The sequence below is a fragment of the Echiichthys vipera genome (genome assembly GCF_963691815.1).
Source record: "Echiichthys vipera genome assembly, chromosome: 15".
Classification (NCBI taxonomy): domain Eukaryota; kingdom Metazoa; phylum Chordata; class Actinopteri; order Perciformes; family Trachinidae; genus Echiichthys; species Echiichthys vipera.
In genome coordinates this window covers 13,579,890-13,724,068 of record NC_139840.1, presented here as the reverse complement: position 1 = coordinate 13,724,068, position 144,179 = coordinate 13,579,890, and the positions used below count along the sequence as shown (strand labels likewise).

The window sequence follows — 144,179 nt, the reverse complement described above, 5'->3', positions numbered from 1 at the left end:
TTGCTACACCAACGCAAGGTGCATTCTGTGAGTGAAAGAAAGTCAGTGGGCGACTCAAAAAAAGGCGATGGAGTTAACCCAGTTTAACTCCACCAGAGAAAAAGAATCTATTGTTTTATGTATCTATATTATTAATGCAATAGTCATACGATGAAATTATAAGTAAAAATTAAGTAATATGCCTAGACACAATAAATAAGTAAATACAAGCCACTGCAACAGGTGGTGAGAGAGAGCTGGCACAGAGAGAGAGCTTAGCGCAGGAAGGACGGTAACGGCAAGGCTAATTGAATATAAAGTTTATGTTATAGTTATGCTATTGCTTTTGGTGAATGTTCAGCTATTTTGTCCCTTTATTATATAACCGGTCTGCTTCCAAAGAGATTTCGGTGCAAGACAGGTTCATTTAGTTTTTTCTTCCTCACCACAACAATTTCTTTTGACATACTTGCGCCTGTCCTTTCTAGGCAGAGAGTTGTTCACATAAATCTGGCACACACAACATTAAGCAAATTCAAATCTCCTCCTGGTATTTACACATCCTCCCTCAAATGCATACTGTATATAAATAGACACACTTCACTGACACCATGCAGAACGCACCTAAGATGACAGGCAAACTGTGTTATCGGGCTTGTGCACCTGTTTATCAAAGGGGAACTCCAGACGCAGTATGCATCAGAAAATCAGTACAAAAGTCTTAGTTAATCTGACCTCAGTGTTATTAATATGAAGTGACAGTAATCCCACCTTGGCAATTTATCCACAGGGATCTGGGCATCAACAACATCTGGGTCAGGTGCACTACACATTAAAAGAACAAACACAGGTGGTTAGATGACACTTGAACCAAATGGGGGCCAAACTGAAGAGATCATGCTACATATCCTGCATGTTTATCAGTGTATGTGTGTATACTCCAGAGGTGCTGCCATTTACCCTTTGTCCTTTAGGGCAGCACATATGGGGCTTCGCTTGTTCACGCTCACATGTCCACAACTCACACAGCGTGTCTCCATCAGACTGCCTGCAGTTACATATGAAAAACACAGCTGTTTTGCATTTAAGGCCCCGTCGGAGTCACAGAAAACACATCCCTCTCTGCACAATTTACTGGCAATGATAGTTTTGTTTTCCTGACTCATACACATTTGATCAAAGCAAGATTTGACCACAGAGAAGTAAGTCGAACACTTTAGGCCTGTTTTTTTCACAATCCACCCTAAAACTGTGAAAACAGAAGAGCCAGATTATTAAGATTGAAATGAGAAAATCAACACTTGAAATGACGTCAGTACAACACACTTCTTGGAGTTGGTGTACTAACATTAAATAAGTGACTAACTCTGTGGGCTCATGGGATGTTTGTTTGCAAGAACAATAACCATGAATCACAAAATGTTTCTATAACCCAGTAAAACCATAGGATATACTATGGTGCTGTCATTGTTTCTATCAAGTACTAATTATGGAGCAGCTTCAGGTTTTCAGTTATAATTTACCGAGTTATATTTCATTAATTTAGTATAATTCTGGCCCAACCATGCCCCCTCACCATGAACCTTCAGCACATGTTTGGACCCCGCCTGTCGGTGGAGGTCGTCTATGCACTGGGTGATGACAACCACGGAGCGTCCCTGCTTCTTCAGACGGGCCTCACACTCTGCTATAGCCAGATGGACAGCACTGGGCTTTTTGTCCAAAGCCTGCTCCCTTCTATAGTGGTAGAACTCCCATACCCGAGATGGGGTGCGAGAGAAGGCCTCTGGGGTTGCCAGGTCCTGTGGATGCATTGACAGAGGCATGTTTTTGGCAGTTTTCCAAGCTTTATTATACAGGACAGACAGGTAATGGGGTGAGGGAGAGAGGGGGAGACATGTAGCTGCCTCGAGGACCGTCAGCCTCTTTACATGGGGCGACTGCTCTAACCACTGTGCTACCGGCAGCCCCGACAGAGGCATGATTGAAGTCAAAACTCAAGCGCTAAGAAGGCGGTAATCAAAATTTGTGGTATTCAAAGGCGAGAATTAGACAGATAATGAAAGGCAGCATAAACATCTCAATTAGGGAGGGAGATTATAATTTTATTTTATATGAAAGACTGGATTCTTTCCTGGAGGTAGATCTTGGTGCAGCCCACGACAAGAATCCAGATTATGCAACAAACACCATTTCTCTCTTTACTGACTGTTGCTGCTGGGATACATCCACTGAGCTGTGAAGCTGTATTATGTAAACATTAAATACACCCACTCCACAGCAACATCTCTGAACCGCAGCTGGAAATTAGACCAAACACAAAACTTTGACCTAAATAAAAAGACAAAAAAAATATTAAACAATACAGCCACACACAAGTGTGCGTGTGTTTTGCTTTCGAAGAAATTACCTGAGATTGCCACTTCCTCCACTTCTCATTTTCTCCCCTGAAGGTTGGTACTCCACTCTCTGCACTCACACCTGCCCCTGTGATGATTGCTATGTGCTTGGCTTGGGAAAAGACCTTGCGGAATTCAGACATATCTAGGAAAAGAATAGGAAGAGCAACATATAATGAAGTGTCTTTTAAAACCATTCTATAAATGATGTATTACTATCAAATTATGGAAGACAAGTCACAAGCAGATATCAGTATGAGTGAGCAATACTTTTGGCTGGACTGCAGCAAAGCAGAGGCCATCCCTATGAATTCAAAAGTCTGTCACTGAATGAGTGATTAAGTTACACCAATGGCCGTTGCTCTTTCAAAATGAATAGGGGCGACAGTGTTGCTGCTACTCTACCCACATAGCTTGACCCGGAAAGCCTCATTTAAAATATCTCTAAAAAAACACTTTTGGTGCTACTGTTTTTTTCTGTAGAACTATACATTTTCCTGTACATGTGCTTCAAAAGGTGGTGTTTCAGTTCTTAATTTCTATGGTGTTGATACAGTTTGATGCATTTGGAGTAAGAGTAGTGTAGTGTGTGCGTAGCGAACATGTGGTTGGTACTGAATGAATAAATGCTGCAGCTCAACAAAGCAATGGGGGAAAATGATCTTGCTCTGTTTTCCACATGACCAACATTTGGCTGACTGTAAACTAAGAGACGTGTTATTCAGATCTATCTAAAGTCTGACAAGCGGTTATATCTAAGCCAAAGTCTATCTTTGTGAAACCGGCCCCTGGTCTGTTTAAAAAGGTAACATTGATTACACAATAACACTTAAGATTCCATTTCTTCAGAGGGAGTACTTGACACTTTTCAGGAACTCTCTGATACATATGGGGTTGGAAAGGTCTGGTTTCTTCAGGTATTAACAAACCAGGACTTATTTTAATGCTGAGATAAAGCCTGTGGAGAAAAGCGATACCAATCTGATTGACATATTTGCAGACATGAACAAAAACAATGGAAAGAGGAAACTTGTGTCAAAATTGTACTCATGTATTCAATTCAATAAGAAACATTCAACAAATGAGATTTGATTAAAATGGGAAAAGGAGGTGAACTGGTTTAATATGTGCTCTGTACAGGTACCTCCACTTCCAAGTACCTGCTAAAGATACTACACGAAGCAAGCACGCGGTTCCTCCAGCGATAGCTAATTGGATAGATATTGTGAATACGGTACAGAATATGGAGAGAATGAATTTCATCAAAACTCCAGATGGATACATTTTTGCAGTACTGGGGAAAATTGATTGCGTTTGTGACCTCCCAAGCTGATGTCTAAGCCAGTATTATATGATATCTGACATGTATTTCCATCAGTGTAATAACAGAGTGAATGTATAGGTGACCAGCTGTTTGCTTCTATATGTTCTATCGTTTACTTTGATATTTCTATAAAGTATTAAGATGAGTAATCCAGAACAACAAATCAAAGAAAATTATTGGACTCATATCATATGACATAGAATGTCATATGATATGTTACTTCAGTACATTTTAAGAACCAAATATCCCTGGGACCACTTAGGGCTGGGCGAAAATTCAATATGATTGTCTAACATCTTTCAATGGAATTGTAATTGTTATTGAGATATAAAATTATCTCTATCAGAATAGAATATTTTGACCATATCATCCAACCCTAGGACCACTACAGAATATTACAGATTAATATTTAACATCAAGGAATTCATGTTATAGACACCATTGACTATCCCTGTAACAATTTGACCATAGCTTAGCACACTGACCATACACGGTTCGGTCATATACTAGGTTTCAACCTAGTATTGTTGTTTTAAAGCTGATCATTTCCAACAAATTGTCCTGATAAAAAGTAGCAATTTTAAGAGATCCCCAACTAATGCTAGGGACTATGAATGTTGCAATACATCAGTAAGTATTATATTTGGTAGTATTAAAATATATACGCCATATATTATAGTGATTTTTGGTTCCTGCGGACGTTCAGGGACAGTTCATTTGAGGAAGAGGTCATGTATGCATGCATATATACAGATAAGTAATAATTAGACACAGGTTCATTCATATAAAATCTAGTCTGTTTAATGACAACTTATTATTATCTGAATAGTTCTTGATTTTGTTTGTTTTTCATCAATTCATAGGTATTACTTGATTCATTTTTCACATCATTTCTAGATGCTAAGATATGTTTGTACCTTATGCAAAATTTTAATTAAAAATTTAATTTCAACATTTTGCTGAATGATTTTCTTATGCACTGTGCCTGTTAGGAGGGATGGCTTGACTGGCTAAGAAACAACACTTAATAATGACTTGCTAGTAGAGCAGCACACAACATTATATAAACCTAATAACTTTCATGCATTTACCTGAGTTGGGTCTCACTGTTTCCAGCAAAGCTCCTTTCATCACATGAGTGGAGCACATGCGAAGACCAAGTGCAATCACAGCTCGATTTTGGAGGAGCATTGTCACTATTGTGACAGAAGACCGCAGGAACACATGGAAAATACAAAAGAGAACACCACATGAGAACTATTGTGTTATTCTCACCAACTAGTTGTTTTAATTTACAGTATGTGATGCAGATAAGCATAAATGTAAATTTTATGTTAATATTACATAGGCCTACTTTCTAACTTTTATCCCCCTCTAACCTTAACTCTTCTTTACACAGTCATGTTGTGGAGCCAATCATTGTTCAAACCAACAAAACTTGACCTTAAATCCTAACAGGGATCCCAGCGTTTCGAAAGATACCAAATATGTCACACTACATTTGGGGGATATGTATACAAAATGATGCAAAATGTATCTAGACTGACATTTGGTGTAACAGTGCAGCCATAATGAACATCTAGTTTAGTTTATTTCCACATATTCTATATGTGATGCTGTCCTATGTGCGGAGTCATTCTATGAAATTGGTGCCATTTGGGTCGGCAACATTTGGTGAGGCCCATGAGAGAGAAACAAATGTACCAAAGCGTTTCCAAAGCTTGAAGCTGTTAACTGTGTTAACATGATATATAAAAAAATACTATTAATGACCATTTTCATTAGTAATATTGACCAACATGACATTTACATCTAAAATATCCCAAAATAAATGTTGTATATTTTTTTTTTTTAATAAAACCTTCAATATGTTTCAGGAGTTTATGTGTGCCCCTGTTTAAATACCATATATTTATTAAAAATAAAAAATATATAATAAATAGGCCAAAGTGTCATACATTGGAGTATTCCAAATTATGACACTTTGTTTTTGTTTTCTCTTATCAAGCCTTCATTACTTTTCAGGAGTTTATGTGCGCCCCCGTTTAAATACCATATATTTATTAAAAATAAAATATATATAATAAATAGCCCAAAGTGTCATACATTGGAGTATTCCAAATTATGACACTTTGTTGTTTTTTTCTCTTATCAAGCCTTCATTACTTTTCAGGAGTTTATGTGCGCCCCTGTTTAAATACCATATATTTATTAAAAATAAAAAATATATAATAAATAGCCCAAAGTGTCATACACTGGAATATTCCAAATTATGACACTTTGTTTTGTTTTTCTCTTATCAAGCCTTCATTACTTTTCAGGAGTTTATGTGCGCCCCTGTTTATCTCTGTCTCACTTTAGATATTGCTCCAACATGTAAAAACAAATATGAGATATGGCTGCAAGAATGCATGTTGTTCAATCAAAAACGCCTGGCTAGTGAGCAGGAATGTGCATGAAGATACGGCCTATTTGATTATGACCAACTAGAACCAAAGAGACATGTGGGCACGCCCTCGACGAGACAAAAGTGTCGAAACAGGTTTAACAAGCTGCCCAGTCTCATGTGTAAAAGACTAGCTTATCGCTAGCGAAGTTACAAACTTGACTCAAGGAGCTGTCGCATTTTCCATATTCCCATGAGTTACAGATACATTGCAACGTCAATTACTGTTATGGCTGTTTGTGGACCATCTTTAAACAACTTTAACCAGTTTCCTTCCCGGGTGACGAGCCACTTTGATTCCTCATCTTGGCAGTACGTGTAGTTAACTTTGCATGCACAGTCCTTTACAAACTCCTCAAATGTAATACGTTGACATAACGTCGCTTGTGGCGTCGTGAACTGTTAGCTGGGGATTAAATCTCGTCGTCGTGCTCTCTGTCACATAAGCAGGAACTAAAGTAAACGCGTATTTGCAGGTAATATCAGCTGAAACAGGACCCATACATAGGTATAGTAAAGACCGTGCCTTAGTAGCGTCATTGCACTTACCTCGCGTATTGATATTCGCTGTTTTTCGAAGCAGAAAGTCACGCCGAGTTTGTTTACCTCTATCACAGCAATTATCATGAGAGACCGTAAACGTACCACACTGTCGTAAATCGCGCTCTAAAAATGCACAAAAAAGAAAAAAAAAGTGTGGTTCAGGAGCGCCATCTGGTGGTAGACTGTCGTAAGTGTGATTAATTCAGGATGATTCATTCATTCCCCAAATTAGAGACAGAGAGAGCTTCACCGTTAAAGTCTTAATGTGTTTTTAACATGTTTCTTATTTTTATTCTGTGCTGCAATACGTGTTTTTCCTTCTGTTTGACAAAAAAGACTTAGGGCTAAAACGTATCACACATCACATGACTAATGGACTCAAAATCTGCCATTTCCCTGCCATGTAGGTCTACTTGTGTGGTTCTCACCATTGCCATTCGCCTATGTAAATTCAGGCTATGACATCTTATTATATAAGCAATATTATTTACTTTGTTTTATCCATTTTTTTTAGTTAAAGTTTATTTGGCAGGTATAATAAACTACAACCTACAATAAAAATACACTACATTTCAATAAATGGCAACTGATGTATATTAGGCCTTCTGTTTGCTTATCTTTAATGGTAGCCTATACTGTATGTTCCCCACAGGCTACAGATGCTTGTAGGGGTTTTATTGTATTTTTAGGCTATTATAGCCTACATTATAGTCTAGGCTGGATAATCATTTGAATTTGAACAATTGAACAAAAACAATACATAAACCTACCGTAGCCTATGTCTCAATAGTAGATATATCCTGAGATTGTATTCCCCGAAGAGGGGTGTAGACATGATGATGCAAATCAGTCAATTTGATTTGAATATAAAAAAGTGAGCTTGATATTGCCTTTTTCACCCATACAATGCCATGTTTTCCTCACGCCACCAACGCCTCTCCATCTCTCTCTCTCTCTCTCTCCCCCCCCCCCCCCCCCCCCTCTCTCTCTCTCTCTCTCTCTCTCTCTCTCTCTCTCTCTCTCTCTCTCTCGCTGTGTGTGAACTCCCTCCTCCCCATCAATAGCTACCTCTCAGAGTGTGAGTGGCCGTGGTGGTTCTGCTTCAGCCCGTGTCGGCCGGCAGTCTTCCCTGGACACTGGTTCAAATTGATGGCGACCACTCCAGACAGCAGCACAGACCGCAGACCGATAAGGAGACTCCGCTCCAAGAGCGATACCCCATACCTGGTTGAAGCCCGGCTCTCCTTCAACCTGCGGACAGGTAGGAGCACATCCACCCATCCGGTCCCCAAAATATTTCTGTTGTGAGATGTTTTGCCAGATGTCTTTATGTGGGTGGACTGTGGGGGGGGGGGGGGGGGGGGGGGGGTTATCGCCTTAGATAGGCTACGCTCTGTTTTACGCGGATGAAAAATTACAACAATATCCCTAGTGGACTGGTGTCATAGCCTAGTCTTCCTGTGAGATGTATCCCTCTACAATTTATTAATGGATAGCTCTATCTTGTAGATATAAGGCGGGGGGTGGGGTGGGGGGGGATTGAAATGTTATGCAACTTTGTAGACTAACGCTGGTGGTTACTGACGTGTCTGCCACAAAAACACCGAAGTCCAGATAGCTTATTAAGCAGCCGTTTTATCGCTTTAAATACCGCTCATGTGTGGATGCTGATTTCGTCAGCGTTTGGTCATTTCTACCCCTATAACGCAGTTATATAATATGAAGAAGCTTCAACGTGACCCGTAGTAGCCCTTCGGCTGTTGTGGTGCACAAAATCTGATGGCATATCCGGTTTGTTTATGTACACTGTAATCACCGCAGTTGGAATACTTTGGATTAAATAGATCAGGCGATGATGCCCGTGGTGATTAGTCTTCCTCCATCACCCTTTACAGAGCTGTTGCATCCCCTGTTACCATGGTGACGTTGCAATTTTATGCTGACTGAGTCAACGGGATTCAGATCTTTTGCACTACAGTGTTATTAAGATACACTCTGCATCAAGCTGTCTGTTTTACAGATCTCACGGTAGTCACTGTCATGTAATGATTTCTAAAGGATATGTGATGTTCGGAGTGGTCACACTCAAAATGTGATTCTCTCTTATGAGTCACATCCATCATAACTGTCACCAAAGTTACATCTTTAAATTGCTTGTTTTGTTCAATTAAATTTAGAAAGGTATAACATGCAGCAAATCAAATAATCAAGTAATGTGTTTATACCTTGGGAGGTCACTAAGCAGAGTTTGTGTTATCTCCTGTCAGGCCAGTAGCTGTCTATTCCCTGGAGGTTGAGGGGATTGTGATCTCAGGGAAGCTGCACAGTGGCCAACATTGTTGCTGTATCGACAGCTCCCAGGTGTGCAACGTGAACCAGGTTGCTGCTGGAAAAGAGCAACGGTGCTCTGTGTGTTTCCTGGATGAATGAATGTTGAATTAAAAAAAGCCCCCAGCATGTTTATCTCTGATAAGCCTCTGTATAGTTCTTGGCTGCTGATACCAATTGAGTGTTTGGCCTGTGGAGACAAGCTTGTTGTCAATGGCAAGACACTGCCATTTGCCTCTATGCTCCTTTTTTTTTTATTTCCCTACTCTACACCAAGCTCGCACAAAGCATGAGGATGGCACAGGGGCAATTTGTACAAAAGCACTGTTGACTCACTTCCACCTGAAGGCTTCGGCGTGCTTATTGCCAAGGAAACCAAAAGCCCTGTGTTTTTTGTGCTCAGGCGCTTAAAGTGGAACTACACCCATTTTAAAAATGAATACATGTTATCACTATGCAAAAGCAACTCTCTCCAAATCCAAAAACTAGAGGGCTAAAACTCAAATGTGTGATGTCACCAAGTATAAGTGGAACTTTTCCATAGACAATGAAATGGGAAAGGTGTTATGTGAGATCACCCAGGGCAAATGTTCAGCATTGCTCTGAGTATATGCATACATTTTCAGTTTCAGAACTGAGAACATTACAGTGGAATAAAGATCATTTGGGTATAAAAAAATAAAACATTCTGTGGGTGCTCAAAATCATGTTTCATCCAAAATTCCATACTAACACTCAATTTGTAGGTTAAAAGAGTATGTGAGATTGTTTAGTATGTCCACAATCTTAGTAAGCAATAGTACATCAATTGCATACTATTTTTAGGTCAAATATTACAGTATACAAACACTGGATACTACACCAGCATAAATATCCCACCATGCAATGTGGCAGTAACACCGTTTATAACAGCTCTGTAATGTCAATAACACTTCAGTTTTTTGTCACCTGCAACCGTTGGACTAGTTGCTTACCTTTTCCAGTAATGTAAGCCTTAGCTGGAGATGCTAGAGGTTGGCATGGTTTACTATGGTTGCTAACCCCTAACCTTAAAGGTTGAATATGGAAAATGAGCAGAATGTGTCTAGTGTAGCATCTAGCATCTAGTGTCTCAAGATTGTAGTTGCAACAACAAAAAATGATTACAGCAGCTGCCATGTTAGATGCCCACACTGCACTTTAGAATCTAATCTTATAATCAAGATACTGCCAGTGTCTGCCAGCTTCAATGAGACTGAGTTGCGTAATTTGTTTTTGATGTGTGGCAAGTTTATGTGTGATGGTTTGGAGATGAGTCGAAGGTTCACAGCCAACTCGACTGTTTCAACAGCTGATACACTGCTTTATTCCCGGATGCTGAAAGCGAGCTTAGTTAACCTGTGCACAGATGAGTGGTGTCCATGAGGATTCAGTTTGACTTTTGCAGAAACAAGGCTATAGCACACAAATTTACAGGTGCTCTAATGGGCTTCTAATGGAATCAGCGAGCATATGAAAAATTGCTTCATTGCACTGACCTGTTTCGCGTATGCACTAATATAATTTGCTTCACAGTTAAATGGCCCTGCACACAGTCACAAAGACATAACAATATAATGGCAGTTACTGTGCAGATATCAATGATTATATCACCTGTCATAAACCATTAAACAGTGACGGATGCTTGACCTATTACTTCACAGGTTTGATTTCAATCATTACTGCCTGTTATGAAGCACAAGCACATGCACACGCACAGCACACGCACATGCACACGCACACGCATACGCACACACAAACACACACACACACACTGTCATCTGGACTAACAGCTGATAGATTACAGTGTTTGTTGTACTACAATCACTATTGTTTACCTAAGAATTTTGTCTATGGATTTTTAGCCAAGAGGCATAACGTGTATTTGGGTGTCAGCGAGCATGTCTGTGAGCACCAAGCGTGCATGTATATTGGTTTCTTGTTAGTGTGATGTGCATGTGTTGCCTGCTGACACATCATGTGTCTCACTGGAAGTGGTTGTCTGCTTGTTTTTTTTATTATTCAGCAGTTCAACTACAGCCCCATCTGCTTTCTGTCTGCACACTTGTGATACAAACAACTTTACCATTTTACCATTTTTCTGATTCTCCATCAACATCCCAAAGACCAGACTTCCATGGGTTTTCTAACATTGTTGCTCACACAATTAACGCAACCTTTTTAACTTGTGTCTCCATTGCTTCTGTCTTCATAATCTATTACGTTCGATTGAGTATACTATCGATACTACTGAATGCGTACTGTATCTGTCATATCATTTCAGTGTATATAACAGAGTGACTGGCTGACTGTGGTGCAATAATAGTTGCACCTTGCAGCTTCAACACACAGGTCAGCTTGTCCTTACAGGTTTAAGGTATTCTCAGGTCTGGTCAGGCATATCGAATATTAATCACAGCACACCCATTGTCCAGATGTTTACTGTGCTGATCAGCTGGATGCTGTGTGAAGTGTAAAGGTGTGGGGATGCCGATGGCTGGAGCTCCCAACATCATAAATGGACTGAATGCAAATAGACAAAGCTGGAGCCCAGACTTAGCTGCATTGCAGTTCTTGGAGGAAAGATTATATTGGGTGATTGCCCTTAGCCGTATACAACATGCATACTCTGTATGAAAATTCAAACATGTCTACAGCACACATGTCAGCATATACAGAGAGGAGAGCTTGAACACACAGTATTGGGATTTGTACAAGTACTCTCTGTCTAGCAGTTCAGTGTTCAAAACCTGGCTCTCTGTTGCGGCCACATTAAGCTAAATAAAGCTAAACTCAACTCATTCACCACCCACCACTCCCTGCCCCTCTTTCTCTCTCTCTCTCTCTCTCTGCTACCGCTGCTGCTCTGTGTTGCAATCTCTGTGTACAGTAAGCACCGCTGTTGAAAAGAGTACAATCAATACATACCAGATTCAGGGGGGGTGGGGTGGGGGTGCAGGGCAAATTTCTGCTGCAGAGCTCCTGCAGAGTCTACCAGGGGATTGACAGTATGTCAGAGACACACTGCACGCTGGGAGACATTGAATTTTAATCTCTCTAACAGGACATGTGTGCTGTATATAGTTTATGTTTCACTGCTCATTTGGAAATTATTTTCACATATATATATATACTCTCATGGGAGAAGGTCTAGTCAGATGATCCACTTTTGTTGGAATTCAAAAGGCAGCTACAGCAGGGGGGACCACAAGGTCAAGGGCAAGCAGAATATACAATCACTTATGCAATGTGTCAGTCCCTTTTTCAAAGAGAAAGGGAATTTCAGATGATCTAGCTGGACTGATGCCAACGCAGAGGCTTTTGAATTTGTAATGTGTTTAGCTGTTTGTGACAACACTTTAGGCTATTAGCAGAATTGATGAACAAATTGGTGATAATTAGTGTCAGGGGAGTTATATCAGTTCTCTGTTTCTGTCACTTCCAATCTATCTTTTACCCCACCCACCCACCCAACCCATTTCACATAACACGCACCCACAGCACGTGGCTGACATTCAGACCATCATATGACCGACTAACAGCTCTGCATTTCAAAAAACAACCGAGGCATCCGTCTTCCTGCTTGCACATTCTTGAGCTGAAGCATCCCAGGTCTGAATAAAACATGAGTAGGAAAATCAGAGCAAAAATAGCAATACTATATCCAGGGCCCTTACTGGAAGCTACTGCTGCATACAAGTTCAATCAACCATCAGTGTCACAAGGCCAGAAAACCTGCCAACCTCTATAGCAAGATGGTTAAAGAGAACGGTACAGGTGTCTTTCAAGAGAGCAGGGAGCTGCATCCTCCAAGAATCTCCCTTTCTCTCTCTTTCTTTTCCTCTCTCCATAAATCTCTCTCTCTTTCTCTCTCGCTTTCTTTGCCAAACTTAGAAGTGTGGGTAAGACTCCTGGGCTCGGATATGCTTTCTACATGCCAGCTGAGAAATAACGCCTTTTTCAGAAAAGCCTCCCAATCTGAAGAAAGCAGCATTACAACGTGCATATGGGTCTCATTTATAGTTAAGTGTGGCAGCACATTGGGGCACAGAAGGGTAAAGATACCATTGCAATCTGAAAGGCAGCATTGCCAAGGATCAATTATGCTGGAGTAGAGAGCTCGGCCTGTTACCCGTTTTACTGATTTTAAAGCAACATGCAATGAATGCTGTTGGGTACTAGGGAGTAAAAGAGTGGGCTAGCACATGGGGTAGTTGTAGACCTAATATATACAATGACAACAAAATGTATTCTCAGCAAGATAATGTCAGGCAGGTGGGGGACTAACGATAGGCATCCATTATGTGGATATGATGAATGTCTACAGAATGGCATTTGTTACTGGTGTCACCAATGCAGCTCCCATAGTCCTCTTGAGGACAATTCTGCTGAGTAAGAGACTTTACAGTGTCAGAGTCCCTTCAACACTGCTGCAAACCTGGGACTCAATTCAATCAAAGCTGCAATGCACCACTCAGCGGTCCTCCAAAAACTTAGTTCTAATGATAAATGCACGGATACATTTTGGATCTTGCACTCCAAAAACAGACCAATATGCATATTATTATGCCATATTTTAGCTACACCACTCAACGTTTGTAAATCCTCCGGCAATGAGTCATTTTTAAATATTCTAGAAATATAAACCACAAATTCACTATATTCTGTTTTGGAAAAGCATTGCCATTCTGTATTTTTAGAATATAAAGAAAGATACAGTTATCATGTTGTAACCATCTCTCCCTTTCAGTTATGCTATCAATCATTGTAGAGTGAATATTATTATTTCTATGTAAAACCCTTATTTTGGAGGGCAGCTCTTCAAATTCAAATGTATGCTCTACACAGAACATTAGGGTAAATTATGTCTGCAATTGTCATACAGTTATGTAAGTCTGTTGAAAAAAGCCTACAGGATAAATGACTGGCTCTGAAGAGGTAGAATAATTATGTGAAATTTAACCTAGGGGTAATTTTGCTCTTATCCTACAGCAAATCTTATAGATCCAATGTATATGTGATCCTGTGGTCGCATCACATAATAACTGCAGGGGTAACATGTTTTTGAATACTTAATATTATTTAAAGGCCCTATGTGTAGGTTTTGAATTTTGGTTATCTTGTGTAATGAAAGTGCTATGAATGCAGTGTATTTACTGACCCGACAGGACCCTGTATAATTCCTGTCCGACCTGAACCACAGCAGCAGTTTTGGGCCAGAGCCCTATTAAAAACCTAAATTTCCACATTTCTTAAAAATCCAGAAGATGACGGTCACACACAGTGGCACACAATCCATACATTAGGCTATTCATGACATGGCATTTAAAAATAAATAAATAAATAAATAAAGACAAACCCTACAATTAAGTCACCAGTCATTGCACAAAACAAACTAGGAAAACTCTTTAATGTGACATGTTATACAATGATGAGGTACCTGTGCCTGAGACCAGGAGATATTCGTCTTAATTCCGGCAGAGGCATGAGAGGCCAGAGGGGACCTAAGCTCTTTAGTTGACAGTCCACTCCATACTGTGGTTTTCATCAAAAGCAAGTGGGACATATGAAGGTTTCAGTCAGAGAAAAATCTCAGTGTCTCTGCAGACAGAGACAGCGAGAATGTCCCAGGGGAGTGGTGCAGTCTGCCTTAGTGTTGCAGGGCCCCATGATGATTGCTTTCATTTTGTAGGATTTGTTCTGTTTCAGTTTTCACTGGCTTTGCTATCAAGTGCAGCAGTGTGATCGAGCATATAACCAAACCTATTAGCTCAAAACATGTTTTTTTTTTGTACAGCACATTCTGTCCACTGCCCTTTCAAAAGACTCAAAATAATAGTGTTCCCCTTTCCCTTATTGCTTTTTACTTCATTAAACAGGACTAACACAATCCTCCTTGCCCCTCCCCCCCAAAAAACAGCTGTCTGTCACTCTTTATCACCTTGCCTGCAACACTTAATTGGCAGGCAAAACGGAAAATCCCAAACTGAGTAATCCTCAGAGAGGGCTCAGCATAGAATAAATGAAAGGGACACAGACAAAAAAAAAAGAGTTGAGGATTGACAATACAGTTCTAATGAAAGTTTTGGCATTAGTTGCATCTTTATCCTCTCAAAAAAAGAAAAGATTACAGTCAAACATAACTTTCAAAATCAAAATATTTTGTAGTACAAAAGTCGTTTTCAATATGACAGCTGGACATGCTTTAATAGAGAGCGTTACATGTCATGTGATGTGGCCTGTGAAAGAAGTGTTAAGAATGAATCAGCTCATACTGTAGGTACTGCACCCACACTACAGTTTGCTGCACAGTCCCTGGAGCACCACTGCTCTCTGCTGGAGCAATGCATTATCTGTAGCTACTGCACAACATGCATATACTGTATACAGGGTGTCCCAAACAAATGTATACACACTTTATATAATTGTTAAGTAGGTGTTTATTAAAATGTATTTAATTATTAAAATATAATTTATAAACATCATTTTATTGTCTTGTCACCGCCTGTTCTCAAACGGACGTCCGAAGCAATGGAATCGCACACGTCACAAAACATTTCCCTTGGTATTTGCGTGCATTCATGTTCAATGGCTTCTCTCAATTCAGATTGAAACTGTTGCAGGTCTCATAGCATAGGCTTTGTCTTTGTGTATTACTGTATATGTAAATATGTATATATATATGACAATTATTTTCTCAATTAACCAGCAGATAGTTTGGTGTATATATATATATATATATATATATATATATGTTTATCAGCTGCTTAGCTGTGTATACATTTTGTACACACACTAGTGCTGAAACTATTTATTGGATAATCAATTAAGTGATCAACAGAAATCACTAATGATTTTGAGAAGTTGATTGACCAGTTAAGTAATTTACCGAGCAAAACTTACAACGAAAAACACAAGCAATGTCAAGACTCAAGACATTGTCTACAGCTCTTTGCCGGTCATTTTTATATCTGTTATATGATCAAAATGTGTTTCACTTCAATGCTGATGATTTCATTTAACAGATTTGTAAATGTATCAGTAATGCTAAGTATATAAGGCAATAAATTACTCAGAACTTCCATAGGGCTTCAACTAATGATTATTTCCATCAAATATGACAATTATTTTCTCAATTAACCAGCAGATAGTTTGGTTTATACCATACAGTATATGAAGAACAGCAAATCATCATATGTAAGAAACTGGTGCCACAAAATGTATGACATATTTGCTTTGAAAAATTACTTACGATTGAAGATTAATGGATTATCAAAACAGTTAACCGTTGATTTTCTGTTAATTTGTTTCAGCTCCACTCCTGTGTATGCAAAGGCAAGGCTTCTGTGCAATTTTTGAATTCACACCATATCACCCAAATTGTGACTCTGCCTCCCCCTACTCCTGTCACACAGCCTTGAGCTTCTTGTAGCACTCAGAGAAATCGTTGTAGACATAAGCATATATTAAAAAAAGACACTGATTTGACATACAGCAAGGTCATTTTTATGAATTTATTATCAGTGAATTTGCAATTATCAGACACAATGTTGTAGTTTATTCACACATTTGTAGCTTTATTATAAGAGCATGAACACAGTTTTAATAAACAAAACAGCATGAGGTCACAGGCATGCCTTTTCTCTGTGTGCCCTAAGGGGAGCCGGTCTTGTGAATGTTTTGCCACACCTTGGACACTGGAATGGCCGTTCCCTCATGTGTTTTTTCAGATCACACTTCAATCTAAAGGCCTTGCTGCAGACCTCGCACAGGAATGGCCTTAACCTCATATGTTTGGATCTGCGATGAGCTATCAAATGGAATCCCCTCTTGTAACACACGCTGCAGTCCTCGCACTTGAACGGCCTTTCCTCTGTATGTGGAATCATGTGAACCCTGAGCTGAGCTGCACACGGCCAGCCTTTCCCACGTGTCACAGAGGTATGGCGCTTGCCCAGTGTGTTTATACATATGCCAGTCAAGCTCCAGTTTTTTAGAGAATTTCTTGTTGCAGACAGGACATGGGTAAGTACTTGTGTGCCTCATCATATGCACTCTTATGCAGTCTTTTAAATGTACCGTTTCCCACAGTAGGAACAAACATAAGGTGGCTGTTTCCTCTGGCACATAAGCAGATGAGTCAGATATTTGAAGTTTTTTCCACATGTTTCACAGATACGTGGTGTCACAATTGCGCTATGTACTTTCTCATGATACTTAACTACTCCTGGCTTCGGAAAACATTTCTTTCAGGCAGCGCACTGGTACATTATTTTACTTTGCTGATGTCGAATTATTTCGCCCAGCCTCACAAAAGATCTCTTACACAGAGGACAGGGGTATGAACCGCTGACGTTATGCGACTTAGCATAATGTCTTTTCATGTGGATACATTTTGAAAAGTTATTCTCACACATGGTGCACTCAATGCTGCGCGATTTAGTCTGGGAGCCATCTGCATGGTCTTTGGGGGTTGGACTTTTTGCAATTTCCTTTGTTTCAGCACTTGCCTCAGCGCTGCTCCTGGCTGATCGGAAATTACAACCATTGATAATGATGTGGTTCGCGTTTGTCCCGTTTTTTCTCTGAGAAACTCTTGGGGAACATTTGCTCTTGTGCTTCTCTAAATTCTTGAGGTAGGTAAAACCCTGGCCACATTCCTGACATGTCAGAGGCGATTTGGCCTGCGAGTTAGCAGGTGAGTCTGGGATTGTTGGGATTTGAGTTATGCCACTTGAAAACACTGATTCTTTATTTTTATTTGCGTTGCTTGAGGAATTGTGCTTTGAATGCTGGTTTGAACCTCTGCATTCACATTTACCTTTTCTGTGTGTCTTGCCGTCTTCCTCACTGTCAAACTCTTTCCCGCAATAAGAACAAAGGTAAGGACTCTGTTCAGTGTGGCATCTCATGTGTCTCGTCAAGTCAGCAGAACAAGAAAATACTTTCCTGCAGTAGGAGTGTTGTTTGACACGACTGCTTCTTTTACACGTTTGCTCTTGTGAAGATGTTGATTCCTGGGGTACAACATTTAAAGCTTCAGTTTCACATGGGAAAGACTCTTTGGGGTTGTCCACAAGTTTTGTTCTGGAGTGATGAGCTAAGCTTGTGGAACACTGTGGGTCGGTCTTTGCTTGTAGTTTACTACTAACCGCACAAGTCTTCTGGTGTTTGTCAAAATTCTTTTGGTAAGTGAAAACCTTGTCGCAAACATGACAAAAAAGACTGGAGTCACAATTTGACTGCTCAAAGTTTGGAAGACTATTCAGATTTGATTGGTTAAGTGTTGTGGCACTTGCCGATGATGAAAGCTCATCCTCACTTCTCATTGTGTTTGTACAGCAACCACCATGAGGAAATCCTGTGCTTCTTTAGTTTGCTACGGGAACCAAAATCTTGGGCACAAGCAAGACACTTGAAGGTTTTTGAGGATGTTCTACTGCCAGTTTTCAAATCGTGGAACCTTTTTTTGTCCATGTCATCATCATTAGACTCACCTTTATCAAAAGGTTGAAGTATTACTTCAACAGAGGCTCCTTGGTCTTCAGTCGGATCATCAACAAGCTGCTGTCCATTTCTTTCGTTATTCCTGTACCATTCTGGATTTATGTCAACGACTCCCTCTTTATACCTTTTTTGATTCACTGCCAAGTGTGTCTCCTTCGTCATTGTCCACAATTGTTAGGTGATAGGATGGGCTGGAAAGTATACAATCATCAGCGGAGGAAGAAAAAGCTAGAAAAAAAAATACAAACAAAACACAGATTATTTTCAATAATAAACAGAAGAAAATGTGAATAATACGAAAGACAAATTTGAATTGTGTGAAAATACTACCTTGTAGAACTTTGTGGCCATGCTGCTTGTGATGCTGAATAAGTGTATTCAGGGTCTGGGGTTAATTCATGAAGTCTACACACTCCTTAAAGATAGATGGGGAGAGACTGAGCCAAAGGGAAGTCTTGAAATGGAACAGAACAGCTACAATCCATTTCAGATGTTGTTATATTTACACTCCATCCTCGCATTCCAGTAATATTCTCATATACTATTTTGTTAAATCCCTTCATATTGCAAGTCCTTCAAATGACCTTACATCAGTTAATGCTTTCCTACCCTTCCCCAGAATGTCTCTAGGCATCACTCGGAGAAGGGAAAACAAAGTGCAAACTGGCAATTGTAAATTGTTCTTCCTCTTCCCCACAAATATATGCATTACTGTTGATATGATTGCAGAACACGTTAATGAAGGCAGGGAAAATAATATCAACTGGACGGTAAGAAAGACTAATTTTCTTGCAACTCACCAGCACACTGCTGCTTTACTGAATGTTGTTCTTATGAGTAGAGCATATCAGACGAGTATACCGTTTCATTTAACATGCTCTATACAGAATGAATAGGAAGAAACAGCAATATAAGAATTGTATTTGCTCTGTGCTAACTTAGAAACATAATGCTAACAAATATTATAATAGCATTTAACAGGTACAGTTGCATACCAAAAAACAAACAAAAAAAAAACAGTGTGTCCAGCAGCATTGCATAATTATTAAGCCACTTAGTAGCCTATCTTATTCTTAGTGGTGGAGGAAGTATTAATATATTAGACTTGAGTAAAAGCAGCAACACCACAGTGTAAAATACTCTGTTACAAGTAAAATCCCTGCATTCAAAATCTTATTAAAAGGTAAAGTACAAAAGTATAAGCATCAGGTTATAGTTAATATTGCATAGCCACGCCAAACTTCAGGCTAGCTAGAGTACTTAAAGTGAAAGTAATTATTGTGCAGAATGAATATGAATATATTAACGTCGAGTACACATTCAGAACATTAATTTAGCAGCAAACAAATATTTGCAATGTAAAGCTATAGTGGCGTAATGGCGTCCTGGGCAGAGGTGTGTTGTAATCCCTGTTGTTTGTTTTGATAGCCGGTCCGTGCTTGCATGTTACAAAACGTCGATATATGACGTATTCCCGAACGGTCTATGAGCGCATCCCAAACCACTTTTTTCATTGTTTTGAGTACAGCACTAGAGTAAATATGCGTATTCATACCTTTGCACGTAAGCCCATGACTAATTGGACTCTGTCTGTGTAAATGAGCAGTTCGGGTACCGTTGCCAACACTGTGGAAACGAACTCCCCCAGCAGACCATAGTACATCTCAGCTCCCTGCTTCACTATCTCCCACAGATCTGCAGACACAGGCTGCGGAGGGGGGCGATAGGACGTAGAGAGGAAAGAGGGAGGACACCTGAGGAGACAAATGTTAAAACTATAAGGTGACAGACAACTGCTTTTATTACTAGAGTGCAATTGAGACACACGTGTATTGCAGTAGCCTACTAACTTTAACAGTTATTATGCCGTAGGCCTACTAAACATCATTTTCTAACGCTATCATTTTATCTGTTGGGACTGAATTGAGGTAGGGTTTAGCTATGGATATAGTTGTTTGCTAACGTCTGACTGAAATTTGGTCAGCCACGTCCGGTTTTACGTCGTTACGTACGCGCAAGGCAGAGAGGCACGTTTCAGTTATTTTAGTAGCATACTAAATAATGGTATTCTGGCATTTAGAAAGCATAAAACCCCGTGTTGATTCGACACAATGTGATGAAAGAGGCACATACATTTGAATAACTGTCTGTTTAGGATTTGTTTAGAGTGCTATGACATCATTTGTGCCCACATTACCCCAGTAGATGGCGGCATTGCAACACGGGTTCAGAATCAGAAATACTTTAATAATCCCAGGGGGGGGGGTTGTTTTTGTTTCAAACTCCCGCTATAAAAACAACATATTTAACAACAACGATATTATACAGATAACATATTTGTTAAATATTTGGGTTAAGTTGGAAGTAGCCTCATTCAACTGCCAAATGCAACAGCCAAGTATTTGCTATGCTTTTTGCAGAACTCATAGCATGACTGCCATGCAAAATAAGCACAGCTGTAATCCAGGATTATTTTTTAGCCTATCTTTTTCGGCAAAAACTTTTAAAATAATTTTATTGCATGCTGGTTATAACATTATGATTCTATTGGCACTTTCTAATTATAGGGTTAGGGTTAATATATACTGTATATAATTATCACTATTATTTTATAATAAATATTATTGATAATTATTATATATGTATATATATATATATATATATATATTACATGCACACTTTTGTCCAATTTAGCTCTGTGAGCTGTATGTGCCATACTGTACCTTCTTATCTAAATTCAAAAATAGTAGAAATGTGCTTGCACGGTTTCAATTATTTCAAGATTGTGATATTTTTAGTCACAGTGACTGGACGTACGTCTTCGTGCCTTGGCATTTAAAACTTGTTAATTAATCCAGAAAACATAGTCTACTGAGACAGGGCAGGAATTAATCATAACAGAATTGATAAGCCAGCAGTCATCTATTTGAAGTTTTCTGAAATAGTAATCGCAAGCATTAAACCACAATTTCTGACAGTATACTACTATATAACATTTCTGTGGGCTTCAGTGGCTGAGAATTACATTCACAGGGACTAATGTCAAGAATGGGAAATTGTTGACGTGCTCAACTGTTTCTAAAAACAAGTGGATACATTTCTATCTATGTTTGACATTTATCCGTCTCTTGCTCTGGGTCAGTGTTGGATTTATTTTTGAGAATAAATACATCACTGTTTCATTCAGTGATGGGCTAAGCTTGAGGAACACTGTTTCTGAAGTGTTGCAGTCTGTTGCCCTTAATCATGTCACATTACCCTGCAGCCTGTCACAGGGGAAGATTGAGCTTAATGCTAAAGGTGGAGCCAAGACCCGCATTAAAACACAACTGAAGAATAAGTCTCCTTACAGATTACTATTGCATAACTATCATTTCACATTTCGCTAAATCATGTAAGAAAAGTTCAAAAGTTAAGGAAATGCGCTTTTACTATTTTATTAATCCTCTTGTTGTGTCAAGGAAATGTGGTAGTGTGTGAGCGAGCACAATAGATAATAATGCAGAGAGAGAATGACAGATGGGAAGAGACAAAGAGATGCAGGGGGAACAGGAACAGCAGATTTGTAGTGACAGGCTGCTCAGAAGTTATGCGATTGTTTTTCCTCAAATCTGCACCACATCTTTGGTAACCAGTTCGAACCACAATCCAAAATATAATAAAAAAAAAAACAAACAGCATTGTTAACTCTCTTTCTTGAGACATGCAATTCTAATAAGTGAATGAGAAACCATGATTTCGGTGGTGTAGTTGGTTGCAGGTTCGCATCCCGGCCTGGGCCTTTCTGTGTGGAGTTTGCATATTCTCCCAGTGTCTGCGTGGGTTTTCTCCGGGTTCTCCGGTTTCCTCCCACAATCCAAAGACATGCACGTGTTAGGTTAAACGATGACTCTAAAAATTGCCCGTAGGTGTGAATGGTTGTCTGTCTCTGTTCGTCTCTATGTGCCCTGCGATAGACTGGCGTCCTGTCCAGGGTGTACCCCGCCTCACACCCGATGTCAGCTGGGATCGGCTCCAGCACCCCCTGCGACCCTGACCCTGGGATAAGCGGTTGAAGATGAATGAATGAATACAAACGAAAACATTTACTGGACTTCACAGCAACAACACTATGAACATATCCATCAGATGTGAGTGAGAGAGGATTGGCAAATACTTCTTAACAGCTTTGGGTGAGCTTAATCTGTCATTTTAAGTTTATTGTGACATGTGTCAGCTATGTTGCCAACCACATTAAAGTTAGTTCGGAAGACCAACACTGATCTCAGGATTCGATGCTGAATTAGTCACGGTTTCACACAAAAAGATGGAAGCACCTTTGAAAGAAACTTGCTCCAACAAATCTAATCAAATTATTTATTTCTGAGGCAGGAAGAGTGGGGAAGGTTATGGCTGCATGAGAGACAAATTTGATCTGGCCAGGTGTGACTTTAAGTAAATTCAGGATTGTACTTATAAATAGTTAACTATTATGTTCAAGTTAAACAAAGCTTTAAAAATCAGCATAAACCCAAACAGGTCAACACCACCAATTCAAGACCAATTTTCTGAAGGAAATTCAAGTAAAGTTTTTCTATTTTCTGAAAAAAGTGTCACTTCCGGCCTACATAGTTCTTGAGCTGGCCCAACTTCTCTAAGGACTTCTCTAAGGACCAAATTTACACCTCAACAAAAATACTAATACAAAAGTAAATAGAGAACTACCTCTCTGTTGACAGCAGGGGTCGCCACCCGGAGCCAACCAAAGGAAAAGGCATAGATAAATAGAAAAGGTTAGAAAATAAATACAAAGATTGTTGCAATTTTAGACGTATAAGTACAGTAATTGGCAATTATGCAAACTGCAATATAATAAGCCTAATAACATAAATCCAACATCAGTCCTTTGCACCATTTTAACACAAGCATGTATAACTTAGTGAGACATAATGACAGTGGACAATAGGAAAAAACATTTCAAAGTCAAATAAAAATGATCTATCTTTTGAGTAATGTATGATTAAAAGGTAGAGCCAAAAAGTGTTAAGTTGGCTCCTTCACAAACGACATCAAATGACATCTGACTTCAGTCACTTAAATGTCCTATAATATGCTAATTTTCAGGTTCATAGTCATTTTTTTAATTAAGTTATAGGCTATGCGTGTTCCCGTTTCTTCTCTTATGAATTGAGAGAATGTGCTGTAGCACTTGTCAGCACTGCCTGACACAGAAGTTACTTAACCACATTGCTGACAAATGACCCGTCTTGTAGTTTTAATTATTTGATACTCATAAGAGTGATCTAAAAGGAAATTGAGGCTGGAGTGGCCTCGAGCTTAAGAAGATGTAGGCTAGAATAACTCAACATACTTTTGAGGCCAATGCCAGCTTTAAGCCTTGAGCCTTAAGAAAATTTAAAGGTAACATGAGGTCTATAGGCAGAATAAAGTGATGGGGTTCAACTGAGAGAGAAAGGTCATCACTGTCCTTGTTTATGAAACAAACAGTGCAGTAAGTCAGCAACGTGTATTTCTTGTTTGTTTTAAGCATCTTATTCTTTCACTGACAAACACACAAACATATTCAGTCACACTTTCCTGCAGTATTATCTATCTTGCATAGCAAACACTTTCGCTCCTTTATCCGTCAACGTCTTTTTCTTTCTTGCAAAATGTTTTCAGACTCGAAAAAAAAGCTCTTTCTTGCCAGTGTCCTAAACTAACCTAACGCACATGAATATAAGAGAGTGAAACTTTGCACCAAAGAAGAGGCAACTGAGGGCAGCTGCTGCATTGCACCGTGGTGAGAGTAAATCAAGTGCCTCTGTCCCCTTTTTTTAGTGAGGGCTTTGATGTCACTGGAATAAGCTGCAGCTCATTGAAGGAACATCAAAGATGCCCACCCACTCCCCACCCCCTAAGGCCATGACCATTCCCCGCTCTGTAGGAAAACGTGACTGTAAATACTTTTTGGGAGGAGGGGGGGTTGGGTCGGTTATGTTTTCCATGATAAATGCCCCATTAACTTGCCATTTTTGTTATCAATTACCCTCCCAAATGTGCTCAGTAACTTTAGGGATCAATCCAGTTGCTGTTTGTAATTTGTGAAGTAAAGAAAGAATATTTCATGCTTTTAGGCTGAGCTCTTTCATTTGAAGCATTGAGCTTTCTGAGCACTGATTATGGTCCCTTTGCTGTGCTTCTTAATGAATTCTCTGAGCTTTTGTTTGTTATTATGCTCATTTAGAGACATGCATTCACCTCTGTTACCCCTTGTGCTTAAAGCTAAATCTCACATAATCATTTGACCTTTGTAATAATTCCTCCAGTGAGAGGGATGCATGGCTCTTAATTGGTTATCCTTTGATGCCATTTTTATGTAAAATTAATTCATGCATGTGCCATGCAACCGCAACTGTAGTTTGTGATTTCATTTGAACGAGAAACAGCAGATACACAAGGAGACTGCCTGATTCTAACAATAGTTTACTAGAGCTCAGTATGTTGCTTTTTTAAAATCACAGTAGCCTTTCTCATTTTAATCAAGTGACGTATGCACGTGACTGGCATCACTGATGGTAACAAGCATGGTTCAAGTCCTTGTTTTGAGATATAAGATTATCTATTATTTTTGGCAACTCAAAATCCAACCAGAAGATAAATGTGCACACATTGGATGAAGCCAGGTTCAAAATTATTGTTTCAATTTGTTGACATATTTGAGTCAAAGATTTTTTTAAAGACAGAATTTGGATCTCTTTGTATCACTCCATAAATCCCAAAATATCAGCAACAGCCGTAAAAAAGTACACTTTTACCATGTTTTAAGGAATAATATTAATCAGGCTGTGAATGATCTGTGGACAAAGCACTCTGTAAAAAACTTCAGAATATTCTGGAGATAGGAATGAAACTGTAAAGTATGTAACTGCTACTGAAGTAGAGATTTCTGGCTCAGAGTGAGAAAAACTAATTTTGAGAAAACAGCCTTTAAAGATATGGATTGTAAAATTCATACATTTTTCAACACACTACAGGTGAATAGGATAAAACAATGTTAAGATATCACCATGAAACTTCCCCAGTTTATTACTTAAATTCAAATTTATATATTCAACCGAGGCATTCTTGAATGCTATTTGGTGAATTTTGGATGTATTCATTCCACCAGTCTGAAAGAAGACACTTTAAGGAAGCAAAATAGCCCAAAATGTCAGAATTGACCAAATGATTTTTGCCTGGGGTGTCTCCCTTTAACTGATTAGAACAAAAGCAAATCCCAACTCACTGTTTTTGCAAATAGGGCTATGATTATTAAGTGTTAATGGTTATAATTGCTTTTTAAATACGGAAATAATCTGTCATGTAATTTGCTAAATTGGAATCCTATAATCAAACAAGCAACTTTCCCTTCGTCCACACTGGCCTATTAGAGGAGCGCGCCGTGCAGCCAATCACAGCCGCTCACTGCTCAGCTCTACTAATCGTGGATTAGCCACAACCAACCGACCGCAGTCTACGGCTCTGGGAGGGAGAGGTAGTCACTGCCGTTCACTACTCACCCTCTACTTTATTATTAGCTCATTTGGATCTGGCAGCAGGGCTGTTTTTCCCCAGCAGCGGCGACTTGGGCATTGCGCAACCGAGTGGCGGCACATTATTGGGATCTCAGGTAAAGGTGTGGGAATATATAGCCAGAGAGAAGGGAGTCGATGGAAGCTGCTACTGTAGCCTAGGTCAGGTAGGACTCCGTCGATGCCCCCTTTAATTTAAATCTGAACAAAGCCCACTGCTACGTTTTTCGCTTCCCCGATGTTCAAGACGGCCAATTACCCGACGGTGGATCCTGCGCCCTCCATCATGCACGGTACTTGGTTTACCACGGGGTGCCGAGAAACGCCCGTAGCGGTGGAGAAACCTAAGAAAAAGGCGTTCAGCCTGGTCAAAATGATGTCTCTGAGCAACAAGAAGGGGCACGGCCAGCATCCCCACCACAACAACAACATGCCCTTTACGATCCACTGTCACATCGGGAAAGAGATAAAGCACATCTGCAGCAATTGCAGTCGCGGGAACGACACACTGGACGGTGAGTATAGGCTCGAGCCGTGTGGTTTCGCCCATAGTCGCCCTGCGGTACTACCATCCAAGATACTCCTCATTATCTGGCGACGGCCATGCCTCTGGGCTCCTGTACGATCATTCAATGCGTTTGAAGTCTCCTTTATGTGGCTGCTCGTGTGATATTATTAGTATATACTGTAGTTAGGCTACAGTTTCGAAGTGGGTCAGTGTCCTTTGGGCACAAAGCGACCGTGATTTGCTGTTGGAAACTGCCTCTGACTGGATCAGAACTTCTTAAAGGGTTGGGCTCTGACTTGATTTGCTACTTGTTGGTTTGCACCATGACAAATATATGTTTGAATTAGTCTTTTACAGGCTTATTATATGGGAAGCTTAAGTATGTCTTCAGTGTACCATATAGGTATCAGAATGGCATGAAACTGCAGGCTGTTTACACACACACACCATTTCCAGTTCAGTGTCATTACATCATCCCTCAGCCATCTTGGTATGCAAACAAGTGTTTGTTTTTTTAAATTAAAAAGCAGCCACAACAGTGTGTTTGTGTGCCTGTATGCATGTAACATGGTGAAGGTAGGATGTGTGCCTGCCTTAAAAGAAAAAGAAAACACCTATACATTTAAATCACATTGGGTAATTGGCTGCTTTGTGCCTTTTCTTTGCAGATTGGGCTTGTTTCTCCTTTGCCATGATTTTGTCAACATTGTGATTAACTAAATAACCACACACTTGTATTGGTGACTTTCTACTTCTGTGTTTCAGTAAAATAAATATTGGGTAGTATTGAACACACAGCACCAATACACACACAGCCCTTTTAGAGTTTCTACAGATGGTTCATCTTCACAGAATGCACCAAAAGCTTGCTTCTTTTGTCAATATAATACATATTTCAGCAATGTGTTGTGGCCTACAAAGACGTGTTTGATGCTGTGTACTGATGATTTTTTCATTGAAGCTGATAAATGTGTCATTATCTGTATCATACAAATATGGTTGTTATTTGGCCGCTGGATGTTACTCGGCTTTGATTTGGTTTATCGTCTTCCCGTCTTAATCTACCTCCTAATGAAGTTATTTGAATCTTTACTGGAGTCAATTAGCATTGGCTGTAGATCTATTTATAGAGTGGTGTGGTGGCATGAATGCTTAAGATGGTTGGCTCTAAGGCACAGGGGCATTTGATTGATGGTCCGATATGAAACTGATTTCCACTAACTTACTGTCACATTATTTATCCAGCCGTCCCATTGCTCTGGGGAGGCGACTGGCCTGCAGAGTGACATATCTATGTTGGCAAACATAATGAATGTGATGTAATTATTAAAAAACGAGCCACCTGCACGTTCCCTGGCAGCATGTCATGGCTGATGATCTGACACAATGTGATGACGGACAACTGGCATGACAAGCTGGGCTAGAGGTCACCTGCATCCAGGCTCCAGTCATGAAAAAATGGCCTATTCTGTGTTTCTGAATATGTTTCCTACCTGCTGTGTCCGTTGATTCCACATAGACTCAAACCTGTCTAAGTGAGGTGTTGCTGGTCTGCTAGAGGTCTGCTTTCACAGTTGGGTTGTCCAAGTTGGGTTATCATTGCTCCCACAATGAAGTATGGCAATGCAAGACTATGCTGTCATAAGTCAGAAAAAACAGACATGATGGATGAACCATCTAAAGCAATTCTCACCTTTCTGGCATTTTTACACCTTTCTTTTGTAATCCTAAAATGCTCCTAATAAGCATATGGCACACTAAAATGTAAAAGAAATCCACCAGGTGTTGAAACTCAAACATATTCAATTCTAATATGTTGCTGATAAAATTCTGACCAATCAGTTTTATTCCTTCCGAATTAAATTATTTGCAGAGCTTCCTGCCTGTCAGCCGTTGCTCCGTTTCAGTTGCGCTGCTCATGCTGCATTCCAGTACCATGGGAAGTCTGAAGTGTCTGACCTCCAACTAGGCAAAGTGCACTGGAATGCCAGTCAAAGTGAACCTCCTACTAGCGAGGTCGGTGTAGGTAGATCTCCCTCGAATTTGATAGTGGGACGTTCACTTTGACAGGCATTCCAGTGCACTTTGCCTAGTTGGAGGTCCGAAACTTCAGACTTCCCATGGCACAGGAACGCAGCATTGCTCTCTCACTGCATGTGTCAGGGGAGAACGGAGTGTCAGTGGTCCAATGTAAGAGAGTGGGATTTTCAAGGGATGCACTGTGAGACATCCAAGAAAGGTAAGAATTGCTTTCAAGTTGATTTTTTTTTTTTTAACAATGTGTGGAAATGGATGGCTGCCCTCCCACAAGACACATCTGTTTTAGTGATCGATTTAGGTGAGAGTAATGAGGTTGTTTTCTGTCAATTCTTTTGCTGTTCTTGCAAGATGGTTGAATTCAGGCAGTTAGGATATGGACTACTAAGACTACTTAAATGTGTATGTTTTATTAGTTTCGTAATGAGACTGAAGAGCGGTCCCCTCTAAATTCACATTTATTTGCTGCTTGCATTGTTTACTTTTGGGATCTGTTCACAAGCTGGTGAGTCTGTTGGCGTCCGAGATTTCCGTTTGAATACTTCTTTATGATCATACCTCTACCTCTCTTTGTTTTCTAAGCAAATGGCAACTTTTGCCACAGTTTGTGTGTGTGTGTGTGTGTGTTTGTGTGTACCCTGGTGTGTAGTGATTTGTAAGTTGAGTTGTTTGTAACACATGTAAACGTGAAAACCAAACCATTGGGATGTAAAAGGCTGGGCTTTGTGAATATTTGATGAGGAGTAGAAAGATTCCCCCTTAATGAGGTGCTTATCAGTCTGTTTAGTGTGTTTTTGGCAGGCTAATGCCAAGCGCTCCAGTGTGATGCAGCCTCAAACTGTTCAGACTGCGAGCGTATCCTGCGTAATGCTATCTGATATGCAAGTTTGTTTATTCTCTCCCAACCTCATCCAATTACTAGAGAATTCAGGCGGCCGCTTGGCACATATTCTTACTGCTTGGATCTCTGTTAGAAAACGTGTCTCCTGCATTCACTGTTAGCTCTCCTGTATGATTACCAGAATATCACCTTCTCTGCATCCACACCTAAACTTCTTTTTTTTTTTTCTCATTGCCTTACAGCTGAGGAAGTAGAGAGGCTGGCCGCCATGCGTTCTGAGTCCTTACTCTCTAGCACCCACACTCCACCCAGCCGTCGTCGGAGCAAGTTTGCCACTCTGGGACGCCTCCTCAAGCCCTGGAAATGGAGGAAGAAGAAGAGTGAGAAGTTCAAGCAGACCTCTGCTGGTACATTTTTTTCTTAATTATACAGTATGTTAATATAAGCACCAAAAACACATGCAGGTGCCAAGTATCACAAACAACCATGTTATTGTTAACCCTGTCAGGTTGTGGGAAGAAATTCAGTGTATATCCTTTTGCCAAAAAAAAACATAGTTTCAATCTCCCGGGTTATTGAAAATGCAGTAAATTGATTCAATAAAAGTGCAGCGTTGGAGTTTCATGTTTTGAGGTCTCTTAAGAGAGCCTTTGATCTTTCAGGCCAGTGTTGTCAGGGGCGAGGGAAGGACATGCGCTCCTCAGATGTGACTGTATTTATTCCCCTCAGCGGACACATCCTGAAATCTACGGTCAGCCTGGTGGACAGGAGGAGACTCTTTTTTTTGTCAGACTCCATCTTGCGGGTCAGATAGAGAGTTCTTACTTGAGTAGAAGATGAACAATGGCACAGACAACTGATTGCCATCTTGACGGGATGTTCCAATTTTAGAAATATAACTTAATTAACATTTCCCAGGTGTAAATCATAGATGGTAGATCAAGGATGTGTCTCCACTCCCTTCCGCTATAAGTGAAGCCAAAATGTCTTAGATACGGGTGTCGCCATCGTGTATTTTTGCAACTAGAGTCTGCGCAGTAGTGATTGGGTGTTTTTATAGAACAAATAACTAAATTTATTTAATTTATTTAAAACTTATGCTTAAACATATATCAGCAAGATAAAACTACCTAAAATGTCAGAAACCATCTTTGAGAAAAAGATTATTTGAGATGTACTTTGATATTAGTGTGGCCCATGTCCCATCCACTAACATGAAAGGGGGTGGGAGTTATAACATGAACTGCAGCCAGCCACCCAGGGGTGTTTAAGATGTTTTTGTGGCTTCACTTTTGGGGAGGGCCGTCTATCTTTATGTACAGTCTATGGTGTGAATGAATCAGTCTGTGGTTGGTTGATCATCATTGCCCTCTTGCCGTCAATCTTTTAAGTCTCTTATGTGATCACCAATATGATGTTTTTTTACCTCCACCACTTTCCACAAGCACACAACATGTATTTGACTTTTTGGTTGACCATTTAAAGCTAAGATGGTCTGTTACTGTTCCCAGAGTGCTGTTTGGCTGTAGTTTGTGTGTCTGCCCTGACATGGTCCTCATGGCTCATCAGCAGTCTCTCTAACTACGTGGTATTTTTAGTAAGACACAAAAGTCTCTAGATGCTTGACTTTTTGATGTTTTACTGTATTTTATGCGTGTGTACTTGGTGGCATAATCATGTCGATGTTTTCTGTTCATTGGTGCAATCCTGTATGCTCTATAACAGCATCTCCCCTGTTGTGATGAAAGACAACAATGAAGAGCTGAGCAACAAAAGGGCTTTTTTTAATGTTACAGTAGACTTCAGTGAAAAAGCTCGCCTCATGGCTTTTGTTATCCACTTGTTTTGTATGCATAATGCTGCTGTCTCCAAATAAGTCTTTTGCTACTATTGTTAATTTCATTTTTTTTTGATCGCAGTGTGATGATAGATTATGACCCAGCAACATATCTCTATGGAGCGGCCTCTGAGTGAAGCCTTGTTTCAAGCTGTAGGCGGTGAGCAGTCTTGCAAGTAGCTGCCGATGCTCAGGCAGATTCTTTAGCTGCAGTGAGGCCACCGCAACCGCGCACACACTGTCAAATCAATTGCAGCAAGAAGCGTGAACCCCTGACTTTTTAAAGCCCCAAACAAGAGGAATGTGCCATGCACTTCTGCAGCCGGCAGTGGAAGAGTAGAAGTCTCACAAACGTGAGCCAGTGCAGTAAATTCAAATGACAGGAATTGGCTCAGGTTTTTGAATTGTAGCGTTCAACACATTGCATTTGAATGTGGACTTAAAGCGTTACTACTAAATGCTTTTATATAAACAATGACTCAAATGACTACAAATGTGTAATGTGAAAGGAGGAGACTGCAGATTCCTTTAATCCAGTTGTGCACCCAAGGAAAACCTATGACACCATTTATTTCATAAGCCAGTAATTGTAAAAGTTTTACATGCCAGTTGATTGATAACACTAGTATTTACCATATTCACACTCTGTTATCTGGCTACGTATCAGATAATTTATTCCATTCAGTGGTTTGAACAGCATTGAATCCAGTGGTACAGTATGCATAAATTAGAAACGGTGAACATGACAAGAGTGAAGCGAACAAGTGGATTTTAAGAAGGCATGTTATCTAACAAGTGTCAGCATGGTGGTGCAGTGGTTAGGGCTGTCGCTTTACAGCAAGCTGGCCTGCTTTGGCTCTTTTGCGTGGGTAAATTGTGGACTCTGTTTTATCTGTAAATGTGAATGGGAGCGTGAATGGTCGTCTGTCTCTATCAGTGCGTTTACATGCAGTTTAAAACCCCGATTGAATTTTTGGGTTTGGGGCATACTCTAATTTCTCAAACCCCTCGTAAACACTGTACTCTGTATTGGAGTTCTCATACCCCGGTTAACAGACCTAGATAACTCCTTTAGTAAACGTGATATCCATGCATGTAAACCCCCATCGAATAGTGATATAGTCAGACATTTTAGAGGACATAAAAATAATAAATTATTTTTGGGTGGAGGCGGACTTTAAATTGTAGCAAAAATGAAAAAGAAATTATAGTCTGGCTCCAATAAGTGAAACTGATCATTTGGAGTTGAGAGCTGTGTTTGCAGGAACAAAATTCCCCTTACTTAATCGAGGAAACAGTATTGAATTTGCTTGACCTGTAGCCCCACAATTAATTTGTGTTTTTAAAATGCAACGTCACACATGCTGCCGTGCAATTGCCCTCATTTAATTTGTCAACACTAAGATGTCAGCCTACTCATATAATAGCCTTAAAGCCTGGAATGGCATGACCTCATTTTAAAAGATATAAAGAAACTGCTGCCACGCGATTATGACCAATACTTGATTTAATTTATCATACTAATACTTTCAACCTTTAACCTTTTTGCTTAAACAAATTTGAAAAAAAATGTGCTTTACGGTAGCACTTTACATTTGTCTCATCAAAGACAAAGGGTATAATCATGGTTTGTGCTGCGCTGTGATGATACATGCCCCTACGTCTCTGCAGTTCTCTCTGATTCCTTACTGTTGATTACGTTTGCTGTGTCAGCGGGGTAGCAGACCAACCACCGGGCATGCAGATGTTGTCGTAGATAATTGGACACTGAGCACAATAGAGGATTATGAATGCGCTGGGATATTAAGCAGATGAAGGCCGACTCTGGGGGACTGTACTCTTCACCTCAGGAAGGAAGGACGGATGGCCTGACAGTTGGATGTCTTATCACGCTGTCTTATCCTCCTCAGTACATTATCACAGTAAGCTTGCATCGCAAAGAGATCTCAGTAGGCAGAGATTCATCAAAAGAACATGCACGTGGTAGCCTGATGTCATCTTCATTTTTATTTCTAATCCAAGTTAGCAGTTCCGTATGAACATCAGTAGTTTAAGTGCATTATTCTTGCTGTTTATTAGCATTGTTTTTTAAAATAAAAATCAGAGATATCCAACGTGTTCATCGATCATATACTGTATGAAAAGGAAAATGTCACATTACAAACTTTCCGTTTCCTTAGGTCACGTTTGGCCCCATCCAAGCTTCTGACGTGTGAGTCTTCTCATTGATAAAATAACCCATGAAAGTTTTAATACAGTTTTTGTGAGGCTCAGGCTGAGAGAATTGCCTCGGTAAAAGCCTCCACTTTGAGCTACTGAGCCTCGGGGTTGGTAGGATGTGTTCTGACTATCTGGGTCACTTCGCAGTGGAATATATTTTCTCTGAAAATTAAATGTAGTGTTCTCAGATCAATACTGGCTGTACTCAGATATGCCAGTTTCATTTAATATGCCCTCAGCTGAGTCTCCCAGATGAGCGTCTAATCTTCTCATCTTGCAACAGATTGAGTGGCTGCAGTGTTGGAGCCACGGTGGACCGCCCAAAATAAAACTGTTGATAGCCAAGGTGACTTGGAGGACAGTGCCTGCTTTTCAAATTCTGATATGAAAGATTGCATTGTGTACTTTTGTACTGATGGGCCTTAAATGAATTTTTAGCATGTTTCAATTAGTGCACTTCAGCTGTATATCCCCCCAAAAAAATGTAAGTCAAAAGCAACTGGACTTGGTTGTTTGTCTTGGACGACGTTTCACCTTTCATCCAAGAGGCTTCATCAGTTAATTTACGCATCTGACCAGGTTGGGACTGGTCCATCGGTCTGGTGTCGAGATCCAGGTATTTAACCTCTAGTGAGGGCGTGCACAAGGCTGATGATGTCACTGGAACCCTTTGTGCCCCAAGTGCCAACAACAGTCGTTGGTGGGAAGTAGGTTTCGTCTTCATTAGTGCTCTGCTGGGTTATAACGACAGTCACTAGAGGCCCTTTGTGAACAGTTGTTCCTTGAGGTTAGATTGTTGAATCTCCTGGGAAGGGATGAAAGGGCAGCATTATAAATGTGAGATAAGTGGTGTCTCAGACCTCCTCCTCTGTTTAGCGATAGTTTCTTTACTTTGACATAGATGGCTTCTTTTACTCCTCCTTCAAACCATCTGTTCTCTCTGTCCAGGATGTGGACATTGTTGTCCTCAAAGGAGTGGGCTTTCTCCTTGAGATGTTAGTGGACAGCAGAGTCCAGGCCTGAGGAGTTAGCTCTCCTGTGTTGGGCCATGTGTTTATGCACTGGTTGTTTTGTTTCTCCAATGTAGAGATTGTTGCATTACTCGTTGCATTGAACATCATAAACCAGATTGCTTTTGCTGGTGTGTGGTGTTCTGTCCTTGGGATGTACTAGTCTCTGTCTGAGTGTGTTACTGGGTTTGAAATAGACAGGGATGCAGTGTTTGTTGAAGTTCCTCCTGAGTTTCTGTATACTTCTGAGTCAGCTGTATACTAATACTGTAGGTTCACAAGAGATTGACTGTATTATAGTCTGGTTCATTCATTGGTCAAACCTTAAAACTAAAGGTGATTGGACCTTTTCTGTTCAGGCCCCTCCATTGTGGAGTGACATGCAGGAGGAGATCAGGGAGGCTGACACATTGTCTTTAAGGCTGGATGTTGATTCAATATGATCATTTATAATTTTTAAAAGACTTGTAGCTCTATTGTGATATACACTGGATACCAAATTTAGAGAACAAAGGATTAATGCGGTTATTTTTTTACTGTTCAGTAAAACGCCAGTGGTAGAATATCCTCTGTGGCTATACCAATGCTGTACTAGCATGTTTTTTTGAATAACCAAGGCACTTCAACAAAAACCTTTTATTTTGTGAAAGAAAACAGCGAGCCAAATTAGAGAACAGTAACCATTGTGTCAGAATAGAAGATTTAAACAATGTTTTCTTCCAGCTATAGGATTTAAAAATAAATAGGTTTTGTTTTATGAGCACATAATATCTAAAGACCTATCTTTGCAAAGGATTTTGAGTTAATGGTATTACGTAACTGTGCACATCCCATGGCATAGCAGTTATGTCATAAAGCTTTGAGTAATTACTCTTCATTTTGGAACAGCAGTTTAATCCCTGAACATATGACAGCACTGCCAGTCAAGTGTGGACCTTTAGCCCTGGGTTTCCCCACTCTGGCAAACGGTGGGTGCTGATATTTTTAAAGAGACTTGTTACTTTGATGAACATTGTCTGTGACCCAAAAGACTCTCTGATATTGACATTGGTATTTAAAAGCACCGTTGTTGCTTCTCATTTAAAAAGTGTTGTGGGTGTTTTTATCAAAATTGGCAGCCAAGGTACAGAAATCCCTAGTTTTGATCACATTTTCAGAGTACTACAAGGTTTACTTTTCTCATTGACCACCAGTTACTGCTCAGCTGGCAGACATCATAGATAGAAACCTCTCCAGTTGATGAACTTATGGAAATGTTAATGAGAGTAACTACAAAAAAAATGAAATGTGTGATGCCTGTGGTGCTTTGTGGAAAAATATATATCTACAGTCTGTTGATTATGGGTCAACTGTATGATAAATCTTTTTAATGTCCCTTGAAATACATTGCCCAATGTTAAATTTGCTGCCTCTGGTTGAAAAAAAAAACCTTTTTGGAGGAGCTGCCAGCATTAGCATTCCAAGTAGCATTGACAAATGGCACAATTTCCTTTCATTTCACACTCTTCAATTCACCACTTCCTTGGGCTCCAGTAGAGATGATTCTTTGTGTGACATATTGGTGATATTTGGGTCACGTACTTTCCCCCCCCAAAAAATGTTTTGTTGCTTAACGAATTCTCCGCTTGAAGCTGATCTCTAACAACAAACATTTGGAAAAGTTTTGGAGTGATATTGAACATCTGGTATCCTGGAGGAACTCATAATGTCTACTGTTTGATGAAAACACGCTCTGCTGGCATATTTTCCAAAGACACCGAGGATGTGTTTGCATTGAACACAGTGCCTTAGAGCTGGGACGGTGGGTCATATATAAAGCACACATGGCACGATCTGTGATCTCCCTCTTAAGCAGGAGCTCCAGAGACCTGCAGGGAGCTTGTTGTTGATCTTAATTTCATTAATTGTTTTTTATGCCGGGTTAGATTTTTGAAATTACTAACATGATTTTTAACTTGAGCTTTTGTTCAGCCCACTGATAGAAGATGTTAAGTGCCTCAACCCTTTGAAGCCTAAAAATAGAAGCAGTGGCTATGGGACATGTTAACATTTGCATAATGCATTACAATGAGAGGTGCTGTTGGAATATCTCCCCCATTCTTTATCTGTTTTGTTGATCAAGATCCATTTTTTTTGTTTGTGTTTTTTTTTGCTTTAGGTGGTCAGAAGAGAAGTCCCAGTTTCACAGATTATATTAATAACAAAATCCAGACTTTAATACTGCTGTTTAAGAAGCTTGGAATTAAGATTTTTTTTTTCTTATAGAGAACAAGAGGTGATAATTTAGATTTTTCTCATTGTCAAATCACATAAAAAGACAAATCACAATCAATTGATCCTACTATCAAGTATCGCCTGTGAAGCCAAAGCCTGATATATCTTATTATCTCCTTGTACATTTGATTGTTATCCAAAAACTATTGAAAACTCAAATTCACTATTTACTCCTGTTTAAGCTGGTTTTCGAATGTATGAAGTCTATTTATTTTTAAACTGTTTAAAAGGTTTATGTCTTCAGTTGGAACAAACGACAGAAAAATTAAGACTTATGTATAGTTAGTTTTGGTATTTTCATTGGGATTTGTTTGACAATAAATATGTTATAGAATAATGCCTGCCCTATTTCATGTTTTCAACAAAAACATCCCTGTAAGTAAAAGTAGGAAAAGTCTTGCTCAGGATCTTCAGATTTTAGCAGGTATTCTGAGATGATTTCTAATCTAATAAAACCATTGCTTAAGATGGATAACTATTTTCCCCTGGGATCTGGAGATCTTTTTCGGTTTTGTATGTATGTTATTAAAAGGTACAACCAATATGAAAATGACATCATCATTATTCTCCTTTTATCCCCTCAGCTTTGGAAAGGAAGATGTCAATGCGACAGAGCAGAGATGAGTTGATCAAGAGAGGAGTGCTGAAAGAAATCTTTGAAAAAGGTGAGGTTAACGTTATACAATCGCAGCCTGATTTAACAGCTGGAAACTGTCTCGGTTTTAAGTAGAAAGTGCAAGAACGGTAGATGTGGTGCACTGAATCGGAAGGTCTTTAGTTATTCATCTCCTCATTTATCAGTTTTCTCTGAAGTGCACTCTTCAAGATTTGGCACGGGGCATTTAGAGATATAATCTTTCATTATAGACATTTTTAGGGTTTTATAAACTCTTTGATATTTATTTGATGTGCCTTAGACACCCCATATTCAAAGCCAGAGAGTGATCCATGCCTCAGGACATCAAAAACATAGTTGCCAAAGCTTAGAAAGTACACTGATTCTTGCCAAGATGTGAACAGAGCAAATGAGGAAAGATGTTTTCCTTTTTCTAATCTTATTGTTTCACAACTTGTTGAACTTTGATCAAAAATTAGAAGAGAGCTCAAATAAAAGTGTTAAAACCAAACCTAAATCAAGTACAATTATAAACAGAATACTGTATTCATTGAATGATATCCTCCTTGGCTTAAAGTACCATGGCCACCATGAGCTTTTTTTGGACAATAACTGTGCCACTCCTTAGAATGCATATTAAATCGACCAGGTGCGCTCAATTTTCCTGCCCAGTGACAACCTAGTTTCCATGATCAAAAAAGAGCTTTTGTGTAAAGCTTGATAGATCAGCAGTGGTTATTTTTATGCATGCAAAGCAAACAATTGTTTTATCACTGACGTTCCTCTGATGTATAGATATACCACACAAGTCACCATGTTGTCAACATTCTACTTCAGTGTGCTCTAAATAGAAAAAGATCCATAGGGGCAAAAAAGAGAAAAGAAACCTCTTTATTGGCAAATATTTGTTTCATGTGATTGGTTGTTGAATTGTTATCCGCTATAACTGGTCGCTGTCTTTGACGGGCACTGTCATCCTGGATTTAATGTGGCACGCATCAGCCAAACTCTATCACAGGTCTAGTTTAGGGTTAAATGGTACAGAGTCTGCCATTTCTAAAGATACAATCATGTCTTGGCTGCTTCAAAATGAGGCCCTTTGAAGTGTATCTATATGGCAGCTGGTTCCAATAAAAACATATAAATTGAATATAAGATAATAGTAGAACAAAATAGAAAAAAACTTCCCTGGAAGACTTTCTGAATGTTAAAAAGTCTAGACTAATCTGTCTTCCCACATAATACAGGGACAAGCATTCTTGTGGTTTTCTGTTTCAAAGGAAGTCAAGATTGAATTTAGTTGGAGAGCTTCTAAACATTGTTTGTCAGAATATGTGAGTAGCATTGTCAGTTGCACTGTCAGCCTTAAAATGCGGTCATGAAAAAAACATCAAATGGCTTAGTGCTGTAAAAAGAATTAAAAAGCAAAAGTTCTGTCAAACGGCTTGGCTGACAGTGTTCCCTGGTCTGCTTTGTGCTGATAAAAGGCTCTCGGGTCGTTAAACTTTCTCGAATCCTCCCTTCCCATTGTCAAAACTCGAAAACACACAAAACACCCCGAGTTCATTTTAAACTTTGGTTTCTCTCGTGCTGTCAAACACAGTTGACTTTTCGACTGATTGTCAGATTGTTACTGTTTTGTGTATAGCGACCTTTGAGTTCCGCTCCTCGATGGACGGCGGAGTCTGCACTCAGGAGCCCTCTATGAAGTCATCTATGGTCCTACCCACAAAGAAATCTGTCACCTACTCAGGTGACCTTCAGGATACCCATGCCAAGCCACCGATGTACCACAAACAGCCTCCTGCTCTCCCCCCGAAGCCTTTTTCTAGGATCCCAAACCATAGCACAGGTCAGTGGTACACTACTTATTACTATGCACAGTACTTTCTTTTGACAAATGAGCTGTGGCTGCTGTTGCTTTAAATCTACCTGTGTTACAGCACGTGCACAGGATTATAGTAGTCTCATTAAATTCCCCTGTTGTTAGGTCAGCTTGGTTCTCTCTGTCATTGTCAATCTGTCAGTCAGAGGGAAGTGGCATTACCCTGGCCAAATCCCACTGCTCTGTGCTGACGACTGAGCCATGTCTGATCGTCAATGAGCTCTGTTTGTCTGTCTGCAGCAACAAAGTGTAGTAGATGCACTATAACCCAAGTTAACCCAGTATACAGTACTAATCCTTCTTTATCATCGTATTATACTTTTTGTTGTTTTTAGATTCTTGCCAGCCAATGAAGTTGCCCTGTATGCCCGGGGGAAAGCACTCTCCACCTCTGCCCCCCAAGAAAGTGATGATTTGTGTGCCTCCAGGGGGGCTGGACTCCTCCATCTCCCCTTCTCCGTCCCCCAATCCCCTCTGCACCCTCTCCCAAAAGTGTGCCCCTTCCCAGGGCATGTCCTTCCACCACGGCACCTTGCTGCCCTCACAGCTCGCCGCTCTATCCAGTCTTCACCAGAGCCATGGTCACCCGCTGCAGCTACAGTACGGCAGTTTGCACGCGCCCAGCCGCATCATTGAAGAGCTCAATAAAACCCTGGCGCTCTCTATGCAGAGGTTTGAAAGGTTAGTAGCAATCAGTGCTCAGCTCAGTACATCTGATTTTCCTTTAGTGAAGGCAAGGAGGGGTTATGGATCGGCCTCTATTTGTCTATCTGTCTGTACATCACACATAATATCTTGCTTGATTTTTGACAACTTTGATAAGGGGTCAATATTTCATTCTGGGGTTTAAAATATTTCACAGTTGGAAGTTAAAACTTGATACAAGCAGCGCTAATCAGAATAAATATGCGGCATTTTGTCCGCTACTCTCAAATATATCCTGGTGTTATTGAGGTCACGTCTTGCCATGTAGTGCTGGTGTATATGTCTAAATCGGCACACTGCCTCACAGGGCAGCATGGCCTAATTTTGAAGTATAAATGTGTGTATGTGTGGGCACAGTGCTCATGGAGTAGGCGTCCCTCTAGCAGTTGACCTGGCATAACATGACCAGCTGCTCTTTTACAAGAGCTGCCTTTCTTCGTGTTTTTGAGAAAAGGGACAGGGTAGCGGATTGGACATTACGTAACGTGGTACATTAGGATCTCTTTTTCTGCAAAGCCATTTGGGCAGGGATAAGGAAGTAATGGTCCTAACTTTTCTCACAATTGGTCCGAAAGCTTGAAAATGGTTATGCAACAGCGGTTCATCATAAGAAGCTCTAACTAGATTGTGATTAATCAATCTATCAAATAAGTGCATGTAAATTAACTTTAAACCTTTTACTCTTGTCACCTTGTTTTCGTTTATACCAGCTGAATAATGAGTTACTCTATTCCTCTGTGTACTTCAGAGGATTGCATGGTGTTGCGTAGGACTGCACCGGATTGTTCTTGCTCTGTAATCAGGTTGTTTGTACTCCAGTTTCATTCAGCTGTTGTAAGTTGAGTTGTATATCTCCTCTCCCTCTAAACATGGATTAAAAAGCCACTAAGCTATCATTAGGACCATGTTATTATTTCAGTAACGCTGCATTTTATAAACAATCTTTGCTGACTGTAAAACGATGATACAGAGGTAAGCTTCAAATATGAGGTGTACTGTGTAAACTGGATTTCTGTTTTCACTGTTGAGGGGGATGGGCAGGTTCATTCTCTTAGCATGGCCAAATGGTATGGCCATAAGCATGACCTATTACATTAATGCTCAGTAACATATCTCCCTCTCTCTCTCCTCTAGCTCTGCGTTTCACGGCATTGGTCACTGTGTTCCTCTGGACAGGAGAGAAGTGCCATCTGTGATCATCGACTATGAGGATGATAAAGAGAACATGCCCAACGAGTCCGACTACGAAGATCTGCCCAGCATGTATAAGGATGAGGACGATGATGTGGATGATGACGACGATGAAGACGAAGACGACATATTATCAAGTGAGCAGCAGAAGTCATGGTGACCTTGAGGAGTCTTTGCACAAATTAAGAGAAAGTTGATTGTGAAGTTAGTGGGTTACATTGGTTTTATATTAAGCGGGAGAGCGGTCTTTATCTATTTTGGTTGCAAGGGTAGCTCATGTTAACAGATTTCATGACACATTTTCCTGACTAATCCTGATCAAAGTTGCTGCTAGCTTCACTTGAAGGCACCTGGATCTCAGATGCAGTTTGATCCTGAAAGCAGGAAAAAAAATTAGGTTCACAGTGTATCCAGAATCATGCTGTCGCCCATGGAAACACTTGCAACCTCTCAGCAAAACTGGTGATGTGTGCAAAGCTGTTTGTATCTGGGAGCATGTTGGAGTTTTTAAAAGGTTGGTGATTGGCCATGCGTGAACAAATAAATCTCTATGTCACAATATGACTTTAAGGGACGTTGCAAGTTTAAGTGGAAAGAAGGAGGTATACTTCATTAATCCTGAAAGGGGAAATTCAGTTTTCCACGCAGTTTATACACTGCGCACTCGTGCAGACCCAAATACACACATGCACAGGACCTATACACATGCATTATGTATGGAGAGCTGTCAGAGTGAGAGGGCTGCCTCTAAGGATTGTGCCCTGAGCAGTTGGGGCTTAAGTATCTTGTTCAGTGGTAGCACAGCAGTGCCCAGGAGGTGAACTGACACCTCCATACTTGGTCCGTATGGAGACTTGAACCAGCCACGCTCTGGTTGTTTTAATTTCCCCTCGAAAGGACTTACTTTCTTTAGTATCGCTTACTGTTAGTAAACACAGCATTCTGAGTCATCCCCTTATCTCCTCTCTGGTTTGAGCTCAACGGAGGGCTGCAGCGGTGGTCGAGCGAGCGACGGAGAGCGAGTGAGCCCTTTTCAGTGAGACAAAAAGCAGTAAATCAGTGGAATAAACGGTATTTTATGATTGTTTCACAGCGGTTACATTTAAAGGACAAATAAACCTCCACAGAGTCGTGCTGGAAGGTGCTGCACTGATAATGAGTGAATGCAGAGCTTCACTGTTTCTATTGGTGTCTGCCTTGTGCTCTGTGCTTCAGTATCTGACACTGAGAGGGAGGGGCATTGCAAAGTGGCATTTGGAGATCTGAGGGCTGCTCACTCTGCTTGCTGGGATTGGCTGGGAGTTAAACTCCCATGTGGGCCAAGTCACACCCAGAAAAGTCCCTGTCCTCTCTAAATACCAACTAAACAGAAAATACAGAAAGAGGGCAGGGTCTCTGCGGAAACCGACACCACCAGACTCTTTTAGTTGGTCATAAGTGATGATTTAGAGGGATTACTTTCGTATAAATGTTAGTTTATACATTGTTTTTTATACCTTTTTGAAGGTGCTCTAAAGTTCAGACAGTTCACCAACTTCTCAAATACAGATGTTCTGGGATGCCCCTCAGCATCTGATACCGATGTGCAAGGCACTCACATGTACACACAGCCGGATCTGTTATCAAAACAAACAGAGTGACACACGAGCATCTTCATTCTCTGCTCAGGATGCTATTTATCCACTATATCTTTACATAGCACTTATTTATTTGCTGCTATATTCATTTTCTGAAAGTCGAGCATAGATCCTTTTTAAATAACACTCAAATCATCACCATAATCAGCAGTATTCTATATTTCAACATTTTTCCCTTTTTTCTGAGAGATGCCGTAGAAAAAGTCAAAGAAGATTTTGGTAAACGAGGCCTCACATCTATGCTTCATGCCTGCAGCTCCTCTCATGTTTGGCCTTGGGGGTTGGGTTTAGGTACCCTGGCTCAGAAGGTGCTGAGGAAAGACTCTCTGGCCATCAAGCTGAGTAACCGTCCATCCAAAAGAGAGCTGGAGGAGAAAAACATCCTTCCCATGCAGACAGATGAGGAGAGACTGGAGTCTAGGCAGCAGATAGGCACCAAACTCACAAGGTTAGTACACATACACGCATGCATTTTTAAACTGGAATACATTTACACACATACGCAAGTTATGGGGCAAATATTTTCGGTAAACCTGATTGATGTTGCTGTAGCCAACTCAACAATTGTTGCTGGAAAAACCGAACTGACTCTTCTCAACCAAACGGAGCATGTTGTCTTACTTTGGGCTGATGATGGCCCAGTATCCTGGCTGATAGAATTGGGACTCAGTCCAAAGCATTTTTACTTCTCTTATATTCTTTCATTTTTTCCTTCTCAACATCCAATAAGGATAAACGCTTTATCTTGGTAAAATGAGGCTCTGAAAATGGAGCTGACCTAATTTCAGCGATGCATCAAACACCCCCCCTCTTTTTCTTTTCCTTCTCGTCTTCTCCCTAGCTCACTCTCACTCTCTCTCTCTTCTTTCTTTCTTTCTTCCTTCCTCCCTCGCTGACTGAATCACCACGGTGATGCATGTGCCAAACTATCTCCACCCGACTCCTCCACACAGCAGCACCACGCAAGCGAGTCGCTTCATACAAGCAGTTTACACACGTACACACTCTACACTGGTGCAGTGCGTAGAAATCACAGGAATTTGTATACATATGTCGAGATCATAAATGTGAATTCTAGTAATTGAACAGATCAAACAATGTAATGTTTTTCCCCCTTACGGATCACGCGCCTCATTTGATTTCACTCATGACTCGCCTGTCTGAATGAAGGGGATGTAATGATGTGTCGAGAGAGGAAAAGACCAAGCGTGTGGGTAACAATGAAAGCCAGATATTATGATAAGATATGAAAGGTGGGAAATATGGTTGCAACGGTGGGATGCAGTATCATCCAGAGACATTGGCACATAAGCCACTATTCCCCACTGTGATTGGAACACAGCTCCCAGAAGGCCTGCCTGCTTAGTTGTCATGTTCCCAAAAAGCTCTGTCGCATCGTACTTTGCCCGGTGTCATTTCATACTTTTTGCCAACGGCTTTGTGTCCTTTAATGTTGTCACTTGTGCCAGGCCAATCAGAATTGATTATGATAATGCTAGGACACACTGACCTCAACTTACTAGTAATGACCCGATTCACTGGGAGAACCCTGGAGACCCTTTTTCTAGAGTTTGGGCTTTTCCCCTTGAGAAAGGGCACTGCTGTGTCTTTGGCAAATAGTTTGAGTCTTTCTTGCTTTAATATGGTTTTAATTATTTAATGTAATGTGAAGTTTATGTCTCTCTTTAAATAAATAATTGGACATTTTAGGAATAAGGTGTATTTGTTTCTTTTGCTGCGAGTTCGGTACCACTCTCATCTGTCAGGTAAATGTAAAAGCTGCAGCCAGGAGAAGCTTGGCATAAAGACTTGGCTAGTTAAAAACATCCACCTAAGCAGCAACCTCTTAAGCTCACAAATTAACATGTCATGTTTTGTTTTGTTTGTTTGAAATAAATAAAAGGCAAGTAGTGGTTTTAGCGGAGGGTTATGTGTGAGAATATTTCTTGGCCAGGCGTACTGATTTCCTGGTGTGCCGTCTTCATTGTGAGGTTTCCAGCAAACCAGAAGTGACTCAAAGAAAGACAGCAAATAAACGCATATCCAAAAATGTTCAGAAATGTGGGGAACTACAGAGTTTGGTGATAATTCCTTGTGGATTTGTCATTAGGAGTGACTGCAGCTTAAAATACATTTTTCGTCATATTAGCCGCTTAATAAGGGCTTGTTTAACTCCTTTATATAATCTCGTTATACTCTACTCTTCATATTGCACAGACAGACTGCCTTAAATAAACCTGGTTGCGATAGAAAATATTTGGGAAGAAGCATCCATATGGAGTTTTTTTTTTTTACCGGTCTGTGTCTGTTTATTTACAGTAGCTGCGTCGTTGCTGGCTCGATGCCCATATAAAGCTCAGACCATACTGATAGGCAGAGAGTTCTAGTTTGACATTCAGTGTTTTGACTTTTCACAAATGATAACCCCCCAAGTGGGCGAAGAAATTACACAAGATGAGAGAAGACAAGCCAGTCTAGGCGCAGACCTAACCCTGCATACAGTAGCTTAGGGGCTGAGCAGTTCCAGATGGCTGTCGCATCTGAACGAGATGGAGACATGGAGTCATTGATCCAGTGCCTATTGTTAGGTCTACTCCTGCTGGATCCTGACAGTGCTATAATAACAATCCTCAGCTGAAAGCACATAGAGTGACCTTTCAGAAATTGCCTTTGGGTATCTTTGTCATTTCAGCCACTTACACATTGAGGAGATTGAAGATAATCTGTGCAAAATGTATCTCTTTAGATGTTGCTGAAAAGAAGAAAATGTGATGAGGACAGTACCTGACTGTTGTGTCCCATGTGTAAATGTGTGTTGTAAGGTTTATTTCTGCTGCCTTGGGTGTTGAAACCATTCACTTGGCGTGTGACGGTGTCATAGTGCCTTATTCAGCATCAGATGAGAGCTGAGTCTTCAAGAATATCTGGCTTTAACTGGTCTTCTTCCCTGCATTGCACCAACATATTATCATGCAGTGATTTCATTAGACGAGAAGGATTGGGGAACATGGCTGAAAGGATTATTAGGAAGTGCACCTGTCAAGATGTCGTGAGCCAAGATCTTAAAAAAAAAGATGCAAATCTTTCAACGATGAGAAAACAGTTGCTTATAAATAAGTTGTGCTGGAAATAGTTAATAGTTCATGTTTATTTAATTCAGCTTGGGACTACATTGCGTTTTGATTTAAAAGCCTTTGGCTGTCGGTTGCATAAGCCCTTATGCTGTGTGGCAAAATGTGAGTAAGATTACAGGTGACTGATGATCAAGTAATATTACATGTAATGTAGCTTTATTTGCATCCGGGGATGAAATGGTAAGCCACCGAGAAATTTCCAATGGTTAGTGTCACCATGTCAAATTTTAATTATCCTTTCAAACCGGTCTTTATTTATTGCGCTTTGACTAACTTGTTAAATGCTATCCAGTATCAAACAAAGTTGGCAACAGTCTCCCGGACGCAGACTACACAGTCGTAAGCACATCCATGGAAAAACATGGCAGGAGACAGTGACAGCGCTCCAGAGAGTTTTTAGCCTTCAAAGAGAGTTCAAGTCTGAATTGTCATCATATTTTGGTTTTATAAGACTGCTGAGGGAAACCTGTCTGCAGAGGATGCAGAAAGGAAATTGCTCTTATTTGAATGTTTATGCAAACAAAAGGAAAACAATGCTGTTAATGTATAATATATTAAACTGTATATGTAATTATGAGTACTTTTTTTCATTTCCAGCACATTTTAACCATACCAATAATTGAATACTGATGACCATAATAATTTTGGTCACTATAATCAGTGATGTAAGTGATATGACATTTCCCTGTGATTATGTGCTGACCATGGATGTATGTTTCTAACCAGGCGCTTGAGTCAGAGACCCACAGCGGAGGAGCTGGAACAGAGGAACATCCTCAAACGTGAGTGTCTTATTATATTAAACATTATCTCTGCAAATATGAACAAACAAAAGTATCATAGCGACAAAAGTGCCCTCTCTAACCGTGCGATGCACCATTAAACACATAGCAGCGAAGCATGAGTCCATATTTGTTGCAGCCTTTTATGCTTTTGAGTTTTTAAAATGAGGCCCGGTTGTATGAAAGCTAGTGGCTTACTTCTCTCCCTTTTTATTCCTCATTTGCTTTGCCTTTTATATCTGACGCAGACAGGCAGTAGGGCTCCCTGAGGGGTCATGTCCAGAGAGGTTTTCTTTTGCGTAAAACACATGCAGTATCAGAGAGAAGCAGTTCTGTTGCGTGGTACTCTTTCTCGCATCAAAGACTGATTTACCAGCAGTTCCTGCCTTCCTAGAGGCTCCTGCATGATTGGCACAGTGCAGGAGCAAATTCTGCTCAGAAGTGACAAGTTATGTCCTCACACGCATACAAGGTTAAACACACAGGGCTTCATGTTCTGGAGTGGGAATCCAAAACTGTGAGTAGTACTACAGATTCTGTATGTGTTAAGCAAAACCACAGTCTAACGGTTGAAGCTTTTGCAAACAGGAGCAGCTTCTTGTTTTCTCTTGTCTCCTCTGAGCTGGAGGTTTTTGTCCCCGTAATTGACTCTGAATATATAGAGTACAACACATGGATGGATTCGAGGGGGATGTAAGAACTTAGCAAACAGGATCAGATTTTTTTCTTTGTAAAATAAAGAAAAGTTTATCCTTTAAATAGGTTAATCACTTGATCGGAAACATGGACCAAAAAAGCCCCGGGACAATAATTATCCCATGATACCCGTTACTAACAGCCAGTGATGAAAACTATTTTAGGCTGTAAGAAACTTATCCAGTTTAATGTGGATCTAATGAGCCGTATGGTGTGTTCCTCTCGCGGTCATTTCTAAACGGTTCATACGCAGTCCACCGTTTCCACACTTGCGTTCTAACACTCACTCTTGCATTCTCTGCAGCTCGAAATGAGCAAGAGGAAATGGAGGAGAAGAGGGAGATAAAAAGAAGGCTGACACGAAAGGTGAGTCCAAAATAACTCCAAAGGTGCAAACCAACACTTGGAGGGGGTAAATTATTGGCCAGGATAAACAAACACTGTGATTATGACTTGTCTGTAGCAAGAGGAAAGAATCTAGGCCTGGTATTATAGTACTCAGGTCTCACCCGGGAGACACTGATGTCCTTTTTGCCCTTGGCCCCTTCAGCATGTTGGCTGCCAAATCCTTCTACCCCACAGGGAGGTGTTGCGCATGTTCCCATCACTTTCAATTAGATTATAGCACATTCTGCTCTCTTGCTGACATGCCGCTCAAAACAAAAAATCTCACAGTCGTCCTAAACCATATATTTTTTATTTGATTATATTTTTTTAAGACCTAAATATATATAATACAGGATTCTGAAGGCCAATACAAACATTTGAGAGTTAAAAAAATATATCTGATAACGCTCAATCAGCTGATATTTACTTGTGTACAGAACATCATAACATTACATTTATGATAATTTATTATCACTTACATTTTATGCATTTTTAGGAATTTTGATCAGGATATCTACGGAACATTTTACTGTCGGAAAAAAACTTCACTGTATTCTCTGATACACAAATTGTGTAACCCTTCAGTGATTCGCCACTGCTTCCAAATGACCTTTGATGTTTATGTACCTCAATTTCTTATTTATCGACCGTCATTAAAGGTGTTACAGATAAGATAATATTGGTCACCATTGCAACCTGGCTGATTTGACCAAATGTTGGTGTTTTTTTTTGTTTTGTTTTTTTAAATCAATATTTATGACATGTATCTGAAATTATCATTATATGTTTCTGATGCAGATTCATTTGGCCATTGATTTAATACATGTCCTGAATGCTAGAGCAGTGTGATATTGAACCCCTCTCTGGCACACCTGAATAAGAAATACTGGATGTGCATGTCTTTTTTTGTAATCTTTTATAAGTAATTGAATATATGCAAATTCTGAGAAGCCCCTAACCCGTGACCGTGACTAAGAAAACTCTACCTAGTTTTCTGTCCTCCAACTCTATTTTTTCTGCTCTCTTTCCAGCTGAGCCAGAGACCCACTGTAGAGGAACTGAGACAGGCCAAAATTCTCATCCGATTCAGTGACTACGTGGAGGTGTCAGATGCCCAGGACTATGACCGGCGAGCAGATAAGCCCTGGACCCGGCTCACAGCAGCTGACAAGGCCAGTGTCATTTACACTTAGTTAAACTGATATAACCTTTTAATAATCTCAAGATCCTTCCTCGCTCCCTTTCAAACATCAAGTAGTGGTGCCGTGCCACATATGACGCAATCTGTAACGCAGGAGAGTAATGGTAGTAGGATGTGTTCCTCCTTTCTTGGTACAGCAAGTTCCACCTCAGCTGTTTGATTCTCGTTGTGAGTAAACACCCTGGCGCAGTCCTGCTGCTCACTGCCCCGCGGCCCGTGCTTCTGATATATAATGAGACCTGGATTTTTGCGGAGCAACGATGCTGCCTCCTTTGCTCTGATAATACGCAGTTCTGAACGCGGCAGGTCACACCTGAGGAGCGCTCATGTGGAAATCACAGGGATTCAGGGTTTTGATTATGCAACAACTCCTATTATGTAAGAGAGTAATCGGACAAGCAGTGCCTCAGGACCCCTCAGCCACAGTGAAGCGCTGCTGACTTTATTTTTTCCCTGCCTTCACCGTCTAGCACATATTTTAATATATTGTTTGTTCTCCTATTGCAGAAGCATGCTCTCCCAGGCTGGAGACATTCTCTTGAGTCATGCTAAATGAGCAAAAATCAATGACTTCACTCGGCTGGGTTGATGTCACACATGACATTGTAGAGGGGATTTAGGCATATTAATGAAGACAAGGCACACACTATTTACTGGAACTTTGACTCATCCCTGATTTCCCGTAACTTTTGACTCATCCGCACTTTCAGAATCTCTCTGCAGTCATCCTACCCTTGGGCAAGGCACTCAGACCTCCATTGCTCCTACTTAGAGGCCATGATTCACCAGATATTATCCCAAATGTACATGTCTAACTGCATGAATGGAACGCGTTTTGTTTTATTTTTTTTAAAGGTGTTGTTAACCCTTCAATGCATATCTCTGGTCTTTAGCAACCTAGTAAAATAGTACTTTTATTTTTTTATTTTTTCGATCCAAGGACTGATGGCTTGTAACACCTGAATACACTTTACAGCTTGGAGGTTTTAAAGAGAAACCTGTATTGGTAAAAACTAAAAACGCTATGTTTGTTTTAGCCTATATTGTATCACCTCCTCATTATAAACACAAGCTGACTACCCAAATCGACCGGCAACTTATTGAATATTGTTTTCCATGCTCTTAGATTTTTGAAGAGGAGGAAAAGGAGGCCTCTTTTGATGTGAGAAAAGAATTCAGTAGAATCATTTACGGCCGAAAGATAATCGTAAATGATGCATAAAGCATGATAAAAGGAAGTAGAGTCTGGGCTTAGAGACTGCAGTCTGTGTACTAAGCCTCTGCAACTCATCTCAAACGCCCTTCTCGTTTGTCCCTCTGCAGGCAGCTATACGGAAGGAACTCAACGATTTTAAGAGCAATGAGATGGAAGTGCACGAGTCAAGTCGCCATTTAACCAGGTAATGTGCTGAATCCATTCATTTGCATGCATTTTATATCAATTCACATACAGCTATTGCTACTCACATGGGGAAATTAGTAGCTGTACAGAGCAGTGAGTTCTAGCTGAGGTGATGAAATGTGATGAAATGCTTTAAAACACAACAACACTTTTTTATGCTCATCTTTTAGGTTCCACAGACCATAGTAGACCACCACTGTCTTGAGCTGTGCCGGACCGGCGCTCTCCTCCACTGAGAACCTTAAGTGCTGGACAGTAAAATGGTGCCCATTTCTAGAATAAGGCCATGTCTTCTGAAATGCCTTTTCAGGACCCACACAACTGAGTCGGTACTACGATCCAAGATGCAGACCCCCACTACTCCATCCACTGTAGTAGCAAATCATGACTCCAGTTGATTCACATCACCCCCTCTACGGAATTTGCTCGACTGTCTCTTCAACCTCTCTGCTGAGCTCTCAGGCAGGCGCTCAGTACTGCGGCGATCGGACAGCGGGAGAGTTTTTCTGTCGCAATCGGTCGAAACTTTTTGGACATCTACTGAGGGCAACCGTACCTCGGTTCATCCATAACACCAGTGGAATTGTCTCAGTGGACATGTTTTTAATCTCTCCTCTTTATTATGCTGTCACTCTGAACTCCTCTAGCCCTTATGGACAACTTTGTGTGAGGATGCAGGGTCGATGGTTCTGAGCTCACTACATCAGCAGGAGATCCATCTTTTACTGCAGCTGCTGGGGCTTTGGAAACTGCCCAGAGAGACACACAGAAAGGGAGGGAAGGGTCCAACTTTAGAATCATGTGCAATATATATATTTTATTTTTTTCTGCTTTTCCTGGGCTATAGCACCCCCTAGAGTCCCCTCCGTGCCATTACTATGTAGTCCTGACTTCTGTTCTTCTCTCATATGTGCAATTCTCAGTGTACCGACAATGTTGACATGTTAAATGCTAACTGTGAATTTGAGAGTTCGGGCAATGCCCACACTCTCTCTAAATGTACATTTTGTTTAAACTGAAGAAGGAAAGTAACATTTGAAGAAGAACCATGCTTGACCAAGTTTCATTCATGGCATCTTATACATTTATGTTAAAATATTGCAGCTGGCAGATATATTCTGGTTCCAGTGAGTGCAACAACTATCAGTTTTATAATGATTTGTCAGGTTTTTTTTAATATATATATATATATATGAGGCACTTGAATCATATATGATTAATTACATGTTTGACCTATGGTTTTGACATGTCCTAGCTCTTTGGATTTGAAACAAAACACAAAGAGCTGTCTCACCATGTCATTATCTCACTTTTTTTGTGTGTTTGCAGCACTGTTTCATGCTCTTTGCTCATAATGTGCATTGTATTATACACGTTACTTTTCTACTTGTCATTATAAGCTTTTGTCCAGGCAATATATCTTGTTTGTAGAGAAAAGGTGAAACTACAGGTGTACACCCAATGTTTTTTTTTTAGTTTTTTTTTTTACTGTGCTTAAACACAAAACTTCACTTCAGGGTTTTAATTGTCTTTTGTATTTTTTTCTTTAGGAATAGGAAGGCTTAATTCAGGAGGACTTTTTTATTTTTTTGCATTTTTCTTGACTAAGCCATCAGAAACATCTGCCTCTTTTACAGCTTACCAACACATTCGGACAAGATTTGAGTCAGTCAAATCTACAATTGAACATGATGATGCACTCTCAATTTTGAAATATGAGTCCAGGTATTAATGAATTAATTGAGTCAGGATTTTTAAATTTCTATCGCAAAATATCTTTGCACTGTTAAGAGTTTGGCTTTACAATGGTCACTGTTTTAAAGTCAGGGCCCAAGTGTGTAAAATATTGTTGGACATCTGATGTGTGACCATTTTGTCTCTTCACTTTAACGGTCTTGTTAACCGATCACTGATCCTACACCAGTGTTCCAATGCTCATGAGCTTTATGTACACAGGATATTTTTATTATTTTTTAACTGTTTCACTTTTAAAGTTGCAATATGAAATTCCTGTTTGTCAGATGAGGAAAAGTAGTCCAGGTGAAAGGCTCTAGGCCACCTATATCCGTCTGCAGAAGAAAATGTGTTCTCCTTGTTTTCAAGGTCTCGATCAGTGATGGATAGAAGACCCAATAAAACCTGGGAACATAGGAAATAGTTTTGCACTTTATGCTTTTTATGTGAAATAATAGGGGTTTTGTTCGAGTTTGTCCTCAGAATCAGGACACGGGTCATTCTCATAGCACAATGTTCCTTTTTTAAAAAAAATCTAAATTTCATTGGGTCGTCTAATCTCAGAGACTTTGAAATATGAGGTATTTTTGTGTTAGAACAAGCTTCTGTATGATTCCAGCATCATAGCATTATTTGGCATTTTCCATCCATTATGTTCAGTACAACAGAGAATAAATAGAAATGAACTTACACGAATACGCACCAGTTCTCATTTCAGCTCTTAGAAACAAACCTGAGCCGCTGGGCTGAGCATGAGGTTTTTCCATTTTTGCTGGAATCAAGGAACATGAATTCAGCAATAATCTGTTTCCTTTGACATGTTGGTGGAGCAACTCAACGAATTTGAAAGTGTTCCTTTTTTTTTTTCAATTTTGAAATACAGAGTACCATGTAAAGGATACATCATGTCAATTAAATTCCATTTCTGAATGCATTTGCTTTATTTGAATGATTCTTCAATGTTATTCTGCCCACGTTTAGTTTGCTTGTTTTGTTAGATTTTACCTGTACAGTTTTCATACCACAGCTGCTTCCAAGCAGCCGTGGCAGCTGTGGTTATTTTTTTCTACATTTTAGTAAGTAAGATTGTATTTATATTGCTCCTTTTAAAACAAAGTCACAGAGTGCTTCACAGAATAGATAGATGCATTACTCATATTCTCATGTAAGGCCTGCATTACGCTTGTATTATACTGTAGTAAATAACAAATTTTCATCCAGATAATGACAGGTGTGCAGGTAGTTTGGGTGAAACACATTCAATCTCATGTACATTTGAAGTGCATTAGAAAGGGATCTTTAATTGACCAGCATAAACAGGAAGAATGATTACATGTGGGCATAAAAGCTTTGTTTTCAGATACGGTATATCCCTTAATTAGTCACTTTTCACTCCCTTTGTTATGATTCCTAGTGTATATAAGATACTAGAAACCTGCACAGAGGTGTGAAGTAAAGATCACGGTTCCAATTTTTGTTTTGCAGGCCTCACACTAAATAATAATGTTGAGGCGATTTGATTTTTGCCTTTTCTAAATTGAATTTAAACAAACAGAATTCAGCACAGAGTACAGCAGAGTTATTTTACAGCTGGGTCAGGGCTCCTTCACCTTGGGCTATGTTGTTTGAGAGGTCTGACCCTGAACATAGGACAACACAAAGCTTATATACAGTAGGTTTGGGGAAGATGATTAGGTAAGGGTAAGGTCAGAGGCTCATAATCAGAACAGGATCCGCAGCATGATCAATCAGATGCATTGTTTTCGTGACAATGAGAGTCACTGAAGGTTAAACATGCAGCCCATGTGATTTAATAATTTCCTGTATCAGTGCAAAGGGAAAAGCACCCCCTCACAAACATACATGAACAAATTATTTTAACAGAATTTAGAATTTTTCACAAATTGACACTAAACTCTTCACCTGAATAAAAAAATATGCCGATCTGAGACTGAAATTCGAGGATGAAGTGTATTTAAAATGGGGAACAAGTGCAGTGCTGACAGGATGATAATCAGCAGCCTGCATGCTCCAAAAATAGGTTGGCAAGGTGTCTTCAGACCCTTTTTGCCTTATTTCTTCTCCAATCAGAGATAAAATCATAAGTTTTTTTAATTGCTGTATTTAAAAGCATTAGAAATATGAACACATCTTTCAGAAAAGAAGATGTATTTGTTTCTAGTTTTGAGTCGGTAAATCAGTTTGGAAGACAGCTTTTCTCATTTTCACAGGTAATGACTTCGAAGATAAAGACTGAAGTTATCTGCGAAAGTTGAAACATTTTCACAAAAAGTCAAAGTACAAATGTTCTGGAATTTAACTTTATACGCATGATGAAAATCTTATATACATTTAAAATAATCAGACTATATTTGGATTTGCACTATAATAATAGTAGGCCTATACCCCCTTTCGACTTAAACAAAATTAGAAAAAGGGTGACCTGGAATAAAACACAATGAAACCACCAGTTGTTTTTTTTTCTCTGGCTCAGGGTCGCTGCGTCCTCAACAGAGGGAAAAAAATGAAAAAGGAAATAAGTTTAGGTCAAGCTTTGCGGTTTGCTCCACTAGATGGCGAGAAACACAATAGAATAAGAGCACATAGGGCTGCACTGAGCCGGGGCTGTATGGCCTTGTGAAATGGCGTCCTGATGAGATGGTGCTGAAGTTATTTGCGTCGTCACCGCTCGTCTAAAAGAAATAGAAATGGCAGCGAATCTCAATGCAGAGCGTGCTAAGGGAAATAACACACTGTGCGCATGGGAACAAATGATGACGGATCAAAGTTCGCTCCCATATTCAACAGCTGATGCGCTTCTGCTGATATACAGTAACTGAGCTCCACTGAGTGATGTGGTAGTCTTAGGCACACGGGCGGCCCGCAGATACATCAGTACAGCAGAGGACGCACTTCAGTCGCTGCACACCGAAACGTTTTATACGAGCTATGTTTACGCCTCTCATCTGTTCACCGCCTCACTTGAATGAAACCGGAGAAAAGATCCCTGGGAAATGTATTCATTACGTAATACCTTCCCCCAAAGCAACGACTGCAGGGTGCGCTTTGTGGGACAATACATTCCCCACAATCCACCGCGTTGTTGTTAGCGACCCCATCTTGTGTCCTCATGAATATATATCAGTGGGTATTTGCGTAGGAGGTCGGCTGACGTTCATTTCATATTCTAGCCCTGTATCTCGGTCCAAATGGGACGCACAGTCACGTCTCCGCCCTGATCTGTCCCCCTTCGCGCGGCCAGCCTCTTCCCAGCGGATTTTTAATCATCGGTAAAAATGTTATGGTTTTTTTTGGAGCAGCGGAGGAGACTCCGACGGGGGAAAGGAACGCGAGAAGTGAATGACTACTAGTGGAATAAGTCGGCAACACCGCCCAGTCGGCGGACATTTAGCACGGTGGGCACGCTTTAACGGCTTTTAAATGTAGAAGGTTGTAGGTGTAACCAAGTGCGCACCGTTATTTATTAAGAGTGGTGGTCGGGGGGAGGTGGGCGACTTTTCATTGGCAGAGATGGAAAGTGTGCAGGCTGTCGCTGAGGACGGTGCGTCGGATGGAGGCGCAACCAAGTTAATGAAGAAGCCCAGCGGACTGTCTGTCGCCCGGGGGACTCCGACGGATGATGGCGGTGGACATTTGGCACCCTCCCGCGTAGAGGCAAAGAACGGGAACAGCCTCACTCATTCCGCCTCTTCAACGGGATCTGGTGCGTCAAACCGAACTGTGGCGTGTAATGGCCGGGGCTCGTCCAACAACTCCGGCTCCCTCCTGTTGAGACGGAGGCGCTTGAAGAGGAACCTCTCCGCCGCGGCTGCACCCACCGCCGCCGCCTCCACCACCACCACCTCGGCTGTCACCGCCGCCTGCGGCGCCAAGATGAACTCGGCCCTGTCCTCTGCGTCTCTACACACTCGGAGTCTGGATAGGAAGACTCTGCTCAAGCACCGACAGAACATGCAGCTGCAGTCCGCGGATCGCGAGTGGGTGAGAGCAGATCTCCACCGGGGCTCCATACACGTCCACGACAGACTGACGCCCTCATATCCCAGGCCGGTTCTTTGCACTATGGACACCACAGCCGGCGAGGTGGCTCTACGTCTGAGTAAACTCTGCAGTAAGTCGAGCTCTGTCATGCGCATTTTTTGTAAAGATAACCCCAAGACTGACCAAAATGGTAACTGCAATGTGAAGTATGAATATAATGATAACCCGTGCAAGGTGAATGAAGACTCGAGTATGAAATGCAACCACCTGACTCCCCTGGAATCCACAGATTTAAGAGGCCATCCCAGTGACAGGTTGAGACTGCTGCTCATGGAGAATGCAGATGAGAGGCAAAAGCAACAGGACGTTGATGGGAAACTTTTCACCCCAGAATCAGAGTCTCAAGACAACATAGCTTGTTCGCTGTCAGATTTAAACTCTAACTCTAACATGGATACCCCTAATGATGACGACTCAGAGCACAGAAACTGTTTGGACAGCTACGGATTGAACTCTGGCTCGGATGTGGAGAGCAGTGCTTTTGATGACCTGAGCTCTGGGGCCCGGCTCAGCGAGCACAGGGACTCCCTCAGCGATGACATGGTCCTGGGCACTGAGGCGTCCATCCTTAGCCCCTCGTTTGACAGTGCCACAGAGGGCCACGACCTGTACGGCAGCTCCTCGGATGAACTGGACCTTGAATGTCCTGCGTCCAGCACAAGCATGGACCCCATATCCCAACATCACACCAATGGAATCAGTGCCGTCACTGCCAGCTACAAACAGTGCAACATGGGACATGCAAACAACATGACAAACATTATGGGACCAGATAGTAGACTCAACCCACACAGTCTGGGCAGCCTGCCACCCAGTAGTAGTGCCGACTCATTGTCAAGAGCCTGTTCCACAGGTAATACACCTGATATTCAAGATCTGGACCGTGGCCAAGTCGGTGTCAAATCAGGGCTGACAGCAGACCACAGTGGAGATTCCTGTGATTCCAGCCCCACACTCTATGTCCAGCTGCATGGCGAGGCTGTCAGGAGGCTTAGCCCAGATGAGAGGCCTTTGCAGATCCAGAATGACTTTCTCTTTAAGCTTGGATTCAAGGACCCATGGAGAGTCCAAGAGGAAGGGCTCAACACGGAAATAGGCTCATTGTTACGTTTCTATGCAGGTAAGCGAACCGCTGCATTCAGATATCATCACATTCTCTCGTGATCAGGTTTCTGCTCACTCTGGGACTTGTTGAGGCCTTCTGTGTTGCACACCATTTAGTTTTGGAATGAAAATCCTTAATGTTGTAGTGTTTGTAACAGGTTGGCAACCTGTGTCACAGAACAATGCAGACGTAGTCATGCAGGTGTACACTGAAGAGAGCAAAGCAACAATTTAGTTTCTTTTTTTTTGCTGAGACAATATCATTTTCACAGGAAGAGGAGAGCATGTTTCTTAATTTGAATGCTGATCAAGGGGGTGGTAGCACAGTGAGTGGCATGAGCTCAGAGTCTTAATGTTTTAAATAATTTTGTGACTGAAAAGAACGGGCCTGCATGTTCCCGATGTTGCTGTCACACATTGTGAATGCTGTCAGGCAAGGTGAGTGCAGCACAAGACCCTTTGCTGATAACTGCGACACAGCGGCAGCAACTAGAGGGTTATTTTTTGAAAGTTTTGTTTCGCCCAGGTGTGCCTTCCAGTGCTGGTATTAACCATGTTCAGGTTTAACTGGTGGCATGAATGGGTCAGAGTGAGGTCATGGTCTAGAGGCTACTGGTTTGCCAGATCGACCTTGCCTCAGGGATTTCCCATTTTTTTTATTTGTTTGTTTCTTCTGTCCTGGACTATCTTTGTCTGACCGTAGCGGCACACTGTGCTCCCATGGACACGCATGACATCGCCACAAAGCCATCACCACAACTTATGGTGCTCAGACATGGGGCCCTTTCCGGCTTTTGCCCCATTATCATCCTAATGAAAAGGCTGAATGCCTTTGTGGTTGGATGGAGAGTAGGGCTGGGAGCGGTATGGCTTCAGAGGACCATAAACCCTCTCTGTGCGCCCAGTGAATTCTGGTCATTGAGATGCTACACAGTGCCTGTCCCATTGGCATCCAACGCGGCTTCTGTCACACTAACTAACTGCCTGCCAAGCTGGGTTAACATGCTCCTCCAAAGCCCAGGAAGCCCTTTTCTTTTACCACGCCACTGCCTCCACCACTGCTGCTTTTGCTGTCGGCTGTGAGGGTAGTGAAATGGGGCTTGTGGGGGGAATGGTAAGTCTCTGATGAGGACAGTTGAGGATAAACTGGGTCTGAAGTATGGAAAAGCGACACACTAACACTCTTAAGCTTCCTGTCCCAAGAGGCTGTTGAACCAGGGGTCACTCGATATGAAGCTGAAAATGGCCCAATGCGCTGTTCTTCACATTCTCAGTCACATGCGCTCTGTGACCTATTGTGCTCTTGAATACTGGCTTGCTTGAGGTTGAATGATTTTAATTTAGATAGCATCATATGGCAGGACGTGTGAGCGTGCACACTGGGGCTCATGTGGACGGATTGTGCATTTAGGTAGAAAATAAACGAATCTTACATGAGGCTGTGCAGTCAGCTGAGCTCAGCCGACAGTAGTGGCAGCCGCTAACGGCGGGCAAAAGTAGCCCTGATGCCCTTCTGAGGGTGACGCCTCTACATCCCATGTGAGACAGCTTAACTGTGGTCACCTGAGCTCCCCCCCCCCACACACACACACATACCCACACACAGCCAGTAACACTATTCAACACTCAGGCCGCAATCTGCACAAAAGGCCTAATTCTCATTCAGTCACACAGAGAAGGACACAGAAGAGCACTTTCATTACACACACACAGATGCATGCACTGTGAAGAGACAGCAGTGCCAACTTGTGACATGTCTGGCCTGCTCTTCCGCCCTTTCCTTACACGATGGAAGCATGTGAGGAATGTACGCTGGCTCGCCTAGAATGTCAGGCACGTCTGCTGAGGAGGAAGTGGAGTGAGGGGGGGGGGGGGTTTGCAGGGGATAGCGCGCTGACACATGTTGCACTGACTTTCAGTGGTTGTCGTGCCTAGATAGTGGTGATGGGGGCCAGTCTTAGCTGACCTGCTGGCTTACTCTCAGGCGCAGCTGCTATAACTGTAGACTTCAGTCACAGTAATAAGGCCCCTTTTTGTCTGCATGCTTGTGCATGCAAAGCAACCTTTGATACAGGAAGTCCAGTATCTAAACTCTGTTTTATTATGCAGTTTCTCACTAAGAGCACTGTGCGATTTTAATGCTATATATATAATCTAAATATTAAGTACATGAGCAGCCAGTAAGCTGTACTGTATCTTTAATAAGTGACAGATGAGGTACTCATCTGCATGATCGGGGAAGCAGGAAAATGGTGGGGATAGGCTGTCAAGAGTTACCATGGTGCATTTTGACACATTGTGCAGACAATGCAGAGGCCAGTTTGACTTTGAAGGGTTTCGGGTCATGGTTTGAGTGCATAGACTCTACAGTGGCCAGATGAGAGAACTCACTTTGCCCTGCTAGACACACACACACACACACACACACACACACACACACACACACACACACACACACACACACATACATACACACATACACACATACACACATACACACACACACACACACACACACACACACACACACACACACACACACACACACACACACACACACAGAAGGCTGCCTAGATCAAAGGGCCGCTGTCCTCTTTGGCAGGCTGACGAGTGATCCTTTCAGAGCTGCCTACACAGGAGCCTCTTGTAATGCCTAGCCAGCTTTATTAGCGTTTGAGTACAAGAGAAAAGAGTAAAACACATCCACAGATTCATTTAATCAATACATTCTGTTGCCGAGGCGCAAAATGCTATATCTCAAAGTACACTACCGCAAGAGAGTTGGGTTTCACATATTTTCCTAACTGTACATTTGAATCATAACCTTGATTTAACTGCCTTATTCTTTAAAAAGAGAAAGTGTAGGGCACAGGTTGCTCAGTAATCGGGCAGACAGGAGATCCTCAGCCCTCAAGTAATGAAGCTGTCCCCTGCTTGGATGGCTTTGTTCCCTTACGCAGAGGTAGTAGTAGTAATAGTGGTGTGTGTGTGTGTGTGTGTGTGTGTGTGTGTGTGTGTGTGTGTGTGTGTGTGTGTGTGTGTGTGTGTGTGTGTGTGTGTGTGTGTGTGTGTGTGTGTGTGTGTGTGTGTGTGTGTGTGTGTGTGTGTGTGTGTGTGTGTGTGTGTGTGTGTGTGTGTGTGTGTGTGTGTGTGTGTGTGTGTGTGTGTGTGTGTGTGTGTGTGTGTGTGTGTGTGTGTGTGTGTGTGTGTGTGTGTGTGTGTGTGTGTGTGTGTGTGTGTGTGTGTGTGTGTGTGTGTGTGTGTGTGTGTGTGTGCGCGCGTGCGTGTAAAAAGGAAATGTAATAGTGAACCCTAACACACAGTGACACATGGGTTCCCTAGAGGCAGGGAACCCAGAGTTTTAAACCAAACCAGCGCAGCACACTAAATGATTTAGATTCATTATCCCACTCAGCTTTGCAAACACTCTCATCCATGAACTTTAGCTTACCCACTTTCTCTGAGCGTTCTACTTACGCTGTTAAAGTTGGAATGTATGCTATTTATAAGCAATTTTACTGTAAATCTAGGTGTGTTGTGATTCGGCCTGCTTTATGGGTGAAATTAATGACCGCTGGTGCATACTGCTGTGGAAACTGTTAAGGTATTAATTCCTTTTCACCTCCACTCAGGTTTTGTAGCTCAAGCCTCTGTGAAACAAAGTCAGGGTCAATAACAGTTTCAACATGCTGCACCCAATTTTCAGGTCATTCTTATTTTGTTTTCAGTATCTGCCAGCAAGGTGAACTTGGCAATTGTTCATGCAGAACTAATAAAGCAGAGATATCTTGAAATCTCGCAGGGGGAAAAAGTGTCGACATTTACCCACTCACACATTTTTATAGCTTTTCACATTTGTAGTAATTTAATAAAAGCTGTAATTTTCGCAAATATTTTTGAATTTCTCAAAATAACACATAGTGCACCCTTTTATTACCTATAAGTTTTCTCTGCAGTAATTCTAAAAAAAAATGTGATTCCATGCTTATTGCCTCATGGTTATTGAAACAAACAACTTATTTCATTACTTCATTGCATAGCTACAGCTCTAAGGCTAACATTGTACAGATTCTGCACTTCACCCGCTTAACTCTGCAGCATCCATAAATGACAGACTGTCGTCTTTTTAAAGCGCTTGGAGGAAAGAAATCTGTGTTCTATAAGTAGCTTTCTTAGTGTGTTTATTCTTACTTTGTCACTTGATGCTTCCTTTTTTTGTGTTTTTATATAATTATCTTTCGTTTCTCACACGAGCCGCCTGCTTTTTCAACTTCACTTTTTGTCACATTTAGCAATCATGCTTAATAGACGACCACCCCAGGACTAATAAAAAATTGAATGAACACAATATAAGTTTTGTCACATTTACATAGAAGTATACGGTAAGCAAGCTGCAATACACATATATTGTTGATACAAATGTGTGGCTTTAACTTGTTGGGCCAACTCAAATAAGTTTGAATAAATATTTAAAGCAATAAATAATCAATTTATAACCAGAGGCAAATGTCAACAGTGGCATGAGTAATGGAAGCAGCTTAAGTTGTACTGATGTGATGTTTATAGTCCGTGTAGACACAAGATGTTAACATTTGGAACTTAAGACAATTTATAGTTCAATTACTCTAAAAGCTCAGAGGACTCTCAACTCAGGACTGTTTCTTTCCGCTCTTCCTCGGGCCCTCTTTGCGGCTGGCGATGACGTGATGACTTAAAGGACTCTGCAGGGTTTAAAGGCTTAATGAAGCTCCCAACTTTCTCCTGCAGGCTGTAGGCAGAGAACCACTCACTCTGTCTTGTGTGTGCCACGTTGCTTTCTTCGTACAGTCAGTACACCAGATTGCTCCCACACTCACACTCTCATCACTATGAAAATTTTTTTTTGAAAGAAGGAGGAGAAACGCGCAGTTTTCCATCGTGTTGTTTTTTTTTTTTTGTTTGTTTTTCTTATGATCGCTCTCTGGTGATCCTGATAGCAATATGGGGATCCTTCCTAGGGGCATAGTTTGAATGAATTTTGCTATTCAAATGTGTTAGTCTCCAGGTATTTATGACTTGGGATTATTCAAGTGTCAATTTCACTTAAATCTACAAAATGTGGCTTAGTTTACCAAATTACGGCATCTCCATGTATGCAAACACTCCCGGGAGGACTTTAAAGGAGTGAGGCACTAGGCTGCCTCATCCTTTCTCACATCCATGTCCTCGCCTGACAGCTAATGGTTTTTCTAAATGGCCTATTGCTGAGTCATTATGTAATTGTGTAATCAGATTTCACACGTTTCAGAGCTCAAATCCAATACGCATGTGTCGGTGTGCACTGAGGTTTTTTTTTTCACGTTAACTACTGTATGTGTGCGTCCCAAGATAAAAAGGCGAGCAATCAAAGAATAGATTTATGCATTTCATCACGTCACGTGTCTCTTCACAAGCTACACGTGTGTACGCGGTCTTAAATGAAATGTGGTCATTCAGCCTCAGCGTGGAGCTGGATGTGTGTGTGTCTCTGAGGATTCACACGTGCACATCTACAGAGGCAGACACAGAGAGGATGGCGGTGTCAGCTTGTAACAGTTAAATCCAGGGGAACTGTTTTCTGTCTAGTATAGATTGCCTCCTCGGCTGACATCCTCCCACCCTACTCTCCTCTAGCGCCAAATCTTCCTCCCTCTCTCAATTTCTCCCATGATCGATCCCCCCTCCCTCTCCTCTCGCTATCTTTCCTCGCATCTCCTCCTCCCTCTCACCATCTGACAGTTTCCATTTATCCTCCCATATCTCTTTATCTCTCTCTGGCTTATTGCTTTTCACTGCCAAGAATTACTGGTCACCCTCATAATTGTCTCCCAAAAAAAAGAAGACAAAAACGAAGAGGTCAGGTCATTATTTCGACGGTGACTTGTTGCAAAGAAACATTTGTAGCTGCAAGCACGTAGGCCCACTTGCTTTACGTCAGCACATCTTATACATAATAATCAGTTAATGAGCACATCAAATCTCCGCACGTGTATCAAAACCAACAGTCAACTAAAGCAGGGCAAAGTCAACTCAACAGAGTGAGTGAAGTTTTTGATATTTTGTGCCACCACGCTTCTAAAGTGATGGCGACAATAGCATGCATCCCGGTATCTTTATTAAGTGATGAATCACCCTCATGCATGAATCATTTTGGCAAAAATGGCATATTGCCAATATTTTAGAGCCAAGCTCTCCCTGGCTCCCCTATAGTTCACACCCTGGTCTCTAACTCTTCTCACTGTCTTCTCTGTGTGAGAATGTGCACGCTTTGGTGTACAGTTGTGCTTATTTTCGCCCCCTCTGGAAATAACTTTTAAATAAAAGAAGCAGAAGGGTATGCCATTGATACTCCCATTGCTTCATGGTAAACAGCTAAATCTGGGCTGAACCATATCATGCTGATGTGTCTCCTATCTGCTGGCTGGCACATTCTGAGATAGGGAATTGGGAAAAGGGCTAAGGAAGGTTCAGCGGCTGGCTTTACCGGAGCAGCCGCTTGTCTGTCAAACTGCCCTTTGCCGAATGCACCCTAGAAACCTCAGAGGGTTGCAGAAAGTGGTGTTCATGAGCAAAGGCAGTGAAAAGCCCCCCCCCCCCCCCCCCCCCCGACCGCGACCCTTCATTGGGGTTATGGAGTAGGCTAACTGTCTCCTGAGTTGAGCACCAGTCTCTGCCCCTGGCCACATACATGCAGGGGGGAGGAGTATGGAGTAAGACAGCTGTCAAAAAGATGTGTCCATGATTAAAATGTTCTTCTGTGATTCTAACCATTCATATTCGTAAATAAAAAAGTTGTAGACAAAATTCTACAGTCATACACAAGTCTGAGAAATTGTTTGGGTTAGGATCGTTTTTATGTGAGTATGAATCTAAAAGCTGTGAGTACAACTCTAATTTCTACGACTACAAAGTCTCCCCTGTGAACACAAATTCAGTTTGTGGGTACGAGTAGAAAAAGTGTTGAAATGACGTCACATGCAGTCACAAGCAGGTCACAGGGGAAAGTAATCAAACACCGAATGATGCACCGTCAACAGAGCACCCACAGACACCGCCTGTAACTCAAGGGAAGCATCACCACAGCTAAAGTCAATAAAATTGAAATGATGAAATTGTACTGTTTTAAATAATAGTTATCAGAACCCTGCAACACAGAGCTGATAAGGTACCCACCAGCTCAAAGGCCCAAGGGGAAGAACACAAGCACCTGAGAGGCATGAACTGATGAAGCCTCTTGGATGAGAGGTGAAACGCCTTCCTAGACAAATAACCAAATCCAGTTGCTTTTGACGGAAATTGCTTTGGGGATATTATCATTTTTTTTAATTTAGACTAGTTTAGTCATTAGCCAGTAAAAGCTCTAAATGCCAATATTTTTTTTTTCAATTTTGGGAGAAATGTTGTCAGTAGTTGATAGAATAAAACAAACAAAAAATGTACCGGTATTTCATTTTACTCAAACACATACCTATACATAGTGGTCAGAGCTGTATATGCCAATCATTAGCATGCAAGTTAATACAACAAATATCAATTATTATGTGATTATTATTATTACTATTACTTCAGTCTGGACCCATGCAAACCACACTTGAGCGCCTGATCTCAAGCAAATGACTGCAGGCAAATATTAATAACTTTTATAGGGCTTTATTGAGTGTTATCAATGTTGGTCTGTTATTTCTGTTTATTAGACCGCTGCTGGGGGCGCAGCTCTGATCACAGAGGCTACGGAGGAATTATGCAGGATATTTTCCTTATGGTTCTTTTTTTTACCTTGATTAAACCGCTTCAGAGTAATAGTGCGGGTTAAATAAATGACTAATTACATGGAGAATAGAGCCTCACACCCGGTGTCCCAGCTCTTGTCTCTGCAGGACCGCGACACAAACGCGCATCGCAACGCCTAATCTCTTGTTTATGACAAATGACAATACAAAAATATACACGTAGTAATGTTTATGCATTGTTGTAAACTACTGCACGTGACCAAGAACAGAGTCAGCAAAGCAGAATTGAAACCGGACAATGGACAGATTTATATGCCAATTGACAAAATTTATAAATCGTTAAAAGGCGTATTTTGGTCAACATTATATCTCAAATTAGTTTTTGTTTTCATCAGTGCTAATTAGCTAACTTAAGCCAACTTCTATTGCTAGTAGCTAATTCAAGCACTAACTGAGCATCGCCTGCCGGCATGTTGTCTTATGTCAATAAACTGTATATAATTTATAACAGTACAATTTCATTAAATAAATAACTAAATAAAAATAAATAAATGTTGGATGTGTTATTGACTTTAGCGGTGATGATGCTTCCCCTGAGTTACCGGCGGTGTCAGTGGGTTCACTGTTGTCAGTCATCCTCGGCTTCGGTGCATCATTCAACATCATTACTTTCCCTGTGACTGCGTGTGATGTCATTTCAACACTTTTTCTACTCGTACCCACAAACTGAATTTGTGTTCACAGGGAAGACTTTGTAGTTGTAGAAATTAGAGTTGTACTCACAGCTTTTAGATTCATACTCGCATAAAAAATAATCCTAACCCAAACAATTTCTCAGACTTGTGTATGAGAGCAGAATTTTGTGTACAACTTTTTTATTTTTGAATACGAATGGTTAGAATCACGGACGAATCTTTTAATCATGGACACATCTTTTTGACAGCTGTCTTACTCCATAGAGGGGGGGGGATTAGAGGCACGCCAGCAGGGGCTCCCTCTCCACAGCTTTGATCAGCAGCAGCGCAGCCTAATACCAGACAACATCTGCAACTCTCAGCATTAAAAGAGGCCCAAAAATTCCGATTAGGGAACACACAGCCCACTTGCTTTAGTGTACAGGACAGAACTGTGTCAATTCCTGGATGGGAGTTTTTTTTTGTTTTTTTTTTTAATTCCACCGCTCCGGTGGTGCCTACAGTGATTTGTTTTTGCAAAGCCTCAAGTCTCCAGAGAGGTGATTTTCCATTGTGTTTCAAATTTCAATTTATTAGAATTTCATTTTCTTTAACATTTAAGGATCACTTTTGGGGAAGCTGTTTTATTAGAGATTGTGTTTCCTGCACTACAAAAACAAAAGGCCAAGTAGATAGAGTGTTAAGCAGATAGTATTGTGTAAAAGGAATTCAGAGCATTACCAAAATGTCCCTGAATCTTTGTTTGTCTCATCTGGACACAGCTAGATAAGGTGTGTTTGGGTGGAGCTGAGCTCGTTTGTATGGACTCTGCTCCAATAGAAAGGGGCAGAGTTGAGTTGTTGATATGAAATGACCTAGTTTAAAGTTCTTCTCCCTCCAAAAATGCTGAAGCACAGGAATGATACTTCCTCATTGGCAAGTGTGTGTTTTTTAGGGAGGAGCTTCGAAAGCAAACAGATAGAGGCTGTTACAGCCCCCATATGTGTTCTACACTTTGATCCTGGAGGTATATTCCACAGCACCAGCATTCTTGTAGATGCTGCAATTCCACATCTGTGCTACCTTTTCTGCATTATCTCACACTGACTTTAATAGGTCCCTCTGTTCAGCCTATTGCAGTAGACCTGCTATAAATCCGAGCCTTTGTGTGATTTTGCAACGTATTCTCACCAACAGGTGCGTAGGATATCGTACGAAAAGTTCTCCACAAAAATCCGTAGGATATGTTCAGAAACGGTGAACGGGACAAAGACAGAGCTAATGTTGCTCTGTATGTGCTGGATGTCCAAATAGAAAAAAGTGGCCAAAAAAGAAAAAACATTTTTAGTGGAAATTTGAAAATTATCAAATGTAACGGCCACTTATGCAGAAGGTTTATTACAAATACTGCAGATGTGGTTTTTGTTAGCAGCCTTAATTGTCACTGGGCAAATAAATTGAAGCTTATTTTAACCACTTCATATTGTTGTTATCTTTAACCATATTTTAAAGTGTGATCATTCTGTATGTAAGATGTGTAAGAATCTTCTAAGTAACTAGTAACGAATAGAATAGTATATAATATATCATAATATATAAGTATAAAGTAGCAAAAAATGGAAATATTCAAGTACTTCAAGTAAATGTATATTCCACCACGGTGCATTGGATTGCATTGTAGAGAAAGGTACTTCTAATATTGAGATCCAAAACTCTCAAGAGCAGAACAAATATCCCAAAACAAAACATTATAAGCTTCTCAAAATAAAGGATATATTACAGGATTATCATGCTGGATTGCATTAAATGACACAGATGTACCTAATAAATTGGTAGGTCAGTAAGGGCTGAGATTTGTGAAACTAAAAGTCCAATTGTAAGTCCAGAGAGTCCTAGGGAGACATGTGCAGCAGCCAGTCTCAATCATTAACATGGCAGTTTGCTGGTCTCTCGCTGTGAGCTGTGCAGTGTGATAATCACCCAGGCCCTGGACAATAAAAACTGACAAAAAACAGTAGAGCTGTCACCTGCTGCATTAGGAAGCTGCTTCTCACTTTCTTCCCTTATGTCCTTCCTTTCATTTTTATTCTGCTCTCTCTTGCACACACTTATTCTTTCAGTCAGACCTAGTATGCTGTTTCTAGTTCCCGTTTCGTTTGTGGTGTCTCTCTCATAAATACAGTCCTTTTATTAACTCTCACTTGGCCATCACCCAATTCTTTTCTAGCTCTCACTGTTTCCCAGTGTCTCTGGTTAAAGACTTCCCCTCTTTAGCTCTTTTTTTTCTCACTATCCCCCCCTCTTTTTCTCTCTCTCTCAGCACCCCCCCCCCCCCCCCCCCCTCTCTCAGTGCCACTGTGTTCACATGGCCCCTGCATGTGACATGAAGCTGAGCCAAAACACCCCGGATGCCCGCTTCAGCCCTCCACTGTTCCAGACCTTGTTAAATTTTAAACAAAACAAAAGGAAAGGAAAAGGAGGGGGGGGGGGAGAAAGAGAAAAGTGAGCACGTGGGGCCAGGGGAATGTGCAACAACATCACAATCTCATTCATTTAGTCGTCCTGTCCCTGTGCATCATCTGGAGAGAGCGGCCCTTTAATTCTAACTCTCCCCCCTCCCCTTCTCACTCTTCACGGTAAAAGCCTTCCTCTCTTTCTCTCCCTCCTTTCTCTCTGCTCTGAAGTGGACTGATTTGTAGTTTTAACCACAGATCCGGGATCTGATTACTTTGTGGCCTGTCCTTCTGTGGGATTAAAGAACAACCGACTCTGTAGCTGCTGTCTTCATGGACAGCTTCCTTCTCAATTACACCGAGGCACCTGCTGCCCATCAGATGCATTTTTAATACTTTATGGAATGGGAGAAGCGCTGGACTAGAAATAATAACAGTCAGTGTTTACCTTTTATTATTGCTTGTGTTCTGACCTTGTATGAATCTGCTTATTGCTCTCCTTTTTTTTCACCATCAAAGAGATGCCACAACAGGGCAGCCTTTAATATAAAGTCTCCCAGAACAACTTGGATGCATGCAAACATCCCAGAGGCTCGTTGCCAGATTTAGATAAGCTACGAGAGTCCTTCATAGTGTCTGGTAATGAATGACATTAAAGGTTAAGTACAAACAATAGCAACAATGTGCTTATGTGTGTGTCGGTGGTTTACCCTCAGGGGAATGCTCTGAAACTTGAAGGGGTTTTGACTGCATTTCATTTAGGGGGTTTCATCACAATGCAATATATCAGTTGTTTGGACAATGATACAATGTTCGCTGATATCTCAAAGTGTACCATGATACAATTTCACTTTGATTCAACTCAGGGGCCTGCGATTAGTATGAGACAATATCATATGTCCATTTAACACAATTAATAACATTTATATCAACTGACAAAGAGCTACTTAAAATATGATATGATCATTTTATTACCGAGACATTTAAAGAAAAAACAAGCTTTTCTTATTAATAATAATAATAATAACAAAAAAATTAAGTTGGAATTTCAATATATAAGCGCATCTTAAAGATGATATGTATCAATATTTTCACTTCATATCAATGGTATTGATCATTTAATCGATATATTGATGCAGCCAATATTATTGTCACCACACACCGCTCATATGAAGACCTTTTTTTGGCATTATGATGAACGAGACAGTGGAGTCAGCTGGACCAAATTTGTTGGCAAACTACAACCAACAGCTACATCGTTACAGAGTTGTTATTGTTGTTGTTGTTGTTTAGAGTTATTTACAGAGAATAAGTCAAATAAGGCCAACTGCTTAAAGTCACTGCTTCTTTCTCTAGCAGTTGAAGAAGTATGACAGCTTTATTGTATTTGTGATATCAAATGGCTTCACTTTCTTATCTGTGTTTATGAGCAAAACAAATAGACAGGAGCCTTAAGTGGGCTGCAGTTTTCAGTCCTCCCAGCAGAATGATCATCCAACCAATCGCACACACGCTCCTGATAATGCGTAGTACAGTACGATGCTCTGATATTCACCCTGTCACTTGCTCTTGTTCACTCCACTGCTATTCTTGTACTGCATCTATGAAAATATTGCTGCCGCCTCCTTAAATGTGCTTTTCTCTACTCAGGAATCTGTCTACTGGTTGATTGGTAGCACATGCTCAGTGCGTACAAAGCGCGTACATTCACATCTGTTTACAGGGGGAAAATAGAAGTTGACACGCCATCTTTTGTAGACACAGACTGTTGCATAAATGTATACTTGTATATTAGGCTCTGTATTAACATGTTAATAATTCAATATATTCATTGTTGGAGATTAATGTGTGATATAAGCAGATTAGTAGTTTTGTTTCACACACACTTGGAGTTAATTGCATCACTGGAAAGAGAGTGTGATGAGATTTTGTTTTGTTTTCAACCTTTGAACTTTAGAAACGTGACCCTGCTGCTTCTGCTCACTTATTACGATCACAGTCTTTGATTAGATGGTGGACGGTACATGTACACACACACACACACACTGGAATTTGTACTTTATTATATCTCAATAAATTTAGCTTTCTGACCAAATCCCTTCAGAATTGATGCTTGAATTCCTCTGGGTTTTTTAATGTTGCAAAATGAAAGCATGGTCTTTAGAGCTGTATAATGCTCACTAATGCTCACAGTATTATGCTATGCCAAAAACAGGCAAATGCCACAGTGTCATGTCCAGCACTGCGACACACACAATCCGCCTGATTATCTTTTGCAGTTTTTTTCTCTTTTGTGACCTTTTGAAATGTCCTCAAGCTATAATGGACAATCCACGCCGGCCTCCGGGGCTGGGATAGTGGAGTTGTTGCGCCACCAATGCCTACATTTAAGTGTTTGAAATAAGATTTAACTCTTTAATTAGTAATGAATTAGTTCCAAACCAAAATCAGGCAAGATTAGTAGTGCCGGAGGGACTTGCTGAAATACAGAAGGAAATTCAGTTGTTTTTTTATTTTCCAGTCAGGTAAAACTTTAATGCCATGTTTGATTTTGGATACATTAAAATAAAGTAATTCAAATGTAGAGACTGTCCCCGGTCCCCACTATGCTTATGACCTATTATGTAAAACTGTGGATGTTGGGATTTTGTAAACATGACGTTAATTGTACCAAGTATGTTTGCATGGACTGCTTGTTCCTACCTAGTTGAAGGATATTTTCTAAGAGGGAATTTATGATGCTGCCGGCATTAAAAAGAAGACGCTTTGGGAAGCACTCTTGGTTAAGGACAATATTGACCTTGTTAAAAGGACCATGAGAATGATAAAGAGAGAAAGAGTGGAGGATCAAGAGTTGTGAGCTCTGAATGTAAAATATCACCGCTTCATATCTGTCAGCGACAGGCATTATTTATGCAGTGGTACAAATGAACAGAGAAACCCAGGGCGACAAACAGGCGGGAGTCCCTGTGAACTAATTAATCACTGACACACACTCAAACACTTGTGTACATGCCTTTACATGCACACTTCACCACATTTAGCTTTAACCTTTTGCGCGACATCAAACCTCCACTGGCTTACCAATTACTGTTCTCATCTCGCCTCTTTAGCTTCAGTATCAGAGGGAGGTGTTGTCAGCCTTCTCTTTTATCGCTACTCTCCCTTCATCCCCAGCTCTCACATTTCACCCTCCCCTGATGCACTTCCCATGGGGGTTGAATGCTAGGTGGGTAAGCCTAAACCTCTGTGTCTGGGAGGAGGTTATTGTACTGGTGCTTAAGACGACAATACCTCGCTTCCTTCTCTTTCTCGCTCCGTTTAAACTCCCCTTATACAGTATGAGGCGCCGCACTTTATCAAGGTTGTATAGAGTGCTGCAGAGACAATCTGCTGCTGTATACAGGCCATTAGCAACTGCTGAGTGACAGAATGCGGAGGCTGAAGTAACACAGTGATGCTGCAGATGAGCAACCGGTGTGCTGAATTACGAGATAATGTGTGTATTTGAGAAATTTCTCACAGCATTTGGGTCCGTATTGAACGACAGAATATAGAGAAAAATGCCAGTCGCCATTTACCATGCCCATAGTTCTGTCTTCAGTTTGCTTACTTTGCCTGACCAGTACTAAGGCAGAAAAGAAGCAAATCATCCCATATGACAAGCTGGAGCAAGTGTTTGATACTTATACTTAAAGGGCCACACCACCTGCTGTGATTCTGGAGAGAGCTTTCCCTAATCAAATAACCCTTGTGATGTCCTCGGGGTTATGATGGCTATGTTACCTCACAGCACACTAGTCTTTTTAGCACAGCCTCGAGAGTATACGACCCTGCATTCAACTGCACATGCGGCAAACCTTTGAACCGTCACAAAACTGCGGCTGTTGGTTTTGATAAATATGGGAATTTACCAGATGGGGAAAGTCTTAACACTATCAAGTTAATATTATGGGTAGGATACAGCAACTTGAGTTGAAACTTGAGTTGTTGAAGGAACCAAATGCTGGGATATATCTGCCTCTATATACATACATATATACATTGTATGTATGTATGTATGTATATATATATATATCTATGTATATGTATGGCCTTTATGTATGTATGTACATATACATACGTGTATATATATATATATATATATATATATATATATATATATATATATATATAGCTTTTCTGGATACTCAAGGCTTTACTGAGGACAAGGAAACAAGCACGGTTAACAACTCAGAAAAGACTTTGATGTCTCTCTCACTTCCAGTGAGCGTCTAAAATCAGCAAAAGGTCAGCTCTATTCTCCATCAAACCCTTCAAGTGTTTATTAAATGCTTTACCTTGTAGATTGAGTTGAAATGCGCGATAAACTTGCGCATCAGTGTGGAATAAAATGGCAATTGTCTTTATTTTCTTGAAAGTAGCCAAACTCAATGGAAGTAGAATACAAAGTCGCACGGGTACCCCTTTAATAAACACCTTGGACAGTAAGCTCCAATAGTTGTCTGTTGAGCCCCAAATTGATTAATCAAGCCATTGTACTAACCTGGAGTTCCATTGATCCATGACAATAAGTAGAGTCAGGCTCTGTATAATGGAGCTCATAGTGGAGATATACGCCCCAGGTCACACTAGGGCTTTCACAATAACCGCAATATTAGAAGACTTTCACAAGCCAACAAAGGTATGGCAAGCAACCGGCCAGCTTCTGTGTTGTGTTTCCATTTTTTTTGCATTTTTCTTGAAGCTAGGCTCTTCTTTTTTAACCCCTCAATATGTGTGTATTCAATGTTGAATACATGTATGATGAAAACAAGAGTTAAGGGTGTAATCTACCCAGCTTAAAGTTTCGAATCTTGCACAGACACTTTGGTTGGTTGGTTGGTTCCCAATTACATCCATCAAACTACATACAATATGCTAATGCAATAATACCACATGCCGCGCTTTTGAGCCACCCTGAATCACCGCAGGGATAATTCCTTAACCTGCGAAAGCCCAAGTTCATAACTTATTTGATTTAAAGAACCTCCAAGCAGTTGTCTTGTCAGGTGTTTGTTGGCTTGTGGGATTTCTTTAATTGCATCTTCACCTCATTCTGCGCCCCGCCTTTGTGTCACTGTGCGTTTCCCGGATCGAGCCTGATTATGTGTCCTTGCATGTTTGTGAGTGAGCTGTAGCGCTGGCGGTGAGTGCTGCATCATTCATGACTGTGCGCCACCCCGTGCCTAGACTGCAGTGACCCGTAGCTGTCAACAGCGTATCCTTGAGCGAGATGGCACAGGCTGTGCTGAGGACACACTGCAAGGCTGGCATGTGGAAGGCTATGGGTGAGGCCAGGGGGATGGATATGGGACCTGGAATGAACACAGAGCATAGTTGAATAGGACACTAATATTAATGTTGTATCTATATATGTATTAATGTATCTGTCCCCTTTTTGGAAGTTCTTCTTTTTCATTCTCCTCCTCTTTGGTGAGGTCAGAGAAAATTATCAGCCACGTAGCAGCAACCTACCTAAGGAAACTTAAGCGGTATGGGCCCCATACTGACATATTTCAGAAGAAGGCCAGGGCTTTGTAAGAATGTGAGGAAAGTGAGGTCAGGTCTCGGGGGTAAGCTGAACTAGAAATGGTGATTCCCGCCGCATAAAACCACTCCAATTTTAAATCTCTGCAAGAAAGTAGGGAGAGAAGAATTAGTGCGGATGACAGCTGGAGATATGGAAGCCTGACATTATATACTCAAGGGAGTAAGATAAGTAAGGAAAACAAGAAATTTCAGTTCAGCTGAGACCATGCTTGCCCTCTGAAACATTAAAATATGCATACGCGTAGTTGAAACCTTTTCCGCTCATAACCTGAGTGTGTGTGTGTGTGTTTGTCTGTGAGCAAGCAAGCAAGCCAGAAACACATTACATAACTGGGCACCCTGGGTCTCCTGCCAGTTTACTATCACACAACAGTAACTCAGTTCACACGTGTGCAGGCTTGTATTATTTTGTGTGTGGAAGCTCAGCCTCCCCGTTTCTCACGCATTCATGACCTGCTGGTAATTCATTATTTCCCAACATGGAATAGCCATCTAATTCCACACTGATGCACAAGTTTGTCAGGCATTTGAACTCGATCTTCAAGGAACAGCATTATATAAACACTTTGGGTTTGACAGAGAATAGATCTGACCATATTAGATGCTCACTGGAAGTGAGAGAAACATCATTGTTTTTTCTGACTTAACCTTAATCTTTAACCTTAAAAAATCATTATTTAAATTAGTCTGGTCCTATGTGATGCAATGTATTGTCAGGCAGCTTGCTTGTTTCCTCGCCCTCAGTGAAAAGGATTGGATTTTTTCTTAAAAGGGTAATTCCGGCACATTACAATTTCAATCTTATCTTGATGCCACAACTTCTATCAGTTGTGATATTTTACTCACAAAGTTTTTTATAAGATTTGGGAATGAGGTGACGACGCTGAAAAAGTACATCAAGGAGGGAAACACTGACAAGCATAAAGGTTTTCAAGATTTCACTTCTGGTTGATTTGGTGACACCTTTGTTTACTGGTGGTAATGCCAAGGAATCTCAAAGGCACCTAAGCTTTTTCCTATAAATAGCATTTTACAATGTCCGACGTTAATATTAAATGTGGCGAAACTTTAAATGAGTGAAACGTGTAAATGTAATCCCTGTGAGCAAAAACTTTCAGATGGTTGTGAACACTCACAAGAGTTTTTTCTACTCTCGACCCAAGCTCACGTCAACCCCGCCTCCTTATATGGTCATCTGCTCCGACCATGTTACTGCAGTGTTAACATTAGGCCTACATACATTGCTGCATTGCATATCACCAGTGAAAGTTGTAATCTTGGTTGCCAAAGTTGTTCAGATCTCTCCAGTTTTCACCGTTTGTACACAATATCTTCAAAGGCTGGCGCACTGGGGTCCACATTACGTAGCCTGCATTATCGTTGATTTATCATTAAATTGATCAAATGAAAGAGTCAGACAGAGGTTGAGAAAAAACTGCATTTATCCTTTAATATCTGTTTATGCAGACTTACATAATATATTTTTCATTTTGTCAGCACAAGAGACTGTGGTGTTAGGGTGAGAGTATGTTGTCTGTTTCGTGGCGGTCTTGATTGCAAACTCTACAGCTGACTGAGATTATTACAGTATGAGTCTTTCTGTCTGTTGATCTGTGTATTTATCCATCCGTACATTTTTCCTACCATCTTCTTGGCCACCTCTGCTACAACTTAACTTGTCTTCTATTTCCTTTCCTTCATATACATTCTCTTTTTATGTCCATCCCCCTCTCTCTTGCCATAGTTCTTTCTACACCAGCCTAGCCCCCAGTATTTACTGCAACACACTCTTTCCATCTATGACATCTCACTGTTTTCTTTCTGTACTTTTATTTATGTATTGTATACACAAGCTGACCCACAAACATGCTAAATAATTTAGCTCTTCGCACTTATACAGCCTAGCAGTCATGCTCACATTAACATCCATGTACTCAGTGAAGAGAAAACTGTGTGTGTGTGTGTGTGTGTGTGTGTGTGCTTGTGTTTTCCAATGTAAGGTTTCATAACACACACGCATTACATAACAGCAGCAGGAGTGGAGCTGGGAAGAGGGGGGGAGAGTGGAGAGGGAACACACATCTTTGTACGTCAGCAGCATGCAACCCTTTCACTGAAAGAGGGAATCACTGGGGAAAATCTGCATTTTTTTTTTCAACCACTAATGCCAACACCTGCGACTCAAAGCATCACTAACGCAATTCTCCTCTCTGTCCGCTGCATCCACGTCTATTTTTAGTAGATATTGATTGAATTACACTATGAAGCATGTTTAGTGCAGCGGGCGGTGTGAAGGACGGTGCAACTGATGGAAAATGTGGTTATTTCTTTCACTTAAGGGCGCATAAGTAATTTATTTAAAAATTCATAGCTGCACAACGTGATTTATCGACCTCTTATGGGACATCTCTCATGAAGTTCCTCATTCAAGCTGTCAGGCGTATGGGTTATGATTGCATATTTACACATTGTTTGCATCCCTTCCTGCTTCTGCCCATAAACACAGATTTGCTTCAGGGTAACATGACCTGATATGTGAAGATAATTATGTGTCCTCTACTGTGCATGGAGTCATGATAGAAATTAAAAATGCAGATGAGCAACTGAGTGTGCAAGTGGGTCAAATTCTCGTGTAAAAAAAAAGCTTACAGAACACTCCACAAATCCTCCTTCAGGTCATCCCCATGCTGCCATAATGCATTCCCACACTGCCCCTACAGGCAGTAGGTGGCAATGCATTGACCTAATAACTGGAGTTGTACAATGCCTTTAATAGCAGAGGGCTGTTTAGTTCCATTCTCCCCAGGGGCAAAGGGTAATAATGGTTTGATGGGGAAGATATTGCAGGCGGTGACCTCATTTGGATTCAGGATGTGTTTCACTGGACTGAGAGAGGAGGTTGTGTGTTCGTGTGTCTGTGTGTGCGTGTGCGCGTGCGTGTGCGCAGGCTCTGAGATTTCAGAATTTGAGGACATCCATCAAACTATTAACTATCTACTCCACCCACTCTCCAGGGATGGAGAGACATCTCATGGTCACCTGGGCCAGGCCCTGATCCTTAATGCTACATCGCCATCTGAGAGTAGTGCAGACAACAGGGTGAAAGAGAAGAAGACGCATCACCCAAACCGAGTTTAAGCTGAAGGATGTTCACTGTCTGACAATAGACCGGAGCATAATGCAGTATCACTTGGCTTATCTTAGAGGGATTGGAAGCACTCCTTAGCATTATAAAATAAACAAACACACACACACATAAGGCTGCCTTATGTCACCATGTCCTGAATTATTGATCTATATTGTTTTCCTACATTCCAGATAATTAAGATGCTGTACTGTATGCCTTTTTTTTTTAGTAAAATGCAGCTTAACCCATCTGAGATGTGTAACAATTGAATCATGTGTAACTGTCATTATTTAAAGAGATGGTGGATGCCAGCTGCAACATGGATGATTGAACTACTGTGGCGCTTCCCAAACACCCACAGCTGAAAACATGCATGTCGCGTCAGCAGCACGTGTGCTCTTATGTACTTCCATATACATGAAAGCCTTCTAAATAGAAAATCTTGGGGTTAGCCTACGTGACAGGTGGGCTGCTAACAGACCTCACTGCTTCATGTGAGCGTTATTACGCACAGTACTTATTTAATTTGGAAAATTTTATAAGGAAGTAGCTTACAATTAACACAAAATACTATAAATCTGCATGCCTTGATGGTTTTAGTGTTGCTTGCCTATCAGTTGTTTTCACGCTCAATAAACACTGATAATATTTGATTGGAATTTCTGCCATTTGTCAAGGACATTTAAATCTTCCATGACATGTGGACTGGCTCTTGGGCTAAATGCTAACAGCAGCATACTACACTAACATGCTCGCCGTAACAATGCTTACTGCTGTTTTAGCCTGTTTTATTTTTATGTATTTATGTGTTTTTCGTTATTTATGTTGTATGTAAAAATGTGCAAATTAACACTGAACACAAAGTAGAACTGAGGTGATATAAGTTTTGCAGGCATTTGGTTTTGAACCAAAGTGTTTGACAAATTAGGAGATCTCAAAAGTTAGTATGATTCATCCTGAGGTGGACATGAACGACAGTAGGATTAATCTGCTGGGGATCATAAATCTAGATAATTTGATGGCAACCCATCCAATAGTTGACAAAACAACATTGCCACTCTTGAAACTGAAAACTACCTGAAACAAAGAACAGCTATCCAAATACTGGTTGTCCTTGTTTGATGTTTTGACTGCTAAACCTTTTGTTTGCCTCTTAGTGTCCCTGGCAGTCAACATATTAAAAGCACTCAATAAAATGCTCCACCTGGGCTTTTTAAAAAATGAAGACAACATGGCAAACCCAGCATATTCATGATGAACATGATTCAAAGTCAGAACACACAGACACATGTAGGTTATGCATTGTCCCCCAACGATAATGCATGTACATGCCATCTATTTCCCATGCAAACACCTTCTTCATTTTCTTATCACTTTTACACAGAGGACAGCTTGACACATTTCACACATCAACACCTCCCCAGTCCCAGAGGGAGAGGCAGCCCCTTCTATCTCCATGACCCATTTGTGTGATAACATCTGAGAACTTTTCAAGAGGATGTTTGTAGGATTAAGGTCGCACTCACACTGTCCATCCATACCGTACCCAAACAAGTTTTACGGGTAAAGCCTAGTTCATTGACCAGTGTGAGTGCAACCCCTCCACGCCTAGCTGCAGCCCGCTTGCCGGCCACGGACCGTTTGGGAGAAGTGGGCTTTTGTAAAGCACGTCTGCACATGTACGAGCAAGGGGCGTGCGCACGTGTACAAGCACAAGCACGAGGCCTACGGCGGGTCTGAGGTCATTTTATGTACGCCTGTTTCGGACATAGAAAAAGAAAGAACGTAAGAAAAAAGCGAAAGGTTCACGTTGGTGTGATGCGGAGGTGGAGTGTTTACTGCAGGTTTGGTCGGATGGAAATATTCAAAAACAGTTGGACAAGCCGCACAAAAACTCAGAGTTCTATGGAAATATTTGTAAACAAAGTGACGCATCGCGATGACGTCGATCAATGTGTGTGACGTGTTATGACGTGATGACGTATGGACAGGCAAGAAGCATTCACGCGAGGCCCAGGCAGTGTGAGAACAAATGGGCCTGGCCCGCGGGGGAAGAGGGAGGGTTGGGACAAGCACCCTAAAGCCCGGGGCACGGCACGGACAGACAGTTTGAGTGTGCCCTAAGAAGCTACTAAAGCCTCATTTCCACTCATGGTGCGGCATGGATCGACTTGCCTTTAACTGCTCTTTTTTCATTTTCCAATGGCAAAAGTTGTGGATATTACTTGCTACTTTTTACTCTATAAAATTTCCAAGCGAGCTGAGCTGATACTAGAAGGTGCAGCTAAAACCGTGCAGACCTCTAATTAGTCAGAAAGAACCATCGGAGTGCAGACATTCATCCGTTTGGTTGGATGATGCAACGACAACAGCTGCTATACATGGCAGCTATGACGATCAGCCAAGAATCCTGCCTACACTGACGGGGTACTATCTACGGTAGACAACGCAATGGTGTAAAAGCAGCTGGTACCAAAAGAGTAGAGTTGAACCGAACCATGCGGTGAAAAAAAAGGGAAATTAAGGATCGCCGTAGTGAATAGTGCAGAGAGGTAAAGTGAAATATGAAGAAAGATGTGGAGCACTTGGTGAGTGTGCAGTGAGCAGCCTCTCACCCGCGACAGCCTCTGCCACCTTCCAGTAAGACTTTTCAACTGCTGCCCAAGCGGACAGTCGGCTTAACACGGCCTGTCACTTTGGATCTGAGTAATCACTGCAAGTCATCCACAGAGAATGGGAAAGAGAGGGGCGAGAGAGTGGAGCAATTTGGGGCAAAGAGGCGTAGCTGATCAGCTGTGGGAAGCACATCCTTCCCTTACCTGCAAACACACACCTTTTTAAATTGATGCATTTTGACATATTGTGTGTGCATGTGTGTGTGTGTGTGTTTGCAGCTATTTGTGTCTCAGAAATGAAGTTGGCAGTGCTAATCTAATTGACTATCCCTTCCCCATCAACTTTCCTCAACTGTAGTTCGCTCTTCATGAGTTAATATCTGCGACGCGGCACAGTTTATGCTGATGTTAGTTTGAGTGTCTCCTATGAGGTTTTTATAGATGCTTACTAATCGCTAGATCTTTAACGAGATGCTGCGGTTGAGATGCATTTCAAAAGGAGCAGAAAAAGCTGATGCCAGAGATATAAGAGCCCAATGAAGGCTTACAAGCATCTATAAGTTGCCAACGGGTACATCACATCTGTCTCTGCCTATAGAATAAGCAAGTGTATGTCTACGCATGCTCGTGCGCCGCTGTGACTAATGTGGGTCATCGATGCCCTACGGTACGGCATGCCCAGTCCTGTAGTGAAGGTGTGCTGATGTCAGGTTGCATTTAGCAGGGCAGGGTGATTAGATACGGATGTGTCCTTGTTATTACAGAGAAGTGCCAGAAGAAAGAAGCATTGATCACTTCAATTGTGAGATGGATGGAGAGAGGTCGACCTTGGGGTACTGATCTGAGTGATGGATAACTGGGCCAGCAGGGCATCTGGGAGGCATCTTGTAGCCTGGTAGCGGAAACGTTAGCTCAGAATACTGACGTTAAGAAACCAAGCGTTTCCTTATAATCAGTGTGGCTGACTTGGCAAAGATTACACCCTGTATACTATATAGATATACACACTGTATCATTATTCAGAGATGTCTTGTCAAAGATGCACACTGCTAGTAGCAACTGTTAAACATTCACTTGCCTCTTCTGGAACTATAATGTGAGTTTCACAGGCTTAAGTCTTGAATTGAACTGGAAATGCATAATGCCAATTCCATATTCCCTCAGGGATGTGTGGTGCCATGTTTGATACAGATTACATGTCATGTTATATTGTCATAGCAGTAGGATGTATGATTTTATCATTTCAAACGTTCTTCATCTTATCAATGCAAATTATCATAGTGTATTAGTAGGAAGCAATGCGCATGGCAGCATGAATTCAAATGATAATAAAACCTGCTCTGAGGTTATTAGGTAGTATTTTTTCAAGGACACACAAAGTCTTCTGAGAGGTGTAATCCACATCCTTCTTTCAGAAATGCTGCAATCCAGAGCAGCCAGTATTATAGGACCACAATCTGGAATCAGTAAGACAAGCCTATACAGGAACAAAGTAGTTTAAAAAAAAAATGAAATTTGACACTTGTGTTCAATCCTACTGTTTGCTGTGTTTTAGTTTAAATATATATATACCCTAAGAACTTACTAGAAATCTGTATTGACTATTGACACTGAGTGGGTTAAATAGTGAAATAAAGTTAATTGATTCACACACACACACACACACACACACACACACACAAGTCTCACAGCCACAACACCGGATCACTGTGACATTGTGCTAACAACAACAATCACTTCTAGGTAGACAACTGGCAGTTTATTACTGTTTTGTCTGTAATTGTCAGACGTAACTGTAACTGTGTGTGTGTGTGTGTGTGTGTGTGTGTGTGTGTGTGTGTGTGTGTGTGTGTGTGTGTGTGTGTGTGTGTGTGTGTGTGTGTGTGTGTGTGTGTGTGTGTGTGTGTGTGTGTGTGTGTGTGTGTGTGTGTGTGTGTGTGTGTGTGTGTGTGTGTGTGTGTGTGTGTGTGTGTGTGTGTGTGTGTGTGTGTGTGTGTGTGTGTGTGTGTGTGTGTGTGTGTGTGTGTGTGTGTGTGTGTGTGTGTGTGTACGTGCGCTTGCGTGTAAGCCCCAGTCTCCACTCCAGTGTTGTGAATTGACAGTTGCTATAAATAGAAATAACCTAAGCTTCAGTCAGTCTATTTTCCTCGAAAACCTGGACTCGAAAAGACAAAAATATTAAATGAACAAGATACTTGTTACAGTGTGCAAATTGTTCATTTTACTAGGGAGTGTGTGTGTGAGCAGTAGGGGTGTGCACACATGGGTATTAGAGACTAGTATGGATGAAACTCTTTACCTGAGCTTTGGGAAAAGGAAGGATGCCATATCCAGTAGAGCGCGCGCACACACACACACACACAAACACACACACACACACACACACACACACACACACACACACACACACACACACACACACACAGTAGTACTTATCCTCCTGCATACAGTAGGTCTAAAAATAGACTATGGCTTCTGTACATGAATACACTACCTTGCATGGCCTGTCTATTATTTTTAAATCCATGCATCACTCATAGATTATGGGATGACCACCGTGACTAACATCATCGCAGCTCAAAATATTTCTAGTGTAGGTGGCCCCATGGTTCATGAATTTGGAAAAAGCAACTGTCTCTTATAATTTCCTTCCCCTACTGCTGGGTTACCAAAAGATCCTGCCTTTCCTCGGCCCACCCCTGTAAACAGGATGCTCACGTGGGTGTCCCACCCATCTCCCTGCTTCCTCCACTGTACATTCCCATGGCCAGACCGAAGCATTTGCCTCCATCCAGTCATCCCACATCCGTGTGAGATGGTCATAAACAGCAATATCCATACAGGAGGAGCTTTCAAACTTCTCCCGTCACAAAAGCAGCCCACTCAAGCTGTCTGTATCGTTCTCCTTCAGCAAAATCTCTTGCTGTTTTTGGTCCACTAACATTCAGGGGGGGACAATTAGATGGATGCACATATGGAGATGGTTAATCACTGTCACTGTGTCAGTGTGTATGTGTGTGGATGTCAGCAAGGGGGAAGAGTAGGAGGATGAGTAGAGTGTGTGTGTTTGTGCATATGCTTGTGTGGGAGAGAGTACGTTCCAACAAAAGGCCTAAAAATAGTATGAATATGCCCATGTGACATATTGAGGCTAAAAGCTTGTGAATAATTTGTCTAATGCAACACATACCCCCTTCCCAAGCTCAATCATGAAAATATGTGCCTGCTGGTTACCTTTGCCAGCCAGCAAAGTTGGGAGGGGGTAACCAGTCTGTTCAGTCACACCAGTGGGTTTATCTGTCTGTTAGCAAGATGTCACATGGATTTGGATGAAATTTGAAAGGATAGCTCTTGGCTCAAAGATTATACTTAAATTTGGGTGGTGATGTGGAATTTGCGATACTAGTGTACCTGTTATGCTGCGCTCATTTTTTCTCTCCTTTTTATTTAGGTCGAGAACAGATACAGATTCAGTTTATGTACCTAAACCAAGTAAACAATAAGCATAAGCATTATTTATGTGTCATGTTTTATAGCTACATGCTGGTAAGTATATCCCTTTAAAGGTCTTCACTTTGCTTCCTTATCTTTCCTCCACCATGTTTCCTTTAAGGAAAGTCCAGTCCCTAGTTTAACTCACTTATCTGAACCACTTATTTGAAAGTGAAAACGAAAGTGGACACCTTTTTATATTTGTCCATTGCCTTGTAAAACTATTTGTGTCAAACTTCACATTTATACCAGAAAGTGGCCCAGGAAAATGTAATGGGCATTTGAAGTTAGAGTTCAAATTACACCACTTTCAAGGGAAATGATAGTAAAAACAATTAAAATAAGGGCCATTTTGTTAAAACAAAAAAAAACAAAAAAGTTTTCTTTTGGCCATTCATTCACTCACTTTCTCACCTTTCCCAAAAGAATATCCCACAAAACATTTTGGCATTTTCCTACAGCCATTACCTTGTCAGATCTTTAGTGTACACATACGCACAATAATACAAATACACAGTAATTTAATAGCATTTCATGTAGAGTATGGTAAAGAGAGATAAAACCTGCAGTTCCATTGGCTTCCTGTGCACTACCTTTTTTTCCTAGGTGCAATTAGAGGAGCATGGAGATACAAATATAGTGGAGGTCAGGGGGGATGGGGACAGAGAAGGGACAGTTTTGAGGTTTTGGATGCAGTGTAATTAAGACAAAACAAAACATCCAAGGACTTTCACTTACTTTTGATTTTTAATCCTGGAAAAAGGTGGCAGAACTTTCAAGTGTGGCAGACTTTGATTTTAACAGATGCCAAAAACTCAGATCCCCCTTTAAAAAAACACCGAACTCAATGTTTATGGACCTTTAAGTGTTTCGGTTAATTTTTTAACATGTGCTCCTAAAAGTTGTTATTTTGTTCAATTACAATCTGGAGATGCTACAATACAGTTTTCATTAAGTATCTTGGTTTTAGGATTTGGTACAAATTAATTGTTATGTACTAAATTAAATTTTCCTTGAAGCAGAGAGATATTTCTCTGTTCTAGTTTAGAGAAGAGTTGGGTCAGTAAAAATTGAATTTCCATTTTATTCAGATATTTGGGTGAATTTGCAAATGATGTAATGCCAGATGGAATTTCAGCAGATTTTGCACATTAACCCGTAAGTACAGGATAAAAACAAATCATTTGCCATATTACAGATGTCTTTCTTATCCTCATAGCTCATTAAATCATTTATCATTTGGATTATGATTGCCAGCTTTTGATTACTGTGGTGAAGCAATGGCAGACTGCCAGAGCACAGAGAGAAATGATAAAACACAGGTTATGCTACCTAAATTCATTCTGTCATTTACCGTATATCATAGAGCTTCACAGCTGTATGCACAGTGTGAACTCTGCATTTCCTTTAATAGGACCACATTTAAGTTGGCATTGCCTTGAGGAAGGTTTATAAATAGTCCTTTACATACAAGAGTAAGACATAATTTCCCCTAGAACCACCCACCGGTTTTAAAAGAGTTTAAATATTAATGGATTTTCTCTTTTTGTCCATTCCATATTGAAGGAATATTAATGCTAGATTGCAGTATCATGTTAAGCAGGTTGTTGGGAAGGTCTGACGTATGTGTCTAACTTGGTCAACTTTGTAATCAGCTGCCCAACAGCTTATGCTCTTCTGCATGTCCTCTAGTTATGTATTATAGTTTCTGCTGTTTAAGCATACCCAGATATCTAACCCTTGTAGTCAAACGTGATGATCAATATCTAACAATACGTTATGTTACTCAGTCGGCATTTAGTCAAAGCGAACTTCACTGAACTCATGAGGAAAGGTCAGGGCTCGGTGACTGTCCTGGTTTTAAAATTGAACTGAGCTGTGTACATGTTAGTGACACTCATTAGAATAAAATATCTACTGTATGTATTGACGTGACCTCAGGTTTAGCGACATCCGGTCAAATAATTAGACTTCTGATCAGAATGTTCTTAAACTTGGCTGTGTGTGTTGGATGAAAGCAAAGTGCGTTACGGTTCTCTACCCTGCTGGCCTTACAGTCCGCATGTGAAAGACCTGAATAATTTAAAGCCATTAGAACGTGTGCAAGACCACACTTGCATTTTTACCCTACTGACTGTAGCTTCCTCTCTTGAACTCACCTCCACAACCTCTCTGCTTCAGTCTGTGTTTGGAGTGAAGTGAAATATGTGTGAAGGAGAGACGGTGCAGGATGGATGCAGCTAGTTTACAGTAGGAAATGGGATGTGAGACATTTTCTAAGGTCATCTGTCGCTTGGCAAAAAAAATCCCATAAAACCATAGATAGAAAGGGCATGGAGCATGCCAGCCTGGGGAGGTTTTTCACAGAGGTGGAGGTAGACAGAAAGCAGGCGGATGTTTAGACAGAACGATAAGGCAGCCCTGGCTGACAGAACACCTGATAAGCAGCCTGACTGTCAGGTTTGGCAGGCTGGCAGTAAAGTGAGAGAACAGAGCATGGAGGAAAAACGGTCAGATGGGTAAAACAGAATACAGACAGCTCAGAAATTGTAAGATAATTAATTGTATTTAAGACTGTTATGCAGAGCTGCACAGAATGCAAATCTAGAGACTATTGATACTCAATAGGAAATATTACCCATCATTGTCATGGCTAACCATTGTGAGCATAGTTCTCTTGTGGCATTATTTAGTGGCTAGCTACACAGATCAGTTTTTAGCAGGCAGACATTTATGTACCCAGGGTGTTATGGTCTGACTTAACCGTCTAATCATTCTTGGATAGGGGGGAAGTGCTCTGGCTTGCTTTTATTTCCTTTAACTAATCACAATAGTCTTTGGCGAAGCTAAGTGGACAGTGCCCTTGCAAAACAGATAGCGGAAGGAACCTGTCATCCAGTATGTGGCTCACAATTTATTCCAGCACTGTACATCCGGTGAACCAGACTATATACTCCCTAGCTCAATAACTTTTTTTTTATATGACACATACCTTTCAAAGGGTTTCATGCTTCAGCAGTGATTTTCTTTTGCTCAAATGTTCACTTTGTGTTTCCCTGGTTGAATATGTCGAAATCACACACCTGCAACTTGTAACTTACTGATGTTTTACTTCTTGAAACCTATGCCCTCAAAAGACAGTTTTCTTGGCTCTAGGCATTTATATTACCACAGTGGCTGAACAGAGTTTTACCATTCAAAGTGAGTCCGAAAAGTTCATCTCCCTTTGTTGAAGTTTGAAAGTTCTGCAACCCTGACCAATGTTTGTTATCAAGAACATAGGGCCCTGAGAGCAAAGGGATGGCCCTTTTGTTATCCCGGCAACTACTGGGTAGATTGTCATGAAATCGTGTGCATTTCAAGTTTTTAATTTGTCCGCTGCTTTGGTTTATGACATAATACCATTCAAATAAATTACATTTCTGTACTTTGTATTTAGTACAAATGTTAGCATGCGCTAAACTAAGATGGTGAATATGCATTATACCTGCTAAACATCAGCATGTTAGCTTTGCCATTATTAGCATGTTAGCATGCTGAAAGTGCTCAAAGCACTGTGGTTAAGTACAATCTCATAGAGCTGCTAGTTTGGCTGGTTTTGACTTTATATATTGATTTAATTCAGTGGTGGTATGCTCATTCTTTTTCTCAAACAGCACCTGACAAGTCTACAGTGCTTACTACTGTCTCTTTTTTCTTTGTTTCAGGGAAGCCCCAAAGCATCGAGAGCTCAGAGAGAATCCAGCTGTCAGGGACATACAACGTTCGGAAAGGGAAGCTCCAGCTACCTGTCAACCGCTGGACCAGACGGCAGGTCATCCTGTGTGGCACCTGCCTCATCGTCTCCTCTGTCAAAGAGAGCCAGACGGGGAAGATGCACATCCTGCCGCTCATTGGAGGAAAAGTATGTCTTAAGTCTCACTGTAACAGGGCAAGACTGGCATCACATGATCTTTTTCTTTCTTTTCTCTTCCCATCCCACTTTTATGGTGTTGATTATGAAGTGATAGTGCTATATCACTTTCAACAAGTGCTTATGACACCCAATATTGCTTCCTGCTTTGTTGATTTTGGCTCAAGGTCAAACAGAAATGGTGCGAGCCAGGTTTTTAACAAAATGTTTTCAGTAGTCTTCAAGGAGGATCTTGTCTTTCTAATGTGATTTCTATAATGTTTAGTGTAATAGATCACTGTAGCATTCAACTAGCCTTTCTTTTTAAATTACCTTTCCAAAAATGACCTTTATCCGTTTATTGCTTTATGGATCTGTTTATCTGCAAGGTCACTAAATAATCTCCAAGGGCTCTCCTGAAAAGCCTTTTCTACCCGCCAGGCTGACACAAAGGACACTCCATACTCCACCACACCCAGTTTTTAAACATTTCACACACACAGTGCGTGACCTCTAGTCAACCATTCATCCATACACTTGCCTCTGTATATGCATGTGAGGTGAGATTGTTTGTATGCGTGCCAGTATTCTATTCAAACACAGTAACTAGTCAGCCATTCATTTCCAGAGTCCATGTGCTTGAGTGTGTGTGACTCTGCGTGTCTATAAAGCAATTTCACATACATTTATTCTTGCTCATGTCACGCATATATAGTATATGATCACGCGTGCCTTATATATTGTCATGTGTGCATCCGGTTGGCTGAATTTGTTCACCCTGCAGCCATTAAGCATCTCATTTCCTTCGACATAAGCTGTTTCAGAACTAATGTATTGAGACATCCATGTGTCAGATTTTCCTCTCTGCTTCTTTTTATTGTGTTGTTAACCATAGACTGTATACAAAGATGCAGCATGTCTTCATTTTCTGCCACTGTACCAAAGTGCTGCAATCTCATAATTTCGGAGGTGCGCAGTAGTGATCAGGCATAAGCTAAATCCCGCCCATACACCCGCCCGACCAATGTCAGTCACAGCTGTCAATCATGACGTTTCACCTTTTTTATAGCATCAAATAACCAATTAAACCCAAAGAAAAATAAACATGTGATAAGAACTACCAAATGACAGAAACCATCTTTGAGGAAAAAATTATTCGACATGTTTCTTTTATTTTTTTAGTCCACACGTCGCAAAAATGTTTTTGTTTTTTTTCTCCGTCGTTCCCAAAAATTTTTCCGCAAACACTTCGTCATCTCAAGAGATATCTGTGTACACGTCGGGCCTATATGTGGCTCTGTAACTGCCACAAAAATACAACAAAAATGAAGATGAAGTATGTGCATAAGGCTTGCGCGCTGTATACAAACTCGACACAACAAGAAGAAGAAGGCGATAATGTTTTAGCAGAAGTTTCTGCTGTAGTAAACCTAATAGGCTCTGTAGCTTTTGCATGAACACAAGCATGTAGTCCACCAATCTCTGTTGTTAGCTATAGCGTGGAGGGGATGCCTTCATACTTCACATAATATGCAGATTACCTGTCCAGACGACAACGCAAGGGTGGCGTTCTGAGATTTATCCACTCTGGGACCCGGTGTCAGAAAAAATGTTCAGGCTCCGTCTGGATGATCGGCCAAAACAATACAAAACTTTTGGGGCATACAGCTAAACGCATCTCGGCGTGGACGGCCTAGTCTGGCCCATGTCCCATCTGCTAACATGGAGGGGGCATGATTTATGACCTTTACTGCAGCCAGCCAGTCACTTTTGGGTAGCAGTCAAGCCATCCATCTTCATATACAGTCTGTTCACTTAAGTTATATTCAGATGGGGGGAGATGCCAGTATGTCAGACTGTAATGTCACTTGTTTGTGTCTTGCTGCAGGTGGAGGAGGTGAAGAAGCATAACCACTGTTTGGCCTTCAGCTCGGCGGGACCTCAGAGTCAAACCTACTACGTCAGCTTTGACAGCTTCACCGAGCACCTGCGCTGGCACAGACACGCTGCCAAGGTACTGTGTGCATGTGCATGAGAGTTTAAGAAAGAAAAGTAGAACATTAAAGCTTTTGCTCCCTGGCGCTTCCTATGGGTCAGCTGCATTGTATATCAGAACATGTGTGACTGCAAGTGGAAGTATGAAAATATGGCACCCACCACGATCCTACTGCCTTTATGAGCGGAGTGTGTTTGAAAACGTTGCATATTTCACTGCAGTCCAATCTACTGTATAGTTTAGGTTAAGTGTCTGGGTGCTCTCACACACATAAACACCTCTCATGGCTCTCTCCTTTCTCTCACTTGAACCCAAGTAGGCCACAGCCAGAAAACCTCTTTCCAAATATTAACAGGGACATGCATGTCACCGGCACCCAGAGGGCCACTCGGAATAGAAGCCTGGATAGAAAGCAGCACGTGCCCCAGTGATGACTGCTGAGCCTCTAGCTAACTCCGCTCTGAAACGCTCGAGTTCACAGGGTGTAGATTTCCTCTTTTAAGACAAGGTCGACGTCAATTAATTTTCGACAAGCTTGTGTGTCTCTGTAAATCTGACTAACAAAACACAGGCTAGCTGCTCTACGCACCTGCAGTCAGTTAACTAGATTACCTGATGACATAATGTGGGATGTCAGGTCTCTAACCTGTCAGACTTTCCCTCGACTTCTCCTAACTCCCTAATCCTAAGAAGATTTGCCATCAAATGACATTTGACCACTTAGCAGCAGGCTACACACACTAAACCAGTAAAGTCTTGTGTGGTAGTGATAATCCCATTTAACTCCACGTTTCTCTTTCTCTCTGTTACATCTCCACTGTTCCTCGCTTCCCACCTCACCTCCATTCAGATGGTGTCTCAGAGGATCAACTCGGTAGATCTGTCCTGCTGCAGCCTGGAGCAACTTCCTCCCAACCTCTTCTACAGCCACGATCTCACCCACCTCAACCTCAAACACAACTTCCTGCCTGCAGACCAGCCGCTGCAGCAGCTGCAGAGGTAAAATGGCATCATAAATGTACAATAAACAGACATGGGGCTAAACTAATAGGAGGGGAAGAGGCAAAAACACAAAAACAAAGCCTTAGGGCTTAGTTCCATCGTGGTCTTCCTTTTCAATAAAATATGGCAGACTGAATGAGACATTATCTTGTTGGATATTGCCATTTTAATTTGCATCCCATTTTTATTCATGGGGAGAAGGCCATATTTTTTTAAATAAGATGTGTGCAGGGGGGGGGGGGGCAGCTTTAAAACAACTCTATTTATCTTATTTAGTGCAGTCTGTCATTTGTTTTTGTGAGGTGTTACAGGTCGAGGAGACTGTTAAGAGTTGTTTTGGATGGGCTGGTTTGGGCAAGATGACACATGAAAAGGTTTAGCAAAGCTTACCATTATTTGTCCACAACAGGGGCTGGGCTGGTTTGTTGTACAAGGTGGGGAGAAACGAGACACTGACACAGTGAGGTATCACTGGCAGCGGGTCATGGCTGGCTGGTTTGGGCAGCTTTTTGGGCACCTGCAATTTGTGTGCCATCAACCTGAGCAGTCTAGGACCGGGGCCATTGGCATGCGGGAACCAAAGAGGCTAGCCACGGCTGTGCTGTACCAGGCTAGGGCAAACGAGCCCAGAGCACAGAAGGGTGGATGAGTCTGCAGGGAAGCTTTTAATGTGCCTGGCCTCCCTCACTCTTTCTCTCTGTGGGCACCATCTGCTGCATGCTTATCATGGTCCCAGATTAAAGCCCACAGCCAAGACGTACGTGTGCATGTTCGTGTGCGTGTGCATGTGCGTGTGTGTGTGTGTGCGCGTGTTTGTGTGTGTGTGTGTGTGTGTGTGTGTAGAGAGAGAGAGAGAGTTGCATGCCAGTATGCAACACAAAAATCTGCTGCAGGCTACAGATTTGGGGTCAGTGCATACAAAGTCTTGATCCAGTATGGCGTTCGTTTTTTGTTTCTCTGTTGAATGCACTGCAAGATGAATGCACTGACAGGAGTGTGTGTGTGTGTGTGTGTGTGTGTGTGTGTGTGTGTGTGTGTGTGTGTGTGTGTGTGTGTGTGTGTGTGTGTGTGTGTGTGTGTGTGTGTGTGTGTGTGTGTGTGTGTGTGTGTGTGTGTGTGTGTGTGTGTGTGTGTGTGTGTGTGTGTGTGTGTGTGTGTGTGTGTGTGTGTACAATCTTCCATGCTTGTGTGTCTTCCTGTGAGAAAATATATTGAATAACTAGGAGGTTAGGATTTTATAATTTCTGAATCCCTTTTTAAAAAAATAATAATAATAATAAAGACTGCTGTTAAAAAGGACATTTTTCGTTTTAAAAATCTGGGTGAGTGATGCACAGCCCCCCTGCTGGTCAGGCTAGATAACATCCATTTATCTTTGCCAAACCTAAGTAGGCTCATCCGCATTTGACCCAGCATGACAGAAAAAGAGGTCAGTAATGAGAAAGAGATGAATAGTTTGCTGAAAATAGAGCCGTTTTGACAGGAACATGTAGCGGAGTTACTTGAGTACTCACTTTGCCCCTGAGAGACTGAAGTCAAAAGAGCTGGAGTCAGGAACAATAATACTCTGTGTGCAGCCTCCATGAACGTGGGTGAATGTGTTTTGGTGTGGACAGTTGTGTGAGAGTCTGTTTTTGTTTCAGTATAAACACTGGCTTTCTCTGACATCTAACATGAGGTTATCATAGTGCTTTGTATTTTTCTAAGAGGAATGGAATGTGTGAACCTGCCACATGCCTCTCCCCTTGTCTCTGGCCAAATACTAACTGGTGGGTGATTTGCCAATCAGATATGCATAATCAGTTGTCTGGGATACTAGCTCTCTCCTCTGGCAAGGGACTGCCTTCCCAGCATGCACCCCCCGTGGTCACCAGACAGAGGTCAACACTCACTGAAGGGAAATATGTGACGTACCGTGCATATGATTTAACCTTTGGTCCCTTTATTTACATATGTATGATGGTTTAGCAAGTTATAAAGGACATAAAAGTCATGCAAATGAAGGGAGAGGGAAATGGAGAGGGAGGGAAGTTAGACAGAATAGTGCTGAAAGATAAAATTTGAGATGAAAGGGCTATTTAAGGCCAAGTGAACGGATTAAAGTTGCATTAATTGGCATTTTGGCGACTTGGAAGCTGCACAAGAAGCAAAAAAAATGACATACAACACAACAACGCAACATTTACATATTTATACCTTATTTGGCTTTTTTTATTACAACATCTAGAAATTAGTTGATGAAAGTTCTGTAGAGCTGGGGGGAACTGCCGAGTTGGATGATAATTTAACAAAAATACAGTTCGGTGCAGCTTTAAACCTGCAGTGAGTGATTTTTACAGTACATTAGTGCAGATCACCTGATAAAGTTGTTATGGTGAACAGCAGATCAGTTGCTAATTTACATTGAGCAGCATTAGCCTTTAAGGTTAATGTTCCTTTATTGTCTCTCATGGAAGAAAATTGTCTTGGAAAAGGGTAAATTGTCGCAACAAGACCAGATATTACATCAGCACATGTAAACATCAGCCTGAGATGAAACAACCAGCCAGTTAACCACATGCCATTCACTTGATCCACTGACCGTATAAAAAATAACAAGTGCAGCTTTTAGATACACCAGGAAAGGAAAGGAGTAAGGAGAAAAGAGAATATCATGATAGGACAGAATGACAGAGCATGACACAAATGAGGAGAGACTGTGAGGAGGGAGTGTGAGCATTGCTCAGCACATTGCAGGGGTGGATTTAACAGTGGCATGACATTTCCCCCCCCCCACACACACACACACACACACACACACCTCCACCCCCACCCCCACTGCCTGCGGGAGTCACCCTCGGCTGGAATTACTTGGTCACCCTAATCAATAGCCCTGACGTCTCAGTTGCCTTTATCTCCATCATGATGATTTATGGCGTGTGTGTGTGTGTGAGAGAGTGTGTGTGAGAGTGTATAAAGGGAGGAAAATCAAGTAGTGCCAGTTTAAGCAGCTGCTCCATATGGCTAATATGGCACACTGCCCATCTGCGACTTGCCATAGCTGCTCTCTGTGCACATGATTTGGTGATAAGTGTGTGTGTGTGTGTGTGTGTGTGTGTGTGTGTGTGTGTGTGTGTGTGTGTGTGTGTGTGTGTGTGTGTGTGTGTGTGTGTGTGTGTGTGTGTGTGTGTGTGTGTGTGTGTGTGTGTGTGTGTGTGTGTGTGTGTGTGTGTGTGTGTGTGTGTGTGTGTGTGTGTGTGTGTGTGTGTGTGTGTGTGTGTGTGTGTGTGTGTGTGTGTGTGTGTGTGTCTGTGTCTGTGTCTGTGTGTAAATAAAGACAGTCATTTCCCCAGCTTCACCCTGTTCAATCGGCTCCCACCCCCACCCCCACTGAGGGGACTAACCCTCTCCGAAGGTCGCCGCTCTGCACATAGGACACAACGCCAAATGCCACTTCTCACCGGTGTTTGAATGAACAACACAGACGTCAGCGCTGCACTTGTTTTCTCAACAATCAAATGTGAAGCTGTAGGGCAGATTGAATCTGTGTGTTTTTCCTTTTTAACCACAATTCGTGTAAGGTATATAAGCCTACATTTGCCATGAATATATGCATTAATATATTTATGAATATCTTCCAATCTCTTGCAATATTCATGTTGACAAGATACAACTCTCCAATCACTTGCTCATTTTCTCTTCTCTTCTCTTCCTAATTTCTTATTTACAATCTCTCTTTCCAGATTTTCACGTCTGCGGAGCCTCAACCTGTCAAACAACCACCTCGCTCAGTTCCCCCTGTCCATCTGTGACATCCCCACGCTGATGGAGGTCAACCTCAGCTGTAATTACCTGACCTGTGTCCCCAGCTCTGTGGGAGCCATGACCAAGTGAGTCACAGAAGAAAGTTATCCAGGATACAGACCTGACGTTAACTATGATGAGAACCAACAGTTTTCATGTTGCAAGACGAACTCTTCACTAAACTCATAAGCTGAATATACCTATAATTTATTGTTGTTGTTCTTCCTATGTTTGGTTCTATTGATTCTGTTTTGGGGCATTTACCCCACTTCTCTCTACTATAATTGGCGTGTGTTGTTAGTAATAATCCCATTCTTTCACTTATTGTACCAGGTCTTTACTGCTGAGTTTTGGCCAGTGCTTGTTTGTACTGATGCCATGTCAGGGCTGGGTGGGAAACCAATGAACCTTTTTGCAAACCAACCACATAGCCAAATGTGGGAGTTTCCTAGCAACAAGTACAAGGCATAACAACCACCATGGTGTACTTTGTTAGTTTCGACATGGGAGCAAACAACAACACAACTTGCACTGATCATCTGTTGTGCTTTTCCGTGGCATGTCCCTTGTCTGTTTAATCGCCTGGCTATTCAAGTTAATTCACTCTGGTCCTTTGTTTTTGCTCAGCTGTTTAAAATATCACTGTCATTTTAAAAGTTTGACAATTTATCTCACATTTCTCTTTAGGACTCTAGCCGGTAAAACACTGAGGTCTCATTGATGGACCACTGAATAACATATTTGAAATGAATAATGTGAATTATCTCTGCAGGCTGACAAATTATAATAGGTTTATATTGTGACCTTGTTTCTCTAATAAAATATTTTTTATTTCTATGCCAACATTTTCAAGAGCATGGAACTAATGAGATTTTACTGGCAGTTTATTCTCAAGGGAAGGCTCAGAACATTTGATATTTTGGTTAACTCACTCTTTAAAGGAGTATCAGCAAACATATAAAATATATTTAAATTGAATTGAATTAAGGATCTTAAACTGTGTCCATGCGTTATTAGACCAAGTTTATCCCATCATGACAAAAAAGGGAATACAAAGACCAGAGAAGTAATTTACTAGCTGGGTCAGTACTGACTCAGTGATAGTACATGTGCTTTAAACTCCAACTTCATTCAAAACTCAGCATACAGGTATGTGGGATGTAGCAGGGCTAGATGAGAAGTTAATCTGCAGGAATGATCTGGTATGCTTGTAAATTCCTGAAGTGGTCGGTAGGGCATTTATGCCGCTACTGCCATCTGCTGGACTTTAATGAATATGAACGCTAAAACTCCTATATGGCACATTGATCCCGAGCTACACTATTTGTGCAATTTAAAGATAATTCTTCATTAAATTACCATCCTGCCTATAGCCTTTTTTCATTGATGAGGTTTACTATGTAATCCTGTGTTTCTCTCTCAGTTTGCAGACGTTCCTTTTGGATGGCAACAGTCTAGACGAGCTGCCCAATGAGCTGGGTTCCCTTCAGAGGCTGAGTTACTTAGGTCTTTCCTTCAACCAGTTCAGCCATGTGCCACAGGTGCTGGAGCAGTTAGCCTCCATGGAGAAGCTGTGCATGGCCGGAAACAACCTTGAAACCCTCACCCTGCAGAATTTCCGACTTCTCCGTGTCAAACACATTGACCTTAGGTACAGCAACTGAGGAGGGTTATTATGACAAATATTTGAAAAGTAATTCTAATCATGAATAGGAGATTATGTTAGGGGTTTTCTGAAATAACTTTGACAACTTTGTCTTAGTCATGCTTTTGCCGAAGCAATGCACTCAATGACACGTTATCCCACTAATGATAGAAACAACAACCTCCTAAAGCGTGAGCAGACAGCCAGGCAGCACGGAATCAGGAAATCATTTGCCTTTAGTGGCTCCATCAGGTGTCTTCCCACTTGTTTGCAAAAGCACGGAGCTGGAGTGACTTGCACTATTTCCCTAGTTAATACTTCACTCCTTCTGACTTTGCTTAGAAGAGGTGAGAAAATACTATTACTATATTTTCCAGCGTCCTGTTTTGGGCAAAGATCCCTTGATGAGGATGATGTGTGCTGCAGCTTCTGTTTCTGTTTATATATTTCCACAAAACGTGTCCAGGCAATTTAAAATACAGACAACACATATAACCATGAAATTGTGCAATAATCCAATTTCTTTTTCTAAATCAGCTAAATTTTATGAAATGTTATTTTATCTTGCTTTGTCACACATTTTATGGCACATTTTCATTTAATTCCAGTGGTTTTTAATTCAAAATCTCTCTCTTTTTTTATAGTCTATTTCCCAACAGCATTTTTTTATTACAGTTTTCATAATCTAATATGCCCACAAATCAAGACAAAAAGTGCAGTTATTTGATCGGCTGTTGCTTAAGCCTGACTATAGTAAACAACACTCTGTTATTCCTTCATGGAACGGAATAATCAATATATACATATATATATAATATATCAAAAACAACTTCCTTACTACTGTGTTATACGCAGAACTCAGGACTCAAGTAGCTGCTGCACATATCAGCCATTACCTGAGGCATGTTCCCTGCCTCGTAAGAAAGGCCACAGCCTGTGCAGTTCAACTTGATCCAATCAAAAGCTGAACCTTTGCCTCCTCCCTTTTCTCCCTCTTGTCAGGTTGAATAAGATCTCCAGCATGGTGCCAGATGAGCCTGACCTGCTGAGGCACGTGACGCAGCTGGATGTGAGGGATAACAGGCTGACGGGCCTGGACGCCTCGGTGTTCCCCAGGCTGGAGGTGCTCCACTGCGAGAGGAACCACATTGCCGACCTCAAGGTCAAGGGCTGCTTGCTCAAAGGCATCTACGCCTCCAACAACGGTGGGTTTAGCAGGCAGGACTTCACGTGCGGTTAAATAAGACAGCTCCCGGCCCATCTCACATCACCACCACATCTACACTGAAATCAAAATAACTCATATCTCACCTCACAGATGTCACTCCTTCTTATGAAACCTTATTTCACTCCATGCTTCTCTCTACATCATTCATTTGCCTGCTCAGTGCTGCAGTCTCATTGTCTCTCTCCATCGTCCCCCCCACCCAAATGCTCCATCTACCTGCATTTGTAATAGACTGCGTCTGCCCTTGCTGTAGGTTAATGTGTTTGGATCTCTCTCTACAGAGCTACAACAACTGGATGTCAGTCCTGTGCCCACCAATCTAAGTTACATGGACATCTCGAGGTGAGGAAAAATCTCCCAAGTAAATAAAACAATGCAGCAAATATATTTACAGTATATTCGCTCTGCCCTACAAACACAGAAGAGCAGTAACTGTTCAGAGCAAGTGAGACCGTTAGTTTTAAAGGTCTCATATGATCTTGCTAAACATGAATGAAATGCTGACATTAGAGGGCTGTCACTCTTTAACCGTGTCAGCCCTGACCTTTCACATGACCTTTGGTTGTTATGTTAAAGATAGGCATTAGCTTCCTTGCGGTCAATAAGAAAGGTACAGAAAGAGTAAACTACTATAATTTTAAATGCTGATTTTATTTGACTTTTTGTTTCTTTTTTGTCATTTTGAGACCTGTTGAGAGTTATTATATAATGTTTTAAAAATCTAATATGCAACACATCTGGGACCTCAGTTACCTGATTAAGTGAAAGGGTAGGGGGGCAATTTTCAACCAGAACTGAAGTTTCTGCCTTGTCTTTTCTAGACTAGGACTGTTGGGAATTCAAATTCATGCAGTATCCCAGTGCATATCCCGTGTTAGGTATCTCGTTTTACAAACTGCACTGCATTTATCATCATCATCACCCCCTCTCCTCATGTAGGAACCATATGGAGTCCCTGCCAGACTGGCTGTGTGAAGCTAAGAAATTGGAAGTTCTGGACATGAGCCACAACCTCATCACTGAGCTCCCAGCACGGTGAGTCTCTCTCTCTCTCAGCAAATGTGTCCGTTAGCCTGTAAGTGGAGTACAGCGCTGCAATATTCTCGCTGGCTTTTGCCGGCCAGTCATCTATACCCCTTAGAGCCCCATAAATCACACAGATAGCCCGTAACCTCTGCAGCCTCTGTCCATTCTCTTCCTCTTTATATAGCCTTTTGGAAGGTCACATGCAGCTTTCTTCCTCCTCTTCTCTCTGTCTCTCGCAACAGCTCTGTCAACCTTCCTCCCTCTGTTTCTTTCTTTTCATTCTCTCCGTCTCTCTCTCTTACTATGGTCCCCTCATTGTCTGAAGATTTATTTTTTACCCAATAAGTGTCAGGATGATACATCTCAGCTGCGGGCTCCACTAGAGGCGCTGCAATTTTCTGTTTCCACATCCTCATGCTTGCCCTTATCCTCATTTCTATCTGTCTATCTGTCTGTATATCTATCTATCTATCTATCTATCTATCTATCTATCTATCTATGCACACATCTATATATCTGTCTATACATCTACAGTATACATATATACATGTATTTATCTGTACATCTATACACCACTGAATGTTTATGAGTCTATATATGTATTCTATACTGACCCAACCATCTGTATATTCTTCATGCCGCAGGTTGTTATGCAGCAACAGTCTGAGGAAGCTGAGTGCAGGACATAACCAGTTGCAGAAGCTGCCTGAAAGGGTGGAGCGCCATCTGCTGGAGGTTTTAGACGTACAGCACAATCAACTGGTGGAGCTACCCTGCAACCTGTTCCTCAAATCTGACAGGTAGCATTAATCTTCAGCTGGAAGTGATTTGTTTTTCATTAGGCTAATGCACCTGACATCTTTTAAGGAGATTAAGCGTACAGAGAAAAAATTGCAGCTATGTGAAGATGAAGGACAGCAATTATGAATAGAATTTTAATCGAGGACAAGATATCCAAGGGTATAGCAAATTAAAACCAACCAACCAGGACAAGGATGGGAGAGGGGGAGGTTTTAATAGCAGGGGTTATAGAAGTAGGAATACATGTAGAAGTTTGTAATTAGAGAGACTCAGTGTTATGTTTCTTGTCTTTTTCTACTTTTCTAAAAATGTTTTCTTTAGCTTACGATGCATAAATGCGTCAGCCAATAAGCTGGAGCACCTGCCGCCATCCAGCCTATCAGAGGAGAGCCACAGCATTCTTCAGGAACTCTACCTGACCAATAACAGGCTGACCGATAAGTGTGTACCCCTGCTAACGGGCCATACACACCTTCGTGTTCTGCACATGGCCTACAACCATCTCCAGACCTTCCCGGCCAGGTAAAGAACTTGCATTCACTGTCATTTGCTCTTCTCCCTACTCTCTTCCCTTTATTTTAAATTAGAGACTGACTATTTTGCTGCCAATCGATGACCCAGAAGAGTAGCCTTCAATTAAAAAAAAAAAAAAGGGGGGACGAGACAGGAGTGAAAATCCACTCCCATGTCAGTCTCTGTTTTACATTTGAGCTGGACCTAATGGTAGTTCAAAATTTCCATGAGTCATATGTTGATTTATTAATCCATTAATCAATTAGACTAGACTACCGATACTGGATTTTTGAGGCTGATACTGATATTAATATTAAAACAAATGTATTGGCTGATATTCATATTTTTACATGAACACATAACATAAAAACATATTTTTGACAATGATCCCTTAAATTTGGTTTTACAAATAGTTTTTGTACCCCAAACCTACTGTGTCTGGCTTTCTGTACTTATCGACCAACATATGCACATACCGATATGTCAGCAATTATAGCTGGCTGATATTTAGCTGTAATTTATTCAGATTATACTTTTTTTTTTTTTTTTTTTTTAAGTTCCACACAATTTCTAATAGTCTAATTCTTCAATTTATTTTTATCCGAAACCCCAACAGATTCAATTTACCAGGTTATGAAGAATTAATTGGGCATCAAATCTGCTGGGAAATATGGGATGTTAAATACATAGAATGTGGTCAATGTTCCTTGATAAATGACTGAATTGTTTTCTGTCATTCCAAAAATCAATCAATCATCATTTTACACGTCTAACTCACCCAGTGCATTTCCCCTTCATTCTTCAGTAAAATGGCCAAGTTGGAGGAGCTGGAGGAGGTGGACCTGAGCGGAAACATGCTGAAGACTGTGCCCACCACCATCATGAATTGCCGGCGAATGCACACACTCATCGCCCACTCCAACGCCATCGAGGTCTTCCCTGAGGTCATGCAGCTAATGGAGATGAAAGTAAGACAGTAATACATAATAACACCTCTGTGCATCTTTATGTACTGTATGTGTATGAGCCCCCCTGAGCTTGTACTGTGTGTGCATGTGTGTGAGCGTCTTTTTCCTCTGTTGTCAGTGTGTGGATCTGAGCTGTAATGAGCTGAATGAGATCACGCTACCGGAGAATCTGCCTCCCAAGCTTCAGGAGCTGGACCTGACTGGAAACCCTCGTCTCAACCTGGACCACAAGACCCTTGAGCAGCTCAAGTATGTCATTGTTTATCTCTGTAGGTCTTTTTTTTTTTACTTTAGTTACAGCGCTAATCTGTATACAGATCTGATAAGTGATTATACCCTAAATTTTTTTACTTTAAAAAAATAAATATTTAAACCTATTTTCTTACTTAGTTTGTATACATTTCATTGTTGTTTATATACTGTTTTTTGGTTTACTTGCCGTTGTAATGGTCCAGTTTCCCAAATAACTTTACTTTTATGATCTAAATTAATCTAACCTTTTATGCTAGAACCCCCCCTATATATGTATTTATATACAGTATATACCCTGAATAGAATACTGTTAGTAGCTCATGTGTCTTTATAGTGAATGTCTATCTATTTCATGTTTTGTTGTTTTTCAGTAATATCCGCTGCTTTCGTATTGATCCGCCTCCAACCTTTTCGTCGAATGAGCCATCTGGTGGGCCTGCTGTGTGGAGTCATGGTTACACAGAGGCCTCGGGCATCAAGAATAAGTGAGTTCAATTCAGTCAGTGATGAAAGAACCACCATCACACTCGTCCAGCGAAGCATCACTAATCCAAACCTCTCGAGAATGTGCATTGTTTGTGCCAGATGACTCAAACGAAAGAAATATCGAAGCAGTGCTTATTGATAACATGAATCACGTACACTCACATGCCATAACATCTCCGTGTGGGCTAAACTGCCAATTCAACACTTTCAATGTGCATGCTTATAATGAGATCCAAGCAGTAGCACATATTATTTCAGCTAAGATTTTTTTCCCATGGTAATTAGTGAGTGTAGTTTGATCAACATGTGGAGGAAAAAATGAGTTTTAAAGCCCGTATAGTTTCCTCACTGAGCAAATTCGTCATTTAGTCCTTTTGTTTTCTTTTCAGACTGTGTGTCGCGGCTCTCTCCGTAAACCGTTTCTGCGGGAGTCGCGAGGCTCTGTATGGTGTGTTTGATGGGGACAGGAACGTGGAGGTGCCCTACTTGTTGCAGTGCACAATGAATGATGTGTTGGCGGAAGAATTACACAAGACGAAGAGCGAAGAGGACTACATGACTAACACCTTCCTCGTCATGCAGAGGTACATGCATTTTTGTCAGCCGGCCTCCTTTGTTAAATCATCTATTTTAATGTTGCAGATTTTTAGCCTCTGGCACAATTATTGGCTCAATTAATTGATTGAGACCAGATATTTTAAGTATTTCCTCTGTACCCTCTTTCTTCGCAAACCATAGAAAACTGGGAACTGCAGGGCAAAAACTGGGTGGCTCGGCAGCTCTGTGTCACATTCGCCATGACCCCACCGATCCCGGTGGCTGCTTCACCCTTACAGCTGCTAATGTTGGCAAGTGCCAGGCCATCCTGTGCCGCGATGGGAAGCCGCTGTCGCTGTCGCTGCTTCACAATGTGGGGCTTGAGGAGGAATACCGCAGGATCAGGCAGCACAGGGCTATCATCACTGAGGTAGGGATCCTTGAAAGCATCCCATGTACATTGAAATCAATGTGGAGTACATTATATGTAAATATAATTTTAGATGAACACTGTATTTATGTTTATGCTCTATTCCACAGGACAACAAAGTGAATGGCGTGACTGATTCTACACGAATCATGGGCTACTCCTTCCTCTACCCATCCGTCATACCTTGTCCCTTCGTGCAGACGGTCACTCTCACCCCTCAGGATGAGTTCTTCATTCTAGGTAGCCGGGGCCTGTGGGATGCCGTGTCTCCCACTGAGGCTGTGGAGGCTGTTCGAAACGTCCCTGATGGCCTCGCCGCTGCTAAGAAGCTTTGCACGCTGGCGCAGGGCTACGGCTGCACAGACAGCCTCAGCGCTGTAGTGGTTCAGCTCAGTGTAAGTGAAGACTGCTGCTCTTGCTGCTGTTCTGAGCCTCCCCAGCCACCTCCTAGCCCCGGGTTGGGCCCCTATCCCCCATCGTCCTCTGCCATCAAGGAGCGGCCCTCTGATGGCTCCCTCCCTGTGCCACCGTCCTCCTGCAGTGAAATCAGCAGTGAGATCAGTACCAGCGAGATGAGCAGCGAGGTGGGCTCTACAGCCTCATCTGATGAGCCACCGCAGAGCTCCTTGGTGCTGCTGCATGAGCAGCCCCACCATCCACATCTCCACCTGCACCATCAGGCTCACCCGCTGTCCCTACAGCACCAACAGGCCCATGCAACGACCCAGCCCTGCCAGTACCTGTTTCCAAGTTCGGAGCTGCCCTCTGCCCGCAGCTGCTGTGCCCTCCATCCTGCCTGCTTAGCAGGCTCCTTCCAGAGGCAGCTTTCTAGTGCCACCTTCTCCAGCGCCCTGTCTGACAACGGGTTGGACAGTGAGGACGAGGAGCCCATCGCTGGTGTTTTCTCTAACGGGAGCCGTGTAGAAGTGGAGGCGGATGTCCACTGCCTCAAAGCGGAGTCCTCCTCTTTGTCACCCCAAACATCATTACCCTCATCCTCCAGCCAGGAACGAACCCTGCTGACTCTCCCACCGCCTCCTCCACCACCATGTACCCCAGAGCCCCTGGAGGAAGGGGTCCACATGTGCCTCGGTGAGGCTGAAAACGGGCTGGAGAGAGATGAGTCTTGGCAGGGACTCGGAGCAGGAGGTGGGGATGGAGGAAAGTTGGCAGGCAAGAAGAGGGTTAATGGCTCGGTGGCCCGCCAGGAGAAGAGTCACAACCTTATTGAGGTGGCTGCTGACGCCCCCTCCAAGAAGTCCGGGGGTTACTTCACAGCTCCAGCCCAGCCCGACCCAGACGACCAGTTCATCATCCCGCCTGAGCTGGAGGAGGAGGTCAAAGAAATCATGAAGCAGCATCAGCAGAAACAGCAGAAGCTGCCAGGGACCGATCAACCCACAGACTACTACGACACCCCTCTCTGAACAACAACACCACCGACTACAGCCTCATCTCCCTTCCAGCTGCAGCATGCACAGAAGCCTATTGTACCATCATAACCACCAGTTTGAGTTTCCATATATGGACACAAAAAAATTAGTTTCCACAAGAGGCTGTAAAATGCACATGAAAAAGTTAAATCGTACTTTTTCTAAAGAGCCTTCCTTTCTCTACACAGCCCCATCATCAAAGAACCATGCACTGTACGATGATCCACCCATTTTACCCAAGCAACTCATAGAATAGATTGAGCAAATGAGCCCTTTAATGATACTGAACCCTCTTGAATAGGCTGTGGACACAGCTCCTAGTGTCCATGGTCATGCCCTTCTCACAGACTGTGGAACATTGTTTTTACATTAGAAAAACCAGCTGAGTATGTTATCAACACTAGTCTATTTGCAATAGCATTAGCACGCCACAACCCTTGTTAATATGGATAACAATTCCATGGTTTGTTTGTTTGTTTGTTTTATAAGAACTTACCATATCTTTTAATGTGAAAGCAGTGAAGTTGCTGAAAGAACTTTTTAAAACAGATGCATAATCTTTTTTATTATCAGTGAACTATGTCGAATGGTACACCAGTAATACCACACTTAACTGTTGTAGATAGAGCACTTAAAATACTGTATTTCTTCAGTAAATCATGGCTCTTGGCCTGTAAAATGGCATAGAAATTTTTTGTAGAAATTTTAAATACTAACTCCTAGGAGTTGCATACTCTATATGGTGACTCAGTCACTTTTACTAATCTTCTCTAAGAGAAATGGTGATTTTTTTTGTTTCCAATGATTGTAAATAAGAGAAATGTTGTATACTGATGCTTTTAAAGGAACTACATACCTGTATGTCGGTGAAGTTTTTAGTGATAGGGAGGAAGTGAGGATCACCAAGAGTGTGCTATTATGGAGGTTTCACCCCCCTTTATCTTACAATGTAGACCCTCAAATACGACACACACACACACACACACACACACACACAACATTCCATGCAATGCAACTACACAAAGTTGCCATGGTTTGCTCCACTTTGTTTGATTGTGATGTCCTGTAGTCATCACTGTATCTAATGAACACCAGTAGACAGATCTTTGCATGCACACTTGCATGCACGCACATACATGCACACACACAGACGCATATACATGGACACTCAAACGTTATATTAGTCCCAGCTCCCTCCTACAGTAACTGTTATCACCGGCATGACTGTGTCAAGTTCAGTAATACAAACAAATATATCCACATGGAAAAGAGACAACACAGATGTTCCTGTTTTTGGTATAATAAATTTTAAATTTGTGAATATAAGCCATGGTGTCTTCAATTTTTTTAATGTGAAAACATTCATGTACAAATTCAGAGTTTCAAATGAATTATTCATTATTTAAAATGGTATTCTTAGTTTGCTCTAGTGTTTTTACATTGAATGACCAGAAGGGGGCAATCGCGTATTGGTATGATCTATAGTATGTGATTGCTTTACCTTTGAGCACTGGAGTTAAAAGTTCAATCTATAAATCCGACAAGACAAGGCATTTATCATAAACATTCAACTGAAAAAGAGTATTTATTTTTTTTTACTGTTTTCTTGTTGTTCACCAAGTTGTCATGGAAAGTTCAAGGTCTCCAACTACGGTTTCTGTATAACCGTCATGTTTTCCATGACAACGCTATTGGGATTACTGCGTTTCTTATACTTCTTCTTCACACAGATGACACTGACTGCTGTAACCACCAGCATGACTCCCAGAACAGATAGAGAAGAAGCAAGTGCAAGGGTGGTTTTATCCATGGTGGAGCCCTTGTACTGACAGCTATCCCCATAGTACCACCAGTCATCACCCACTACGCACCTGGAGAGCAGACAAAAAGAGGATGAGAGCGAAAACTTAGAACTCAAAGGTATCCCTACAACTCACTCAAGGTATTGAGCATCAAATATTGGGCATACCAATTTGCAAAACTGTACTTTTTCCTCTAGTATTTAATTCCATAGACATTTTGGGAAATACGCTTATGTGCTTTCTTATCAAGGTTAGAAGATTAATACCTCCCTTGTGTACATGGTTTTTGAAGCAGGTAGTTAGGTAAGGTTGGAACAAAGATTGGAGACGGAAACGTAACAAAAAATGGTTGTGCTCGGCCAAGAAATATTTCTAGCAAGCAAACAATATCAGACTGGCAGATCATGTTTGATGTGTGCAGTACAGAAGGTGGATGTACCTTCTGCAGGTACAGGTCAGTGCGTTTGCATCACATAAGCCACACAGTTGTCTCTTTTTTTTTGACAGGATGCTACATAAGAAGCATACATGGCTAGATACTTGCATTGCGCTACTGGACTTGAATAAGAAATAATTATACAGTTGATTATTAACTTTAAAACAGACAGCCTGTCAGAGAATCTGCCTGCACCTTGCAGCTGCCACCGGCATATCTCTTGCGATTTAGAAGTCCTTCACATAATCCCCCATAAAACCATGATGTGTCATATTAACACATAAACTAGATCTAGATTAGATAGAAGCAACAGTATTTTTTTCTTTTTTGCTTTAGAGGGATCTGTTAAGTGGATTTTTTTCACCTTTGGACAGAGCCAGGCTAGCAGTTTCCAACTGTTTCCAGTCTCTAAACTAAGTTAACAGGCTGCTGGCTGTTGAACAGACAGATATGAGAGTGGCGTGGATCTTCTCATCTAACTCACGTCAAGACAGTGAATATACGCATTTTCCAAAGTGTTGAACTGTTCCTTCCAAAAAGATAATGCTGGAGGATTTAAAATTTTGATTTTAAAGACTGACAGGACAGTGATTGTTATGTTCACAGCTTAGTGAGTGCAGTGAAAAAGCGCTCACCTGCAAGCAGCCTTCCCCTCATCCACCACACAGATGCCTTCATTCAGACATTGCACATTGAGGCAGGTATCAGAGGTTCCAGTGGTGGCAGGTTGCTGGGTTGTGGAAGCCACAGGCTGGGTCGCTGTCAGATAAGACACATCTGAAGAGGGACAGCAATGTAGAGGGCGGTTAATTGGATCAAAGCGGAGAAGACTGTAGTGTTTTTTGACAAGTGGAGATATAATTCATACATGTAATCATGCATCACGGGTTTCCATGATCTCACAAATATGCTGTTCTGCACGGGTGCCGGGGATGACCATGTAGCATACTACTTGATGTAATGTATGACAGGATGGATGTGGTTTCACAAAACAATATATAACATGAATTGCAATACATTCCTTCCCTTTATATCTTTTTAATATTTTTTGACACACAGCAGTTTAAATTTTGAAAATGATGCTGTAATCTGGTGCTTTTACCTTCCATGGTGAGGAGAAAGATGGCGTCTTCTCCCTTTATAAAATCTCTGCTCTTGGCTCTAAGGTGGGTGAGATACACAGGAGTGCCGGCCCCTGGCCCTCGGAAAAACTTGGACCCATCTGTATGTGTGACTTCAACGCCCACCTTGCGAGGGTCATCCCAGAAGAATAGGTCAGAGCCTGTTTAAAAGGGTATTGAAACAAAGTATACATTTTGCATTTTCATGATTTGTTTTTATGTAAAGAATAACAAATTTGAGTCTTTTTGACTGTGAAAGTAAGATCACCTGTTGCCTTCATGTTGGGGTCAGTGGTGACACTGCGCTGGTTGGACATGCGCTTTTGGATGTGTGGGTGCTGGTCCATCAGCATCATGGTTATCTGTTTCCAGGGGCATGGCCATTTCTGTCCCGTGTCCCCTTCACGGGCCACAAGATGAGCATAGGCCGACAACTCACCAGGGTAGCCTTCCTTCCCACTGGGGTACAGCTGCATTTGGAAGGTGTAACCCTCCTTAGAGATGAATGGAGGGCTGAAAATAGACGTATTTGTTTGGGTGTTTTCCATAACATGGCTGAAATTCTTCACTCGCCATATAAACTCTGGGCAGGTGGTCTCGGAAAGGTTGATGTCATCCAGTGAAAGCCCCCCTGTCAACGGACCGGGACCCTCCTTGGTCCCTTGAAAGACAACGCGGAATTTTGTTTTGACTTCTAGACTGACGTGGTGCAGTTGCCACAGCTCCTGAGGGGATCCTGTTGAGGTGACAGCATGGAATTTATTGAAAAGCAAGTTTATATTTACCTGATTTCTCAAGCAAACTTGTTACATTTTGAGCAGTAGTAGAAGTGAAATATAGTTACCATCTATGGTCTTTATAAGGCGGAGTTTTCCGTTAGGGTTAGCGTTGTCATATTCTCTGACATGAATCTTCAGTGAGTCGCTGGAACTGGCGCTGTTGTAGTAGAAGAACTGCAGGCACTGGTATCCTCTTTTAGGATAAAGGAGCCTGCTCTCTAGCAGAGCAGTATCCCCAGTGTTGGCTGTGCCAGTGCTGAAGTGCATGAAATACCCCGAGCCTAAAGATCCAGATTTCTCTTGATTAATAACATCATTACCTAAGCATTATTTCAATGCACTTTGCAAACTGAATAATAAGGGACATTTACAAGGATCAATCTATCATATAGCGATGATTAAAAGATCATGTCTAACTTAAAAACATCCCTCACATGCCTAAATGTATATTGAAACCATTCTTTTGTCGCTGCAATAGTTTGTCTGTCCATGCTGCATGTTAAGAGATCCCCTCCTAATGTGTAAGAGAAGGGGGGAAAAACCACTGTCCTTCTTTTAAAATACATTTTGAAGTTCAGTGGGAAAGTTCAACAAAGATTCATCTATTATTAAGTAAAACAAATCAAGTGTGTATCTTCCAAAATCAAGGTCTTTTAGCTATAAATTCCTTGTTTTTCTTTGCCACCCACTTAATTTGTCTAACACAGACTGATATAAGCTTTGTTTGGACTTGGACTGTTTTTTTGTCCATCTACATTGGAATTGTATTTGACAGGTTTTGTTTTTTTGGAGAGGAGGAAAAATTGCAGTGACAAAAAAGGTTTATCAATTTACATACAGGCTTTTGACAGGTGTTTTAAGACGGATATTGAAGTCAACTAATCTTTTGATGCAGAGCTATTCATCTGAAAAATGTGTCATTTATATTCCCGCAAAAATAATCCTCACCGGTGCATTTGCCCATGTTGGAGTAGTCAGTGTTGGGTCCTCCGTCAGCTTTTGCAACCCTGACCCAGTCTGCCGTATCCCCTTGTCCCTGGGTCATACCACAGATGTTCTCTCGTTCAAAGTCACATGAGTCCAGGAACGTGGAGCCCTGAGCTAGAAGACATTTCGTAAACACACAAACACAAATGTAGGACTTTGAACTGCTGTAATCCAATTGACCATTGAGCGTTTTGCTTATCCACATATTTCCATGTGGCAGGAATTCAGGAGATAAAGCATCTAATTGACAGCTGATATCATCATTACTAAAGAGGTGTCATAACACAGGTGGTACAAGCTGACACAACACTTCTTTCACTGATAATAAAACCCAGCTCGGTGTTGGTTGTTGACTCTTACTGCAGTTATAGAGGCGGTGCAGCTTGAGCAGGTCACTGTCGCTGAACTCCATACGCTGGCCGATCACATCACTGAAAGCAGGGATCTTGGTGACGATAGTGGGCTCGGTGCCGTTGCGGAAGGCGTTCTTACTGTAGTGCATCATTGAGCCGTAGTCGTAGGGCACACCCAAAGAGCTGGAGGTGGTGTCATCGTAGGTGTTAAAGTTGTGCTCTTTACCTGTAAATCGGGCATAAATAAAGGTGTCAATTCAAATAAAGGTGTTTAGTGCAGCTGAATTCATTATAACAATGTCTTATTCCGTTCTCCAAATGTGGTAGATGTTTGTCAAGATCACTTATAAAAATTGCTTGTCAACAACTGACACTTAATAAAAGACTTGACAAAAGAATGCTGAAAAATCTAGTATAAAATACACTGTACTTGTACAGCCTTTAATAACAGATTTCAGTAATTCATTATTATTAAAGTTTATAGTCCAATTTAGCTAAGAAATTGATGTGATATTCTTTGATGTACTGATAATGTCTTTTGCTTATCCTGTTAAGATAAGATGACATGCTTATCGCATAAAAGCAATAAATTAACTGTTGCATGAAGTCCTCGATAACAAACCTCTTGCAAAAACATTGCATTCATTAGATGTGTATTTTGTGAAAAGCTTAAATAAATCTGATTTACACTCCTTCTCAATCTTACAAATGTATAATCATACACATACAAGTAGATGCCATGAATTAAATGAGGAAAGATGAAGGGACAGTGTTTAAATTAAAAAGTTAGTTGGCAGAATATCAGTGGCAGGCTCATTACCCGCTGAGATGCGGTCCCACATGATATTGACATAATCATCACGGTCTGCCCTGGACTGTTCATGCCAGAAACCCAGAGCATGAAGAAACTCATGTTCAATGGTGGCGATGCGGTCACAGTTTCTCCCAATTGACAACCTCTGCTTTCCAACGCGCCGGTTTCCCACAGAGGAGAAACAGCTTGAGGAAGGAAAAAAAAGGCTTTTATGACCATTGCATTGAGGACTTGAGGCTGTTATAAAATACAGTATATATGATGTATGGATCCTTGAGAAAGTACAGCTTGTCTTGCCATTTAAAGAAAAATGAAAGAATAAAAGTTATGTTTTGCCTTACCCGCCCCCTTTAAAGATGGAAATGTAGTTTGCTTCTCCGCTCCAAGGCTTGAAGTCGATGCAGGTTTTGAGCCGGTACTGCTCGAAGGCCTTCAGAATCACACCTTTCGCATTAATTTCTGCAGAGAAGATGATAAACCATTTCTATTAAACATGATAAGATATGTCTTCAAGTTTAAGATTTATTAACCCCAATGCAGTGTGAAGGCCTCTGTTGAATTATTTAAACCTGTTACGGTTCAAGATTACTCCAAAAAGGTTCACAGTTTGTCTGACTCACATGGACTGTTAATGACTGAACATCAAACATACAGTATACACTAATTGGTGTGATGCTCTACCTCAGTTCTCACTTGACAGCTCTGAGGTTAAGTTTTAGGTAATGCAAGATGACATATATACTCAAAAACCTTTGCAGTAGGCAACAAAAAATTCAGTATGTTCTCTCTCTTTACACATTGTGAAATACAATATGTCATATGGGCCACACATTCATGTACAGAATGTTATCTTACTCACGTCACTTAATTCATTTTAATTCATAATTAATTTTTCTTCCACAAAATATTCAACTGTAAGTCCTGCATTCAAAAGTTTACTGAAGTAAAAGTGCAAAAATATTAGTATTGAAAGTAAAAAAATTCATTATGCAGAATGTCCCTTGTCAGGGTTTTATACCTAGATCATTATTATTATCAGTGCATTAAAATGTAAGTTGTACTATTACAGATCAAGGTGAGGCAAATATAACTGCTGGGTGTGTCTGACTACCACAGGACTAATTTTTGTTAATAAAGTACACATTTTCCAAATCCCGGCTCTACATACAGTACAGGCACTCTTACCTAAGTCATCTTCCATGTAGTATGGGATTGTCTTTGGCCATCTGTACTCATCCCCTATTATGGAGTTTCGAGTTTGCCTCTGTGGCAGTCAATAAAAGCAATCACAAAGACAGGCACATAGTGAGTCAATTTTAAGCTTTGTTTTCAGAAAATGCAATTGTGCAGGTAAAAATGTAATTCAGTTAAAAGAATGTACCTCATCAAGCACAATATCTCCCTCTACAAGGCTCAGCCCTGCCTCTTTGAAGACCAAGCACAGGGAAAATTGGTTTACAACGATTACTAAATAATAATCTGTTGACATGAGGATACAGAGTGTGCGCATACTGTACCTTCATTGATGTCAAAAATGTCAAGGTCCCGTCCACCATCCACATCATAGTCTGTGTAAATGGATATGAAAATAAATGTGAAGGAACTGCATTACAGCAACAGAAAAGGGACAAAAAGTGTCTGTGTCTGGCTTGGGGAAAGAAAAATCACTCACCTAATACTTTTGTTGTGGGCTAAACAAAAGAGAATTAAAATGGAAATGTCATTCTAATGTTCAAATCAAGTTTCTAGTTATCATACGACAGTATATTAACAAAATAAAAAAATTCTCACCAAGCAGAAGGTAACATCACATAACAGGCATGCAATGAGGAGAACAAGTACACCTGTAGGTTTTCTTCCTGCCATGTTCTAAAACGTCCCTCTACACGGGACAGTGCAGACAACGGGTACTAAGCTCTTACAGACCCTCAGAAAGCCGAAATAAGAGAGGTGCATGCAGGGAATAAATAAAACTTTAAGACAAGTAGATAATTGACAGAGCTGTAAAGGGTCCGAGTTATAGAGCAACTTCAATCTTCTCTGCTATCAGCAGGCGAATCTTTACACATTTGCAGATTATCTGCAGGGAAGCCAGTGGGTGGCAAAACAATAATGTAGCCTACTTACCTGCCATAACAGACAGGTAGGTAGTAATGTACTTAACCTTTCACTGTTACAATGCCCTGCATTAATTAACATTTTCTTACAGATTGTGTTTATTTATACAGCAATACATTGCAACTGTTAATGGTATCCAGAAAATGCAGCCTCCTGACATACTTATACAGTTCTGTAATTGCAAGGCTTTTACGAGCAGTTCAAAGCTCATTACAAGCCAATGTTTAGTTTATCCTTCCCTCATTTCAGTTATGTGCTTACAGTGCAGCATGTACAGCGCAGGCATGCTATATGTATGGCTTATTGTTTGCACTGCCTTGCTCTACATTGATTGTTGACTCGCAAGACTTCTGAGAAACACAATAGGATTACATCGAAACTGTCAAACCCATCCAATAATCAAGTCAAAGAGTCATATTGACAAAATAATCTTGGTGTTGAATCCTGAAGACTACTTTTGTCATTGTCTATATATAATTATAACAATAATAATAGTAATAATGATACATTTTATTTGAGGGCGCCTTTCAAGACACCCAAGGTCACCTTACAATGCATAGATAGACACTCAAAAGGTAAAGATGGCAAAACAATGCTAATACATCAATAAAGACAAGGCACACAAAAGACATGAGAAGGAGAGACATACCACTGTAGGGAAGACAGGAAATTGCACAGGACAATGATCATTACAGTCAGTATGCCAGTTTGAAAAGGTGAGTTTTGTGGTTGATTTTGAATGCTGCAACGTTGTCGCATTATCGAACGTTTGGGATCAGCGAGTTCCAGAGCCTGGGAGCAGTGCAGCTGAGTTTTAAGGTGGGCACGTTCAGAAGACTAGGTGTGGATGAACGCAGGGAGCGGGAAGAGGTGTGCTCCTGGAGGAGATCAGAGAGATAAGTGGGGGCTAGGTTGTGGAGGGCTTTGAATGTGAGCAGAATGTTTTTATAGTCAATTCTATAAAAAGAGCACAATTCATTCATGGAACATTGCTTTGGGACATAATGTGGTGGGGCTGCTGTTTCTCAACCTCTTGCTTCTAAAATGTAGCCCTTGAAACAGTTTTACTTATTTACTCCTATGTACTATTGATTACATAGGAGTACATACATTGATTTTTGGGTGGTATGTTCATGGTTGAATACACTTTGTTGCTTTGGATAAAAGTGTCAGGTAAATAAATGTCATCTTGTAATGTAATAGAAATGCAAAACTTCATAAACAGACATATGATAATAAATGCTAATTGTGTAGTGTGGAAGCACAAAAAATATGCTATTCCAACTCTGACTGCTGTAATATTCCTTACCTGCAGGTGGCAAAAAGCAAAAAAAAAAATGCTATTGCTTTCCTTACATGTAGATGGTGCATATCTACATTTGCACGCCCAGCTTGATGCTGCTGTAATTTCTTTTGCCAATGGTTGGTGTCCTTTGGACTGGAACAGAGGCCTGTGGTTGAATGATAATAACAATGATGGCTAAGCTGGTTTTGGATGCTTCCATCAGCAGCACAGTATCCTCACCGGTTCCACAGCTTTGAATCAGTGCAATATTTATACTGTCCTGCAGATGGTAGTAGAGATAGAAGTAGACCTTTTTTAAATCCTGATCATAATGGCTCTCTCAGCCTAAGAAATGAACAGACACTTCCCAAATGTAAGTTTTTGTCAACCATTTTGGACCAAGGAACAGCAACAAATCCTTGCCCTATAGACACTTGTGTGTGTTCTCTTTGACTCGTGTATGTGTTACTTCATTCCACAAGATTATGCCAATGTATTAAAAAGATAGGAGCAACATCAAACCCCATACCAAATAGCTTAATGTGGGTGACCCATCTTAAAAACTAGATTTAGGTATTTTCTAATTAATCAGTGAAGAGTTGTCTCATACTGTAAAGCTTTTGTATGAACCTGCAATTCATTGTGAAGTTGATTATCGTGGAACTAGGACAAAGCAGGAAGGAACAATCAACCACAGCTGTCACATTCATGAAAACTCTGTGTGTTTAGGGGGTTTCATATTTTAGGCTTTGGTGATTACTTATTGATATTTCCTGACCTCTGCCTTATAGTACTGGAAAAATGGATTCATGGAGTAGATGGAACTAATGGAGCAGGACTGATGCAGCTCAGGCTCTGATTTTATACAAGTATGTGGAGCTCCTGAAAAGAAATAAGACGAATGGAATAAAAAGAATATAATCCTGGTAAGTGGTGGGATGGAATCCTGGTGCACATGTTACACTGCCTCCAGGTAGTGTATTCAGGTGAGTCATTTCATCACTTTGATCTGGTGCCTGATGTAATTTAGCTTTAACTGGAAAACTCCAGCATGTTTGTAGGTGAGCTGATTCATATCTAGAAGGGACAGCGCTGAGCTCTGCTGAGGCCATAACCTATCCGGCAATGTTAATGAAAGTGAAAAAAATTTGGAAAAATGTAATGGGTTCTTGCTTTACCCATGCTACACCCTTCCACCGAGAATTATAAAAAATTAGGCCAGTTATTTTTCTCCTGACGAAAACCAAACCAAAAGCACAACCTCCTTTGTGGAGGTAACAATAGCCACTTTAGGCGCCAATCTCTAGCCTACTAGCCTTGCATCTACTGTAGCATCAAGAGTTGGAACATTTGCGTGTGATGAATTTTAATTGAGTTGGGCCTTCTTGTACATGTTATCTGCAAAACATGAATAGGGTATATAACCGGAGGGTTTAATTGAGAGTGATTTTCTGCTTTGCTATAGGTCCCTCTCATATATCATTTACTGTTCATATCAACAGGGATTTATTCTTCATTTTATGAAAGCCCCAGTGTGGAGAATGCTTTTTATATGCTCTATTGGTGGTTGGTGGTGGTATCAAAGGAGCATACCCAGCTGGATCACAGGGCACAGTAAGTTTAAAAGATGGCGAAACACAGTTTGGGCTGCAATTACTTCAGCTACATCACTGCTATACCAAAACTTTCAAGATGTTTTGCACAAACTCACACATACATTAAACATGACATTAAAATTTCAATAGACAGATCTTATTCCTTGGACATGGGCTGGCAATTATCTTCTGCACTTTATATAGAGTTACTATAAAAAAGAAAAGTAACATAACTCACTCAAAATATTTTCCTGGATAGTTAATATGTGAGTGTGTGTGGTTGTGTACGTGTGTGTGTGTGCAGGTGGAAGACATTGTAACCAATTCTCTAATTTCTCCTGGAAGTTTTGTGGAAATCAACAAATGTTTTCTTGCTATGTATGAAATTGAAGTTAAGACGTGCATTGGATATGAGGAGATAAAAGAAAAGGTCAAGTTGTTATTTCCACTATTGAGTCAAACATTACTTATTTCTAAACAAACAGAAGGATGTAAAGGCTGCTGTATTATATTAATGCCTTTAATAAAGTGGTATTACCTCTCTTAGCTCTTATCACCCTGCTCAACCATTTAAAACCTCCTCACACTTTTAGAACAGAGTTACAAATTAAAAAACATGATCTTCATTTGAATATATATACAGATGGGCAATTCATGTTCAGTAGCTGATCTCTGGCAGATAAGTCCTGCTGTGTGCGGTTTCAGCTCAGCAAGACTTCAACCCTTCCACCAACGCATTAATAACAGGCTCACTAGTTTTCATTGATCTCATGATCAGAGGATGCTGTACATTTCTTCTGCATTCATATTTTCTAGTTTACATATCAATTAAAACTCACATAACGGAGTATAAGGTTTTTTAGTACCATCAATACAGCATTTCATTATATAAATCATTTTAACTATTTAACTAGTTATTACAGTGCTATTTAACTACAGAATTTATTTGATAATAAAAAATGCTATACATAGAAACAATGAATTGGTTTGCTTTTTCCTGATGTATGTCTTACCTGTGTGTTGCTGCTGTTCCACCCTCCTCCTCCCTATTACCACCAGTGTCAGCCTAGGAAGATCTCCAACAGTTTGTTAAGGCTGTCTCAATGATTGTTTAGTAAATGCATGATTATTTCTACTTTTAGCCATCAGATGTAAATGGGGTATGAGTCTAAATGAATTCTGAATCATTGTTACTAGCTATATCTCACAGCTGGCAAATCGTTTTGCTGTGACAAAATCATAGTTTATACATTTCAGTATTCAATTCAGCTAATGTTCAAGTCTTAACTTGAGAGTGACTGGACCCCATGATTGAAATATACGCCTCTTTGGTCAGTGTATAATAATATATTCATACGAATCTATGAGAGAAAGATTTCTCTGATTTCTCCCTTGTTTAATAGTGCTGGTTCTGGTCTTATTTTTTCAGAGTAACCTGAGAAGTCAAGCTGCAATTAACATCCAAACTGTCCAGACTTACATAATATATGTAGTGAAGACTTTGACGGAATTTGATTCAAGGTATTATTATTATTTTTAGGCAAAACGTGGATGCTTCACTCACATCCTCAAACCCAGAAACACAGATATATAGAATCTGCACAGTTTTAAAGATGAGTGTCACCAATTCAGTATCTGACCAAATGTCTCCACTTCTGTACCTGAGTTATCACGTTGAATAATGGACAGAAACATTATGTCACAGTGAAGTTGACCTTTGACCTTTAAGATACAAAACATCATCACTTCAGCATTTTATCCTATTAGACATGGACATGTCATAATTAGGAATATTTGTGTCCAAGTGGACATGCGTGCCACATTTGAAGAAAATCCTTCAAGGCGTGATATCATGTAAAAAGCTTTGAAATCTGATATGGGAATGAAAGAATCTAGTGGAGTATTTTCATGTAAAAATAAGCGTACTATCTGGATCCAGTTCTACCAATGATAGTATGGAGGGCCACGGGATAGTATGGCCTGCATGTTTTAGGTTTCTCCCTGCTCTAACACACCTCATTCTAATGATGTGCTCGTTATTGTAGGTACTTTGGGTTTAATTGGATCAATAGTGACTATCAAATGAAATATTTGATAAGGAAAATTAATAAAGAAAAATTACTAAAAATGAATAACTTCAATTTATTAAAAACGTCACACGGAGAACCAATCAAATATAGTGCCTTGACTCACGTTCAGATTATGAGATTGAGTATTCTCAATAAACTTACCGTTAATCAAGGAAATATTAGTTATCACCAATAATTATCAAAGATAATAATAAAAATGACTCTAGTCAAACCAGAGTTCCTCGGGGCACCACCGTCATAGACGGAGTGATAACTAATATTAAAGTCTCATGTAATATATTAAACTACTAACTAAGGGTTTAACACTGATAAATATAATAGTTTAATTAGTTGAAGGATTTAAGAAGTTCTTTTCTTAGTAGAAGCTGGCTCATTCATCTTTGTGTAATATTAAATAATCAGACATATGGTAAACACAAACATTTATTAACAAATTAATAAATGCAACAAACAAAACACAATAAACTAACTAAAGCTAACAGCAAACGTATGTTTGTGTGTATGTGTGTATGTGTGTGTGCGTGTGTGTGTGTGTGTGTGTGAGAGAGAGAGACAAAGAGAAGAGGTGGGGGCTCGAAGAAGGTGTGAACATTCTCTTTGTTACACAAAGGCCGGAAGCCTGATCTCTCAGTTCTTATGACAAAGTTACAATGATTTCTAGCCGTTCATAAAGTCCTATAACATGTAGTAATGCCCAGTTGGTGATTAATTACCAGTCCATGAGATGGGAGATGTTTTGCGTTGCATGATGCCAGTGGCTGGGTGAAGAAAGGAAGCTCCGTGGTGAAGAGGTTCTTGTCTTATTTGTGGCTCTTAGGCAAAAGAGGATTCGGATCGCTCTGTGCTGTGCTCAGTTGAGGATAACCGGTTGGTTAACCTTTGTGGTGATCCCACGCCATAGGCCAGGTCCAGGGCCGAGGGGACAGCGGGCAGCTGGTCTCCTGGATCCGCAGGGACGCGTAGAGTTGGAGAAGAGCAGGAGGATCCGGTCGAAAGATCCAGTAGAAAAGATTCAGTAGAAAGAGGCCAGTAGAAAGAGTCAGTAGAAAGAGGGCGAGAGATGGGGGCTCCACTTTATATAGGCCCGGATGATGTCATCACCTGGGGGTCAATTCAGCCAATGAACAGTTTGGGTGCCTTGGAGGATTCACACCTGGGTGTGACCTGTTGTGGGGGTGAAGGCATTTTGAGGTCATTGTTCCAACAGGCTGTGGGCCTACTGTAATCAAACTGACAGTTCGAGTTAATCCAGAAAATGAACAATCATCTTTGGATGCCGGTTGCACCTACATATCCCCCCGATGTCCTTGAGACTGCACCCGATGTGCGGTTTTAAGGGCATCTTTCACAGTCCATAGATGTATAGAGTTCATTTGTCAGTTCATTTAGTGTTTCCAACGTTTTGGGCAGTTATTTCACCAACTGGGAATTGGCTAAACACTACTAATATCTCGACTAGGCAAGAACAAAAGCTACAAAACAAAATCTAAACATGACAATGGCACTATACGAAATACATAATAAACATTGTTTCTCAGCTACTCTTCAGGTTAGTGAGAACAGAAGTGTTAGTTATGTAAATGACTTAGGGTGACATACAGATGATATGCAGCTGTCAGTTGCATGAGGACAGGTGTATGACTGGTGCTTCAATCATGAGATGTGTCCTAAACTAGTGTTTACCAGTGAGCTTATTACAAAATACAAGGAGTTGATCCAAAAGTATTTGCAAAGTTTGTACAAGGTGTTAAGTCCAATTACAATTTGGGTCTTATTGAGTTTGCTGCGGCTGCTAACAAATCAAAGTTTACCAATTTAACTGTAAGAAAAGTTAGGCTGCTGAGATTGCATTAATCTTACTATCAGTGCAGAAGGACTGTTACCTACAAAACCGAGAGGAGCGGACTCTGGAGCTCTGTTGTTTGAAGTTCTTCTTAACTCGTGGCTCAGGGCTGTAACGCTGCCTGTAGCCGTGTACAGAAAGACACTCAGAGGCACTGTCACTGTCGGATTCTGAGCTGCGGTCAGAGATGCTGTGGTCATCATCTGAGCAGTGGTTTGGCAGGTCATTATGCTGGGCCAGGATCTCAGAGTATGGCCTTCTACAGCTCCTGCTCTGGGCATGACTATCCCGTGGCAGCTGGCGGACATGGCGTTTACGCTCTGCGTCCCTATGCTGTGTTTTGTCCCCCCCTTTCGATCTGTTCTGAGGATGGGGTTCTGAGACAGAAGGTCTGTGTGACCTCACGGTGTTTGAGCTGCTGGAAGCAGATGTTGTTTCCCTTGCTTTGCAATTGACAACAGTTTCCCAAGCCACCTGTGCTATTTTCCTAACCTCGTTAAGAGAGAGGTTATCTTTTCTTGTCTCAAGAATAACGTGCGTACGTATACAAGGATGAAGATTCTGCAAGTACAGGGACTTAAAAGTTGGGTTCTCTTCTAAGCCTGGTGCATTCCTTCCTTGGAAGTATACGTGTCTCAAACGTCTAAAGTAGTCTCTGGGACTCTCTTGACGGGAATGTTTTATTTGACTAGCTGCAACCAAAGAAGCGATTTCGTCTGCAGTAGAAGCAAATTCTTCTGTCAGTGCATGACGGAGCTCATTGTAGTCATTTCTGACTCTGGCAGGTTGAGACTGTATAACTTTGCGGACAGCTTTTGAGCTGGTTTTCCACACAAGTTTAACTTTCTCTCTCTGTGTTGCATTGGGCAGGTCAATTAGATTTTGATCTAATTCCCTAAAATGGTCCTCAATGTTATGATCGCAGTTGTCTGGATCAAACACATCCATATCTTTAGCTAGAAGCTCAAGCTCTTCAAGGCGGGGACGTTGTGAGGTCACCGTTTGTGAAGGCAAGACTATGCTAGCTCTGTCATCACTCTCAAAGTGATGCTGTGAGGAGGTAGAGCAGGACTGAACTTCCTTGGTCTGCTCTGGAGAGGGCGTTAATCTCTCATTGAGGGAGGAATTTGAATTTGAAAGGCCAGAATCAGCAAGGCTGAATGACTTTGATGGGGCAAGAGTTTCTGATCTAAGCCCTAACAATTCCTTTTTGTGGGAGAAGAGTTGTGACTCTGCTGAGTGCAAATCTTCTAAATAACGCAGGACTTTGTGATTTGCTATCTGAACTTCACTAATGAGATTAGCATTTTGAGCTTTAAGGGATTCTATCTCCTTTTCTAATGCTGTTTTGCTCTGACAGACAATGTGAATTTGCCGGTGGAAGTTCAGGAGCAAACATCTCACCACAGACCCTTTTGATGTGTCGCTGAGAAGGGAGTCTATTTCTTTCCTGCACTCACTTAAGTTCAATGTGTTAATGAACTCAGGGTAGCCAGGTTTAAGGCCCTGTGCTAGGGAAGAAATGAAATTCTCTACACTTGGGTTCTCCATTGTGTTAAAATGGAAGGTGAGATTAAACTTGTTGTCTAGTACAACAATGCAATTGTTTTGGCTCTGGTGTTGCTTGGCAGACACCTTGTGATGTAAATTGGGTAGTACACTAGCCTAAAACAACAGTTCCTCTCATCTACACTTTGTGGGTAGCTTGCTTCCTGCGCGGGGAGGGGCAACTACAGCACCATGTGGTTCTGGGACCAGAATTTACACTAACTGAGATGCAGGGCAGTCAGTCAGGGAATAATATCTATAAAGTACTACTCAAGCTGAGACACGTGGAAGAAACAGCTGGGCATGTAACTTTATTTCACAGGGCTGGTAGCACACTGTGGCTCTATCTATCTCCACTCAGGTTGAAATGCAAGGCAGTTCCAACAGTTCACGCTCTCGGGTTCATAGGGCCGGGGGCACGCTATGAGTTAAGGGGAAGGAGCACTTAATTTAGCAACAATTTCTGACAAGACTCATTGGATTGCATTGAATATGTGATATATCAATGCTAAACCAAACTTCAATAGCTAGCAGCAATAGCAAAATCTTAAGGGTAACTATCAGGCTTACAGAGGTTATCAATATTCTCAAATCGCTTTAGCTAAATTTGGAATTAATCAAATAACACCACTTTGTACTTGTTTGTAAGTACAGCTGGATGTCTACTCCTGTGGAAGACAAGTGGGGTTAAATGGAACGACTTTTGGAAAATTTTGGATGAAAAATCCAAAAATTGTAAAATGTCCAAAAATATGACGAATATTAATATCACACAATTATGAATTATTGCCAAGCCAACATAACTAAGCCTCACACGGGGCACCAATGTAGGTACTTTGGGTTTAATTGGATCAATAGTGACTATCAAATGAAATATTTGATAAGGAAAATTAATAAAGAAAAATTACTAAAAATGAATAACTTCAATTTATTAAAAACGTCACACGGAGAACCAATCAAATATAGTGCCTTGACTCACGTTCAGATTATGAGATTGAGTATTCTCAATAAACTTACCGTTAATCAAGGAAATATTAGTTATCACCAATAATTATCAAAGATAATAATAAAAATGACTCTAGTCAAACCAGAGTTCCTCGGGGCACCACCGTCATAGACGGAGTGATAACTAATATTAAAGTCTCATGTAATATATTAAACTACTAACTAAGGGTTTAACACTGATAAATATAATAGTTTAATTAGTTGAAGGATTTAAGAAGTTCTTTTCTTAGTAGAAGCTGGCTCATTCATCTTTGTGTAATATTAAATAATCAGACATATGGTAAACACAAACATTTATTAACAAATTAATAAATGCAACAAACAAAACACAATAAACTAACTAAAGCTAACAGCAAACGTATGTTTGTGTGTATGTGTGTATGTGTGTGTGCGTGTGTGTGTGTGTGTGTGTGAGAGAGAGAGACAAAGAGAAGAGGTGGGGGCTCGAAGAAGGTGTGAACATTCTCTTTGTTACACAAAGGCCGGAAGCCTGATCTCTCAGTTCTTATGACAAAGTTACAATGATTTCTAGCCGTTCATAAAGTCCTATAACATGTAGTAATGCCCAGTTGGTGATTAATTACCAGTCCATGAGATGGGAGATGTTTTGCGTTGCATGATGCCAGTGGCTGGGTGAAGAAAGGAAGCTCCGTGGTGAAGAGGTTCTTGTCTTATTTGTGGCTCTTAGGCAAAAGAGGATTCGGATCGCTCTGTGCTGTGCTCAGTTGAGGATAACCGGTTGGTTAACCTTTGTGGTGATCCCACGCCATAGGCCAGGTCCAGGGCCGAGGGGACAGCGGGCAGCTGGTCTCCTGGATCCGCAGGGACGCGTAGAGTTGGAGAAGAGCAGGAGGATCCGGTCGAAAGATCCAGTAGAAAAGATTCAGTAGAAAGAGGCCAGTAGAAAGAGTCAGTAGAAAGAGGGCGAGAGATGGGGGCTCCACTTTATATAGGCCCGGATGATGTCATCACCTGGGGGTCAATTCAGCCAATGAACAGTTTGGGTGCCTTGGAGGATTCACACCTGGGTGTGACCTGTTGTGGGGGTGAAGGCATTTTGAGGTCATTGTTCCAACAGGCTGTGGGCCTACTGTAATCAAACTGACAGTTCGAGTTAATCCAGAAAATGAACAATCATCTTTGGATGCCGGTTGCACCTACATTATCAAGCAGCTGAAACTTATCACAGGTTTGATAATCATTAGACTCAGGTGTGTTAGAGCAGGGAGAAACCTAAAACATGTAGGGCAGCGGCCCTCCAAGCGCAGGATTGGACACCCCTTGTGTAAGCCTAAATGTAATATCTAAGGTTAATTATGCGTATAATATTTTGAAGAGTAACAAATGCTTGTGCAAGCGGTGATACATTTCTTCTCACCCTTATTTATTCAGACGCTAGTTTCACTAAGAGCATTTTTTTTTCAAGAATGCCCTAAGCACATTCCAACTGATGCTGCCCAGTATTGAATTTCAATTGTATTTTAAGTTTCACCCTGACTTTTCAACTAGCACTATCATCAGGTCAAAATTGAATTCTGTCCAATATTTTGGTTTATGACCAACCAAACCTGCAGAACTGATTTCTTTCCCTGTTTTAGCAAAAAGCATGATTAATATTCTGCCCAATCCTCTGTAAAAAGCAGCTTTTTCTCACCAGAAGTTTGTGTTAAACATTTATTCTTTTTCCCGAAGACCACTTTGATGTCCACGCTGTATTTTATCTTATTGTGAATATTCATTTATTTCTACCCTCTGTGAATGCATCACACTTAATTCTTTGACGACACCATTACACCTTGAATACAGCTTTCATCTCATGCTTTTGCTCAATCAGTTCCAGCCTTAATCTGTGTGTGTGTGCGCGTGTGTGTGCGTGCGTGTGCATGTGCGTGTGCGTGTGTGTGTGTGTGTGTGTGTGTGTAACTTCACGTGTGCAGAGCATAGCAATAGTTTTCACCGTGTGTGGCTCTTTTAAAGATAATTCACGGTTTCAAGGTGTGACAAATTGGATTGTTTCCATTTTTAATTTTTTGAGACAAATTCAGAATTAGTTTTTAAGTGACACTATACTGTATGTGTCCTTTGACTCACTGTGATTCATGCCATTTATGTTTTTGTGAAGGATATGCAATTTCTAGTTATGAAAAGTATAGATGTACAGGCTTATGAAAAATAGCACATCATTGCTGACACAATGGTAACGATTATCCAAACAGATGTGTACCATACTTGATCACCACTAAAGCATTCAAAAAATGGACATTGTGCAACAGAAAAAACACGTATAGCATAGGCCAAATGTTATAAATATTACTGTAACACAATTTATTGGCTGTTTTTACTACATCGCAATAACAACATTTTTATAGAAATATACATAAAAAGATATTAATGATGGATGGATCTTCATATATTTATAATATTTTTGTTTTGTTTAAATACAGGCCTTAGGCAAGTATATTATGACAAACGCATTCCAATAAAGGGCAAAAGAAAGGTCTCTAAGGATTAAATGTTACAGTATGTTCATGCTGAATTATGGAGAAATGTGAACAAAATGCCATAAAAATGGGTTTGAATATATCACTTGGCTGTCCCCTGTGGTGTGATAAATGATGTGCTCAAATGAGCCAATACTTTACAGGCTATGTAGTGTTTGTCAAACAGAGTGAAAACATATTGTATGTACTTTCAAAGTTACTTAAGGGGAATTAAAAGGGGAGTATGGGGGACATTAGTTCAAAACATTAAAATGTGCATTCATTCTTTACCTAGTCTGTAAAGTGTCCTGAGATAACTTCTGTTATGATTTGGCACTATAAATAAAATTGAATTGAATTGAATTGAATTGAATTGAATTGAATTGAAATCACTGTAGGGGAGTGACATGATAGTCATCACATACTTTTCTTATTACTGTTCCGATGGTTATGCTTGTCTGTCAATGCAAATGCTTTGAGCATTTCCAGCCTACGCTATCCTAAGGTTTATTGTTATTATCCCCGATTTTTCTGTATGTTTTTCAGTCGCCTCTAGCTGCTGCATACTTTCAGCTACAACAACCATTCAGCTATCAAAATATTCAGCCTTTTCAGCTCTCGTGCTGATTTTTTTAATGTTTTTCTGCCTTTCATATTTTTTTTATATATTTAGCTTTTTTTCATATTTTTTAGTAATGCAAACCAATGGAGATCAGCTTTAAATAATTTAAAACATGCTTCTTTTGATTTTGATATACTTCCACTCACAGACTTCATTACATTACATTTAATTTAGCTGACGCTTTTGTCCAAGGCAACTTCCAATAAATGCATTCAACAATTAGAATCAGAATCAGAATCAGAATACTTTAATAATCCCAGGGGGAAATGATTTAATTTAGGGTACAAACCAGAAGAGCAAGTTATTAAGTAGGTGCGGTAGCTTCAAATAAGCGGACCTATAGAGTGCTATATATAAGTGCTTTTTAAAAAAAATCATCTTCTTAGCCAAGGTGCCAACTTTAAACGGTTCGCAAGACTTTGACCTATATGGCCTTATCTTTTCTCTTTCATATCTTTTACAGTTTTCCTATAGTCCCAGTTTATGTTTAATGTTAGTAGGCATTCTTGTCTTCTTTCAGAAAATGTGCTCAATGTAGCACTAGGACTTATAATGTTTTAATTATGTGGCTCAAACTACAGAGAACTGCCTTCCTACTCTCATTGAGTATCCTGAATCTTTTCAGGATTCACGGCCGAAGACAGAAAACTCCAGGATTTTAAAACTGTGATTTAGCAGTCATTTTGAACTTTTCCCACACAAAAAAAGCATCTCCTTTGACCAAACTCTTATAATGCTCAAAGTGAAGACATTTTACCAATACATGTCAGAGTTTTTCTGTGGGAAGGAGTTGTTTTAAAGCATGTTTCTCTGCTTTCAGTGCAGAGAAACATGCTTCTGTTTGACCTACATATGAACTGCAGGCCATCTCTATGATGACCTTATCACAGTTGGGTGATGAGGTCAAAAGAGGAGTTCTAACAGAACTTGGCTGGGAACGATAGGGTTGTAGGTTCGAGTCCCATGTTATGTTCATTGACCTCAGATTATGCTTTTTTATGTTTTGAGAAAGGAAATGAAGATTACATCATTAAATAATAATAAAACAACCGTCAGAGGGTGGCAGACATCCATTACACTATCTATCTATCTATCTATCTATCTATCTATCTATCTATCTATCTATCTATCTATCTATCCATCTTTCTATGTAGTAAATTGAACTACACATGCACCTTCTGCATGTTCTCCATGGTTTTCTATGGGTTCTCCGGCTTCCTCCCACAGTCCAAAGACATGCACGTGTTAAGTTAATTGAGGACTCTTAATTACCTGTAGGAATGCCAGATTCATAAAAATGTACAGTAGCTCCCAATGGAACTGTAAAAGTCATTTCCAGAGACTATGTATTGTGTCATTTGTGAATGATAATTCAAAGCACCTGGAGCATTTATGAATGGGGTGGAGGCTGAGGGAGAGTGCGCACTCATAAAACTGAGCTACTTTGTTTAGAGTAAAGAAAATAAAGATGCACGAAAGGCATTTTAACGATTCATTTGTTATTAACGTCATTAATTGATTAGAGCAGCTTGCAGTTTGGGGGATGTGGAGCTCCAGCTCATTACAGTAAAGCCACTTGCTTGTCTGTCCGCACAGAGGTGCAGAGTGTGATACGCTCTCTGGAATAGCCGCTGCTGAGAGGAGGAAGAACATCTCTGGGACTTCATTTGGCGCAAACAAATCTATTTTGAAAACTTACTGCAACATTGATTGGATCAAGTGCAGCATTAGAGGACGCGGATTTAAGCAATTCGGGGTAAGGCAATTTTATTTTCACCATGTGGTCTTGTTAACAATTTAAGTCTAAATGGTGGATACCATTAAAATACTGTAAAGTAAATCGGTCATGAAAACGCCGAAACTCGGCTTATAAATAGGCGACATATAAATACATAGAAACGTTTACGCATTATTGGTGATCTCGGATAGGGTGCGCCGTCCGTTTGCACTCGCTTATATTAAGTTCCGGAAGAGGCGAGTTTGGATGGTTATTAAAGGATATCCAAAACTGTAATTCAACACAGGATGAATCAGTTCCAATGTGGATTGTCTGTCTCTGGACCCTGACCCTTTTAAAATAAATTGAATCTGCTTGTTCTTTACTACTTTCTCTAGTCCTCCATCAGTGAGTTGTGTTTTGAGCCGTTTAATTAAAGCTCCTAAACATTCAGTTCGGTGTAGCAGTTTGGAGCCGACGACGCGTGCGTTAACAGTGCGTCTGGACGCGTTTTGTGCCTGGCCCTATTTAACACCTGTGTTTTCTCCCACTTTTACACGCAACCATGAAAGATTAGCTCACTGACAAGAACCTGTGCGGTTGAGCAGCCTATAGCCTATAACCAGACTGGGAAATAATGCACAAGGCACAGTAAGGGTAAACCTGGTAGTTTATTTTTGGTGTTGGTGGGCAAAACTAGACTTATTCACCCCCACATAGCTTTCTCTCAGAGTTTAGAAAATCTAGCTGACTAAGATATTCATGGTAAGGGAGAGTTTGTCTATCAAGGTAATGCGTAGACTGTTAATTGCTGCCCGCTAAACGTGTCGTGCAGGACAGAGAACACATACTGTATAGTCTATCCACTTTCTATACTACAGACAAAACAGCAACAGATGACCAGGGGGTCCTGCAGTAGGAGAGAGACAGCATGCATACTGTACATATATGGAGATAGAGAATAAATGTGAAATGGGAGGATAAATCAGTCACAAATCTGCTGCACGTTAACAAGAAAACAATGAGCTGTGCGTTCATGTGACTGTTAATTTGATTAATGCCATGATCAACTAATGCAATATTATGTCATTAAAGTAATCACATATGCTTATACAGCACAGTGTGCATTATAAAGGGGGCTATTTTTAAATAGTGAGGGATATTTATGCAATAAGAGCAATAATACAAGCCTGAAAATACTAAGGTTCAGCTGCGGAGCAATTATGAATGAAGAAATACCAGCCAACAAGAACCAGACTCAATGTTACGATTTGGCTATAAAAATGGAATTCGAAGGGCTGCTGTAATTCAGATGACTGAAAATCCAATAATGTGGCTGCTAACCACAGGGATAACAACTTAGGAAGTGTTTAAGGTGCATTTCCCTGTTACCTATCAGCCTATTTATTGACCCTCCTGTCATCCACTGATCTATGTCTGTCAGTCACAGCTTAAGAAGCATGGTAACACTGAAATTGAGTGTTGATGATGGGATCACATGGGCAGCTTAAAGACAAATTAATGTATTGGTCCTCTCCTTTATATTAGAGACATGTGTATATGACATGCAGTTGGGTTGACATCGAAAATGTTAATAGAATCACAAGCATTCATTAAATCCATTGACTGCCCTCTGACCCAAGCTGATGAATTTTCACCCACAGGCAGTGATTTTCAAATCCTGATTTTAATGAATTAAAGTACACAGATTAATAGTACAGGATATATTTTAAGCGAGACCAACCCTTAACATTGCTCTTAAAAAACGGATCAGTTTTCAGATGGCGCTGTTAGATGAAGACATCGCCTTCCACTCCAACATACCTGTGACACTGGATATAACCGTGGCTGTGGTATACTCAGTTTTTGGTGAGTAAAATCTCCTGAAATTCACACCTAATTTGTCTTTTTGTATTCCTTAACAGACGATAAAGTGTTAGTCACACTAATAATTCTGTCAATGAGTTTCCTACTCGTCTGCACAGGCTGAAATGAATAACAGCATGAAGCAAGACAGCGCATTGAGAAGCGTTGGAAGCATGTTGATTTTTTTCTCAACTGTGTTACTAAGTTATATGCATTCCACTTCTGCCTATATATAAAACCTGCCAGGTATATGTATCACTTCATCTATATTTACTCTATGAAATTATACCTCCGCATAAGTCTATCCTTCCTCAAATGCACACATCAATGTACAGACCCAGTGAGGCAGCTGGTGGTGCCGCTGTACATGTTGTATCTGTGCTTCTAACACGACAATGTAATCAGCCTCTGATAACAAAGTCTATGGCTGGCTTGTGTAATGAAAAAAATAAATAAATCATGCCAAAGTTTCCATAGGCTGCACACTGTGGGAACAAAAAAACTAAAATAGTTTTAATATGAGATGTATTTTGGCAAAGTTGTTGTTTACTGATAGTGATTGCTAATTTAATCTCTTACCATAAAGGGTTAAAGGGTTCTGGGGTGGGAGACAGGGCATGTTCAGGTCAACAACAAAAAAAAGTGTATTTTGAGATGCAGCACTGTGTATCACGTTGTTCAAGTCATAAAGCATAAATGAAAAATAATCAATTTAATAAATTGTGAAAGTGTATAAGGGATTAGAACATTGCAATGGAAGTTTATGATAGCATTCCCATGCTCATTTATGTCTGAAGTTTTTGCAGCAATTTTGGGGTTTATATCATGTGCTACACATTCCCAAAGCAATTTCAGTCTAAAGCAACTGGACTTGGTTATTTGAAGACGTTTCACCTCTCATCCAAGAGGCTTCAACAGTTCATTGCGCCACTGACCAGGCTGGGACTGGTCCAACTATCTGGTGTGGAAGATAAATAGCTGGATCTCCACAGCTGGACCAGTCCCAGCCTGGTCAGATGCTTTTGACTGAAATTGCTTTGGGGATAACCATGACCTGGACAAATGAGAATATTCACAGGGCCATGTGCTACACAGGTTTGGTGCTGAATTTAAACATGTTTTTTAACACTCAAGAATCTATAAAATGTTAAAACATTTTGACATTTGGAGATTTCTGCAATAATCGCATTTTTCTGTCATTGGATGGTGAGCACTTCTGTTCTAGAAACTGTTCAGAAAACAGTTCTAATTATCAATATAGCTCTGAATGCCCTTGGATTCTAGTTTGTGGTTGTAAAGTTTCCCGAGGCTGTGATTATCCTTGAGGTCTTAATAGGTCATTTTATACAGTGACATGTTTCCAAAAATGGTCTCAATACAATAAAATGGCTACTATTGGGACTAACATCATCACACATGAATACAGTTGAATCCTCAAGAGTCTCAGCTTTTCAGTCACACCCAATTCGTGCAACTCCAAAACTGTTAAGGGACCCCAGTATGCAGAAATATTCAAATACATATTTTTTTAGAAAAGGTAAAACACTGCATGTTTTTTTTGTCCACAAAGAAGTCATGTGTGTAAATTGAAGATACTATCTTGAGGTCAGGGGGCAATGGAAATGGCCATGCCTCACCAAATTTGATCCTAACATTGGAGTGTCATTTAGCCCCTTTCCTGACAAGCTAGCATGACATGGTTGGTACTAATGGATCCCTTAGGTTGTCTTATTTCATATTATAACAATATCTTTAAATTTGGAAATGCTACCGCATCTGAAAGATGTGTGTGTGTGTGTGTGTGTGTGTGTGTGTGTGTGTGTGTGTGTGTGTGTGTGTGTGTGTGTGTGTGTGTGTGTGTGTGTGTGTGTGTGTGTGTGTGTGTGTGTGTGTGTGTGCGCGCGTGTGTGTGTGTGTGTGTGTGTGTGTGTGACTTTAAAAAACATTTGTTCTTTTCTGCAGGTTTCTGTTCAGTGTTAGGCAACAGCACGCTGCTGTATGTCTCCTACAAGAAAAAGAAACTCCTGAAACCCGCCGAGTACTTCATCATCAACCTAGCCGTTAGTGACTTGGGCTTGACTCTGTCTCTCTACCCAATGGCAATAACTTCAAGCTTCTACCACAGGTATTAAATATGGCACACGCATTAACAGATATCAAACGAAGAAACAAAGGTAAAGGGCTTTTTATCACCACCAGAGAATGGGATATATTCATGTGAAACCATGTGCTATATGGAGATTTTTTATACTGTAGGTATTGCTTTTAATTCAGACTCCCTTTCCTATTTCATGGTTCATTTAAATATATGGTTGGTTAGCCATGTGATTGCCTGTAAGTTCACAGATATGGAGTGGATGCTCGTGCTACTCTCCTCTTTTCACTCTCACTCTCTCTTTCTCATTGATCTTCTCTTTGCTTTGTTCCCTTTCTCACATAACCTCCTACACAGGTGGCTGTATGGGAAAACAGTGTGCTCCGTATACGCTTTCTGTGGCATGTTGTTTGGCATCTGCAGTCTGTCCACACTAACCCTGCTAAGCATGGTGTGCTTTGTGAAAGTCTGTTATCCGTTCTATGGTAAGTCTTCAAAGAAGCTATTTTTTGCCTCACATCCCTAAGTGGTTGATTGTTGATTTATCTGTGGAAGGAAACAAAAATGCTAATCCCCACCAAAGAGCACTGCACATTAGTCTTTCTTTGATGACTGACAACTCTCAATACGTATAACTTGTGATGTTGGTTAATGCAGTGCAACGGGGCCTTCTATAAGACCTCAAGAAATTGTGTTTTCTCATGTAATGTCATAATAGCGTTTCTACACAGATCCCTCGATAATCAAATAAAAAAATGTTGAGCCGCTTTATCAGTCATTTTAGATCTCCCTTTTAAAATGTGGACCTATGTTAATTGTATTTATCGCAGTCTCATATCTCACCCCCTGCATATTTACCAAAGCACTCATTTCATTTTAATTTGCTGACAGTAATGATAACAGCACTGGTTATTCAATCACCCTATCTAGCTTCAGAGGCCTTATCTTTCACCTGTTGCTGCAGTTTCAGATGTTCGCTCTATATGATAACATTTTTCCTTGACAACTATCATGTTTTTCCCAAATGATATACACATTCCATTGTCAAATGGCTTGAAAAATAGTGCATATACGTAAAGATAGGTAGAAATCAATAAATAATTACTAACTACATGGATAATAAAATCTTAATGTGTTTTCCCAGGAAACAGGTTTAACTCTGTTCACGGCCGTCAGCTCATTGCCTTTGCTTGGGTCTATGCCCTATTCTTTGCCTGCTCCCCGTTGGCCCACTGGGGTAAATATGGGCCAGAGCCTTATGGCACCGCCTGTTGCATCGACTGGCGCTGGTCCAATCAGCACTCTGCAGCACGCTCCTACACTGTGGCATTGTTCACCTTCTGCTACATCCTTCCGTGCAGCATTATTGTAGCATCCTACACAAGCATTCTGGTCACAGTACATGCATCCCGCAAGAATATGGAGCAGCATGCGTCAAGGAAGACGCACATGAGCGGCATCCAGACAATTATTGTTAAGGTAAGAGGAAAGTCTTATGAACATAAATAATTACTTATATATAAAATAAATCTTGCAAAAAGATACCTTGGCTAATATATGACTAAGTGCTTTTACACTTTTCATTAAGTCTGGAGATCAGAGGTAAAATATCAAAGCTCCTCATTTGAGAAAAGAGTCCTCCGGAGAGTTCTTCACTCAGTGACCTGAATTGATCCTCCAGTGATGGAGCTTCTCATTAGCAGGAATTGGCTCTAGTTGTACTGAAATGGATGGGAAGCTACTGCTGCCTTTGCTGATAAATGGTCATCATCATATACCCTTCTCCATAAGGATACTTCTGACTCTGCCCATGTAGTCTCTGACTGATGTTAGTTAATAAACCTTTGAGGTTACGGACATAAATTCAGTAAGCCATACCAGCCAGTCACTGTTTATAATGCATCTTGTGCTTTTAAAGGATAAGTCTGATGACATAATATATGTCCTTCTCCATAGCTGCCCTGTCCCTCTGCAACTGTCTCCCCAAACACATCGTATGTTGTGTGACTTGTATATGTAGTGTGTTGTGTCCTAGAGTATTACAATATGAAAGCTCTATATAACTAAAATGTAATATTATTGTCATCAAATACTAGGAAAGGACAAAAGCCAACAATGAATGGATTCTACTAACAACTATTATTTGTGTTGGCAAAACCAGATACAGCTTGTACCTCTATATCATAAATAGAATTACAGAATCTATAAAACAAAGGCCCCTTCCCAACTTTCTACCCTCCTCCTCCTGGCTAACAAAAGCTAATTAGTTTTTTCAAAAATGTATCTTAAAAAAAAGAAAAGAAAAGACATTAATTACATGTTTTTCTTCTGTGATCTTTTTCCTGCAAGCTAAGTGTTGCTGTCTGCATAGGTTTCTTTGCGGCATGGAGTCCATATGCTGTTGTGTCCATGTGGGCTGCCTTTGGACACATTGATAACATCCCTCCTCTGGCATTTGCCCTACCAGCCATGTTTGCAAAGTCCTCCACCATCTACAACCCAATCATCTATCTAATTCTGAGGCCGAACATCCGCACGCTGATGCGCAGGGACCTGGGTACTCTATGCCATGCATGTCTAAAGGGATGCCTCTGCTGCACCAACCCAGATATCGGAGTCGGACTACGCTCGATCCACAGACAGACCAACCAATTCCCTTCATCTGACTCCTCTGCTCAACCTCCTATAGTAGCGTTAAAGGACCACAGTTGTGAGAAGTGCATGGACGCTTTCAAATGCTTAAGACACTACCCTCAAATATGCAGCGTCATTAACCCTGCTGCCGATGGAGACTCACCAAAGGATCGAGACACTCCAGTTCCGCAAACACATAAGCAGAAGACACTAAGCGTGTGCCACAAGAAGTCTCTGCTGGCCATCACGTGTACAAAAAAGACGCCAGAAATGGACAACTTCCATATTAATTTAGAGATGGTTCCAGGGCATGCAAAAGTGGCCTGGCCCTGACATTTCTCTCAATTTACAATGTTAACAACATATCTGTGGACATATTTTTGCAAGTTATGTTCAAAGGTTCAGGTGTGGAATTACTTAATTTATATTTTCAGGAAATCTTGTTCAGCAATGTACCATATGCTCCTTGAGTGTTTGGGCAGAAGCCATGTAACTTATCTTTTGTCACCCACTGTGCTTTTATTTGGCTAATTTGACAGAATAGCTTTTAGTTTAAATGCTGACAGCTTTAATGTGAAGGGCATTTCATTTGCAACCTACTTTGCACCCACAGCCAATCTAAGTATGTTGCCTTTGTAATATTTGCACTTAATACATATTTAAATTGTCATTTTTGGCTTGCCGTATTGACGTTTGAGGGTGAGTGGCTCAAGATGGATAGGTTTGGAAGTTTTCCATTTATTTCTTTCCTCATGAAAGTTGTTAAAAAAAAGTCCCAGTGTTTCATCTGTAGTTCTGATTCAGAGACCTTTTGAAAGTATTCAGTGAAAGATAATGCTAGCATTATCATAGTTAACCCGTAGATAAGCCTCAGGGAGCAGCATACTAGTATGTCTACATGAAAATTGGGAGCCATCCCACTTCAAAAGCTGTTAACATTTCCTTTACTATGCCGGCCTGAATGTTGTTTACACATGGCAACTGCAGGTATATCGTTTATGGTGCTTGACCAATTATCTATGTACACACACTGTGAAGAAGACAGTGCTGCTGTATAATACCATGTCTATGGCACTGAAAAATATTGTCTATCTACCTGCATTGTGTGAACTTCAAATCGTTCTTTATTATGTGTACAACAAAGACTGAATATTTCTTTCGTTGACTGCCTAACAAGATTGTATATATTTCTGTCACTGAAGGAGAAGGGGAAAGAAACATAAAAACAAACTGATACAATACAAATATGCAGCTGTAGATAAAGTCATTAGTGGAGAAATACTGTTGAATTCATGTAGTCTGTAAATGTTGTGTGTAAATCTACTGTGCAAAGTAAACATGACTGGAATGGGTTTTAAGCAATCACTCAGGACACTGACAACTCAAACTATGTGGCTCATATCATCTTATCCCATGGGTCTTTTGTCATTTCATGAGTTCTAATGTTTCACCAATTTCTTAATTACTTCATCATGTGGTAGGTCTCATGTTTCAAGGTGTTAACAAAAGCACACAATTTGATTTTATCTATCAACAGGGTACCATTTTAACAGCATCCGTAAATCTGATAGAACATGGATGCAATTACTGTTATGAAACTGGAAAGTTTACATTTGTATCCCAGGACCTTATCGATGATCATTCATGGCGCGGGAGGGTTTAAGCGTTTTGTGTTTATTGGAGAGATTAAACTCACCAGGTGGAAACAGCAGTGGCTAGCACACTATCATCACGTTATGTAATCCATTAAATGGGAGTTCAAACAGTCTTATCAAATACAACATGTCTATTTGGGGGATTAAAAGTAGATTATGTGGCCAAACACACTGCTGTTTAAACTCTAATTCTCAGGGGAAATTATCCACATTCTATAACATACTATCATATAAAAAATGCCTGTATTCAGACTATAGTCGTACTTATTAATGCATTGCGCTGTGGGAGAATAATGTCCATCAAGAGCAAAGTCAAACTTTTTTGAGCGTACTATTTTGTGTCACTTTTCTGTCACATACTGTAGTCCGGAATTAGAATACAGCTATAGTCAATGTCTAGTCTGAGATGTTCAGAAGTGGCAGCCGTATAGATGTTTTCATGTTTTTGTTATATTGATATGTTAATATTATAATAGTTGGAGGGCAAGTCTGATCTTATAGAGAAAAAAAATAGGAATAGCTCAAGTTGTGTCGTGCAAAAAAATGTATGAAACACACATGTTATGGAATATCATAGCATATTTACACACAGTTTATTCACAAAGCTTTTTTTGTGATGTTGCACATCAGTCTACTATCATGTAGTGAGAGCTACATGATAGTAGCCACTGTAAGATCCAGCCCCCAAATTTGAACTTTGTAATGAAACAAGACATGAACAAATGAAAATGTGAGAAACTGTAATTTGGGGAAATGGAAGCACCTATCTACAGCAGGTCTCAGTTTAAAGGGGACATAATTCAATGTGCATGTGAATATATTGTCCACTGATCCCTACTGAACCATATCGATGACAACATGTACATACACATGTATTACTGGAGTACTGCACATACCTCCATTACCTGAATACATATGTCTTCAGCTTCTCACAGACTCATTGATCTTACCTATTTTGTGACTGTTGGTGTTGGGCTGAAATAAATGTTTACCACACTTCATTTGATTGTCCCGGCATATAGGTTCATTATTCAGTAAAAGCTACAGTAACCATGCACAAACTCAATGGCTTTTCCATAAAACAATCATTGTGAAAAACTCAATTGGTAATGTTTGTATTAAAAAATATTACCCTTGTAATAAGTCTTACATGTCAACTACAACATATCATCTGACACATGAATAAGAAAGAGGCCATTATTACGTTATAGTAAATTACAAAATAAACAATGATTTTGAAATTGATGATAAGAAAAATCTTAACCCAGGCCATGTTCCTGTGTAATGCTCATAAAGATACATTTGGTAGAAAAAGTCATTTGAAAATGCACTATAAAAGTGTCACACTAAAAGTCAATCCAAGTGATCATTTTATCAAAGTAACAGAGAGAGAGGGACAGTGTTCAGTAACGCTATAATTCCTATAAAAACAGTGGACAGTGATACAGTTGGGTTGAGCTGTTGTTTTTTTCCGAATGCCATTTTCAATGCTTTCAGCTACACAATAGGCTAGGACAGTATCTATTTTGTCATACCATCCTGACATTTCACTGGGGTGTACGGAATATGATGTTTTTTGCGTATAACCTTAGCAGCAGGAGATAAAATTCATTGTAGCATGTATGACACCGACAGCCTACCAACAGGACCACAAGGCCCTGACAAGAGTGGGTCGTTCTGTTGAACATGGGTGGAGCTCTGCCCTATTTACACCAGGATATTTAGACCACGTGTTTCAATAAGGCTAGGAGAATCATTAAAGATCACAGCCGACATTTTCTCCCTGCTGAGGTCAGGAAGATGGTATCAGATACACCAGGCCAGCACTGTGAGGCTCAGGAACAGCTTCTACCTTCAGACAAGTAGGATCCTAAATATGGGCACTTCCTAAGACTGCCAGTGTCTGTATTTTTGACAGTATTGAAAATCATACCTTTAGGATTTGTAAATAGCCTGGTATACAGTAATACCTTGACACCACCCAAGCCTACAAGACAAACAACAGTTTACATTGCATTTTAGGACGACAGAGATGATTTTTATATCCACGGCACATAAAAACAAAATTAATGTTTGTTTGTTTTGTTCGGCCCAAAGGGAGCCTTCAAATGTTTGAAAACGTTCACAAAATGTGACCATCATAGGTGGTAAATCATTTTGAGAAAGTGAGGTAGAAAGTGTATCAGATTTAGAAGGAAGAACCGCATGCGTCCAATATTTTCTGGATGACGTCTACATTTATGTTGCCTTTCAGAGCTCGACAAAGCTTCCCAATTGTGCAGCCAATACTTCCCTCCTTCATTTTCCAACGATCCAGCATCTGGTGCACCATCTCTGGCAGGCCATCACGGTAACAATCGTGCTCAATGGTCTCTATTTCAACACTGGTCAGGCCCAGTCGCCGCGCACACAATTTCCATCTGGCTCCGATGTTGTCCCTCAGCAGATCCAGGTGCTCCTCAGTCACAGCATGATCCTCTGAATAAACACAAAGGATACTGTACATCTATTGGGGCAAGTATTTGTTCAATTTTTATTGTTTCAAGTTTAAATGTTTTCTGAACTAGAAAACACTGTTGCCATGGACGATTTGAATACTGCTGTGTCTGGACTACTCATCTGACCTGAAACCTACAATTGTGTACTGCATTATTTAATTTACCCTTCAATGTGTTACAACAACAACAACAACAATAATAATAATAATAATAATAATAATAATAATACTGGATCCCTTTATCTTTTGGACAGTTGATCAGATAAAACTTCTGTGATTGGGGCATTTTTGACTACTTTCTGACATTTTATGGTAAAAACTAGTAATGGAAGAAATATAACCTGCAGATTAATAAATAATGAAAACAGTTGGTTGCAGCTCTAATAATAAACAATTGTGTTTGCAAACTGAGCAACAACAAAAGTGCAGAGACAAACTATCATAACTGTTACATGAAAGAAATGTTAAGGTTTACCATATTTCACAATGCCTTCGTTGATGGGAAAGGTGACAGAAGGTAAACTATTGAGGGAATCGCAACCTTGGATACTCATCCTGTTGTTGTTCCCAATCTGGATCCCACTGGCATTATGAATGTAAAGAGATCCTGGAAAAAGAACATAAATGCAGTCACTCAAATACGTGTCAGGCATCTACATCTAAAATTTGCTGAAGACGTGTTTAAATCAAATAGAAAATGTTTGCGTGTACCTTGATCTTGTTGCGAGCAGCTCTTGGAAGACGCCAAGAGACGCCCAGGACTAACGTCGGGAGCAGATGTATCAGACACTGGGTAAGTCGGCCAGGACTGCTGCCGGTCGTAGGGTTGCTGGTTAAATTGTGACAGAGAAGGGGCGCTGGCAGACATTGGCAAGTGGGATGGAGTAGGTGTAGAAGAGTTCATGGAGTCATAGAGACCAGTAGTAGGGCGATGACAAACCTCTTCGTGGCTGGTGGGCTGCACCGGCTCAGCTTTTGTCCAGGAGTGGACAGAGGATGCATAAGAAGGTCTGTCTGGTTCTGGTTGCCTGATAGCGTGATCCGAAGGGTTTTGGAAGACAGGATATGAGTTGTTGTGTTGGTAGCTGTTTGCAGTATCAAGCTGGTGCTCCCTATTATAGCTACCAAACTTGTGGTACTGAAACTCCTGATCCAGTTTCTCCTCCAAAGCCAAGGGGCTGCTGACTGCCTTAGCGTCTGTCTGAACAGACTCCACGGGTGGCTCATATTGGATGTCATGCAGGTCCTCAATACTGGCTTCAACTGGCTCAGGTACACTTCTGTCTGAACTCAGCAAAGGTGCTGGGCAATCTGCAAGGTAAATAGAGAAGGTAAAGCAATAAAACCACTCAATCCTTTTCAACATTTTCTTTAGCTTTGTGACCATTTCGAACATTGAATGTTAAAAGCAATATGTGTGTGCAATATGTTCAGGCCATCAAGATTACCAGCACTGCTTACCTGACGAAAAATAATCCTGGCTCACTGATAAAGATTTCATCTTGTCAACAAGTTCGCCTGGGCCTTCATATAATTTCTGCATACAAATCAGAAGGAGAAATCATGATATGAAATACTCAGAAATTCTACTACTTTGTTTTTATTTGGCTTCATCTTAACTGCCGTTGAAATCAACTGTTTAGTATTACTTCATGAAATCCTAAAGAAATTATATTTACCCTCAGAACAAGTACGTCTTCTTCTACATGTGGTTCAAGCTTTTCCGTGTAGAAAGGAAGGAAGAAGTTGTAGCTCTCTGCAAGGAAAGGAAAGGAAAGGGAAGTGAAAAGGATGAGAAGAATAACCACATTAGAAATTGTATGTTTTAAGATATTTGTACGCATACATTTGAGGAAGAAAAAAAACGTTTGTATATATTAATTTTCCGTCAATAGCAGCAAAATTGTATGTTACCACAATATCATAATAATATTTTTACATGGGCATGATAGTTGCTAAGTAACAGACGTTAAATAAAATAATATAAAATCAAGTCTAGAAATCTTTAAAAAAAAACAACAATGAAAGATTTGAATATCATATTCCACTGATCCACATTATACACATACATAATGGCCATGACGTCTAATTTCTTTGCAATTGAATAACTCAAGATCTGAGGGAAAAAAACCATTACCTTGTCATCAGACAGCCCTATCTGACGTCAAACTGAAGCCATTATAATGCTCTCTTCAAAGTAGTAAAGCAGTCTAAGGTGCTGTTGAGCAAGGCACCCGAACCCCCAACTGCTCTGGGCGTCGATCCATTGGCAGCCCCCTCGCTCTGTCATCTCTCCATTTATTGCATGTGTATATAGGTCCTATTTGTGCATGTGTGTATTTCGGGCCTGTGTGTGTGTAACGTGAATTATAATAATAATTATAATAATAATAATAATAATAATAATCCCCTTGCGGGATTAATAAAGGAATTCTTCTTCTTCTTTTAGTGAATGCTAGCTGCTAGTGTAAGCTAACTTTACGTGCCATAGCAACCGCTGCGGTATGTGTAGAAAACAAGCCCAGGAGGGTCTATTTTATTGTGAACATTGTTAATAAACATGTATTTAAAATTGGAATATGTTTATAACTTTCATATTGCCATGGTTGATGACCATTTTATAAAAGCAATAGCTCATGACAGGCCGTGGTATGTTGTGATATAATCGCAACATATATTGGCCTGTCTATATATGTTATGCTATTGCTAAAACTAACCTTTAAACGTTGGCCTTTGCAGTGGATTGCCATCCCAGCATCTCTTCATGAGCTGAATTATCTCTACAGGCGTGTCATCTGGAATAAGGTTCTCTGCAGGTCGGTCACCGTTTTGGATACACCGGCTGATTTGTTCTTCACTCCTTGCATCTGGACATATAAAAGACATTTTACTTTGGTTGCGTGCATGACTTTTACCTGTAATTAGGAATTATGAATTTGGCCTGTTTAACCGGCGAAACCAAAAACTCAGACAATAAACCAGGTGGTGTCTCATCATTTAATTATTCATGTGTAAAATATATCTTATTAGTAGGACTTGGGCATGTTTGGGTATCCCCGACTCACTTGCATATGGCTCCTCCCCTGTGAGGATGACCCAAACGACAATGGCAAAGCTGTAGACATCAGACTTCTCGGTGGAAACTGTATGTATACTCTCGAGGTGCTCAGGGGCCATGTAGCTCAGTGTGCCGGCACCTCTCACCCCTGCTGATCGGCCCATACGACTCTTCCTGCGGTACTCCTCCTTTGTGAGTTTGCTCCATGTCTGGCAGGTGGCCAGGCCAAGGTCTGCTATCTAGAAAACACATTGGAGAAAAAAGAAACTTGGATTAACATGACATTACATGCTTGCTGTAAGAATCACAAATGTGTCACGGGCCTCTGTGTGTAATATACCTTGATGTGAAAGTCCTTGTCGACTAAAATGTTCTCCGGCTTGATGTCCTTGTGTATGACATCTCTCTCCGTGAGGTACACCATCCCCTCCAAAATCTCTAAGACGATTCTGCCTTTGATGGATATTGGCACAGAAACCTGGGAATAATGTAGTGTATTAAATTCTCCTTTCATATAAAAAAATACTAGGAGTTATTGAAGGCTACAACCCATTGATTAAATCTTGTGGAACTACTGGAGTTACAGACATTAATTCTGAATCAGTGCAGCTATCCATATTAAACCTACTGACCGTCTCAAGCATAACCAATAGGTTGCCTCTGGGGATGAGCTCCATAACTAGTGAGCAGTCTCGATCTTCCATGATCACACCTAGCAATTTGACCACCCGCTCGTGGTTCAGGCTTGCCATGATGCTTCCCTCCTTCATCAGTGACCTTTTATTCTCCCTGGGGGAAGAAAAATAGTGACAACCTGATATCTGCCAGACAAGTGGAATAACTTGGATCATGTTGAGGCTTAGAGTGGGCTTAGTGGCGGGACGGAGGGATGCACTAATCTGAAACTACTTTTTTTTTTTTTATAAAAGTCATGCTCTAGATGTTTTAACAGTTACAAGCCCTTTTTAAATCTTTATTTTTTTTATACTGTTTTAAGCTACTTTTACTATTGTTATTTTCACAATGCTCTTTTGCTGCTTTAACACTGAAAATGTCACTACTTATAAAGAATTATCTCATCTTATGATGTGACTGGTCCACATTAAACACAGTATCGTTGTCATCATAAAATGACGTACAGATTTAAAATTCAGAAGAAAATGTGCACATGTGCAACCCTCGCAGGACCTATTAGACTTAGACTTATCGCTTTGGGATGACTTCTGCACGGAATCTAATAATATAATATAATATAATATAATATATTATAATATAATATAATATAGGATATAACATCTTAAGGCTGGAAGAAAAACAGCAATAATGTTGTTTTTTTTTCAAAATAAAAGGCTGTAAATGTTTGTTAAGAAAAAGAGCTGCTGGACAAATACATCCGCATTTCTGTTGAAACCACGCCTGTCATTGTTTACAGGAAGTTATTAGAAACCAGATCTTTAAAAAAAAAAAAAATGTGCACAGCCTGGACACCAAACTGGGTTTGCGAAGAATTCTTCTATTAATAACATATAACATCCTGTCAAAAGTCTCATCGGTGAGTTGTGAGGAGAGAGAGAGAGAGACTGCCTGAAGTATCCTGCCAGGGTGAGAGAGCCACATGATTCAAGTTAGGGGGGGAATACCCAACACACACTGCACATAGTAACAGATCAAGTACACTTACTCGTTGCGAATGGGGCCTGTATACATGGTCTTTAACACCACCTGGCCGAGGGTGACATGGTAGCAGAGGTACACTTCTCCAAACCCTCCGTAGTCCAGGGCCTCTTTTTTGATCAGATCAGCCGATCTCATGTGAAGAGAAGACTCTGGCGCGGTGGCCATCCCTGCTGAGAAGTCACAATAAAACGGCAAAAAAAGAAAACCCATAACAAAGGGGATAAAACAGTGAAACACAACGAATGCTAAATGCTGAGGGCACAAACTGGAAGACAAGGCGTTGTGAGTCAATCGTCCATAACGTTCAAAACACCTTGACAGACTGTTGATGTAAGCTAATGTATCTGAAAGTTTCGGGAAACAAGACAAACTTAGCTCCTCGTGGCGTTAAACAACGTCTTCACCATACAAAACAACATGATATTCTAAGCTGCTACACTCTTTCACGCTATCAAATATCAACAAAGCTGGAGTAAAAGCTGTTAGCTTACCTAAAAAAAGCCAAGTAACGCTAGGGTACTTTGGGGTTCCGGGATTTCCTCGATGTCCTCGTTCAAAAGCGAAACCTGGCAGGCGACGTAAAAACTACAAACAGCCCAACAAATCGATAAGAGAGCAGGACGGCTAGTAGCACCCTCGGCTTTAAGTGTCTGGAAAGACTCTACAAACACATTCAACAACAAAACACCATTGCAAGATTCGGAATCGTGTTGTTTTATTCCCACCTTTGCTCATTTTGAATACGTTTTTTGAGACACAGAATTCCTCTGAAGCAGGACCATTAAACATCTTGTGGTGTGGCATTGTCGCCACCTACTGGCGAACGTAATTATCACAGACCAGATAACCTACCTTGGATTGCCTAGTATATGCAGATTTCATAGTGATACGTCTGCATGTTTTTTTTGTTTTTTTGTTTTTTTACCTCCAGACAGTTTACAGCTGTGTCTAAACTATGTTCTAAACAGCAACATCTAAAAGACTAAAGTTTTTACAAAACAAAAAAAGAATGAGGAAGAAAAATGATAGTTTGGAGGTACAATTTCAAATGAGTAGTACATTTTAACCAGCATTGTTAATTCTCTGACTGATTAACAAAAAAACCAAACAGGTTCATTGATAAAACGTTTACGTGAAACTAGAGCAGGAAACCACCTGAATTGTAGCCTTTGACAGCGTGGGCGATGTATGACATGCAGGCCTACATTTTGGGCAGCCCATCTGTGAACGCCTACACTATAGATTCTTCCTTTGCGCCTCAAAAAAGTACTCATATTTACCTGTCTTGTTGTATCCTCTGTAGCCTATTCTCGTCAGAGAATTCTCTCCATTTTCTGGTTCACCTTTTTTCTTTCCTTTTTCTTTTATTCGCGTTTATTGCTGTTAATCTTCTGGTGTTTTCGACAACTTTGAATGCTGTGATAGTTACGCAGAGACATTGCTGAATCAACCAGCCAACTAACTATCTAATTTACATGAATACCACTTTCCAACTATTACATTTTGAATAATCTAACAACTAGCCTGTTTAGATCAAGTTGCACTCCATGTGTCTATGTGTTTGTCTATGTGACCTATTATAACAGGAGTATTGTCATGGAGGAACAGGGTATCAGCATTGATAACCAGCTCACTCAATGTTTTCCATCTCCAGCAATGGTACAAGAGGCTATTTTTGCCATGTAAAGCACTCTGCAGACACCTCCTCCCGTTCAAGCTGTAGGCCTAGTCTGCTGGTCACACACTGCCCCAAACAGAACAACAACAGATCACCAGGAAGTTAAACCAACTGGTGCCTGCGGTGTAAACGTGCTGTTAATGTGGGGGCAGTGGGTAGAAGCAGTACTTCCTGTTGATGTTTTTAACATATTCATAATCAGTACTGTCAGGTGCAGTCCTTTCTCTGTAATATAGCACAGCTGAAGCCTCCCCACGCTGTTGATTGGCTTCCTAATGTCTGTGTGTGATGTTTTAATGTTGGGGATGGAGATGAATGAATAGACCTATTCCTCCCCCAGAGTTGATGGTGTGCTGCAATAAGCTGATCTGGGTGCCTTTCTTGTTCTTGGTTGCAAAGTAGTCAACCAGCAGGGCACTGGCACAGGGAGTGGTGGAAGAAATACTCAGAACTTTCACTTCAGTAAAAGTAGTATTACCACACTGTAGAAATACTCTGTTACAAGTAAATGTCCTGCACCCAAAATGTTATTTAAAGTAAAATTACAAAAGTATCAGCATCAAAATGTACTTAAGTGCAGAATGGCCCATTTCAGAATTTTAGATTATACTTATTGATATCTTTGTGTGAATGAAATGTTGCAGCTGGTAAAAGAAGGGCTAATCTTATTTTCTTGATATGTTGTGCAGCTTAATCTCTACAATATATGCTATTTCATTTGTTGACATGTGCCATTTGTTCATATATTTTGTATTAATAATCAGAATCAGTAGAACTAGTAACTAAGTATACTAGATAAATAGGAGTAAAAAGTACAATATTTCCTCTGAAATGTAGGGGCAGAAGTATAAAGTAGTATAAAATGGTATTACTCGAGTAAAGTAAAAGTACCTCAAAATGGTACTTAAGTACAGTACTTGAGGCCTCAGGAGAGATTGATGATCCATGTTCCTCTCCACTGGTATTTATTTTAACAAGAGAGAATAATGTAACAGCATCCCTCTCTCATACTTTATCTTCTTCCGTTTGAAAGACACCCCAGGGGAGAGTCGTGTCTAGGTCATTTTCATCTGCAGCACCGTTGTCTGTTCCTTTGGCTCTTCCCTTGGTGTTTAGAATGTCTTTCATGTAAGGGTGGTGTCTGGAAAACAATTTCCAATGGTGTCAAATCACAAATAATGCTCTGATGGTATGGGTAGAGATCATGTGTGACCTTGTCCTCTGGTGAGAAATTTAAGGTTTTCTGAACAAAGAATTGCACATCAGCAAGAAAATCCAGTAATGTCTTCCTCTCTGGGTGATGGCTAGAAAGCATGAATTCCCCAACTTAATTACTAACAATGTGCCTAAAACCTATTTCATTTTCAACCA

The 144,179-nt window shown here is 40.8% G+C and overlaps 6 protein-coding genes across 7 annotated transcripts in view; 3 read left to right on the top strand and 3 right to left on the bottom strand.

Annotated features, from left to right (window-relative positions):
• LOC310957950 (NAD-dependent protein deacylase sirtuin-5, mitochondrial-like) overlaps positions 1–6,784 on the bottom strand; it is a 9,073-nt gene extending 2,289 nt beyond the window's left edge. Inside the window, exons 1-6 of the mRNA XM_083928715.1 lie at positions 6,698–6,784; positions 4,794–4,898; positions 2,390–2,523; positions 1,556–1,781; positions 940–1,027; positions 751–804 (exon numbers count right to left, since the gene is read on the bottom strand). Coding sequence (XP_083784841.1) covers positions 751–804; positions 940–1,027; positions 1,556–1,781; positions 2,390–2,523; positions 4,794–4,893 — 602 coding nt within the window. The 5' untranslated portion in view covers positions 4,894–4,898; positions 6,698–6,784. The remainder of the gene's footprint in view (positions 1–750; positions 805–939; positions 1,028–1,555; positions 1,782–2,389; positions 2,524–4,793; positions 4,899–6,697) is intronic.
• Positions 6,785–26,481: 19,697 nt separating this feature from the next.
• Positions 26,482–50,462, top strand: LOC310958185 (phosphatase and actin regulator 1-like; the record flags this gene model as incomplete). The annotated part of the gene is made up of 11 exons (XM_083929032.1): positions 26,482–26,612; positions 29,726–29,890; positions 37,409–37,489; positions 39,089–39,292; positions 39,661–40,006; positions 41,165–41,358; positions 43,150–43,306; positions 46,719–46,774; positions 47,775–47,836; positions 48,889–49,033; positions 50,386–50,462. Exons 1-11 carry the CDS (start codon positions 26,528–26,530, stop codon positions 50,460–50,462), a joined length of 1,572 nt encoding a protein of 523 aa, XP_083785158.1. The 5' UTR covers positions 26,482–26,527.
• A 4,998-nt stretch (positions 50,463–55,460) lies between these two features.
• Positions 55,461–104,321, top strand: phlpp1 (PH domain and leucine rich repeat protein phosphatase 1). The gene is made up of 17 exons (XM_083928126.1): positions 55,461–57,376; positions 86,769–86,965; positions 88,842–88,967; positions 89,800–89,948; positions 93,674–93,820; positions 95,158–95,385; positions 96,382–96,584; positions 96,889–96,949; positions 97,547–97,642; positions 98,278–98,433; positions 98,756–98,956; positions 99,753–99,915; positions 100,034–100,164; positions 100,539–100,652; positions 101,043–101,237; positions 101,392–101,620; positions 101,731–104,321. The coding sequence occupies exons 1-17, from the start codon at positions 55,726–55,728 to the stop codon at positions 103,045–103,047; spliced, it is 5,364 nt and encodes a 1,787-aa protein (XP_083784252.1). The 5' UTR covers positions 55,461–55,725; the 3' UTR covers positions 103,048–104,321.
• Positions 104,322–104,701: 380 nt separating this feature from the next.
• Positions 104,702–111,226, bottom strand: LOC310957875 (meprin A subunit beta-like; the record flags this gene model as incomplete). The annotated part of the gene is made up of 14 exons (XM_083928613.1): positions 111,137–111,226; positions 111,018–111,036; positions 110,863–110,913; positions 110,727–110,770; positions 110,531–110,609; positions 109,687–109,804; positions 109,352–109,530; positions 108,539–108,757; positions 108,140–108,292; positions 107,257–107,472; positions 106,681–107,148; positions 106,394–106,573; positions 105,927–106,068; positions 104,702–104,924 (listed from the first exon to the last, which is right to left on the bottom strand). The coding sequence occupies exons 1-14, from the start codon at positions 111,209–111,211 to the stop codon at positions 104,702–104,704; spliced, it is 2,166 nt and encodes a 721-aa protein (XP_083784739.1). The 5' UTR covers positions 111,212–111,226.
• Positions 111,227–127,429: 16,203 nt separating this feature from the next.
• opn7a (opsin 7, group member a) lies at positions 127,430–132,576 on the top strand (the record flags this gene model as incomplete). The annotated part of the gene is made up of 5 exons (XM_083928127.1): positions 127,430–127,517; positions 129,477–129,639; positions 129,967–130,094; positions 130,754–131,088; positions 131,959–132,576. 5 exons carry the CDS (start codon positions 127,430–127,432, stop codon positions 132,574–132,576), a joined length of 1,332 nt encoding a protein of 443 aa, XP_083784253.1.
• Positions 132,577–134,490: 1,914 nt separating this feature from the next.
• ripk1l (receptor (TNFRSF)-interacting serine-threonine kinase 1, like) lies at positions 134,491–141,667 on the bottom strand. 2 transcript variants are annotated; one of them, XM_083927889.1, is made up of 11 exons: positions 141,622–141,667; positions 141,135–141,300; positions 140,086–140,242; positions 139,794–139,931; positions 139,461–139,692; positions 139,113–139,262; positions 138,075–138,151; positions 137,857–137,932; positions 137,107–137,706; positions 136,871–137,002; positions 134,491–136,376 (listed from the first exon to the last, which is right to left on the bottom strand). In XM_083927889.1, exons 2-11 carry the CDS (start codon positions 141,293–141,295, stop codon positions 136,087–136,089), a joined length of 2,013 nt encoding a protein of 670 aa, XP_083784015.1. In that variant the 5' UTR covers positions 141,296–141,300; positions 141,622–141,667; the 3' UTR covers positions 134,491–136,086. The 2 variants fall into 2 exon arrangements, with proteins under 2 accessions (XP_083784015.1, XP_083784014.1); XM_083927888.1 differs by lacking the exon at positions 141,622–141,667 and having other exon boundaries at positions 141,135–141,388.
• Positions 141,668–144,179: the final 2,512 nt, after the last annotated feature.

What these genes read in the sequence shown, in the direction of transcription:
- ripk1l (XM_083927888.1), bottom strand. Translation starts at nt 141,340, where the DNA reads ATGGGTTTTCTTTTTTTGCCGTTTTATTGTGACTTCTCAGCAGGGATG. An exon ending in ACAAGGACTTTCACATCAAG is followed by an intron (nt 139,693 to 139,793) that starts GTATATTACACA and finishes TGTGTTTTCTAG; the next exon opens with ATAGCAGACCTTGGCCTGGC. An exon ending in CCAGGATTATTTTTCGTCAG is followed by an intron (nt 137,707 to 137,856) that starts GTAAGCAGTGCT and finishes TTTACCTTGCAG; the next exon opens with ATTGCCCAGCACCTTTGCTG.
- phlpp1 (XM_083928126.1), top strand. Translation starts at nt 55,726, where the DNA reads ATGGAAAGTGTGCAGGCTGTCGCTGAGGACGGTGCGTCGGATGGAGGC. An exon ending in TCTGTGGGAGCCATGACCAA is followed by an intron (nt 93,821 to 95,157) that starts GTGAGTCACAGA and finishes TTTCTCTCTCAG; the next exon opens with TTTGCAGACGTTCCTTTTGG. An exon ending in AGTTACATGGACATCTCGAG is followed by an intron (nt 96,950 to 97,546) that starts GTGAGGAAAAAT and finishes CTCCTCATGTAG; the next exon opens with GAACCATATGGAGTCCCTGC.